At 44.1% G+C, this 144,179-nt stretch overlaps 1 pseudogene; it reads right to left on the bottom strand.

The window, feature by feature from the left end:
- Positions 1-58,615: 58,615 nt before the first annotated feature.
- LOC121007924 lies at positions 58,616-133,256 on the bottom strand (annotated as a pseudogene).
- Between the last annotated feature and the right edge of the window lie 10,923 nt (positions 133,257-144,179).

Here is a 144,179-nt window from a genome sequence, read left to right as displayed (position 1 = left end):
GCTGTGCGGCCCTCCAAAGAAATGTCACCCCACACCATTACTGACCCAATGCCAAACGGTCATGCTGGAGGATGTTGCAGGCAGCAGAACGTTCTCCACGGCGTCTCCAGACTCTGTCACGTCTGTCACATGTGCTCAGTGTGAACCTGCTTTCATCTGTGAAGAGCACAGGGTGCCAGTGGCGAATTTGCCAATCTTGGTGTTCTCTGGCAAATGCCAAACGTCCTGCACGGTGTTGGGCTGTAAGCACAACCCCCACCTGTGGACGTCGGGCCCTCATATCACCCTCATGGAGTCTGTTTCTGACCGTTTGAGCAGACACATGCACATTTTTGGCCTGCTGGAGGTCATTTTGCAGGGCTCTGGCAGTGCTCCTCCTGTTCCTCCTTGCACAAAGGCGGAGGTAGCGGTCCTGCTGCTGGGTTGTTGCCCTCCTACGGCCTCCTCCACGTCTCCTGATGTACTGGCCTGTCTCCTGGTAGCGCCTCCATGCTCTGGACACTACGCTGACAGACACAGCAAACCTTCTTGCCACAGCTCGCATTGATGTGACATCCTGGATAAGCTGCACTACCTGAGCCACTTGTGTAAGTTGTAGACTCCGTCTCATGCTACCACTAGAGTGAAAGCACCGCCAGCATTCAAAAGTGACCAAAACATCAGCCAGGAAGCATAGGAACTGAGAAGTGGCCTGTGGTCACCACCTGCAGAACCACTCCTTTATTGGGGGTGTCTTGCTAATTGCCTATAATTTCCACCTGTTGTCTATCCCATTTGCACAACAGCATGTGAAATTGATTGTCACTCAGTGTTGCTTCCTAAGTGGACAGTTTGATTTCACAGAAGTGTGATTGACTTGGAGTTACATTGTGTTGTTTAAGTGTTCCCTTTATTTTTTTGAGCAGTGTATATTGCTGCCCATCAGATTTAGGCCGAGTTCACACGAACGTGTGTGACCCGTGCCCGTGCTGCGTCCCGCAAATTGAAGTGAATGGGTCTGCATCCGTGATGCGGAATGCACACGGAACTGTGGCCGTGTATTGCGGCTGCAATACGGCCACGGATCACACACGTTCATGTGAACTCGGCCTTATAGTGCTATATATATTTTTTTTTATAACTCAGACAACCCCTTTAACATGGCAGTGACAGGAGCATAATTCTGTAGTCCATGCAAAAAGATTCTTCTGAATTCTACCGTCGGATCAAACACATTTGGCATCATTTTATAGTATTTCCGATTTAGCTACAGGCAGAACATATTTACATAGGTATATTTGCCCTATGTTGTGTTCCATTGTTTATGTGAGATGCTACTAGATACACCTTTATTCTTCATAAAATCCACTGTTCGTCCATTTTAAATCCCTGTTTAGTGGTGGACTCCTGTGTGACAGGTAACCTTTCAACAAGAATCCATGTACTGAATATGCATTCCAAGTTGATACAGCAGACGCTTTGTGCAGATTTACAGTACACAGTGTGCATCAGAGCAAGCAGGAGAATCTGCCAGCTCAAAACAGCATGACACAGAAGGTTAATTACATATGTATGGTAGTTTACTGCCTTAAAGGGGTTTTCCAACTCTGGGTAGGTCATCAGTATCTGATCGGTGGGGGTCTGACATTTGAGATCCCCCCCCCCCCCCCCCCCGATCAGCTGTTTGATGAGCCCACGGCGCTCACAGTAAGGCCACAGCCATCTCAGAGCTATCCCTAGGACAGTGATGTCACCTTCATTGGCGCAACGTAGTCCCGGGGGGTCGCCTGAGGCTTCCTATTGTGGGTCCAGGCCCGTCGCTAACAGATAGGGAAAACAAGCAATTGCCCCAAGCTGGCCCGGGGCCAAGCAGAGCCGGTGCTTGTTTTGCGGCTGAGTAACTCAGAAGATCCGATGGTATATTCTAACCCCCAGGCGTTCCCATGGTGACAGGGACGCTTGCCTGGGGGTTAGAATATACAGGGCCACGCCGCTCACAGCAGTATATTTATAAACTAATCAGTAACTACTTTAACTTTAATCATTGCTCATTGCTGAGCTCTTTACTTGGATTATAATTTATTTGGATATGGGATATCTTACTTTGTCTTAGCTCCGGTAATAGCAGGCAGTGCGGGGGGCGGCGCTCACTCACTGACGTCACGCGCCTGCTCCTCCCACTAGGCGGCGCAGGCGCGTGACGTCAGTGAGTGAGCGCCGCCCCCCGCACTGCCTGCTATTACCGGAGCTAAGACAAAGTAAGATATCCCATATCCAAATAAATTATAATCCAAGTAAAGAGCTCAGCAATGAGCAATGATTAAAGTTAAAGTAGTTATTGATTTAGTTTATAAATATACTGCTGTGAGCGTCGGGGAGGGAGATCTGTGGATAGCACTGTAGGGGGATCTGTGGATGGCAGTGCCATCCACAGATCCCCCTACAGTGCCATCCACAGATCCCCCTCCCCTAAACAGTGCCATCCACAGATCTACCCCCTAAACAGTGCAATCCACAGATCTACCCCCTAAACAGTGCCATCCACAGATCCCCCCTAAACAGTGCCATCCACAGATCCCCCCCTAAACAGTGCCATCCACAGATCCCCCCTCCCCTAAACAGTGCCATCATGGGGGAGGGGGGATCTGTGGATGGCACTGTTTAGGGGGGGGATCTGTGGATGGCACTGTTTAGGGGGAGATCTGTGGATGGCACTGTTTAGGGGAGGGGGGATCTGTGGATGGCACTGTTTAGGGGGGGATCTGTGGATGGCACTGTTTAGGGGGGATCTGTGGATGGCACTGTTTAGGGGGGATCTGTGGATGGCACTGTTTAGGGGGGGATCTGTGGATGGCACTGTTTAGGGGGGGATCTGTGGATGGCACTGTTTAGGGGGGGATCTGTGGATGGCACTGTTTAGGGGGGGATCTGTGGATGGCACTGTTTAGGGGGGATATGTGGATGGCACTGTTTAGGGGGGATCTGTGGATGGCACTGTTTAGGGGGGGATCTGTGGATGGCACTGTTTAGGGGGGGATCTGTGGATGGCACTGTTTAGGGGGGGATCTGTGGATGGCACTGTTTAGGGGGAAGATCTGTGGATGGCACTGTTTAGGGTAGGGGGGAGATCTGTGGATGGCACTGTTTAGGGGAGGGGGGATCTGTGGATGGCACTGTTTAGGGGAGGGGGGATCTGTGGATGGCACTGTTTAGGGGAGGGGGGATCTGTGGATGGCACTGTTTAGGGGGGGATCTGTGGATGGCACTGTTTAGGGGGGATCTGTGGATGGCACTGTTTAGGGGGGATCTGTGGATGGCACTGTTTAGGGGGGATCTGTGGATGGCACTGTTTAGGGGGGATCTGTGGATGGCACTGTTTAGGGGGGATCTGTGGATGGCACTGTTTAGGGGGGATCTGTGGATGGCACTGTTTAGGGGGGATCTGTGGATGGCACTGTTTAGGGGGGATCTGTGGATGGCACTGTTTAGGGGGGATCTGTGGATGGCACTGTTTAGGGGGGATCTGTGGATGGCACTGTTTAGGAGGGGGATCTGTGGATGGCACTGTTTAGGGGAGGGGGATCTGTGGATGGCACTGTTTAGGGGAGGGGGATCTGTGGATGGCACTGTGATTAATTTCTCTGCTTTAATTATGTTCAATTTGTAGCAATAAAAATACATCCTGCATATCAGATATTTACATTACAATTCATAACAGTAGCAAAATTAGTTATGACGTAGCAAGGAAAAAAATTTAATGCTTGGGGGTCACCACAACATGAGGAACTGTATTAAGGGGTCACGGCTTTAGAAAGGTTGAGAACCACTGCACTATATAATGTATGGCGCTATGCTTGGTAAGCTGCGGCACCCACAGGAGCTCTGCTAAGCACTGCAGCTTCCTCAAAGAGCTGATAGGGTGTCGGACCCTCACGAATCAGATACTGATTACATATCCTGAGCTGCCTGCTTTATCTGAATGGGAGGCAGACATTAGCAATTGTTTAGAACACATGCTATTATAGCATTCTGAGTTAATGGGGGAGGGGGGTCCTATTCAGATCTCAACTGTCAAGGTGACTACAAAGATTACCTCTTTGTCTGGAGGAGCCATCATCACTACAGTGGCGGAAATAATTATTTGACCCCTCACTGATTTTGTAAGTTTGTCCAATGACAAAGAAATGAAAAGTCTCAGAACAGTATCATTTCAATGGTAGGTTTATTGTAACAGTGGCAGATAGCACATCAAAAGGAAAATCGAAAAAATAACTTTAAATAAAAGATAGCAACTGATTTGCATTTCATTGAGTGAAATAAGTATTTGAACCCTCTAACAAAAAAAGACTTAATACTTGGTGGAAAAACCCTTGTTTGCAAGCACAGAGGTCAAACGTTTCTTGTAATTGATGACCAAGTTTGCGCACATTTTAGGAGGAATGTTGGTCCACTCCTCTTTGCAGATCATCTCTAAATCCCTAAGGTTTCGAGGCTGTCTCTGTGCAACTCTGAGCTTGAGCTCCCTCCATAGGTTTTCGATTGGATTAAGGTCCGGAGACTGACTAGGCCACTCCATGACCTTAATGTGCTTCTTCTTGAGCCACTCCTTTGTTGCCTTTGCTGTATGTTTTGGGTCATTGTCGTGCTGGAACACCCATCCACGACCCATTTTCAGTTTCCTGGCAGAGGGAAGGAGGTTGTCGCTCAGGATTTCACGATACATGGCTCCGTCCATTTTCCCGTTTATGCGAATAAGTTGTCCTGTGCCCTTAGCAGAAAAACACCCCCAAAACAAAATGTTTCCACCCCCATGCTTGACGGTGGGGACGGTGTTTTGGGGGTCATAGGCAGCATTTTTCTTCCTCCAAACACAGCGAGTTGAGTTAATGCCAAAGAGCTCTATTTTGGTCTCATCAGACCACAGCACCTTCTCCCAGTCACTCTCTGAATCATTCAGGTGTTCATTGGCAAACTTCAGACGGGCCTGCACATGTGCCTTCCTGAGCAGGGGGACCTTGCGAGCCCTGCAGGATTTTAATCCATTGCGGTGTAATGTGTTTCCAATGGTTTTCTTGGTGACTGTGGTCCCTGCTAATTTGAGGTCATTAACTAACTCCTCCCGTGTAGTTCTAGGATGCTTTTTCACCTTTCTCAGAACCATTGACACCCCACGAGGTGAGATCTTGCGTGGAGCCCCAGAGCGAGGTCGATTGATGGTCATTTTGTGCTCCTTCCATTTTCGAACAATCGCACCAACAGTTGTCACCTTCTCTCCCAGCTTCTTGCTAATGGTTTTGTAGCCCATTCCAGCCTTGTGCAGGTCTACAATTTTGTCTCTGACATCCTTGGACAGCTCTTTGGTCTTTCCCATGTTGGAGAGTTTGGAGTCTGCTTGATTGATTGATTCTGTGGACAGGTGTCTTTTATACAGGTGACTAGTTAAGACAGGTGTCCTTAATGAGGGTGACTAATTGAGTAGAAGTGTCTAACCACTCTGTGGGAGCCAGAACTCTTAATGGTTGGTAGGGGTTCAAATACTTATTTCACTCAATGAAATGCAAATCAGTTGCTATCTTTTATTTAAAGTTATTTTTTCGATTTTCCTTTTGATGTGCTATCTGCCACTGTTACAATAAACCTACCATTGAAATGATACTGTTCTGAGACTTTTCATTTCTTTGTCATTGGACAAACTTACAAAATCAGTGAGGGGTCAAATAATTATTTCCGCCACTGTATGCACTGTACTGACAGTCTACTGAGCATCTTGTAATGCCTCATTCCCCCTGTGGAGGTGCTGCAGGACAAATTAATACTTACTCCAGATTACAGTAAATCGCTGAGGATCCCAACAGTGGAACACGCTGAGATCAGTTTACCAAACGGAGACCCGTCAAGTATGGCCACATGTTCAGGTTCCCTGATTCAGTTTTGGTAGCCAAAACCAGGACTGGAGGACTGGATTAAAAAAAAAAAAAAGAGACAAAGTAATATCTGTCCTTAATACTTTCTCTCCTTTTATGGTCCACACCTGGTTTTGGCTTCTAAAACTGCCACAAGAAATCTGAACCCTCACAACAAAAAGAGATTGCCCCAAAATAGGTAATTCCTTTAAAATGATCCTAATGCTGACTGCATCCATGTAAAAATACTACAGATAGTACAGTATATGGTTGGAAATATTCTTCAGGAGAAAGAAACTTGACTTGCGCTCATAGCCTGCGTGGGCATGTAGACATGCATATGACAGGTGCATATTATTAGCACACATCTAAACACATGTATCCCTCTTATGTAATGTGCTCTGAGAGTTGGTGCTGTGGTGAGGGGGTATCTGAAAGCGTGTTCCTGTGTACCCAGCAGGAGAGGAGTAATTATAGATAACCAATCAAGCCTGCAGTGTTATTAGAGTCAGCTCAGCAGTGGTAATATTGTTACAGGATTGTGTGGGAGCCGCTCTGCTCCTATTCTCTATTGTATTTTCGCAGGTTCAGATGTTTTTCGCACTCGCTTTTGTGAAAGGTGAAATTATAGAAAGGACAGGTCAGAACAGAGTGTGGGAGGAAAGATTTCAATAAAGGTCACTAGCCATATGCCCAAAACTGATTTTCATGTGTTCTACAGTAATGTGTTATATACCAGCATAGTTTATAGGGAATGTCCTCGTTTTAAATCAATATACTGTAGGTTCAAAATTAATATCTTAAATAAAAAAATAACTGAAGGTTGGAATGGTGATCTTATTAAAACATAACTTTTAATTGATGTCAGGATAGAAAAAAGTCCCTAAACAAACAAATAAGTGCAAAAATTACACATGAAAAAATTGGTACGCGGCGGCACCTGAAAATATAACCGGTTGTCCTACCGTAACCCAGGTGTCATCCGGTCGTCGTGGATGTTCAGAAGATATTGTTACTGAAAATAAATTATTAGTGGTAGGAACCGGACATGGATGACAGAGGGATCTGGGTCCCAAATTCACCCTAGGATAGGGATACTGATTTGTCCCTGGTCTCCTAACCACGGAGCACTCGTCCTAAAAAGAACGACCCCGTCCGGAACCTTACCCTTACACTACTTGGCCCTGTTGTGCCCTAGTGCAGCTAATCCCTACATGCATGTTTCATGTACAAAGTATCAGGGGAACTGTTGTGCATGAATCACCTGGGCTGTTACTCCAGGTTGATTCTCACAATCACACTGGAAATATTCAAGTATCACAGAGTGAGTAGAGGACACTTACAAATAATGGGCCCCTGGTGTGGGATCCATTCTATATCAGGGCTGGAAATAGGCCTAAAACGATGGGGCCATATATCAAAGCAGGGAGATCTGCTGATGTGCAGCTCCCTGTTACACAGCACCGCGGTATGTCCTGAGGTTATGCTGCAAATCAAAATTAATATCTTAATCTACATTTTGGAGCTAATAATATAATATCATAATATTATATACAGGGAGCTTTGTTTTTCTGGTACACAGATCCAAATCCCCCATGAAGACATTTATTATGCTGTACATCCGTTTTCTGGCCTACAAAAGTTTCAATTTTGTCGCAAGTATCGGTTTGCGACTCTTTAGCCTTTAATTATGTCTTCCCCACTTTAGTAAAAAGTGGGCAGAGTGTGGGTGGGAGAAGGCATATGTTTCAGTCTGGTGCACGGACAACAGGAGATGCAACAAATTTATAATGAGTGTCTTAATAAATTTGGCGCACCTCACTCCAGCGCAAGATCTCCCTCCTCCATAGATTTTTTTTACTACATAAGTATTGAGTTAAATGTATGACAGTATACAGCAAAATCCCTTGCATTCTCTAATGCTGGCTGTAGGCAACCAGTGTGTTGCTTTTTAAGGCTACTTTCACATCAGCATTTTCCTTTCCAGAGGAAAACGCTTTTGTCCCTATTCATTGTCAATCGGGACAAAACTGAACAGAACGGAGTGCACAGAATGCATCCCGTTCCGTTTGGTTGCGTTCCCATGCCGGATACAAAATCACTGCAAACAGCGTTTGTGTGCGTCATAGGATACTGATCAAAACAGCATGAAACATAATGTAAGTCTATGGTGCCGGATCCGTTTTCTTGGACACGAAAGAAAACGGATCTGGCACCCATTGACTTACAATGGTTTTAGGCTGAGTTCACACGGGCAAGTATTCCGCGCGGGTGCAATGCGGGAGGTGAACGCATTGCACCCGCACTGAATCTGGACCCATTCATTTCTATGGGGCTGTGCACATGAGCTGTGATTTTCATGCATCACTTGTGCGTTGCGTGAAAATCGCAGCATGCTCTATATTGTGCGTTTTCCACGCAACGCAGGCCCCATAGAAGTAAATGGGGCAGCGTGAAAATCGCAAGCATCCGCAAGCAAGTGCGGATGCGGTGCGATTTTCACGCACGGTTGCTAGGAGACGATCGGGATGGAGACCCGATCATTATTATTTTCCCTTATAACATGGTTATAAGGGAAAATAATAGCATTCTGAATACAGAATGCATAGTACAATAGGGCTGGAGGGGTTAAAAAATTATTTTTTTTAACTCACCTTAATCCACTTGATCGCGCAGCCCGGCTTCTCTTCTGCCTTCATCTTAGCTGTGTGCAGGAACAGGACCTGTGGTGACGTCACTCCGGTCATCACATGATCCATCACCAGGGTAAAAGAACATGTGACGGACCATGTGATGACCGGAGTGACGTCACCACAGGTCCTTTTCCTGCACACAGCTAAGATGAAGGCAGAAGAGAAGCCGGGCTGCGCAATCAAGTTTTTAGGTCAGTTAAATTATTATTATTTTTTTTAACCCCTCCAGCCCTATTTTACTTTACATTCTGTATTCAGAATGCTATTATTTTCCCTTATAACCATGTTATAAGGGGAAATAATACAATCTACAGAACACTGATCCCAAGCCTGAACTTCTGTGAAGAAGTTCGGGTTTGGGTACCAAACATGCGCGATTTTTCTCACGCGAGTGCAAAACGCATTACAATGTTTTGCACTCGCGCGGAAAAATGTTCTCATGTTCTCACAAAGCACCTTTTCCCGCAACGCCCGTGTGAACTCAGCCTTAGTGCCGGATCCGTCTTGGTCATTTTAGAGATAACACACTTGGATTTGTTCAGAACTGATGCCGCTGGTTGCATTATCATAACGGAAGCTTTTCTGCTAAGCCCTGCCAGATCCAGTAAAAACAAAGACGTGAAAGTAGCCTTACCTTTTAGCGACCAAAGACTGTACATGTATATGTGTACGGGGCTCAGGATCTTAGTCCGCTATATACATTGTGGGTGTCAGCTGCTGCTTTTTCTTTGGGTCCATGACATTTCAAAATGCAATATGTTCTAGGTTTGCCATTTTTCAGGTATATTTTCATAGTTTTCTCTATAGGAAATAGAAAAGACATAAAAATGTTAACGTGTGCATAACAATAACAATAACAAAGCTTGTAAAAAGCATTACAAGACAAAAAAACAAAGCCACCAAAATTGTGTTTGAAGGAAACCTAAAAGGCTTTCTGCCATCACAGTCAACCCTTTTAAGGCTACTTTCACACTTGCGGCAGAGTGATCCGGCAAGCAGTTCCGTCGCCGTAACTGCCTGCCGGATCCGGCAAAACGTATACCAACTGATGGCATTTGTAAGACTGATCAGGATTCTGATCAGTCTGAAAAATGTCTGATCAGTCAGAAAAATGCATTGATATGCCGGATCCGTCTTTCCGGTGTCATCCGGTCAAAAAAAAGGATCCGGCATTTCTTTTTTTCACCTTTTTTTCGGTCTGCGCATTCCTGTATTTTGAATGCCGGATCTGGCACTAATACATTCCTATGGAAAAAAATGCCGGATCCGGCATTCAGGCAAGTCGTAGCATGCTGCGGTATTATCTCCATCCTGATCAGTCAAAAAGACTAAACTGAAGACATCCTGATGCATCCTGAACAGATTGCTCTCCATTCAGAATGCATGGGGATAAAACTGATCAGTTTTTTTCCGGTATAGAGCCCCTAGGGCGGAACTCTATGCGGGAAAAGAAAAACGCAACTATGAAAGTACCCTTAGGCCTCATGCACACGACCGTTGTTTTTGGTCCGCATCGGAGCCCAAAATGGGGCCGCAAGAGATGCCGCATCCATTGCTCCGTTACGTAGCCCCGCCAAAAAAATATAACATGTCCTATTCTTGTCCGTTTTGCGGTCAAGAATAGGCATTTCTACAATGGGCCACTCGTTACGCAAATTGCGGAAGGCACACGAGCGTCTTCCGTTTTTTGTGGAGCCGCGGTTTGCGGACCGCAAAAAACGGAGCTGTCATGTGCATGAGGCTTCATATGGAGGTTCCTGTGCCGAATGCATCATGAGAAATCTTTAACAGTTTTATGTTGAACATAAGAATTTTTGTTGATTTTTTTGTATTTTTCCTGTCTATATTAAAAAAAATGTAAAGGTCACTGCAGTTTAAAATAACTTTTGTTATGTCATAGTGATACATCAAAAGTTTTTGATCGGTGGGTGTCTTAGTGCTGAGGTTCCCACAATCACTAGAATGAGGAGAGAGAAGCGCCCGCATATCTAGCTCTCTCTCCTCACTGCAGAGGATGGAATTGAGATACAATATGATACAATATACACCAAGGAATGACTCCAACAGCTCCCCTAGTGGTGATAACAAAAAGGGATGACAGAGGTATCCCTAGTTTTTTGTGGCATTTTAATCAGTTTTCAAAAACAAATTTCACATGGCTGGACAATTCCTTCTTAACCCCTTGAATACTGGAGGTTTTTTTTGTTTTTCTTTTCATTTTTGCGTTTTCATTTTTATTCCCCGTCTTCCCGGAGCCATAGCTTTTTTATTATTCTATTCACATAGCCGTATGGGGGCTCAGGGCCGGGCCGACACAGAGGCTGGGGAGGCTCCAGCCTCAGGGCGCAGGCCAGCTCCCCAGCCTCTGGGCGGCAGGCAGGCAGGCCACTGACCACGTCGCTGCTGCTGCCGCGCCTGCCGGGCTGCCGGCCGCGCTGGAGGACGGAGGGAGTAGTGAGCACTTGGCACTGACTTACGTGCTCCCTCCCCGCTCCGCCTCCTGTCTCGGCCGCTCCGCTGCTCTGGTCTCTGCTCAGTCGCTTGCCTGACTGGCTGCGTACAGCGCGCACTTTGACCTGCACTTGGGCAGCTCAGCCTCTGTTGGTGGTGGACCTTGTCCCAGCCCTGTGGGGGCTTGTTTTTTGAGGGAGAAGTTGAACTTTCTAATGGCATTATTTAATATGGCATATAATGTAGAGATAAGCTGGGAAAATAATCCAATGGGGTGGAATGGAAAAAACGCAATTCCAACAGTTTTACAGGTTTTGTCCCTATGACGTTCCCTATTTGGCAAGTGTGCCCTTCATTCTCAGTTTTTTTTTTTGTGTTTATAATACTGAAAAAAAGAATCTAAACGTTGAAAAAAAAATTTTTTACATCGCCATATTCTGACCCCCATAACTTTTTTAAAACTTATGTCTACTGAGCTGTGTAGGGGCTAATTTTTTGCAGGACGATCTGTAGTTTTTATGGATACCATTTTGGAGTGTGCTACTTTTTGATCGCATTTTATTAAATTTTTTGGGTAAGTGAAGCAGTTAAAAAATGGGGAATCGGCCATTTTGATTTTGTTTCCATTACACCATTCACCATATGGGATAAATATTTTTATATTTTAATGATAAGGGCATTTGGCAATGCCCTTGTTTAGATTTTGTATTGTTTATGTATTTTTTTTTATTCTAGGCAGTGGCGTAACTAGAGTTTTATGTGCCCCAGGGCAAACTTTGAGTTGGGGCCCCCCGAGCCCCCGCCTACTATAGGTCTGTACCGATGCTCGGTATTAACATATTAGGCGACAAAACTTTGGGGGATCACAGTGAGGCAGACAAGGGATCTTTCAAGAAAATAAAAATTTTGGCAGCATCAGCGGAGGGTACTCCACATGTAAAGGTACTCAGTCAAATGTGAAACTCTCTCTCACCGTATATATTTTATTTTGCCCCCCTGTATATATTCAATTTTTCCCCCTGTATATATTTCATTTGTTGTCCCCTCTTTCACTGTATCTATTCTATTTTGTGCCCCCTCTGTATATATACCATTTTGTCCCCTCTGTATATATTTCATTTTTTGCCCCCTCTGTATATATTAAATTTTTCCCCATCTGTAGATATTTAATTTTGCCCCCTCTGTATATATCTCCATTTTGCCCCCTCTGTATATATCTCCATTTTGCCCCCTCTGTATATATATATCCATTTTGTCCCCCCTATATACATATCCATTTTGCCCTCTCTGTATATATTCCATTTTGCCCCCTGCCCTGTGTATATATACATTTCTCCCCCTCTTTATATATTCCATTTTGCCCCCTCTTTACACTGCGTGCAGAATTATTAGGCAAATGAGTATTTTGACCACATCATCCTCTTTATGCATGTTGTCTTACTCCAAGCTGTATAGGCTCGAAAGCCTACTACCAATTAAGCATATTAGGTGATGTGCATCTCTGTAATGAGAAGGGGTGTGGTCTAATGACATCAACACCCTATATTAGGTGTGCATAATTATTAGGCAACTTCCTTTCCTTTGGCAAAATGGGTCAAAAGAAGGACTTGACAGGCTCAGAAAAGTCAAAAAATAGTGAGATATCTTGCAGAGGGATGCAGCACTCTTAAAATTGCAAAGCTTCTGAAGCGTGATCATCGAACAATCAAGCGTTTCATTCAAAATAGTCAACAGGGTCGCAAGAAGCGTGTGGAAAAACCAAGGCGCAAAATAACTGCCCATGAACTGAGAAAAGTCAAGCGTGCAGCTGCCAAGATGCCACTTGCCACCAGTTTGGCCATATTTCAGAGCTGCAACATCACTGGAGTGCCCAAAAGCACAAGGTGTGCAATACTCAGAGACATGGCCAAGGTAAGAAAGGCTGAAAGACGACCACCACTGAACAAGACACACAAGCTGAAACGTCAAGACTGGGCCAAGAAATATCTCAAGACTGATTTTTCTAAGGTTTTATGGACTGATGAAATGAGAGTGAGTCTTGATGGGCCATATGGATGGGCCCGTGGCTGGATTGGTAAAGGGCAGAGAGCTCCAGTCCGACTCAGACGCCAGCAAGGTGGAGGTGGAGTACTGGTTTGGGCTGGTATCATCAAAGATGAGCTTGTGGGGCCTTTTCGGGTTGAGGATGGAGTCAAGCTCAACTCCCAGTCCTACTGCCAGTTTCTGGAAGACACCTTCTTCAAGCAGTGGTACAGGAAGAAGTCTGCATCCTTCAAGAAAAACATGATTTTCATGCAGGACAATGCTCCATCACACGCGTCCAAGTACTCCACAGCGTGGCTGGCAAGAAAGGGTATAAAAGAAGAAAATCTAATGACATGGCCTCCTTGTTCACCTGATCTGAACCCCATTGAGAACCTGTGGTCCATCATCAAATGTGAGATTTACAAGGAGGGAAAACAGTACACCTCTCTGAACAGTGTCTGGGAGGCTGTGGTTGCTGCTGCACGCAATGTTGATGGTGAACAGATCAAAACACTGACAGAATCCATGGATGGCAGGCTTTTGAGTGTCCTTGCAAAGAAAGGTGGCTATATTGGTCACTGATTTGTTTTTGTTTTGTTTTTGAATGTCAGAAATGTATATTTGTAAATGTTGAGATGTTATATTGGTTTCACTGGTAAAAATAAATAATTGAAATGGGTATATATTTGTTTTTTGTTAAGTTGCCTAATAATTATGCACAGTAATAGTCACCTGCACACACAGATATCCCCCTAAAATAGCTAAAACTAAAAACAAACTAAAAACTACTTCCAAAAATATTCAGCTTTGATTTTAATGAGTTTTTTGGGTTCATTGAGAACATGGTTGTTGTTCAATAATAAAATTAATCCTCAAAAATACAACTTGCCTAATAATTCTGCACTCCCTGTATATATATTCCATTTTGCCCCCTGTTACAGGGGACAAAATGGAATATCTATAAAGAGGGGGCAAAATTGATATATATAGAAGGGGCAAATGGATATATATATACAGGGGCCCTGTATATATATCCATTTTGCCCCCTCTGTATATATTCCATTTGTCCCCTGTGTATATATTCCATTTTTTGCCCCCTGTGTATATATTTCATTTTTTGCGTTTTGACATATTTCATGATTTTGCCCCCGGGCTGGGCCCCTGTGAAAGATTTGCTGCCATGCCAGTGCTGTGTCAGCGTGCCACTGTGCCGCACTGCCAGGTGCCCCCCTGTGAGTTATGAAGCCAGTGGTGTGTGCACCTTTACACATACAAAAAAAAAAATGCTTACCTACTCCGCACCCGCAGTTTTGTTCTCACACAATCCCGTCTTCCGGCGTGCGTTGCGGGCCCGCGTCATCCCGTCAACCCGCATGATCCCGCAAGACCCGGAGCGAGGTCACAGCTCTGGTCTGGATCACAGCAAGAAAGCAGCGCCGGATGGGTGGAGGTGAGGGTGGTGGGGCGTAAGTTACTAACTGCGAGTGCGCAGTGCTGCGCCGCAAGCCAGGCGCAGAGGCCATTTACCATTAAAAATTGTAAAAATTACTTGTGGTGGGACTGCGGCCCCCCTGCCGGGCCCGGTCGCAGTCGCACCATCTGCGACTGTTATCGCCCGTTATTTTTTTTTTTTTTAGCCCCTCTAGGAGGCTACAATACTGATTAATGAGATTTATTTTAGCTTATACTATAGTTCCATATAGCTACAGTATAAGCTGAATTTGCTGTTATCCTATGTTACGAAATGCTAACATAGGAAATGCAGCTTTAATAGCTAGGTCTCAGAGATATTCAGCATGTTAGAACAAAGAACCAGCTTCCCCAATCGCCGCACAGGGGAACTGGTCTTAAGTCTGGAGCGCACACTTCTGGGATTTTCACCATTTAGGTGCCGTGGTCACACATAAGCATTATTGCCAGTCGCAGACATGAGCCACGAGCCTTGGCTGTTTAAAACAGCAAAGACCCGCCAGCTATGGCTCCCCATGCACGCGAGTGGGTTCCATGTTTAAAGACCCTCTCAGCGCCGCAAATGTATGGCGCTGGGAGTCTAAGGGTTAATGCAGATCCCAAATGAGACCAAAATGAATACAGACTCCCAAACTCCAAAATTATACAGCCCCTCAGACCAGACCCTAAAACTAATAGAGACCCCCAAATGTACACAGACCCCAGATTGCACTCCATATCAGCCCCCAAATTCATACAGACCCCAGATCAGACCCCAAATTTATATAGACCTCAGATCAGATCCTAAATTATACCCCATGTCCATCCCCAAATTCATACAGACTGCAGATCAGACCCCAAATATATACAGATCCCCAATCAGACCACTGCTTCCCAATAAACCCTGCCCATCCCCTTTGTCCCCTAAATTATTATCTCTCCTCTTCGTCCGGGCACTGCCACCACTCAGCGCAGCACTGTGTCCTAACGCCAGCACTGCCCTACGTCCTGGTTGTACACTTTCAAGATATAAGGAGGTTGGGTGAAGTGGACGAGAAAGCAGGGAGTAATTCCAGCACAGCGCTAGAGGTGCCACACTCACCGATTCTTGGGCCTCCTGTCCTGTAATAATGAGCGCTTCCACAATGGAACCACTGATTAGTTAATATCGCTCCCTGGAGGTATGGCCACTCAAAACTGCCTCAGGGGCCGCATGCAGCCTGCAGCCCTACTTTAAAGAGTCCCCGAAGCAACACTATAACTAAACATTGTTGAGGAGAATGCATCTTCATTGTGTACTTCTCAGCCTGCCTCTTCTCTCCCTGCTTCAGCCGCTGCCTCCCTTCATGCATATATTTTACTATATATTATACTGTGTTTTTTTACTAAGAATTCCTGTATGTTTGACATGCTGCCAGCACTGATTGCTGGCAGCCCTGCTCCCCTAAGTGGTTGCCTAACTAAGGCCCCCTGCACACGAACGTGTACTTCCCATTGCCGTATTCCGGACCGCATTTGCGGATGCGCAATACACGGGTGCCGTTCCGTGGGCATTCCGCATCACGGATTCGGACTCATTCACTTGAATGGGTCTGCAAATCCGGAGATGCGGAATGGTACGGAACGGAAGCATGGAACGGAACCCTACAAAAGCACAAGGGAGCACTTCCGTAGGGTTTCGTCCCGTACTTCCGTTCTGCAAAAAGATAGAACATGTCCTATCTTTTTGCGATCTGCTGTGGCTGCCCAACGGACTGTGTTCGTGCATTGCGGGGTGCACACGTTCGTTTGCAGGGGGCCTAACAATAAAGTACAGGACCATTGCCAAACAGAACATAAAAAAGTAATCTCTACACTGTCTATACAGCTGTGCCACACAACATCAATATCCCCATTCAGTGCTAAAATAATACCAACATATAGCTTTAATTGAAGAGTAAACAACTATTAGTGCTACAGAATTCATGGTGCTCACAAGCCACGGTTCCATTCAATCTGTGGCAAACCTTTGAGCAGGGGTATCTGATGCTACTGCGCTGCCACAGCCCCCAGATCTTGAGAAGCGACAGACTCTTGTTGGTTGTTAGATGAAGCGGGCAAGTTATTATGAGGCATTTCTGGCACGTACTGTACATGAAGCTCTTTGCATTATTAGCTGGGGCAGAAGTCAGAAAACCATTTATGTGATTTCAGCTCTTTTGCATTTTAAAGATCATGAACTGTCCTAGAATGGTGGTTACAGAGAATTAAATGCAGACATGAGCTCTTCAGAGGTTTCATTTTGCCCTTTTAACTGGTGACACAATTGTTGTTATGAATCATTATATCTCCTGTGAGTCTGGTGACTTCATTCCTTATGTATTGCCAGCTCTGAAGGTTTTGTATCGGCATCTAGAGAATGAGCTACTATGGAGTCTGATTTGGGGTGTCTGCAAGTAGGGGCTGTACATGTGTTTAGAGGGTCTGTCTGTATTTATTTAGGTGGTCTTGTCTGGGTTTCTGTTTAAAAATGCTTTCACTGTGTAAATCTTAAAAGGGCTGTCTCACTTCAGTAAATGGCATTTATCATGTAGATAAAGTTAATACAAGGCACTTAGTAATGTATTGTTATTATCCATATTGCTTCCTTTGCTAGCTTCATTCATTTTGCCATCACATTATACACTGATCGTTTCCATGGTTACAGACCTTTCTGGAATCCATCATTGGTGGTTGTGCTTACACACAATAGCCAAAAGTGTCAGCCTCTCTGGTGGCAGTGACCATGGGAGCACACATACATGCAAGCACGACCACCACTGATAGATTGCAGGGTGGTCTGTAACCATGGAACCGAGCAGTGAATAATGTGATAGAAAAATGAAACAACCGTAAAACAACTTGCTCTATAAAAATATCACATGATATAGGTGAATGCTGTAAAAATAAAATAAATAAGAACTATGCCAGAACAGTCATTTTTTGTCACCTTGACTCACAAAATGCATATTGAGTGATCAAAAATTCATATATACCCAAAAATGTGTCACAGTGGGGAGTGGGGGGAAACTCCCCACTGAACACCATAAGGAAAATGGGAATAGCAACTAGGCCTAGACACCGGGGAAAGGGAGCAAGGCACCTACTACTGCCACCCTAATCCTAGCCCTGACTCCTAACCGTATAAGCAGACCCAGATGGTAGGAGGGCTCATACACAGGAACCTAGGACCCTGAATCGCCCTGATGATCCCAAGGAAAGAGGAAGACAGTGAAAAGCAACCGGATCGACAGGTAAGAACACAGAGGCAAATAATATCCACTGGATCAAGGGCACCGGGATCCATGGTCACTTACCTGTCACGGCTTCTGGAAGGAACACCAGCAGTCGACACCACAACAACTGAATCCAGCACACCAGTAACTGCCTGGACCCCCATGCAGACAGGATGCATGGTGGCCCCATCCATAGCTGCTCACTGACTTGACGTTCCTCCTCCGGGGAACCCTGGAGCCCTCTCACCGAAGGCAGGTGACCAGACGCTGTTCCCCCTCTGGGGAACCCAGGAGCCCTCTCACCGAAGGCACAGACAGACAAGGAGGTGTCTAGCATGCAGGACCGTACACACCAAAGACAGACCAGACATGGAACAACAACTAGACATAACAACACAAACCCTGAACATAGCCCACACCATGCATAGAATAGGGAAGGTAGGGTATAAGACATAAAGGAGACATAGAGGTGACATTGATGTCCCACAAGGTGGCCCTCAAGGACTGGGCAGATGGAATACCCAGGACAGAAGCATAGCTCCAGCACCAACAGAGGCTGGAGGACAACTAAACTCCGGGCTAACAGCCACAGGCAATATAAGCACCTAGAGACCACACCCAGCCAGGTAGTTAACCCCACAAGCACCAGACAGGGAAGGGGAACAAACCTTAAAGGAGGAGAGAACACACATGCTGCAACAACTATACGTTGCGAAGGCAAACAACACAGAGACCGAGACACAGCCGTGACAAAATGGTACCAATGAAAACGTCACCTCATCCCGCAAAAAATGAACCCCACATAAGACAATCACTCAAGAAATAAAAACCAATGGCACCCGTAAACCAATCCATCTTAATCTGCGCTGCAAAAGCCATATGACGCTCCTTCTGTTCTGAGTACTGCCATGTGCCCCCACAGCAGTTTACCACCACATATGGAGTGTCGCCGTATTCAGGAGAAAATGGGTAACAAACTATAGGGTGCTTTTTCTCCTTTTACCCATTGTGAGAATGAAAAATTTGGGGCTAAGGCAACATTTTATTGGAAGAAATGAAACTTTTCATATTCACAGCTAAGTGTTTTCAAATTCCGTAAAACACTTATAGGGTCAAAATGCTCAGTACACCCCTTAATATATTCTTTGAGGGTAGTAGTTTCCAAAATGGGGTCCCTTTTTGAGGGTTTACGCTGTAGTCAGGGTCTCTTCAAATACAAAATGGTGCCCAAAAACCATTCTAGCAAAATCTGCATCCAAAAACCGTATAACACTCCTTACCTTCTGACCACTGCCGTGCCCTAACAGCAGTTCACCACCACATATGGGGTATTTATATGAGGTTTATTTTGGCTGTTAACCCTTGCTATGTTGCAAAAAAAAAATTATTAGCATAAAAAATCTACGAAGAAAATGACATTTTGAAATTTCACCTCCATTTTCCTTTAATTTATGTGGAACACCTCAAGGATTAACAAAGTTTGTAACATCAGTTTTGAATAATTTGAGGGGTATAGTTTCTATGGGTGGTTTCTATTACGTAAGCCCCTAAATTATTTTATAACTGAATTGGTGCTTAAAAAATGGTTGAAAACAATCTCAGAATGGCTTGGATAAGAAAAAGCATTCCAAAGTTATTACCACAAAAAATACCAAAAAGTGGCCCCATATTGTAGGAGGGTCTAAATTGACAAGAGGCGGGGCAACAAAAGTAGGGGGGTCAGCAATACCATAGCGCAAAGTACCACATACCACAGTCCCGAACATTATATTGCCCCAAAAGCCATCCCTCTGAGTTGGCCATCAATAGAGGCCATTTTCTCTCCTGCTCTTCCAGTTGTCTCTGATTAAGATATGGAGCAGGGTGCTTAGGAGGTGAGATGCGGGACATAGTTGAATTCAGGAGGGAAAGTTAATTACCACTGATAGCTTATGTACCAAGCTAGCGGCAGAGATGGGGGCTTAGGCAGCCCCTTGGGCATTGGCCCACCAGGAAATTTCCCTGAAAGATCTATGGCCAATCTGCTCCTGGACACGTCAGATTTTCAAAAATCAGCCTGGGATTTAAAGGGAACCTGTCACCGGGATTTAATGTATAGAGCTGAGGACATGGGTTGCTAGATGGCCGCTAGCACATCCACAATACCCATTCCCCATAGCTCTGTGTGCTTTTATTGTGTAAAAAAAACTATTTGATACATATGCAAATTAACCTGAGATGAGTCCTGTCCCTGAGATGAGTCAGGGACAGGACTCATCTCAGGTTAATTTGCATATGTATCAAATAGTTTTTTTTACCACAATAAAAGCACACAGAGCTATGGAAAATGGGTATTGTGGATGTGCTAGCAGCCATCTAGCAACCCATGTCCTCAGCTCTATACCCAAAATCCAGGTGACAGGTTCCCTTTAAGGTGAAAAGTAGCTTGATACTGAAGGGGATAAAAAGGCGTATGCCCCCCAAAATAGTACCAATCAAACCTTCATTTCATTCTGCAAAAAATGAGACCCTACCTAAGACAATCGGTCAAAAAAATAAAAATATGACTCTCAGACAATGGAGACTAAAATATGATATTTTTTTTGTTTCAAAACTGCTATTATTGAGTTTAAGTGAAATAAATAAAAAAGTAGACATATTAGATATTTCCATGTCCATAACCACCTGCTCTATAAAAATATCACATGATCTAACCCCTCAGGTGAACACCGTAAAAAATAAAAACAGTGCCAAAAAAGCTATTTTTTGTCACCTAACATCACATAAAGTGCAACACCAAGTGATCAAAAAGCTGTAGGCCATCCAAAATGGTACCAATTAAACTGTCTCCTCATCCCGCAAAAAATGAGATCCTAAGGCCTCATGCACACGACCGTTCTGTTTTTTGCGGTCCGCAAATTGCGGATCCGCAAATCACGGAAGCCGCCCGTGTGCCTTCCGCAATTTGCGGAACGGAACGGGCGGCCCATTGTAGAAATGCAGATTCTTGTCCGCAAAACGGACAAGAATAGGACATGTTATATTTTTTTTTGAGGGGCTACGGAACGGAGCAACGGATGTGGACAGCACACGGAGTGCTGTCCGCATCATTTGCGGCCCATTGAAGTGAATAGGTCCGCATCCGAGCTGCAAAAACGGTTGTGTGCATGAGGCCTTACTAAGAAAATCGGTCAAAAAACAAAAAAGCTATGGCTCTCAGGCTATGGAGACACTAAAACATAATTTTTTGGGTTTAAAAAATGCTATTATTGTGTAAAACTTAAATAAATGAGAAAAAGTATACATATTAGGTATTGCCACGTCTGTAATGATATGCTCTATAAAAATTTCACATGACCTAACCCCTTCAGCTGAACACTGTAAAAATAAATAAATAAAAACTGTGCTAAAAAAACAATTTTTTGGTCACCTTGCCCCATAAAGTGTTATCATGAATGATCAAAAATTCATATGTACCCAAAAATGGTAACAATTAAAAAAAGGTCAACTCTTCCTGCAAAAAACAAGCCCCTGCACAAGACAATCGCCAGAAAAATAAAAAAAAATGGCGTTCAGAAAATGGAGACACAAAAACATAATTTTTTTTTCAAAAATGCTTTATTATGTAAAACTGAAACAAACAAAGAAAATAGACATATTTGATATCATTGCGTCCGTAACAACCTGCTCTATAAAAATGGCACTTGATCTACCCTGTCAGATGAATGTTGTAAAAAATAAAAAATAAAAACCGTGCCAATTTTTGGTTACCTTGCCCCTCAAAAAAAGTAATATAGAGCAATTAAAAATCATATGTACCCCAAAATAGTACCTATAAAACTGGCACCTTATCCCCTAGTTCATAAAATGGGGTCACTTTTTGGGGGAGTTTCTACTGTAAGAGTGCATCAGGAGGGCTTCAAATGGGACATGACCTCTAAAAACCAGTTCAGCAAAATCTGCCTTCCAAAAACCATATGGTGCTCCTTTTCTTCTGCGCCCTGCCGTGTGCCCTTACATCAGTTTACAACCACATGTGGGGTGTTTATGTAAACTGCAGAACCATGGTAATAAATATAAAATTTAGTTTGGCTGTGAACCCTTGATGTGTTAAAGAAAAAAATGGATTAAAAAGGAAAATCTGCCAAAAAAGTCAAATTCTGAAATTGATTCTCCATTTTCCTTTAATTCTTGTGGAACACCTAAAGGGTTAACAAAGTTTGTAAAATCAGTTTTAAGTAACTTGAGGGGTGTAGTTTCTACAATGCGGTCAATTATGGGGGTTTCCACTATGTAAGCCCCACAAAGTGACTTCCGACCTGAACTGGTCCTTAAAAAGTGGGTTTTGGAAATTTTCTTAAAAAATTTAAGAATTGCTTCTAAAATTCTAAGCCTTGGAACGTCATAAAAAAATAAAATGACATTTACAAAATGATGGCAACATAAAGTAGACATATGGGGAATGTTAAGTAATAAATATTTTATGAGGTATCATTTTCTATTTTAAAAGTAGTGAAATTAAAATTTTGAAAATTGCAAATTTTTCAAAAGTTTTGGTAATTTTGATATTGTTTCATAAATAAAGGTGAAATATATTGACTGAAATTTATGACTATCATGAAGTACAATGTGTAACGAGAAAACAATCTCTGAATGGCTTGGATAAGTAAAAGCGTTCCAAAGTTATTACCACATTAAGGCCTCATGCACACGACCGTTGTGTGCATCCGTGGCCGTTGTGCCGTTTTCCGTTTTTTTTCGTGGACCCATTGACTTTCAATGGGTCCGTGGAAAAATTGGAAAATGCACCGTTTTGCAGCCGCATCCGTGATCCATGTTTCCTGTCTGTCAAAAAAATAGGACCTGTCCTATTTTTTTGACGGACAACGGTTCACGGACCCATTCAAGTCAATGGGTCCGTGAAAGAACACGGATGCACACAAGATTGGCATCCGCGTCCTTGATCCGTGGCCGTAGGTTACTTTTATACAGACGGATCCGAAGATCCGTCTGTATGAAAGCTTTTTCAGAGCTGAGTTTTCACTTCCTGAAAACTCAAATCCGACAGTATATTCTAACACAGAGGCGTTCCCATTGTGATGGGGACGCTTCTAGTTAGAATATACTGAGAACTGTGTACATGACTGCCCCCTGCTGCCTGGCAGCACCCGATCTCTTACAGGGGGCTGTGATCCGCACAATTAACCCCTCAGGTGCTGCACAGACATCGCAGCTCGCAGGTAAGTATGATGCTTCTAACTCTCCGCTGCCACCAATGATCGGGGGGGCGGGGGAGAGGGGAGGCCGCACACTGGCCACCAATGATATTAATACAATAGAGGGGGGGCCGGGGGGGCGCACACTGGCCACCAATGATAATACAATAGAGGGAGGGGGGGCCAGGGGGGGCCGCACACTGTGCCACCAATGAAAATAATACAATAGAGGGAGGGGGGCGGGGGGGGCGCACACTGTGCCACCAATAAAAATAATACAGCCCCTGATCTCTTATAGGGGGCTATGATATGCACAATTAACCCCTTCAGGTGCAGCACCTGAGGGGTTAATTGTGCGGATCACAGCCCCCTGTAAGAGATCGGGTGCTGCCAGGCAGCAGGGGGCAGTCATGTACACAGTTCTCAGTATATTCTAACTTGAAGCGTCCCCATCACCATGGGAACGCCTCTGTGTTAGAATATACTGTCGGATCTGAGTTTCACGATCTAACTCAAATCCAATGGTATATTGTAACATAGAGGCGTTCCCATGGTGATGGGGACGCTTCAAGTTAAAATATACCATCGGATTGGAGAAAACTCTGATCCTATGGTATATTAACTCCTGACTTTACATTGAAAGTCAATGGGGAACGGATCCGTTTGAAATTGCACCATATTGTGTCAACGTCAAACGGATCCGTCCCCATTGACTTGCATTGTAATTCAGGACGGATCCGTTTGGCTCCGCACGGCCAGGCGGACACCAAAACGAATATTTTTATCATGTCCGTGGATCCTCCAAAAATCAAGGAAGACCCACGGACGAAAAAACTGTCACGGATCACGGAAAAACGGAACCCCGTTTTGCGGACCGTGAAAAAATACTGTTCTGTGCATGAGGCCTAAGTGACACATGTCAGATTTGCAAAAAATGGCACGGTCAGGAAGGGGGTAAATGGCCCGAATGGAAAGTGGTTAAATAACATAAAATCTTGTTTTTGTGATGCCATATTTTTGTATTTTTCTGGCATTTGTCTTAGGTAGGGTCTCATTTTTTGCAGGATGAGATGACGGTTTGATAGGTACCATTTTGGGGTACATACGACTTTTTAATCACTTGGTATTACACTTTTTGTGAGGCAAGGAGGCAAAGAATTTCTGTTTTGGCTGTTTAATCGGTAGTCTCATCTTTTGCACATGCTCTTTGTTTTCTGTTTTATTAGGTCTTTTCAGTGTGTTTACAAAAAATTTTGGCGAGTGAAAATCAGTTCCATTCATCTTGACGGGGATTGCAGGAATCCATGTGCTTCCCTCTAAAACTACCCCATTCAGATGACTGGAACTGATCTTCAGTGGAAGAAATTTTCTGCAACAAAAACTACCAAGTGTGAAGGCGCCCTTATATGTCACAGCAGGTTCTGTACAGCTGTGAAAATACAATGGCGCTAACTCAGGGTACTGCTGATTTATTGAAATACTACCAAACGAAAAATATCCCACTGTCATATTTACATGAAACTGTTTCTACTGACTTTTATTCATTTTGGGGAATGTCTGAACCTACTGAGAAGTCACCAATGTGTTGAAACTGACAGTAAGACTCCATCCAGCGAGATAAAATACTGACAGAAGTTTTTATTGGATCTGAAAAAACTTTGGCTCTTGAATAATAAAATCAAATCTGAACTTCTGCACATGAAACTGTCGGAGGTGGACTAGAAGCATGTAGTCTAGTATGGGTGACAACTGAGCCATTATATTTACATGGCAGACAACAGATTTGTATTTGAACTTCTATTGTGGATGCTTTACGTTAACCCCTTAGTGACCAAGTTTTTTTTTTCATGTTCACATTTTAAGAGTAATAATTTTATTTTTCCATCAAGCTGTATGAGGGCTTGTTTTTTGCAGGGTAAGCTGTAGTTAATAGTGGCACCATTTGGGAGTATATATATATCATTAACTTTTATTTTTAAAAAAACAGTACTAAAGTGCAACACCAAGCGATCAAAAAGGCATATGCCCCCCAAAATAGTACCAATCTAACCGTTACCTCATCCCACAAAAAATTAGCCCCTACCTAAGACAATCGCCCAAAAAAGAAAAAAACTATGGCTCTCAGACTATAGAGACACTAAAACATGATTTCTTTGGTTTCAAAAATGATTTTATTGTGTTAAATGTAAAAATAAGTAGACCTATTAGGTATCGCCACGTCCCTAATAACCTGCTCTACAAAAATACCACATGACCTAACTCCTCGGGTGAACACCGTAAAAAATAAAAAAAATAAAAACGGTGTCAAAAAAGCCATTTTTGGTCACCTTACATCACAAAAAGTGTAATAGCAAGCGATTAAAAAGTCATATACACCCCAAAATAGTGCCAATCAAACCATCATTTCATCCCGGAAAATTATACCCTACCTAAGACAATCTGAGACCATGATCTGAGACCACGTCAGAGGGAATGCCATGAAGTTTCACAATGTTGTCAACAAATACCTTTTAGCATTAGGTAGGCCTGGTAATTACGGGTGACAGGTGAAAGTAAAATTGAATCTGGTGAAAAACAGGGTCCATCTGACTTGTCTTGGGTTCAGTCGTTTCGCTGACTCCAGATAAGCCAGATTTTTGTGATTAGTGAATACTGTGATCGGATGAATCGCCCCTTCCAACCAATGACGCCATTCTTCAAAAGCCAATATAATGGCCAGCAACTCTCTGTTACCCACATCATAATTTTTCTCAGCGGGGGATAGTTTTTTCGAGAAAAATGCACATGGTTGCCATTTACCAGGTGATGGGCCCTGTGACAAAACTGCTCCTACCCCCACCTCGGATGCGTGCACTTCCGCAATAAACGGTTGTGAGACATCTGGCTGCATTAATATGGGAGCATAAGAGAATCATTCCTTAATCGCAGAAAAGGCTTGCAACGCCGAATCAGACCATACAGAGACATACGTCCCTTTCTTAGTCATGTCCGTTAAGGGTTTTACTATTGTCGAATAATTCTAAATACATTTTCGGTAATAGTTGGTGAATCCTAAAAACCGCATAAAAGCCTTCTGATTTTCGGGTCAATCCCAGTCCAATACAGCACGGTCTTTCTCAGGATCCATTCGAAAACCCGAAGATGACAGCAGGTAGCCCAAGAACTGCACCTCGTGTACGGCAAAAACACATTTCTCTAATTTTGCAAACAATTTATTATCCCTTAGAATCTGTAACACCTGTCTCACATGATTCTGATGTGTTTCCATGTCAGGAGAATAAATAAGAATGTCATCGAAATACACGATCACAAACCTCCCCACCAGGTGATAAAAGATGTCATTCACAAAATTTAGGAAGACTGCCGTGGCATTGGTCAACCCGAAAGGCATTACCAGGTTCTCAAAGTGCCCCTCAGGAGTATTAAAAGCCGTCTTCCATTCATCCCCTTCCTTGATCCTAACCAGATTATATGCCCCTCTTAAAGGGAACCTGTCACCTGGATTTTGGTTATAGAGCTGAGGACATGGGTTGCTAGATGGCCGCTAGCACATCCGCAATACCCAGTCCCCATAGCTCTGTGTGCTTTTATTGTGTCAAAAAACCGATTTGATACATATGCAAATTAACCTGAGATGAGTCCTGTATGTGAGATGAGTCAGGGACAGGACTCCTTTCAGGTTAATTTGCATATGTATCAAATCGTTTTTTTTACACAATAAAAGCACACAGAGCTATGGGGACTGGGTATTGCGGATGTGCTAGCGGCCATCTAGCAACCCATGTCCTCAGCTCTATACCCCAAATCCCGGTGACAGGTTCCCTTTAAGTCCAACTTGGAGAACACCTTGGCACCAATAATCTGGTTAAACAAATCGCGAATCAAAGGAAGAGGGTAAGGATTACGGATAGTAATTTGATTGAGTTCACGAAAATCCAGACATGGCCGAAGACCTCCATCTTTTTTTTTTTTACAAAAAAGAACCCTGCAGCCACTGGAGACTTGGAAGGTCTTATGTGCGCTTTCTTCAAACTCTCAGCAATATATTCTCTCGTGGCCTGCCTTTCAGGTTCAGAAAGATTATACAACCTAGATTTAGGCAATTTAGTCCCGGGAATAAGATTGACAGGGCAATCATATTCCCGATGGGAAGGTAAATCCTGACATCCACTCAGAAAACACAGCGGCAAACTCGGATATAAAAGCGGGTACAGCCTTAGTAGTAATCACAGAAAAGGATGTATTGAGACAATAATCAATGCAATAGTCCCCCCAATCCAGAATCTGCCTAGCTTGCCAATCGATAGTTGGATTATGCTTGGCAAGCCACGGTAAACCCAGAACCATAGGTGCAGGGAGACCTTCCAAGACAAAACACGAGATAACGTCTTGATGAAAGTCACCCACTCTTAATCTGATATCATGCAAAACTTGCGACAAGCACCTCTGAGTAAGAGGGGCAGAATCAATATACAAATACAGTAATGTCTTTTTTTAATGTACTTGGTGATAACTCGTGCATGCGGACAAACTGAGCATCAATCAGGTTCACCCCGTCCCGCTGTCGATTAAATACTTTAATTCCCACAGTTTTTTACTCTAGCGCCACCTCGGCAGTCAGGAGAAATCGGGTACTACCAGCAAAGGACAAATGCACATTCTCTGACTCCCCACTCACACCTCCGATAGTCAGATGGGATTTAGACACCCCTTTATGTTTCTCTTTTTGCTGCTGAATGCTTGGACATATATTGACAAAATGTCCCCTTTGACCGCAGAAAAAACATACTCCCTGCTTGCGACTCCTACTTTGGCAAGCAGATCCCGGAGTCGCTACCCCTAATTGCATGGGTTCATCCGCCGTTATAAGCTCAGGAGTCTCTTCATCCAAAGAGTCAAAGGAATTACGGTACGTTATGTAATAGAACGTCCTGAGAGAGTGGGCCCTTAGATCTCTCTCTCAGGCTTCTAATAATACGTACAGCCAAAGACATAAAGGCTTCCAAAGACTCAGGATTCTCATGAAAGCCCAAAGCGTCCTTCAGTCTCTCAGATAATCCCTGACAAAACTGTCTACGGAGAGCTGAATCGTTCGACTCAGTATCCATAGCCCACCTCCTAAATTCGGAACAATAGATCTCCGCCGAACACTCTCCCTGACGCAGGCCGCATAATTTAGTCTCGGCCAGGGAGGTACAGTCCGGGTCATCATAGATGAGACCTAGAGCTCCAAAAAATGCATCTACTGATCGGAGAGACTGTGATCCAGTCGGCAGAGAAAAAGCCCAAGACTGGGCGTCCCCTTTAAGCAACAAAATAATTACACCCACTCTCTGGCTCTCGTCCCCAGATGAGTGTCCACACAACCATTTGCACGCTTCCCTGAACCAAATAAAATTATCACTCCCCCCGAGAATCTATCCGGGAGAGCAACTTTAGGTTCAGGATAGGTCAGGTAAACACTACTGGGATCAGCCAACAGTGGTCTCTGCATCTGTGAGACGGTCGTGTGGAGGTCATCCACCTCCAGAGACAGCCCCTGTAGCTGTCCGGTCAGTGCAACGATAACATCCATGGCTGAACTGATACAGAGTCAGACAACAAAATGACTGTTATTTGGCGGTTTATAATGTCACGATCAATGTGGGGGAAAAACTCCACACAAAACACAGGAGGGAAGGGAAACAGTAACTGGGTCTGGAAACTAGGGAAGAAACAGGTCCCCTCCTAAACAACCCTAATCTGGGCCCTAACTACCTATCAATATGAATAGACCTTGAAGGTCAGAATATTCATATGCTGTATACCTAGGCCCTTATATCCCTGTAAGGCTCTGGAATGAGGTTAGGGCCAGAGACAACCCATTCCTCCCCAGATGAATGAATGGAAGTCTCTGTCTCAGGCCCAGTAACAAACAACAGGGAATATAACAAACACAGAACAATAAGAAAAGACAAGACTTATCTGAAAGTAGAAAACTGGCAACTCCAGAAGCACCACAGAGTACAACTGACCAGCTAGTTGGAAGGCAGGAAGAAAATCTATAAACCGCACCTCGAAGAGTGAGAAGCAGCTACTTATGGGAAAAGTTAATTACCAACAAGCAACAACTGAAGCAAGGGGTGAGGCATTCACCAAAACAAAGATACAATAAGATCCACAGTGAACTTGTCAATTTATCCCACGAGTTCCCAGTCTCTCCGATCTCCTGGTACCTGCCACAGGAACGTCCGTGACAGAAGCGTCCCCAGTATTTATAATGCCCCCTGCACTGCCCCCTGTAGTTATATTACTCCGTTTAGTGTCCTCAGAAATTATAATTCCTCAGCCCCTCCACCATACAGTCCCATGTAAATAACATAATTTCCCTCCCTCTGCCAAAGAGTCCCATGTAAGTACCATCACACCATCTCTCCAGCCCCCTCCAATATACAGTCTCATGTAAATAACATCCCTCTCTATCTACAACCCCTACAAAATACAGTCCCATGTAAATAATATCACACCATCTCTCCTGCCCCTTAAATATACAGTCCCACGTAAATAACATTACCCCCTCCCCAGCCGCCTTTAACATACAGTCCCATGTAAAGAAATTCACCCCTCCCCAGCTGCCTTCAACATACAGTCCCATGTAAAGAACATTATTTCCCTCCCTCTGTTAAAAAGAGTCCCATGTAAATACCAACTCACCTTCTCTCCAGCCCACTCCAATATACAGTCTCATATAAATACCATCCCTCTCTATCTACAGCCCCCTCAAAAATACAGTCCCATGTAAATAATATCACACCATCTCTCCTGCCCCCTTCAATATACAGTCCCACGTAAATAACATTACCCCCTCCCCAGCCTCCTTTAATATACAGTCCCATGTAAATATCATCACCCCCTCAATATTCAGTCCCATGTAAATAACTTCACTCTCTCCCACAGCCGCCTTTAACATACAGTCCCATGTAAAGAACTTCACCCCCTCCCCAGCTGCCTTCAACATACAGTCCCATGTAAATAACATCACCCCCTCAATATTCAGTCCCATGTAAATAACATCACCCCCTCAACTTTCAGTCTCATGTAAATAACATCACTCCACCCCACTGTCCCATGTAAATAACTTCTCTCACTTCAGCCCTAACATACAGTCCCAGTTAAATAACTACAACTCCCAACATTGCTCTGCCTCTCACACTGAGTAATCTACCCCTTCACTTTATTATTATTTATTATTAAAGAGACATTCATTCCATAGCGCTGTACATATGAAAAGGGGTATACATACATAATGCAGACAATTGCACTAAGCATAAACAAGACGAGTTACAAAGTGGTACAGTAGGAGAGAGGGCCCTGCCCGTGAGGGCTTACAATCTACATGGTATGGGAGAAGGACACAGTAGGTGAGGGTGAAGCTGGTCATGGCGGTATAGAGGCAGCAGGGTCGCTGGTCGTAGGCTTGTCTGAAGAGGTGGGTTTTTAGGTTTCTTTTGAAGGATTCCACTGTAGATGAGAGTCTGATATGTTGGGGTAGCGAGTTCCAGAGTGTGGGGGATGCGCGGGAGAAATCTTGGAGGCGATTGTGGGAAGAGGTGATAAGAGGAGAGGAGAGAAGGAGGTCTTGTGAGGATCGTAGATTGCGTGTGGGGATGTATCGGGAAAGTAGCTCAGAGATAGAGAGGGTACAGGTTGTGGACGGCCTTGTATGTATTTGTTATTATTTTGAACTGAATTCGCTGGGCAATGGGGAGTCAGTGAAGGGAATGGCAGAGGAGTAACAGGGTGAGAGGTGGATTGGTCGGGCAGCAGAGTTGAGGATAGATTGGAGGGGGGGTGAGAGTGTTAGATGGAGGGCCACAGAGGAGAATGTTGCAGTAGTCTAGGCGGGAGATGATGAGGGCATGTGCAAGCATTTTTGCAGATATAAAGTTAAAGGGGTTCTGCAGTTTGTTTAAACTGATGATCTATCCTCTGGATAGATCATCAGCATCTGACCGGCAGGGGTCCGACACCCGGGACCCCCACCGATCATTCAATTGAACAGAGCTTAGCCACGTCCAGGCCAGTTGATACTAGTCGTGACGTCACTGGGCCAGCGGTAAACAGTGAGAAGGCCAAGGCGCTCCTGGAGCGCCGCTGCCTTCTCAAACAGCTGATCGGCGGGTGTCCCGGGTGATGGACCCCCGCCTGTCAGATGCTGATGATCTATCCAGAGGATAGATCATCAGTTTAAACAAACTGCAGAACCACTTTAAGGAAAGCGCGGATGCGGGAGATGTTTTTGAGTTGGAGGCGGCAGGTGGTGGAAAGGGCTTGGTTGTGTGGTCGGAAGGAGAGGGGGGAATCCAAGGTCACTCCAAGGCAGCGGACTTGGTTGACCGAGGAGAGTGTGCAGCCATTGATTCAGGGCCGGTGCAAGGATTTTTGCCGCCCTAGGCAAGATAAAAACTGCCGCCCCCCCTTATCAGATGATCTGCCCATATCATGAGATCACATATGTTCAACCCCTTTCTCAGCTTTTAAATAAAAAGAACTGCTAGGTTTCCCTTAGGGTTAATCCAGCTTCTTGTAGCTGTCTTTTTTTGCAGAACGGAATTGCGGACCCATACATTTCTATGGGGCCGCATGATGTGCGGCCCCGATCCGGAATTGCGGATCCGGAAAAAAATAGAACATGTCCTATTCTTGTCTGCAATAGCGGACAAGAATAGGCATATTCTGTTAGTGCCGGCAATGTGCGGTCCGCAAAATGCGGAACGCACATTGCTGCTGTCCGTGTTTTGCGGTCCGTGGATCCGCAAAAAAACACACATGGATGTGTGAATGGACCCTAAATGTGAGATAAATTAGTTTCCAATGTAGTATTAATAACTAAACAATTACATAATAAACATATTGCATTGTTTACTTACCACCAGGACAATAAGATGATCTGGTCTCTGGCTGCAGTCTGGCTCTGGGGACTCCATTGTCACTCTCTTCTCCCCCCCTCCCTCCCTTGTCACTCTCATTATTCCACCCCGGCACCCCCCTCCCTTGTCACTCTCATTATTCCACCCCCCCCTCCCTTGTCACTCTCATTATTCCACCCCGGCACCCCCCCTCCCTTGTCACTCTCATTATTCCACCCCCCCTCCCTTGTCACTCTCATTATTCCACCCCTCCCCCCTCCCTTGTCACTCTCATTATTCCCCCCCCCTCCCTTGTCAATGTCATTATTCCCCCCCTCCCTTGTCACTCTCATTATCCCCCCCCTCCCTTGTCACTCTCATTATCCCCCCCCTCCCTTGTCAATGTCATTATTCCCCCCCTCCCTTGTCACTCTCATTATTCCCCCCCCCCCTCCCTTGTCACTCTCATTATTCCCCCCCCCCTCCCTTGTCAATGTCATTATTTCCCCCCCCCCCCTCCCTTGTCAATGTCATTATTCCCCCCCCTCCCTTGTCAATGTCATTATTCCCCCCCCCTCCCTTGTCAATGTCATTATTCCCCCCCCTCCCTTGTCAATGTCATTATTCCCCCCCCCTCCCTTGTCAATGTCATTATCCCACCCCCTCCCTTGTCAATGTCATTAGCCCCCCCTCCCTTGTCAATGTCATTATCCCCCCCCTCCCTTGTCAATGTCATTATCCCCCCCCCTCCCTTGTCAATGTCATTATCCCCCCCCTCCCTTGTCAATGTCATTATCCCCCCCTCCCTTGTCAATGTCATTATCCCCCCCCCTCCCTTGTCAATGTCATTATTCCCCCCACACACACCTCTAATGTAGCGTGGCCGAGCTCTCTTCGGTCCGCGGTACAGGAGCATTTGTTTCCTGTACCCGGCCGGACTGACAGGAAGTGCACACTAAGTGAGCACTTCCTGTCAGTCCGGCCGGGTACAGGAAACAAAAGCTCCAGTACCGCGGACCGAAGAGAGCTCGGCCACGCTACATTAACAAAAGCACAGAGCAGACACACAGCAGGCGCAGGCTGCGCAGCAATGAGCCGGCGGTCGGAGATTCAAATTAGAGCGGCAAGCGCTCAGGACTGTCCTGAGCGCTTGCCGCTCTAATTTGAATCTCCGGCCGCCGGAGACTCAGGAGGCGCAGCATGAGGGGCGCCGCCGGCCGAACTTATATAACCAACTTTTTTTTTTTTTTTTTACACCGCAACGGGCGCCCCCTGCTAAATGGCGCCCCAGGCGACTGCCTAAGTCGCCTTACTGGTGGCGCCGGCCCTGCATTGATTACCTCTTACCTCTCCTCATGTACAGACCTCACCACAGTTTCTTCCCAGGACTTCTCTTCATTGCTGAGACACCCTCTCCTGCAGTGGTCACATGATGGGGACATCATCGCAGGTCCTTCTCAGCTATTGCATTTAGCACTGATCACATGACCTGGGATGTCATCACAGGTCCTTCAGCTCTTGCAGGGCGTTAGATTTAATTGTATTGCCATCCTAAGGACGGGAAAACTGTTGTATCTAGCTGGCAGGGAGTACATTCTGGGCCTGGGACAACACCACTGACGCTGAATATGTTCTCATAACACCAATATCAATGTCCATGTACCTCGGTATATGTCCTTTTAATTCTTATTAATAATGAAGAATAAGATGCAATACAGACATTTTTTATTGTTCCAGAGTCCAAGACACGCGTTCATGTCCAAAATTATCAGTAGTCATCTACAGATCATGAAACAGACCATAGTTTGTAATACGACTAATACAACCTTTGAATAAAAAAAAAATTATAAAATAAAAAATATAAACTGCACATGGAAATTTATAATGTGAGATATTTATAGAAAAACGATGCAAAGGAATCAGCCAGGGAGCGACTTTCATTGTTGAATCAGTTGTACTGTGAGGAATGTCACACTAATCTGCACTCATTGCGTAAATCTTTATTGATTAGTAGACTAATTGAGTTTCCCTTTTTTTTTATCACAGCTACAGCTATCAGACATATTAGCTATAATAAGGCAATTTTTTGTTCCCAGTCACCCAAAAAGTCCTACTTCTCTCTTCTCATTCCATTCAGAAACTACAAACTCTGCACTTTTTACAATTTTTAAACACCTTATGAACCTATTATAGATACCTTTCTTTAAAGTAGTTGTCCCAATGTGCAACCTGTCTACGTGCCTTAAAGCACATGGATATGAAAGACATGTCCCCCCTCCAGATGAGAGACTCTCCTCCTCTGGAGGACAGGGTACAGCCATGTAGTATGTGGTAGCTCATTCACTTAAACAGGTTGTCCGAGGATTTGATATTGATAGCCTATCCTCAGGATAGGTCATGAATATCTGAGCAGCGGGGGTCGAATCCCTTCACCTCTGCCGATCAGCTGTTTGAAGGGACCATAGTGCTCACCAGAGTCGCCAGTGACATTACATTCATTGGTCGCATGTCCCAGGGGGAGCTCAATCACATTTAAGTGAATAGGGCTGAGCTGCAATAACAAGCACAGCCGCTATACAGTATGTGCTACTGTACTTGGTAGGCTGTGAGGAGGCCACGGCCATCACTGGAGCACTGCAGCCTACTCAAACAGCTGATTGGCAGGGGTGTTGGACCCTGATATTGATGGCCTATCCAGAGGACACCCAAAAATCTCCCTATAATAAACAGCATGTAATACTACATTTTTGTGTGATTACCTATAACTGTAATTCCCATTGGTTCCCAGCAGCTGTATGCTGAAATAGTGTTATCTGAGGACTCAACGTATAGGCACATACATGTCCGCCTCCTGATCTATGTATGACTGATAACCTGAAATCTCTAAATTTATATATTTTAAGTCTTCAATACAATGGATATTTTTACTAACATTCTACTATTATACAACAGTAATTCCTTTTTTTGACAGATGGTAAAATTACTATACAATCTACAAACATAGATAGATTCATCTGGGCCAGGGCAATAACTATTGTATAAAGGGCACATAGATGGCAGTCACACACAGACTCTGGTGCCCGAAGGCACAAGAGACACAGTATTAAAAATGGCATGATAGATGAAAGCCCCGTTACACACTGGGGCAGGGACCCAGGAGCTTCAAGTTACACCTCTGAAGCATTCTCAGATGCAGTCTCTTATGTGGAAGAACAGGAATTACATTATGCCCTATCCACAGTATAGTAGGGGATAACTATTTGATTGGTGGGGGTCCTACCACTGGGACCCCCACCGATCATGAGAACGGGTCCCTGTACCCTCTGCAGCCCCCCTGAAATTAATGGAACGGTCAGTTGGGCATGCGTGCAGCCGCTCCATTCATTTCTACGGGAATTTCTACAGCGCTCAGCTATCTCCAGAACTCCCATAGAAATTAATGGAGCGGCAACGTACATGTGACTGGCCACTTCATTTCAGGGGGGCTGCAGGAGGTGTGGGACCACCGTTTTCGTGATTGGTTGGGGTCCCAGTGGTAAAACCCCCACCGATCTAATAGTTATCCCCTATCCTGTAGATAAGGCTACTTTCACACCAGCGTTTTCCCTTTCCGCTATTGAGATCTGTCATAGGGTCTCAATAGCGGAGGGAAACGCTTCAGTTTTGTCCCCATTCATTGTCAATGGGGACAAAACAACTGAAAGGAATGGAGTGCACCAGAATGCATTCTGTTCTGTTTCATTGCGCTCCCATGACGCACACAAAAGCACAGCAAGCAGCATTTTTGAGTGCGTCCTGGGATATGGAGCAAGACGGAGCCGTCATGACTCACAATGTAAGTCAAAGGGGACAGATCTGTTTTCTCTGACACAAACAGATTAGTCCCCCATTGATTTTCAATGGTGTTCATGACAGATCCGTCATGGCTATTTTAGACACAATACAACCGGATTCGTTCATAATGAATGCAGACAGTTGTAATATCATTAGAGATGAGCGAATCAAAGTTGACAAAGTGAAATTCGATCCGAATTTCAGGAAAAATTTGATTTGCACTGAATCCGAATTTCCTCACACTTCGTGGTAATGAATCGCATTTTTTCCTTAAATGGCTGCTGCACGTGTTAGGATATGGAGCAAAGAACTCTGGGAACGAGGGGGTCACCCACAATGCCATGCATTCAGCCAATCAGCAGCCAGCCAGGCCTGTGATGTCACAGCCCTGTAAATAGCCTCAGACATTTTGGATTCAGCCATTTTCCAGTGTACTTAGTGCAGGGAGAGACAGCAGGCGCTAGGGAAAGTGCTAGGAAAGACTTTAAAACTTTTTTTGGGCTGAATAGAAGTTCAGGGAAAGAGCATTAGAAGGGTAGGGAAAGGATAGGGAGGAATTATTCCACAATATTGAAGCAGAACAGGGTTCAATAGGGGAGTCTACAGCCTGGGTAATAGGAACAATCCTATTACACCTTGCTGCCCTGACTGGAGATCCAAATTGCCATTATACTGCTGCTTTTAGGTTTGCAATAGATTATACCTCTAATTCCAGCAAACCTTGCTTGTTATTGGGGTGCAAGTGCTGTGTGATACAGCCATTAACAGGGTGTATTACTAGGAAATGTTTCTACATCTCAAGTTATTAGCCCTTGTGCGGTGCAGTTATACAGGTGAATCTCGAAAAATTAGATTAATGTGCAAAGTTCATTTATTTCAGTAATGCAACTTAAAAGGTGAAACTAATATATGAGATAGACTCATTACATGCAAATAGAGATATTTTAAGCCTTTGTTATAATTTGGATGATTATGGCTTATAGCTTAGGAAACCCCAAAGTCACAATTTTGAGGTCCCCTTTGCTCAGGGGGTATGGATTAATTAGCTGTCTAGAGTATGACACTTTGAGCCTAGAATATTGTACCTTTTCACAATATTCTAATTTTATGTTTCATTACTGAAATAAATTAACTTTTGCATGATATTTAAATTTTTCGAGTTTCACCTGTATTTTCGAAAGCGTTTTTTTGGGGTGTACTAGTGGAAAAAAGGGCTTATTAGGGCTGTTCAGCGGTGCAGTTATATGTTTTAAAGCCTTTTTTGTGGTGTATTAGTGGGAAAAAAAGTCTTGTTAGCAATTGTGCGGTGAAGTGACAAAATTACAGCCTTTTTTGGGGTCTATTAGTGGAAAAAAAAGTATTATTAGCCATTCAGCGGTGCAGTTATGTGTTCTGAAGCCTTTTTTGTGGTGTATTAGTGCGGAAAAAAGGCTTGTTAGCAGTTGAGCTGTGAAGTGACAAAATTACAGCCTTTTTTGGGGTGTATTAATTTCCTTTTATTTATTTATTTGATCTAACTGTATGTCAGACAGAGAAGTGACAGGCCCTGCACAGGGGAGGGGCTATGTCCTAAATGTTTCTGGCGCAGGCACAGGTCGCAGCAGAGTAAGGGTACTTTCACACTAGCGTTTTTCTTTTCCGGCACTGAGTTCCATTGTAGGGGCTCAATACCGGAAAAGAACTGATCAGTTTTATCCCCATGCATTCTGAATGGAGAGAAAGCCTTTCAGGATGCATCAGGATGTCTTCAGTCCAGTCACTGAACGGCGTCTTGGACAGAGGAAATACCGCAGCATGCTGCTGTATAATCTCCATCCAAAATTCCGGATCAGTTGCCGGATCCGGCATTAATTTACATTGAAATGTATTAGTGCCATTAAAAATACCGTAATGCCGGATCCGTCCTTCCGGTCATGCGCAGACCAGTAAAAATGTGAAAAAATATAACGGATCCGTTTCTCTGGATGACATCCGGATAGACGGATCCGTTCTTGCAATGCATTTGTAAGACAGATCCGCATCTGGATCCGTCTACAAATGCTGTCCGTTTGCATGCAGATTGCCAGATCCGGCAGGCAGTTCCGGTGACGGAACTGCTTGCCAGATCACTATGCCACAAGTGTGAAAGTAGCATAAGGGGGCTTGGCAGCAGGGGTCACTTCAAGAGGCCTGAGCTCCCGGTGTCATCTAGCGGTCATGTCTTGACCAACAACCCAGCAGTGCTTGAATGGTTGACTCGGTCATCCACTTCATCCCAAGTGACATCAGACACCCCCAGCAAAAAGTCGGTGGGTTTGCCATACACAACCCTTAGTTGGCATGTCCCGGGAGCAGGCCCTGTGCCCTCACCTGTCCTCAACCTGCCTCTGTCTTTTTCTGTTCCCTCAGCCAGACCAGTATTATATGCTGTGGGCTCAGCTCCACTATACAGCGAGGACGAGCTACTAGAGGACAGTCAGCAGCTACTGCCCAGCCAAGATCTGGAGGAGACATCTGCTGCTTCCTCTGGTAGGCTGGCAAGTAGTGATGAAGAAAGTGGCATGGGAACTGGTGTTGCGAGCGATCAGGCTCTTGGCTCAGAGACCGTTGAAGAGGACATCAGTGACATGCAGACAGTACTCGATGATGATGGAGCCAATCGCAATTGGGAGCCGGGTGACGAAGTGGCTTCATCATCATCGGGAGAAGAGGGTGGAAGCTTGCGCGTGAGGCAGCAGTGGAGCCAGCAAGTCGGTAGCATGGCTGGGAGTCAGCCAAACCTGCCCGGGGTAGACCACCCGCTTCGCAGGAGCCTACCTTCCTGGAAAGTAGTGGTGCAGGGGCTCACGGAGGCAGCGTCGGTAGCAGTCAGTCAGTGCGGAGTGTTGGGGGCAAAATCACCTATTCGGCGGTGTGGCAGTTTTTTGTTAAGCCGCCAGAGGAGGTGAACATGGCCATTTGCAAAATCTGTGGGCAGAAGGTGAAGCGTGGCCAGGGTGCACCACGGCCCTGCGTTAACATATGCAGCGTCACCATAAAGTGGCCTGTGAGAACCATGGCTTCGATGTGGTGGTCCAGCCTGCCGCAGCAATCGCTGCATCACCCAGTGGCACGCAAAGAATTTCAAGCAGTTAGGGCGCCACCACCTCAGCCAAAGAGAGCTGTCTGTCCTTCCCATCATCTACCGGACCTGATGCTCCTGCTCCTCATTCTCCTACTCCTTGTCAGTCATTTAGTCAGCAGTCGATCACCAAAGCAATTGCCAAGAGACAGCAATACGCGTGTGGTCATCCTATGGCGCAGAAGCTGAACGTGCTCCTGGCCAAGTTGCTGGTACTGCAGTCCCTCCCTTTGCAAGTGGTGAACTCTGCACCCTTCAGAGACATGATGGCTTGTGCCGAGCCGAGATGGAGAGTCTCAAGCCATCATTTATTTGCCAAAAAGGCAGTACCAGCCCTGCACAAATATGTAGAACAGAACGTGGGCCAGTCCTTGAGCCTGTCGGTGTCTGCCAAAGTGCACGGCAGCGCCGACGTGTGGAGCTTTAACTATGGTCAGGGACAATACATTCCTTTACGGGCCATTGGGTGAATGTGGTTCCTGCCCAGCCAAACCAGCAACTTGGCCAGATGACGCTGCTTCTGCCTCCACGTTCTCATGCCATTGGTCCTGCGACAATGTCCACCTCTGCCTCCTCATCCACCACCGTGTTCTCAGCCTCCACTGCAGGGACAATTCACAGTGCTCCTCCATCACACCACATGTGAAGGGAACGGTGGTTCTACACCTCGTTTGCCTGGGCAAAACAGAGTCACACAGGGGAGGAACTGCTCCGTGTCCTTCATGACTGGTGCTTGTTCCTTACCCTCACTGTCCTTCTCTTTTCTCCCCTTTCCCTGTTATTCCTATGTTTGCTTTGTTGTGATGGTTTATGAACAAACCCTTGAATGTCTTACAAAGTGAAGATACATGTATGATTTTACTTTTACTTTATGTGATTGTTTATCTATGATTCAATGGGAGTGATGTAACTCCTGCATATGTTTTTATAAAGCTCTAAAAATAAACAGAATTTTTAAAGAAATTGAATCCTGGCTTTCTTCGCGACAACTCAAAATCGGAACCATGGTGACTGACAAGGGGAAGAACATGGTGTCGGCGCTGTGTCAAGGAGGGCTAAGCCATGCGCCCTGCATGGTGCATGTATTCAATCTGGTTGTCAATAGTTCCTGAAATCTTCCACCCATCTGCAAGAAATCCTAAAAATGTCCAGGAAACCTTGCATGCACCTTAGCCACTCGTACACCCTTCTTGAGCTGCAGCAGCAAAACGGCGTCCCCCAACATAGCCCGTTGGAATTCCACCCTCCATATGTTGGACCGACTATACAAACAGAGAAAGGCCATAAATGATTTATTGATGATCCAAACGGACAGGAGTACTCCCCTGTGGCGCAACCAACCTCGCCACTGGGTGCTGGAGAAGCCTGGTTGCCAGCCTCTTGCCCAAGGATTATGGGCCCTCTCATCAGCCCATGCTAAACTTAAACTCCATGGCAATTGAACTGTATTCGTGTAGTCTGAGTGCCATTCACCTAATAATTGAATGCACTCAGACCGAAGCTATCTGGGGATATGTTAAATGTCTATGTTTACTCTAATGGTTGTGACATTGTATATTTGAATAGGGATTTCTGTCCTATTGTCCCCACTTGTGTATTGGCGATTTCCCTTTGTCCTGAGAGATAATTGAATTACTCCCCAATTGTCTCCAGGACAGAAGACATTGTATAAAACTGTGTATTCTCCTGCCTGTGATAATTACATTTGTGGTCCGAACCTATTCGAATAGGAGTCGCCCTGCCGCCATCCCCCTCCCCAACTGGCCTGTGGTGTGCCTTGGCCTTACCAGGTCAGTATGCCTAAAAGGGGGCATACTCTGATTGTAATGAAATGATGACTGAATGAATATGTGGGGAATGGGTGGGCGGGGGACGTCCGTGACCAGCCGACGTGATGCCTCTGTGAGCCGAGCCGATTATGAAGGTACCGGCTCCTCCAACAAATCCAGGCTAGCCTTCGGCCAGCCTTCAAACTTGTGGTCCGAACCTATTCGAATAGGAGTCGCCCTCCTCCCCAACTGGCCTGTGGTGTGCCTTGGCCTTACCAGGTCAGTATGCCTAAAAGGGGGCAAAAACCAACTGATAAGGGAAGGACTGGCCTAACCTGCTACTCTACCAACTTCCTGAAAGCTCGGACCAGCTCTGCCTGTGGCTCCGGAATATAGCGGACAAAGCATCCCGAACTCCAGCGCCCCAGATGTTTGATGATGTGTGCTGGGACCCCCTGCTTGGAAGCCGCGGATGCTGCCCCAATGCGGAAAGAATGCCCCGAAAATTGTGCAGGATTCAAACCCATGTTGGTCAACAGGATGCTTGACAAATTGACTAGATGACAGCGGACTGATGGAAAATGGGAGTAAGGGGTCAGTTGAGATGTGGAGACTAAGAGCCAAAAAGAGATTGTCCAAAACCGTCACTGGACACCATGCGTTCGTGGTCCGAATTTTTTTAACTAAATGGCCGGGACCCACCTGCCTGGTTTTGTCGTAAGGCAACTGATAGCTACCACCCACCTTGACTAAATCGCCCTTGAAGAGAGCCACCGCCCCTGTCTAGCCTGTGTTACCTCCCCTGGCCTCAAAAACCCGTAAAATGCTAGATACATGGCTGATTTGATCACCAGACTGGGAAGAACTCCGAATGGCGACAGCGAAAGAACTTCTGACAGTCTGCGGAAGATGTCCCCCGTGATCGGCCGACGGATCGACTTGACCGTGACCTGACTCTTCTGGATACCCCTGAGGATGGCCTTGATCGGGTGAGCAGCAAATATGGAAGGTCTGTCCGGCTCTTGAAGTGCCAAAAAATGCTGCACCCCCGCCAAATATAGCCTCATCGTATTGTGGGATAGGGCCAGAACTGAGTGACAGTATGACACATGGGTCACCATGTATTTGACCTGACCAGTGTCACCCCTAGGACAAGTCAACTGAAATTTGGAAAAAACCACCCATGCTCGGTGGTACGCCCTCAACGTACTGCCAGACAAAGATTTCGTAATGAGCGAACTGGCGACCACCATCAGAGATTCTAATCCAATACCAGCAGCCGCCAGTCCGGTACCAGGGTGCCCACTGTATCTGCTTCTGGATTCTGTAAGAAAAAGCGTGAAAAATCAAAACGAGACAAAGCATCGGCTGCAACATTGCTCACCCCTTCCAAAAACAAGCCATGAAAATGAAACCCCTGACCCAGAGCTATCCAGGTCAATCTGCGCATGAAAGACATCATGAGTAAAGATTTGAATCTACCCTTGTTTATGATCTCTGCAGTCGCCATGTTGTCAGTGTGGATAGATCTCAAACAATGCCGAAGTCTGAGAAAAACCCGGCATCTGTAGTACCTCCGTGGGCCATGAGCCGGCCAACCAATGTGAGCCAAATATGGCAGCGAAACCTACCGAGGCTGCCGCATCAGAAAACACGTGTGGAGAATTGATGGTGGGCCTCGGAACAAACATCGAAATGCCATTCCACCCGAAGAAATCTGTCCCACATGAACAGATCTGCCCGGGCGTTGGCATTAAGATGAACTGATGCGTCCAAATCACTGGTTTCTTGCAATAAAACTAACAATCTTGAAATAAACGATCTACCCTGAGGAATGATCCTCATGGCAAAGTTTAACATGCCCAACAGAGACTGTAACTCTCTCTCTTGGTACAAACCTGTGAACTAACCAAGGAACGGACACCTGACTTGATCCTGTCGAGTTTCTCTAGGGGCAGACTAGCCGACATCTCACGTGAATTTAAGGAGATCCCTAAAAACGTGATCACTTGTGCAGGCCCCTCTGTTTTGTGGTCAGCAACCGGAATATTCAACGCCTTGAAAACTTGCAAAAGAACTTGCAAGTCAACAGGCACCTGTGAGGGGCTTTCAATCAACAGAAAATCGTCAAGGTAATGAATGATATTCTGGCAACCCCGTACTTCCAACAAAATCCACTCCAGAGCCTGCACTAACTTGTCAAAAAGACTGGGGCTACTTTTGGAACCAAACGTCAATTTGGTGGCGAAATAATATTCATCTCTCCACTTGATGCCATGCCACTGCCAGAGAGATGGTCTAATGGGCAGTAATTTGAACGCATCAGAAATATCTGCTTTAGACAGCCAAGCACCCCTACCTGTCTGAAGAATGACCTGGATAGCCTGGTCCACAGAAGCATATTTCAAAGAAAATTCCTCTGACGGAATCAATGAATTGAGACTTGGGACGTGGGAAGAATGAGGAGCAGACAAATCATAAATCAACCGAAATTTATTTGAAAACTTTCCCTGCACCACCCCCACAGGGCTCACCCTCCATGTGTGAAAAGGAGGGGACTGAAAAGGACCTATGACGAAGCCCTTCTCCAGCTCACTTCTTAACAGTTCGTCCACTAGACCTGCATGTTTGAAAGCAGACTGTAGATTAGGGCATTCAAAAGTCTGCTGTGGCAAGGTAATGAGCCCAGTGTGAAACCCCCGGGAAAACCATTCCACCAAGAATGAATGGAACGGCTGAACCGGGTGAAGCCGCAGTAGCCAATCTAATAGCTCTACGTCTACCCGGCTCAGTCATGCCGAGGACTTCAAGGTGCACACCGTGACCGGATGTGCCCAGAAACACGTGGCACAGACATGCAATAACCTGCACTGACTGTAGTTGCAAATAGCGTAATTGAAATTGTTACAGAGCTGAGCTTTCCCTAAGAAATGAATCGGTCTCCCCAGTTTGTCATACTGAACTGTCTGCTAACTAGAACCCGGGTTGGTTACGCCTCTGGAGGTACTGGGAACAGCTGTAAGGTCAGCCAATGGACACCAAGTGGTAGTATGGGCAGGAGACTGACATGTGGCGCACACCGGAGATTTCAAACTGGCGAAGTGCCTGCAAAACAGCTCCATGTCAATGTTGCTCCAGTTTGTGACTACCTGAAACTGGGCCCAAATGGCTGCCGCTTTGGCTGAGAAGGACCTGTGATAGTCATAGAACGCTGATCCCCCGTACTTATGTGCCAGATCCACCACCCTATAAAGGTAAGTGTCCAGTTCTTCTCTCCTGTGGGGGCTGGCGGAACACAACACGTCTCTGAAAAGACTGAAAGCCAGCACAAATTCAGCCAGTGACAGCTTGCGGCCAAGCCTGGGGTCCTTGGTCTTGAGCACCACCGACACCTCGCTACAGCCAAAGGATTTGTTCTCTGCCACGTCATGGGATGCTATTAACAAGGATGCCAGATTGACATCCTTGCCCTCCAAAATATCCTTCTTAATACTAGGCTTAACAAAATAAACTGGCGCTACCGAAGGTACCCCCCCCCCACCCTGTGACAGATTAGCTGTCGCTAGTAAAGTAGGCGTAGTACCTGCCACCACAGCCGGAGGTGCCGCAACAGTGGTCGGCCCGACTACTTGGGGTGGGGGGGGGTCACGACGCTTCTCCATCACCTCCATCCGGGTTTGTAAATCCTGAATGGAATTCTTGAGCGTGTTCAACACTGCATGTATCTGCACCAACGAAGTGTTGATGGAAGTCTAATCACTGCTCGTAGCAGGCCTGGCTGGTGGTGTACTAGGGAAAAGTAACTTGAACAGTTCCGCCTTTCTGGCTGTAGCCGCGAACGGAATGCCTCTTCTCAGAAGTTCAGCAGTCAGCTTTGGCACTGTCCATGACCTAAGAGATGGGATGCTACCTTGTTTGGAACCTCTGCCTGGAGATGGAGGCAAGGACGCGAACTCCTCAATGTCAGAAGGCTGAGACATGACCACTGAAACAACCAAACAAAATAACTTGTTAATCCTGTGACCTGCTGCCCGCGTGCTAGGCCGACAAGGTGACAGACTAGAACCCCCCCCCCCTTCCTCCCACGCAGCATGATAAGAATGTCTGAGAAAGCCGACGAGGCTGACAGGAAGTATGTTAGTCGTTTCCACTGACGTATGAAGCGAGCCCGAGTTTAAATCTGCGACGTGACCGATCAATTATAAACGAATACTGCGGGCTAATGAACCTACAGACGTGGCAGGTAACGTATAAGAATAGGAATTGTGGAAAACTGACCGTATGACGTATGGAACTAGTCTACGTACGAGATGCCTGTCTCCCGTGAGAGGGCGTGGTTGTACTAGCGCATGAACCTATCCTAGCGGTGTATGCATAAAGTTTCTTGAAAAAGGTTTTCTTTCTTTTTTTTGCGTCAAGAGCTAACCGATGTGAGCAAAATACCGGCTAAGATAAGCATGTGCTGTATGTAAATGACGAATGATCTGACCAACCTGGTGAAACATGCAAGCAACCCCAAGAAACGGCACCTGGTAAACGCAGTTACCAGAGCCCTGTCAATCAATAGCCCAGCTGACTTGCAACCCTTCACATGAATTAGGGAAATGCCCTTTAAAAAAAATTTGGGCAGATAATTACTGAGCAGACATATGAGCCATGTGTATGGCAATGCTGCCCCCCTAGAGCTTTACCCGGAATAACATGTGGAGAGTGAAAGATGAGGAGAAAACATTCCCCCAGCATACCTCCCCCTCCCTCCCTCCTACCCTCCCCCACCTTCCCACACACAGCTCAACAAACCAGCGATCCGGCAGTAAATCCTGTAAACCCTGGCAGGATGAAGTGAAAGAACCCGGCGTCTGTAAAGCTCCGTCTCGTGGAGCGCTCGTTGATGACGTCACTGACCAGGAAGTAGAGAGGATGTCCGTGACCAGCCGACGTGATGCCTCTGTGAGCCAAGCAGATTATGAAGGTACCGGCTCCTCCCACAAATCCAGGCTAGCCTTCAAACTAACCCATTGTGTAAGGTAATTGTATCACAGGCAGAGGGGAGGATTTTGTGTGGGAGTGTCTGAGTGTATTGTACATGTTTATTGGTTGTTTTTACGAAACCCTGTGGGTGGTACTTTGTAAAGATGAATCAGGCGTGGATCAGCGAGGATTTCCACCCACTAATGCCTGATGCATCACAATAGATCATCCATGCTGCCTCACCCAAACCTTGACAAAAGAGACCGGTTTCTTCTGGGTACCTGCCTCAGCTACTATTCTGATGCTGCCACCTGCCTCATGCCACACATCTGATGCCGAGTGCTCCTTCTTTAACCCACCATCGTCAGCGGTTACTATTATTGCCACCCACCTCCCCACTCTGTCACTGGGTCACTCTGTGGCCTCCTCATGCTGCTGCCAACTCAAAACTGTGTCTCTGGGCCACTCTGTGGCCTCCTCATGCTGCTGCTGTCACCTCCACACTATGTCACCTTGCCACTCTGTGGCCTCCTCATGCTGCTGCCAAATTACAACTGTGTCTCTGGGCCACTATGTGGCCTCCTCATGCTGCTGCTACCTCCATACTATGTCATTGTGCCACTTTGTGGTCTCCTTGTGCTGCTGCCAACTCACAACTCTGTCTCTGGGGGCACTCTGTGGCCTCCTCATGCTGCTGCTGCCACCTGCACACTATGTCACCTTGCCAGTCTGTGGCCTGCTGCCACATCACCACTCGGTAGTCTCCTCATGCTGCTGCTACATCACAACTCTGTGGTCTCCTCATGCTGCTGCTACCTCAACACTATGTCACTGGGCAACTCTGTGGTCTCCTCATGCTGCTGCCACCTCACCACTATGTCATTGGGCATCATTTATTTGACCATTCTGATCTGTCAGAAGGAAGGAAAAATTAGATGCAAAATGGATCTGGTCTATGTAGCAGCTGTAAGGCCTGTATGGTCCCATCAGAATTGGCTTATGATTTGGTAGCCAAAAGCAGGAGTGGGTACAAAACACAGAAGACATGCAAATATTCCATTCACGTGTCATCTCTGTTTTGGATCCTCTCCTGTTTTTTTGGCTTTAGCAATACTGATGGATTACTGACCAAATGCTAACCGAGTGAAGGCGGATGCTCAGCAGACAGGATCCGTTTTTTTGGGAGTTATTGTTCTGATGGATCAGAGGAAGGGCAAAATAATCAGTGATGTCAACAGAAACTTACTGCTAACACCCTATTCACTCTGTCAGGGGGATCTACTTGTATAAGTGTTTAATAGAACAGTTTCTGTAGACATCTATGTGGAATCAGCTGACGACGGTGTAAAAGGAGTGCGCTCTTTCACACTATAGTAGGATCTTGGGCTTCTGCACAGTTCTTTATACCTGCCGCTAAAATTCACCTGTAAGGCTGAGTTCACACTTGAGTTATTTGGTCAGTTTTGGCCCCATAACTGCCCAAATAAGTTAAGTGTGCAGTGATTCTCAGAGCGACACCTGTCATGTATGTGTCATACTGACTCACAGTATTGTTTCACTACCACAGCAGACTCCCTATGCATGTTACTGAAAGGCACAGTGTTCTACACCACTATACAGGCTCTCTAAAGCAAGGAAATAGCTGTTTTTTAACGAGATTCACCACCAATAAATTCGGATCGAATGGAATCTTTTCGGAAAATTTGGCGAGCTGGCCAAATCAAATCTTTCTGCAATTCGCTCATCTCCAATTATCATGATTGAAGCGTTTCTGCCGATCCATGATGGATCTAGCAAAAACACTGGTGTGAAAGTAGCCTAAGGGATAACTTAATCTAACCGGAATACCCCTTAAAGGTAAGGATCTTGTTACATGGGCTGCTGCCGGGCCAACATTGACCATATACAAGTCAATCAATGCCTTTAACATGGCCTGATGCAAAGAGGAGAAAATCACTATTACGAGTTTAGATTTTTTCCCCCCATTGAGTTTGCATACTGTCGGCAACACATCTCCTGTTACATGGGCCGACAATAAGCGCTCATCAACTATATACAAATCAATTGATGCTCGTTTAAAAGGTCTTTCACATGGCATGATACAAATAGGGACAAATAATCACCCATTCAATCTTCATATTGTCAGCAGCACATCCCGTTTACACAGAGTGATGTGCTGCCGACAAATGTCAATTTTAGGTGCATGAAAGATGAGATTATCCGACGAATGAGCTAATTTTTCGGGTGATTGGTGAAACCTTTACAAGGGCCATTTAATGTGAACAAGTGTTTACTCAAAAATATTTACAATAATGGTATATAAAATCTATAGAAAATACATAAACTATGGAATCCTTGGATAATGTGCGAACTGAGAACTACAAAAACAATTTTTAGCATCTGTAACGTATGTGTGATCATGCATGACTATTCTGCTATTGTCACACAATTTGTAATCCTATTTGTCCCTTAATTCACCAGGTCTTAAAGGAATTTGCTGGTAAAAAAAAATGCTTAAAATTTCTAACTTATGATACCATTGGGAAATAATATCCCATTACAAAGTATGGAAAAAAATACAATAAAACTGTATACCCACACTTTGCTCTATAGTGGTCCATATAATCATAGAGTGTATCATCTTTGTAATATATGTTAAATAGGTTGTCCCACCACCTATTACATGTCCTATTTATTGTGTAAAGGTCATAAAAAAGATCAAAGTTTTCCATTTACATGTTATACAACACCAGCTGAAGGACCCGCTTCACTCGGGTATATTTAATCTATTTCATTTAATGTTTGTGTGCATCATTAAAAGATATCAACACTATTCACTATAAGTGACATCTACAGCACCCCGCCCCCTTAACAGTGACCTCCACAGCCCCCACCCCTTAACATTGACCCCCCCACAGTGCCCCGTCCCTTAAAATTGGACCTCCACAGCAGCCCACCTCCTTAACTTTGACCTTTACAGCAGCCTTCCCCTTTAAAAGTGAGTTTCACAGCACACCACCCCCTTGACAGTGACCTCCACAGGGGCCCATCCCCATAACAGTGGCCTTTACAGCAATCTGCCCCTTAACACTGACCTCCATAGTGGACCATCCCCTTAACTGGGACCTCCACAGCAGCCTGCCCCTTGGGTGAACAGAGGTCCAGTTTTAGGCCGGACAGTCCGGCTTTCAGACTCCCTGTCCTCTGTCTGGCACAGGACCTGGACAGACCTAAGGATGTCCTTTTAAACAGCTCACTCTCAGACAGCAGCACTGTGCTGTCTGAGTGTGAGCTGCAGGAAGAAACTTCATTTCTAGGGGGCGTGGCCTAACTAGATCAGGGCGTGGCTTAGCGGGACCTAGAAGTAGATTTTTAACTTCATTTTTTCAATCCCTGTCGGCTGAGTGGGAGGGGGCGTGGCCTAACCAGATCAGAGGCATGTTCTTTTGAACAGCTCACTCTAAGTCACCGTTCCTCCCACCCCTGCAGCTGACAGAAGTTGTTGGCTGAGTGGGCGTGGCCTAACCAGATCAGGGTGTGGCTTAGCAGGACCTAGAAGTTGATTTTTACCTTCATTTTTTCAATCTCTGTTAGCTGAGTGGGAGGGGGCGTGGCCTAACCTGGTCAGGGGCATGGCTTAGCAGGCGGGGTTTTAAGTTCATCTTTTGAGGGTGGATACATTGTGGCAGGGGGCGTGTCTGGGCTCCTTCCTGCAAGAGTGACGCCCCTCTGGGCACCTTACTGGCTCATTTGCATACCAAATAAACTGGATTTTCAGCGGATAAACACATCTATTGCTGGAACAAAGGCATGTCTGGAAATAAGGTACTAAGTGCTATTAGGCTAAGGCTTGACTTCAATAGCGATTATCCTGGCGACAGATTTTCTTCAAAGCTCTCCTACAGCAGTGAAAAAAAATGGCTGGGTTGTTATAGAAACCTGGAGTAAAACTGTATGTGGAAGCTAACGGCCTGCGAGCTTCTATTGCCTGATAAGGGTCATGTGACCAAGCTTCTATTGGCTAATGCATTTTTGGGAATATCTCAAAAACGGTACATCCTAGAGAGCCGAGACCTGGTCTAAAACCTTCCCGGACACCTGATGTACCTGTGTGCCAAATTTCATGATTGTAAATGCGACGGTGCGGATTCCTTTAGCGGACATACATACACATACACTCAGCTTTATATATTAGATTTACTTACATAGATTGTCGCAACCTGGTGTTCTAAGTTCATATCAATGTGTACACCCACCTAATAAGCTGCATGCTGGGGGTCACACATGCTAAATCACTCTTCCCACAGCCAGTCTCTGTGCAGTGATCATCTGTTCATAGAACAGTAATGCATTAGCATGGCAGTATTGCTGAGAAGACTCATTTTACAGCAGAAAAAAAAAGTAAGCAGGGACTATATTATCAGCTGTCAGAGGGGGAAGGAGAACAATTCTGTACAAAGTCCACCCCCAGCAGCACTAATTAGCAGCAGTACCAAGGGAAAAATGATAAAAAGGGTATTTTTATGCTACAAACACTATAAATCACTTTAAAACGGCAACTTTTTTTTGTTTTAGGCTGTGCGGTAAAGCAATATTTTGTGGCTGCCTACAAACTATCAACAGGCATATATGTCACTGTTTAGTACTTTGACTGAAGAAGGGTGTAATGTAATCAATTGTAGAATACTAATGCGTCAAAATGACAGTCTTAAAAAAAATGACCCACTTTGGCTGACCCAGGCCATACAATATTATGCACATTTTTTTTTTTTAAGTCAGATATTCTTTTATTAAACATTTTCAAAATCTAGATACACAAAAAACAAAAAGGTACAAAAGAGTATTCGATAAACCTCCACTCCCTTGGACAGACGGTCGCGATGAGGAGCCACCATAGATATTTGTAATCTGGAGTCTACAACTGGAGACAGGAAGCAATTAGTAACTGTGATGTCATAATTGTATATGATGAACACCCAGCCTCAGAGTGTAAAAAGTGTGGTAAATCAGACAGTCATTCTGAATAGTACACACCTCTGTACTCCAAGTATTAGGCCTCTTTCACATGAGTGGTACAGATTTTGTCAGAATCTGTGCAGGGAAAAACTGATGGTTTTGCACAAAAGTTCTATCATTTTGTCTGCGATTGCATTTTCAGCGTTTCAGTCCTTTCTGCACACATGCAATCAGTTTTTGATCCGTTTTTCATGCGCGTGAAGAAAAACTGAAGAATAAAAATCGACATCTTCGAGCAACAATCAGTGAAAAATCAGTTTTTCGCCCCAAGCCTCTATTCACTATGGGGCCAGAGCTGTGTGAAAAACACACAATATAGAACATGCTGTAATTTTTCCTGATGCGTGAAAAAAGATACTCATGTACACAGACCCATTTTACATGAACGTGTCAGGATTGCGTTTGCTAAAAGCATCGCAACCGGACGGAAAAGTTGCCCGTGTGAAAGAGGCCTTAAAGGGATTCGGTCACCTGGTTTTAGGTTATAGAGATGCGGACATGCACGGCTAGATCGCCGCTAGCATGTCCGCAATATACCGGTCCTATAGGGCTGTGTGCTTTTATGGTGTTTAAAAAATTATTTTAGAGATATGTAAATGAGCCTTGTAAGGTGCCCAAGGGGCTGTACTAACTTTCTTGGTGCCCAGCCACGCCCCCCTGTGAAGGAGCCCAGCACCGCCTGCGTCCTCCGAATCTCCTCCTTTCTTCACAGTTAGATTGCAGTAATCTCGCGATGGGCAATCTCGCGCATGCGCAGTTCCTTCCCTGAGGCTGATGCCAGCACAGGAAAGGAACACTATACCGTCACTGCGCATCGCGAGATTACAGCAATCTAACTGTGAAGAAAGGAGGAGGCGATTCGGAGGATGCAGGCGGTGCTGGGCTCCTTCACAGGGAGAGGACGTGGCTGGGCACCAAGAAGGTTAGTACAGCCCCTTGGGCACCTTACAAGGCTCATTTACATATCTCTAAATTCTTTTTTAAACACAATAAAAGGACACAGCCCTATAGGACAGGTATATTGCGGACATGCTAGCGGCGATCTAGCCGTGCTTGTCCGCATCTCTATAACCTAAAACCAGGTGACAGAATCCCTTTAACCACCTCCGGACCGCCTAACGCAGGATCGCGTTCCGGAGGTGGCAGCCCTGCGCAGAGTCACGCATATATGCGTCATCTCGCGATAGCCGAGATTTCCTGTGAACGCGCGCACACAGGCGCGCGCGCTCACAGGAACGGAAGGTAAGAGAGAGGATCTCCAGCCTGCCAGCGGCGATCGTTCGCTGGCAGGCTGGAGATGTGTTTTTTTTAACCCTAACAGGTATATTAGACGCTGTTTTGATAACAGCGTCTAATATACCTGCTACCTGGTCCTCTGGTGGTCCCATTTGTTTGGATCGACCACCAGAGGACACAGGTAGCTCAGTAAAGTCCCACCAAGCACCACTACACTACACTACACCCCCCCCCCCCGTCACTTATTAACCCCTTATTAGCCCCTGATCACCCCATATAGACTCCCTGATCACCCCCCTGTCATTGATTACACCCCTGTCATTGATCAACCCCCTGTAAAGCTCCATTCAGACGTCCGCATGATTTTTTACGGATCCACTGATAGATGGATCGGATCCGCAAAACGCATCCGGACGTCTGAATGAAGCCTTACAGGGGCATGATCAATGACTGTGGTGATCACCCCATATAGACTCCCTGATCACCCCCCTGTAAAGCTCCATTCAGATGTCCGCATGATTTTTACGGATGCACTGATAGATGGATCCGATCCGCAAAACGCATCCGGACGTCTGAATGAATCCTTACAGGGGCATGATCAATGACTGTGGTGATCACCCCATATAGACTCCCTGATCACCCCCCTGTAAAGCTCCATTCAGATGTCCGCATGATTTTTACGGATGCACTGATAGATGGATCCGATCCGCAAAACGCATCCGGACGTCCTGAATGAAGCCTTACAGGGGCATGATCAATGACTGTGGTGATCACCCCATATAGATTTCCCTGATCACCCCCCTGTAAAGCTCCATTCAGATGTCCGCATGATTTTTACGGATGCACTGATAGATGGATCGGATCCGCAAAACGCATCCGGACGTCTGAATGAAGCCTTACAGGGGCATGATCAATGACTTTGGTGATCACCCCATATAGACTCCCTGATCACCCCCGTCATTGATTACCCCCCTGTAAAGCTCCATTCAGACGTCCGCATGATTTTTACGGATCCACTGATAGATGGATCGGATCCGCAAAACGCATCCGGACGTCTGAATGAAGCCTTACAGGGGCGTGATCAAGGACTGTGGTGATCACCCCATATAGACTCCCTGATCACCCCCCTGTCATTGATCCCCCCCCCCTGTCATTGATCACCCCCCTGTCATTGATCCCCCCCCTGTCATTGAACACCCCCCTGTAAGGCTCCATTCAGACATTTTTTTGGCCCAAGTTAGCGGAATTATTATTTTTTTTTTCTTACAAAGTCTCATATTCCACTAACTTGTGTCAAAAAATAAAATCTCACATGAACTCACCATACCCCTCACAGAAACCAAATGCGTAAAATTTTTTAGACATTTATATTACAGACTTCTTTTCACGCTTTAGGGCCCCTAGAATGCCAGGGCAGTATAAATACCCCACATGTGACCCCATTTCGGAAAGAAGACACCCCCAGGTATTCCGTGAGGGGCATATTGAGTCCATGAAAGATTGAAATTTTGTCCCAAGTTAGCGGAACGGGAGACTTTGTGAGAAAAAAATTAAAAATATCAATTTCCGCTAACTTGTGCCAAAAAAAAAAAATTTCTATGAACTCGCCATGCCCCTCATTGAATACCTTGGGGTGTCTTCTTTCCAAAATGGGGTCACATATGGGGTATTTATACTGCCCTGGCATTCTAGGGGCCCCAAAGCGTGAGAAGAAGTCTGGTATCCAAATATCTAAAAATGCCCTCCTAAAAGGAATTTGGGCACCTTGCGCATCTAGACTTGCAAAAAAGTGTCACACATCTGGTATCGCCGTACTCAGGAGAAGTTGGGGAATGTGTTTTTGGGGTGTCATTTTACATATACCCATGCTGGGTTGAGATAAATATCTTGGTCAAATGCAACTTTGTATAAAAAAATGGGAAAAGTTGTCTTTTGCCAAGATATTTCTCTCACCCAGCAAGGGTATATGTAAAATGACACCCCAAAACACATTCCCCAACTTCTCCTGAATACGGCGATACCACATGTGTGACACTTTTTTGCAGCCTAGGTGGGCAAAGGGGCCCACATTCCAAAGAGCACCTTTAGGATTTCACAGGTCATTTACCTACTTACCACACATTAGGGCCCCTGGAAAATGCCAGGGCAGTAGAACTACCCCACAAGTGACCCCATTTTGGAAAGAAGACACCCCAAGGTATTCCGTGAGGGGCATGGCGAGTTCCTAGAATTTTTTTATTTTTTGTCACAAGTTAGTGGAAAATGCTGATTTTTTTTTTTTATTTTTTTTTTTCATACAAAGTCTCATATTCCACTAACTTGTGACAAAAAAATAAAAACTTCATGAACTCACTATGCCCATCAGCGAATACCTTGGGGTCTCTTCTTTCCAAAATGGGGTCACTTGTGGGGTAGTTATACTGCCCTGGCATTCTAGGGGCCCAAATGTGTGGTAAGGAGTTTGAAATCAAATTCTGTAAAAATGACCTGTGAAATCCGAAAGGTGCTCTTGGAATATGGGCCCCTTTTTCCCACCTAGGCTGCAAAAAAGTGTCACACATCTGGTATCTCCGTACTCAGGAGAAGGTGGGGAATGTGTTTTGGGGTGTCATTTTACATATACCCCCTGCTGGGTGAGAGAAATATCTTGGCAAAAGACAACTTTTTCCCATTTTTTTATACAAAGTTGGCATTTGACCAAGATATTTATCTCACCCAGCATCGGTATATGTAAAAAGACACCCCAAAACACATTCCCCACCTTCTCCTGAGTACGGACATACCAGATGTGTGACACTTTTTTGCAGCCTAGGTGGGCAAAGGGGCCCATATTCCAAAGAGCACCTTTCGGATTTCACAGGTCATTTTTTACAGAATTTGATTTCAAACTCCTTACCACACATTTGGGCCCCTAGAATGCCAGGGCAGTATAACTACCCCACAAGTGACCCCATTTTGGAAAGAAGAGACCCCAAGGTGTTCGCTGATGGGCAATAGTGAGTTCATGGAAGTTTTTATTTTTTGGCACAAGTTAGTGGAATATGAGACTTTGTATGAAAAAAAAATCATCATTTTCCACTAACTTGTGACAAAAAATAAAAAATTCTAGGAACTTGCCATGCCCCTCACGAATACCTTGGGGTGTCTTCTTTCCAAAATGGGGTCACTTGTGGGGTAGTTATACTGCCCTGGCATTCTAGGGGCCCAAATGTGTGGTAAGGAGTTTGAAATCAAATTCTGTAAAAAATGACCTGTGAAATCCGAAAGGTGCTCTTTGGAATATGGGCCCCTTTGCCCACCTAGGCTGCAAAAAAGTGTCACACATATGGTATTTCCGTACTCAGGAGAAGGTGGGGAATGTGTTTTGGGGTGTCATTTTACATATACCCATGCTGGGTTGAGAGAAATATCTTGGCAAAAGACAACTTTTCCCATTTTTTTTATACAAAGTTGGCATTTGACCAAGATATTTTATCTCACCCAGCATGGGTATATGTAAAAATGACACCCCAAAACACATTGCCCAACTTCTCCTGAGTACGGAGATACCAGATGTATGACACTTTTTTGCAGCCTAGGTGGGCAAAGGGGCCCATATTCCAAAGAGCACCTTCGGATTTCACAGGTCATTTTTTACAGAATTTGATTTCAAACTCCTTACCACACATTTGGGCCCCTAGAATGCAGGGCAGTATAACTACCCACAAGTGACCCCATTTTGGAAAGAAGAGACCCCAAGGTATTTCGTGATGGGCATAGTGAGTTCATGGAAGTTTTTATTTTTGTCACAAGTTAGTGGAATATGAGACTTTGTAAGAAAAAAAAAAAAAAAAAAAAAAATCATCATTTTCCGCTAACTTGTGACAAAAAATAAAAAGTTCTATGAACTCACTATGCCCATCAGCGAATACCTTAGGGTGTGTACTTTCCGAAATGGGGTCATTTGTGGGGTGTTTGTACTGTCTGGGCATTGTAGAACCTCAGGAAACATGACAGGTGCTCGAAAGTCAGAGCTGCTTCAAAAAGCGGAAATTCACATTTTTGTACCATAGTTTGTAAACGCTATAACTTTTACCCAAACCATTTTTTTTTTACCCAAACATTTTTTTTTTATCAAAGACATGTAGAACAATAAATTTAGAGCAAAATTTCTATATGGATCTCGTTTTTTTTGCAAAATTTTACAACTGAAAGTGAAAAATGTCATTTTTTGCAAAAAAAATCGTTAAATTTCGATTAATAACAAAAAAAGTAAAAATGTCAGCAGCAATGAAATACCACCAAATGAAAGCTCTATTAGTGAGAAGAAAAGGCGGTAAAATTCATTTGGGTGGTAAGTTGCATGACCGAGCAATAAACGGTGAAAGTAGTGTAGGTCAGAAGTGTAAAAGTGGCCTGGTCTTTCAGGGTGTTTAAGCACTGGGGGCTGAAGTGGTTAAAAAGAGAAATACACAAACTATAAAAGATCTGTCAACAGCAGCAAACCTGCACAATGACAATTTCTAAATTGCAACAGGAAGTTTTTATCATAAACAGTGCAAAAAAAAAACAAAAAACAGCATAGAAAATAACAAAAGTAATTGATTTGCTGACTACATAGCATACTTACAATAGTGTTGAGCAAAGCGAGCTTCAGATCATAGATCCAAAGTCACTTTGGTCAAAACTTCATTTGAATGCTGTTCAGAGATCCGTCTCCATACAGCATTCAAATATATGGGCTCCACCGAGGTGAAATTCGTTATCTCCAAAGTCTTGTGAGACTTGGGTGAATAACTTCGGACTTCAATTTTTAACCCAGCCGACTTCGGATTCAAGTTTTAAAATGGTTTTCAAGTAATCAATGGCCGAAGTTATTCAACAAAGTCTCGTTGCGACTTTGGTGATAACGAATTTCTCCTCGGCGTAGCCCATATATTCGAAGCTCACTTCGCTGAATGCTACTTAGCAACATTTCAAATGATGACTGTCATTTCAATAAACTTTTCAAAAAAAAAAACTATCGTAGAGGTGAATATAAGAAACTTTGTAATATATCTTATCAGAGGAAAAAAAATGCTTCTTTTTCCTTCCAAGCTCCTCCAAAAATAAACTGCTCTGCTAGGTCTGTGTTGAGAGACAAGATGACTGTCACCTCACTGAAGGGTCAGATTTGCACGTTGCCCATAGACTGTGGAGAGGAGGGTGAGACGGCATGATCTAAAGTTAGAGAGACAAAAAAGGTGTAGCTAGAGACACCCATGCTGTCAATAGAGCTGTTTGGAGAGACGAGGAAGAATGCTTCTTATATTCCTACTATTTGTGCAAAGTTTGTTGGAATGGTAGTGACTACTTAAATGTTTCTACATATCGGAACCTGTAGTTACTGTTTCTATAGCAACAATACGTTACAAGAAAAGCGGAAGTAGTCAAATAAAGGAGAAGCCTGTTGTATAATTTGACTATACTTTTATAATTTTTATACTAACTACTAAAATTACATGCAGTTATTCTACATGACTTGACTCCTGAGATTTGTCAAGCTTGTTCAGAATTACAAAGCCTCCTTTTCCATTACCCTGCCCTCCACTCAGTGCGTCTTGTCTGAAGACCTGAGTAATTTGAGACAAACTGCCTGACAACTTAATGTAGTTATGTCACGGTCCCGTCTGTGACAAGGGCTAGAAGCTCGAGGAGACTGGCTGCAAGTGATTGACAGTTTCTATGTTTCACCTTTCTGTTTTGTTGCTAGGGATGACCACACCTCTTGTCTCAGGTGTAGCTTAAGTGGTCATTCCCTTCACCTCTATTTAGTCTTGCCTAACCCATCATGCTATACAGTTGATAGCTCTTTGTTTGTGGAAGTCCTGGTGTCGGTTCTCTCCGAGTTCCTGCTCGTCCACATACTTCTGGAAGTAAAGTGTATCTTCTTTGTTGTTTTCCCCCTACCTCCTGAATTAGGCCTGAGAGGGTCTCCTATTCCTTCATCTGGGAAGGAATATGCCATCCGTGTTTCTGACACTATCTGCAGGGCCCTGTTAGGGTGAGATTGGGTGCCTGGTTTAATAGGGGTGATCTAGTGACAGAGCCGCTTTGAAGGGGTTCCTCAGTAATTTCCATGGTACTAACCTGTGAAGGGTAAGATGTTTCACAGTACTTACCCTAGCTTACAACCCAATACCGCCATCTTCGCTGTGCTCGCTGTGGGCTCTTCTGCCTGGGACCAGATGTGGCTGTTTCTTTTCCTGCATTGAAGACTATGCAGCTGTACAAGATAAGAAGTGGCCACAACAGATCGGGACCCTGGCAGAAGAGCCTGCAGGGTGTGTGAGCGGCAGTGAGACGGCAGTATCGGGGGAACAAGAGAGGGGTAAGTACTATGTGAAACATCTTCCCTCTTTACTACTGGAAATGACCGGAGAACCTCTTTAAGTGACACTCTTTACTATGTTAAAAACCCAAGATTAACTGAAAACTAGCACACATGGAGTAACTTCAAAAATTCTATTCAAAAAATCATCTACCCATTTTTTTTTTTATTACTTAAAATTATCACATACATGTTTGTTAATAAGTATGTGATTTGATTGAAAGTGTCCCCCTTAAGAAGCAACACAAAAGGCAAATAACATTTTACATCCGGGTCAGTAACACTTAATGGATCCATAGCACCATAGGGTAAAGAAATATTAATCATTTTCAATAAAAGCCATTTTGTAAATTCTAGTACAACTGAAAACCCTGTTTATTATGAGTTTAAGGGTTCACATTGTAGGGATTTTTGTTTTCCCAGAACAATACAGACAATACAACAGACAAAAGACAGCTGTTAGTAGAAAGTTGTTTGATAAAGTGCAAGAGTTGCCTGCTGGACACAGTGGTGCCTAGCTTCACAAAAATCCATTCCTTCTACAAGCTAGGCATGGTTACTTTGCATGGAAACAGGACAAAGAACAAATCTAGAACAACCAAGTATAGAAGTGGTTGTCTGGGCTACAGATATCGATGGACCTATCTTCAGGACAGGTCATCAATATCAGATCAATGGGGGCCCAGCTCCCGGCACTCTCGCTCGATCAGCTGTTTGAAGTGGGCACAGCACTTGGGCAAGCCCTGCATCCTCTTCACTTCTCCCTTGTAGTGGTGGTGCGGTGTAATTACAGCTTCCTCTCCCGTTCACTTGAATGGGACGAACAGATGTGATTATTACACTACACTGTAGATATCGTGCAGGTAAACACTGAAGTGGACAAAGCTGCCGGCCCTTTAAACAGCTGACCCCCGTCGATCTTATACCGATGACCTGAGGATAGATCATCTGTTGCCCGGATAACTCAGTTAAATCAAGCAAAACACAGCGTAAAGGTATAGCACAATCATTCTGCAGAATATGGCCACTGATTTTCTAGTCGATAAGAAAAAAAGGGGCCACCAGGGGCTCAGGCACCTTGCGCCACTTTAATATAATTCAAAAAATATAACGGTTCATTAAGCAAATTAAGCATTATTGATGATGTTGACCTAAAAGAGATGTCACTGTGTCACCAGATGTCTTAAATCACATCTTCTTTATATCTATGGTCAAGCTTTCCAGTAATTACGATTGGCTGTGGCAGTGAATCACAAGTGACAGCAGAAGAACCCTGTAAGCACCATAATCCCTTATTTTTACAATGGTCGGACGGCACTTCTAAGAAAGGCTGTAGGACAATGATCAAATTCCTAGGACCTGTTCTGGAGGAACACAGACAGAATGTGCTTCAAGTGGAAAAGTCTTTCTTTTAACGAGGTCATGGAGAGAATCAGCATCTGGTATGTTGGATCCAAGGGTTAACGCGGACAGGAGCCACCAACACCAGTTTAGGAACCATCTGGTGAAGCCTGCAAAATAAAAAAGACAAGATAAAGGCACCTCGCAATAATTTCTAAAATTAAATATGTAAATCTGCCCTGTCACAATGGAAGATGAAGTGGACCTGAGCTGAAGTAATATAACAATTTAACCCATCAATCATTGGGGTCTCACCTAAATGGGTGGACATTGACCTATGGGACATGGACAGCCATCTACTCTTTAGCTGCAAGAGAAAAAAAAACGGTCTGGCTGGAAGTGCCATTGTCAAAAATCAGCAAATTACTGGATGTGTCCAGACCCAGACCAGTAGTTTCAAAATGAACAACTGAGACAACCCCTTTAATGCCCTACTGTATGTAGCATTCTCTTGCTGCTGATATTTACAAGCAGCAGACATTTTTGAATGTTCAGCTCAAAGCCGGATATTGCCCTTTGTTCACAGCATAGAAGAGAGATAGTAAATTGAAATGATTCAACCCATTTAAACCCACATTACATCCGGCATTATTAAATCTGATTTTTCATTAAAGAGGGCCTCTTTGATAAGGCCCCTAATAGGATACCATAGGACACTGTCAGAAAATCTTAGTAGTCCTGATATACAGGTAGAATGTAGATCAGACATGCCATCAAGATGCAATATAATTATAGAACCTAGGACATTAGTGCCAGCGTTTGGATTACAATTCAGCCTGTTGAGTGTACATTTTACTTTGACATGTCTACTGTATTCCTTAATTCCAGAATATTAAAAAAACAAAATAAGAAAAAAATAAATAAAAAAATAAAACAGTCATTTATAATCCCCTGTTTGGGTGGAAGTGTCCCCTCGGAGTCTTTAAGTATGCTATTTTTGGTTTTGAGAACATTTTCCAGTCATTTGCTTGCAAGCACCTGGCGGCTTTTTAAGGACAGCAGCAGTCAATCTTGCTTTCAGCAGCAGACAGTGTGGGCAAGGAGAAGGACTGCCAGGGGTGCGAGCAGGGGGAGCAACTCAACACGGTGCAACGAGTCTGCTAACATCTGCCTTTAACCTCTTTCTAACAGACAGTAATGATAATACAACAGTATACACAAACACATTATTTGCTTTTCAAGGTTAACTCCACCCGAAATTATAGAAGTCACCAAATACTTTATTATTTTACTTCTATCTTTTATATATGTACACAGTGTCTTCCAGAGTACAATAAAGCGTTCATGCCTAGTCTGCATTGTCCCGAGGGGAGAGTTCCCAGACGAGTAGACCATGGGATAATAAATCATACCCAAACCCTATAACCAAATACCCAATAGCATAATCAATACAAAATACACCGTGGACACCTTAATGGGTGGAATAAATAAGGCACGGCCATCTTTATTAAAGATTAGCTTAAAGGGCTTCTGTCACCCCCCAAAACTCATTTTTCATTTTTGGGCATATTAAAATCCTTATTGGATGACTATTCCCTATATAGGGCTCTTACCTTGTTCTGTGGCTTCGTTTCATAAAAAAAAAAAAAAAAAATCGAGCTTTTAAAATATGCAAATGACTTCCCTACCAGCAAGTAGGGCGTCTACTTGCTGGTAGCCGCCACATCCTCCTTTTAAAAAACCGCCCCCTACTCCAGTTGATTGACAGGGCCAGCGAGCGCTCTCCTCCTCCGGCTGGCCCTGTCAGCATTTCAAATCCCTCGCCTGCGCCTTACGTGTCTTCATTCGGCGCAGGCGCTCAGAGAAGGATGCTCGCTTCCTCAGCACTCCCTCAGTGCGCCTGCGCCGATGACGCATTCTCTTTCAGGTTTAGAGGTGACGTCATCGGCGCAGGCGCACTGAGGGAGTGCTGAGGAAGCGAGCGTCCTTCTCTCATAGCGCCTGCGCCGAATGAAGACACGTAAGGCGCAGGGCGCGGGATTTGAAATGCTGATAGGGCCAGCTGGAGGAGAGCGCTCGCTGGCCTGTCAAGCAACTGGAGGAGGGGGGGGGTTTAAAAGGAGGATGCGGTGGCTACCAGCAAGGTAGACGCCCTACTTGCTGGTAGTGAAGTCATTTGCATATTTTAAAAGCTCGATTTTTAATGAAACGAAGCCACAGAACAAGTAAGAGCCTATATAGGGAATAGTCATCCAATAGGATTTTAATATGCCCAAAAATGAAAAATGAGTTTTGGGGGGTGACAAAAGCCCTTTAAAGTTACATTAACAATAAATCATCATAAAAATAAATCAAATCAAAATCTTATTACAAACCAATAAGTACGACCAGCATAAGCTCGACCTAAACTACTGACTCACTCGTCCGCTCACCTTATCAGTGAGCGACTTTTACCCTCCTTCTAATAAAGCAGCCGTGACAAAAATAAAAAAGAGGGAAGGGCAGCAATCTTTCCTCAGGTACTCGTCTGGCAGCACACGGCTGTCAGACACCGCTTCTTATAACCCTAGCCTGGTCCCAGCCCAGAACTCCCAGCCAATCCTATACCTGTTGCTGGGCATCCCTACTCCATTCTGCCCGGCAACGGAATTCCATAGGTCCCTCCCTGACCCAATCAATGACCTCTGCTACTCTGCCCGGTAACCTTCCTATTTTTAGTCCTGAACCTCACTTTCTTGGCGGGAAAAAATTCCCGCCAAAACTCCTATGATTATAATCCCATATTTCTATTCGGGATCCTGACATTCTCCTGGATTACCACTAATCCATTGCTGGGTTAGTGATGGCAACAGGGACCTGTTTTTTCTTCCTCTTGCCTGCACAGTAGCATGTGTATACTTGTACATACACAGTGTGTGAGCATACGTGTGTTCCACAATCACACACCTGCTACTATGCAGGCAGCAGGAACATCATGGCCGACTCAAGTCATTTCCCCGAGAAGAGACACTAAACTTAGCTCTTCAAAGGGGTGCAATGGCTGTCATTGATATGTCAAGTAGCGATCATTAGGACAGACATTAAAAAATATTAACGTTTACCTGCCTGAATGGCTGACAACAGAAAACCTAGCAGCCAGTTGAAATCATTCCCTGAGACCCCTTTTAGGGTCATCTAGAACCCTGCAGCCCCTTACCCAGGGATTTCAGCTGCAGTTTGTTTACGGCTAGTTTCACACTTGGGTTCAGAGATTCGGCAGGCTGTTTCGGAAGGAACAGATGGCCAGAGCTTTTTAGATCCGGCATTGCTGGTCGCTGCCTAAAACCAACTGAGATCTGACTGCAAACCGGCAAATATGCAAAGAATCGGCCAGACTAAAACGGCTATTTATCCAGCCGATTCTCAGCATATCTGCTGGGTTGCAGTCCGATCTCTGCTGGCCCCCATTACAGTCAATGGGGCCGGTGGGCATTCCCCCCCTCCAAAAAAATAGGCTATAAATAATTGAATACGGTCATCATAAACGTCATTCCATGTCTGATGCTTGTAATTATAAGGATTTAAGATCTCATACACATCTGGTCAATGCTATATACAGCCACCATCCTCTCATATAAAGACATCTCTCATTGGGTGGATGACAATGTCTCATGCTGAACGAAGGTGACCCATGACAAGACTTTTAAGGGCGGGATCGCATTCGCGTTATGGAATTCCGTTATATGGCCCGGTTATAACAGAATATAATGCAGTTTTAGGAAGGGACTGCAAAACGGAAACCTTTAAGAGGCATTCCGTTTTGCTCAGTCCTAACACAGGTCTATGGCCACAAATAACTGTTCCGTTTTGTTCCGTTATACATGACGGAAAAAATAGTTCTGTCGATATATCAGGGTTTGCATGAAGCAGACCTTATGTGTGTGTGTGTAGCAGAGCTGTGTGTGCATGAAGCATAGATGTGTGTGTACTGTATATTATGCTGACGGACAGGATAAAATAAATAATCTAGCAGAACAAGCAAGGCGAGAAACTACAGACAGTCTGTGGTCCAAAAAACATGGAACTGCAAAATACTGACACCTTCAGTGTGCAATCCACATTCTTCTCACTCCCATCAAAATAAATGACTACTCTTGTCCGCAAACACCTTGTGGACAAAATAGGACATGTTCTATTATTTACGGAACAGACATCAGTGTGCTTTTTTTTCTTTGCGGACCCATAGAAATTAAATAAATGGGTATGTGTGCAAAAACACAGTGCTGTGCACGAGGCCCAAGGCTCCATTCACACGTCCGCAATTTTGTTCCGCATTTTGTGGAACGGAATTGCGGACCTATTAATTTCTATGGGGCAGCACAATGTGCTGCCTGGATCCGGAATTACGGAAACGCAATTCCGTTCCTGAAAAAAATAGAACATGCCCTATTCTTGGCCGCAATTTCGGACAAGTTTAGGCATTTTCTAATAAGTGTCGGTGATGTACGGTCCGCAAAATGCGGAACGCACATCGCCGATGTCCGTGTTTTGCGGATACGTGGATACGCAAAACACACACGGACGTGTGAATGGACCCTTTTACTTGGATACATTTAAAAGAAGTGACCACATAGCACCATGCTGTTCTTACAATGGTCCGCAGATGACACAATAAGATCAACAGGAGGGTGACAAACTATTAACCCCCACCATGCTAACACCCCAAAAATTAGTGACCTTGATGCCAGCACTCTGTTAAACTACCAGGGAAGATTTAATAAAAATTCTACTTATTTTTTATTTTCTGTTGTCAAAATCTGTGGTGCGTCTTAGGCCCCTTTCACACGGATGAGATTTCCGTGCGGGTGCGATGCGTGAGTTGAACGCATTGCACCCGCACTGAATCTAGACCCATTCATTTCTATGGGGCCGTGCCACATGAGCGGTGATTTTCACAGCATCACTTGTGCGTTGCGTGAAAATCGTAGCATGCTCCTCTTTGTGCGTTTTTCACGTACGCAGGGCCCCATAGAAATGATTGGGGTTGCGTGAAAATCGCAAGCATCCGCAAGCAAGTGCGGATGCGGTGCGATTTTCATGCACGGTTTGCTAGGTGACGATCGGGATGGGGACCCAAACATATTATTTTCCCTTATAACACGTTATAAGGGAAAATAATAGCATTCTGAATACAGAATGCATAATACAATAGGGCTGGAGGGGGTTAAAATATAAATAAATAATAATTTAAACGCACCTTAATCCACTTGTTCGCGCAGCCAGCATCTCTTCTGTCTTAATCTGTGAGGAATAGGACCTTTGATGACGTCACTACGCTCATCACCATGATCTTTTACCATGGTGATGGATCATGTGATGGACTATGTGATGAACGCAGTGACGTCATCAAAGGTCCTATTGCTCACAGATGAAGACAGAAGAGAAGCCGGGCTGCGAGAACAGAGATTAAGGTGAGTTACATTTTTTTTTTTTTTTTTTTTTAACCCCTCCAGCCCTATTGTACTATGCATTCTGAAGTCAGAATGCTATTATTTTCCCTTATAACCATGTTATAAGGGAAAATAATACAATCTCCAACGAACCTTGAAACCCAAACCTGAACTTCTGTGAAGAAGTTCGGGTCTTGGTACCACATTCAGTTTTTATCACGCGTGTGCCAAAACACCATTGCACCCGCGTGATAAAAAATGAACGGAACGCTATCTCGCAGTCAAAACTGACTGCAATTGGGTACCTACTCGCGCAGGTTTGCCGCAATGCCCCGGGACGCCTCCAGCCCTAATCCGGACACGCTTGTGTGAAAGAGGCCTAATAGTCTGAAAAAATATGGTATACACTCACCTAAAGAATTATTAGGAACTCCTATTTTATTTCTCATTAATGCAATTATCTAGTCAAGCCAATCACATGGCAGTTGCTTTAAAATGCATTTAGGGCTGAGGTCCTGGTCAAGACAATCTCCTGAACTCCAAACTGAATGTGCAGAATGGGAAAGAAAGGTGATTTAAGCAATTTTGAGCGTGGCATGGTTGTTGGTGCCAGACGGGCCGGTCTGAGGTATTTCACAATCTGCTCAGTTACTGGGATTTTCACGCACAACCATTTCTAGGGTTTACAAAGAATGGTGTGAAAAGGGGAAAAAACATCCAGTATGCGGCAGTCCTGTGGGCAAAAATGCCTTGTGGATGCTAGAGGTCAGAGGAGAATGGGCCGACTGATTCAAGCTGATAGAAGAGCAACGTTGACTGAAATAACCACTCGTTTACAACCGAGATATGCAGCAAGCATTTGTGAAGCCACAACACGCACAACCTTGAGGGCGATGGGCTACAACAGCAGAAGACCCCACCGGGTACCACTCATCCCCACTACAAATAGGAAAAAGAGGCTACAATTTAAACGAGCTCACCAAAATTGGACTGTTGAAGACTGGAAAAATGTTGCCTGGTCTGATGAGTCTCGATTTCTGTTGAGACATTCAAATGTAGAGTCCGAATTATGGCGTAAACAGAATGAGAACATGTATCCATCCTCTGATGGCCTACTTCCAGCAGGATAATGCACCATGTCACAAAGCTCGATCATTTCAAATTGGTTTCTTGAAACATGACAATGAGTTCACTGTACTAAAATGGCCCCCACAGTCACCAGATCTCAACCCAATAGAGCATCTTTGGGATGTGGTGGAACGGTGAGCTTCGTGCCCTGGATGTGCATCCCTCAAATCTCCATCAACTGCAAGATGCTATCCTATCAATATGGGCCAACATTTCTAAAGAATGCTATCAGCACCTTGTTGAATCAATGCCACTTAGAATTAAGGCAGTTCTGAAGGCAAAACAGGGTCCAACACCGTATTAGTATGTGTTCCTAATAATTTCTTTAGGTGAGTGTATAATTCCCATTCAAATGTATTCATTTGCAGAAGCTCCTTTAACTTTGAACAACAGAGGTAGGAGACAACGGTTCTCAGAGATGGAACGACTTAACAACTGCTGGCCTAAGGGTTATCATAACTGATTCTCCCAAATATTCACGTTATACCAATGGAACATGGAGGGTTGTGTGGTTGCCAGATACTCCAGTGCCAGGTATAAAAAAATTGGATCATATACAAAAAAAAAAACAGCAAGATCAGAGCCAACATTCTCCACCCAAGTATGACTGGCCATGGGGGTCTGCCAGCAATCATACACATGAGATTGCCACTCCATCCGACCAGAAATGATGTCCTTTGGGCAGCTTTGGGTGGCGAGAAAATAATAACTTTGCACTGCAATCTTAGAATCACACTGATGACAGCCGTAAGCTTGGTTCCCCCGGCAATCACATTTACCGCGTCTGCTCATTACCAGCGTAATTTAATAAGAACAGTCTGTAGCAATATTGACATTATTCATAACAACTGTGTGTTTTCTGAATGTGAGGCTCTCATTTTTGGAATAAATGAGGCTTGTATTTTTGGAGAGTGACAAGAAAAATTTGCAATCGACTTTTACGACTGGTACGGCAGGATGAGATTAATGCGCAGTGGCATTGCTGCGTGCGGCTTAACAATCATTGCTGTACCTGCAGAGAAACATGTGGGACAGTAATAAAATGTGGAGCTAGAACAGTGTGTGTTTAACAAAGGCTGAGAAGAAACCCGGATGCCCAGAACACAAATGGGTGCGCAATGGGATGAGGCATCCCGTTAGATCTTACCATAGCAAATTACAATAGGTCATTTGCAACGAGTACAGACGAAAGGAGGTGTTGTGCCATGGAAGTCATGGAGATAAAGTAGGGGCATAGACAAAACAGGATCTCTGAACCAAAATCCATTGAAAATCTCCCAAACAGAAATACATAAACGTTATAATTTATTTTAGCTATGGTCCCTTGGTTTACGTTCTCAAGCATAAAGGCAGAAGATGCGCCAAAGTTATCACAGCTGCTTATGCTGTATGATACGTTTGATGCATCTTGCTAGACATGTTAACCTCTTTCCTACGAGGCCCCTTGGCTGGTTTACGCCAATGTTCATGCCCCATTTCCATGCCTCTTCTCTAAGCCACACCCCTTTTCCAGACATGGTCTAGAGAGGCACAAAAAGTACAGTATTTTCTCGCCCTCTAAGATGCACTTTTTTTCACCCCAAAATGGAGGGAAAATGTCAGTGCATCTTGAAGGGCGAGTACCAATGAGTGCTTCCATTATGGAAGCACTCATTAATACTGGAGGACCAGGAAGCAGTGAATGTAGTGCTCTCCGTGTGGGCTTTGCACTCACTGCTTCCTGGTCTTCTCCTGCAGGGCTCAGTACGCTGTCTGTGACCTGCACACAGCGTGACAGCACAGCATGGCAGGAAAACTAAGAAGTCTGATCTGAGGTCTGTATGGGGATCTTATTCACATTGGGGGGTCTGATCTAAGATCTGATTGGGGGTCATTCACATTGGGGGTCTGATCTGAGGTCTGAATGGTGGTCTTTTTCCCACTATGGGTCTGATCTGAGTTCTGACTGGGGGTCTGATCTGAGTTCTGACCGGGGGGTCTTATGAACATTAGGAGTATGAGCGGAGGTCTGAATGTGGTCTTATTAACATTGGGGGTCTGAGCTGAGGTATAAATGTGGTCTTATTAACATTGGGGGTTTGATTAGAGCTCTAAGCTGAGGTCTGATTAACACTGGGGGTTTGATTGGTGCCTAAGATTAGGTATGATTAACATTAGGGGTCTTATCTGAGGTCTGATGAAGAATATACTTTTTTTATTTTCCTCTTCTAAAACCTAGATGCGTCTTATGACAGGTGTGTCTTATAGGGTGAAAAAATATGGCATGTAAAACATCCATCAGGCTTTTTTTTTTATTTTTTGCAACGGCGCCAGAATTCTGTTGCGTTTTGCTTAGTTAATCTCCCCAAACGACCTTGTGCAGCAGCCAATGGATCCTTTTTGTCCATAGCGACATATGGTCCATTGGCCCCCCCCCAGAAGTAAACACCAATGTGACGGTTATTGACAGAGGCTGGTAGCAGAGACTAAGCAGACAACCCTTTAAATTCCATGAAAATCTAACAATACATAACAGTATTAACAGTGCCCTCATTTAACCAGGCTGCAGAGCTGTCTGAAGTTTCTGGGTCCCTAAGGTGCTGGTTAGTACTGTACACAGGCGAGCACATCAAGCATGTGAGTGAACTGAAACTGGAGATTATAGACAGCCATTTAATGCAGCTTATTGCCTGCTTATGGGATGCAAGCTACATGGGAGCAATTTTATTTCCCCATAGTTTCTCTATTCTAGTGTGCGCTCATTAGTATACTGTATATTACACAATTTCCTAATATGTTCTCTGGTCTGCCAAGAGGGTTCCTTTATACCTCTTTTGATCATTTCAAAGGGGAAATCCAGTTGTATTAATCTTCTGATATGCTATAGATAAGTGCAAGAGATTACATTGTTGAAGTCTGAGATCTCAGATCTCCACTAATTTTCAGAATGAAAGGGCTCTATGAAACATCTTGATCCCTTTGTCACAGGAAGTCTGACAAACCGTTATAACCAAACAGCCGTCAGTAGCACCGACTGTGGCAAACATCAGCACAACCTGATTGCTATTGGGCAGAACAATGGTAAGTGTTGTTGCCATGCAACGCTGGGTACCTGGATTCAAGTCTGACCAATGTCAACAGCTGGATGAAGTTATCACGGGATTTCCTGCTAAAAACATTTCCGCATAGGTTAATTTTGGGATTCAGTAGGAGCAGGCAGTGATGTGAAGTGATGACAATCTCTGTACAGCACTGCACTATTATAATGAAATAAAATAATAATAGCTGGCCTACTAGAACACTATATCATTTCATCTGCAGTCCAACCACTGACCTGTATGTAGTCCTCTTTCGGAGGTGGGCTTGCATAACGTGTGAAGATTCGCCGTGGAGGCTACCCATGTGGTGGGAGAAGCATTCCTCATAGCTGTGTATACACCATGTCATGTAATCTCTGTATTCCTGCAATTCCTCGCCCTCCAGCTTCTTGTCCACCAGGATTCTAATCTCTGCTTTGTGGTATCCATCCAACAGGCCCCTCTGAAGTACCCGGAAACGTCTTCTACCAACTGTCTCCACCAGTGACCGACCATCTGGCAAAAAGTCCAAGTGCTGGATCTCCAGCATACACCCGTAGTCCGAAAAGCTGTACAGGAGCAACAATCATAGATGTATAGATCATTAGAAGGAAATTGTCACCAGGAAGGTCACTATTAAACCAAGCATAATGCCTTGTATCTCTAGCTTAGCTGATTGTAAAGATAACCTTTCACTTAGCGATCTATTGCTTTATCATGGAGAAAAGGTACTTTTAATCCATATGCAAATGAGCAGTTAAGTGCACTGAGGGCAGGTTCAAGCCACTCTGTGCACCCCTGCTCGCCTGGTCCGATCAATCATAGAGGGAGAGGGAAAGAGTAAGCAGGAGTGGTGTGCAGGTAAACGTAACTCACCGGTGGCAGCCAATCATTGTCCTCAACAATAGAACAGTAAGAACAGAGTTTGGCTGCAAGCGGTCACATGCCATATCCCGGCACTGTGAGCAAAGCACCAGGTGAACCAGACCAGAGCTGCAGAGAAGGAAACTGGGGAAAGGGCGTGAGTATAACACCCTTATTTTTATTTTAAGCCATTAAAGGACTTGTTTGAGATATTTAATTACTTCAGGCAACCACGTTAATTAAAAAGGGCTTTCCAGGATTTTGTTTACCTGGATAAGTGTACAGTATCTGATCGGTGGGGAGTGCGACCACGGGACCCCGCCGATCAGCTGTTTTGAGATGGCAGCGGAGCTCACAGCTCACCAAGCACAGGTGCCCCATTCATTTCAATGGGGCGGTTCTGCTCCTAGACCATGTGACTGATGAACGTGTCGTCACTGGCCTACGAAAAGCAAGAAAGAAGGCGGTTACGCTACTGCCAGACGCCACTGCCTTCTCAACCAGCTGATCAGTGGGGTTCCCAGGTGTCGGACCCCCACCGATCAGACTGAGAAAAGATCATCACTATAAAAATTGCATAAAAGGCCCTGTTTGGGCAGTGCATGCGCTGATGAATGATAACACATCCATCAGTGCTTGTTTGCACCGGCCCGATTACGCAGGCCAATGCAAACTGAATGTGGAAGGAACGATTGCTGCTGCGGTCATTCCTCCCTCATTCAGTTCTATTCCTTATCGAAAGCCATTCCTGATTACACAAGGAGATGTGCTGCCAATAATTGGACATCTTTCATCAAGATGCACATCAACCGACAAACTAGTCTGCTCGTTCATCTGCTGATTGGCCAGAAAATCGTAGGATAATAGGGCTCTCACACTGTGCACATTCATATCAATAGGTTGTCTGTGTAATGCAAGTCAGTACAGGTCTACTTTGCAACTGTTCTCTACTATGGTGAAGAGACTAACAGCCCCATAGTCTGCAACGGTTCTGAAAATGGCCATGTGACAACCGTTAAAAAAAAGCGCCCGTCACACAGCCATTTTTCATGGTTATGTGAATGTAGCCTAAGTTCCTGAACAAGGGACCTCCCCCATTAACTCAAAATGCAGCATGTCATGGACCGCCCATCCCTCTATACAGAGAGGCCTGACTGATACTGGAAGAGGCATTGCTGCAGTGGAACATGAAAATGTACTAAACTGCCCCCTATTGGACAATAAAAGAAGGAGTTGAAGAAAAACAGAAAATGGGTGTAAAAATACGTTTTCGTTCTGTACATTTGTAGTGTTTGTTGCTGTACTGATAGGAATTGTTTGAGACCTTGAAGTAGAGGTGTGACCAGTACCCTCTTTGCCGCTCTCATATAAAACCACCTCCCAAAGCTCTTAGTCCCCAGTTTCTAGGCAGCGACGCATCATGAGACGATAACGTGGTTCAAACACATGGAGAGGACAGGGCACTCCGGGGAAGGCCATAGTGCAGACGAGATTGGCACATTGCTAACCAGGCTGGAAAAAGCATAATGAACAATAATTCAGTAAGTATTATGTGGGGTTTGGCATGGCAGGCCGTTCTGAGAGCTTTGTACAATAAAATAAGACAACAGATCATTATCTTACATTTGGCTATAGTTAGTAAGTCACATGGAAAAGGATTTGCTCTGCACTAGGCAATATTCACACCAATGGCATAATGGGCAATGTAACAAATTTTGAAACTCCCAATACTTTACAGCTATGATTTTACCGTGGATTTAGGACTCGCCAGGCTCCAGGTCTATGTTTTATAAGAAAAGAATATCTAGAAAGATTTATTAAAAAAAAAAAAAAGACCCCACCAAATGCAGCACTATATTTTTAATGATAGCCATTAAAGGGGTTATCCCCACTTTGGCCAAATTGTTCATACTTACATGCTGCCTGGATCTGGCTGGGGGCAGGCTTCATCTTGATTGAAGTCTTCTCCGGCCGGGCCGCGCGCCGGACTGAACGCGCACGACCGAGGCGCATGCGCCATGGTGACTTATTCCTGGCCACAGTATATACAGTGCCGGCATTGCGCGTTCACGGCTCTGTACTATTCTGGCCAGAAAGGAAGTCACAATCACGCATGCGCGGCGGCGTGCGGGTTCAGGACAGCGAGCGGCCCGGCCGGGAGAAAAGAAGGAGTCTTCTGCGTAAGCGCGGCCACCAGGATTCCGGAGAAGAGCGGTGGCATTAACCAGGGGAGACTGAATGATAACAATGAGGTGGGGATGAATTTTCTCGTAAACGGTGGGAATGGGTTAATCAAATATATTTACAAAAATGATCACTGTCAAAATCATTAACAGATTTAACAGTGATCATTATGATGGGATAACCCCCCTTTAAGGCTACTTTCACACTGGCGTTTTGGTTTCCGTTTGTGAGATCCGTTCAGAGCACTCACAAGCGGTCCAAATCGGATCAGTTTTGCCCTAATGCATTCTGAATAGAAAAGGATCCGCTCAGAATGCATCAGTTTGCCCCCATTCAGTCTCCATTCCGCTTTGGAGGCGGACACCAAAATGCTGCTTGCAGTGTTTTGCTGTCCGTCTGACGAAACTGAGCCAAACGGATCTGTTCTGACACGCAACGCAAGTCAATAGGGACGGATCCGTTTTCTATGACACAATCTGGCACAATAGAAAATGGATCCTACCTCTATTGACTTTCAGTGGTGTTCAAGACGGATCCGTCTTGGCTAAGTTAAAGATAATACAAACGGATCCGTTCTCAACGGATGCAGACGGTTGTATTATCTGAACGGATCCGTCTGTGCAGATCCGCACCAAGCGCGAGTGTGAAAGTAGCCTAACTTAGGACACTGCCGTAGTTTGGTACTTAAAAGGGTTTTCCTCAGGTCATCAGTATCTGCTCGGTGAGAACGGTGGGGGGGGGGGGGGGGGGGGGGGAAATCAGCTGTTTGAAAGGCAACAGCGTTTCTGTGAGCGCCACAGCCTTATCTCTGCTTTTCCTGGGCCGAGTGACGACACAATCATGTGTCACGTGGCCTAGGCCTCATCTCTTTCCCTGTTCCATGCCCTGCCACCTCTCCCTTATGCATCTCGTTCTTCAGAAGTTTTTACTAGGGCTTTTTAAGCTCTGTAGTTCCTTGACCCTCTTTACTTGGTTCCCCTTGGGAACCCTGTTCCTTATGTTCAGGATATTGTTTTGTCTGGTTCTAGGGTAGTTAATGATTCCATACCATGTTCATTGCACCGTTGGTCAGGTATCTACGTGTTTCACTTTCTGTGCCACCTGTTGTTGGAGGCACTGTGTATATTGCTTCTTTCTTTATTGAAATGTATAATAATTATTTATTTTTTAATCTTTAAAAAATAAATTAAAAAAAAAAAAAAAATGTTGCCATATTCTAAAACCCACAACTTTTTTTTTCCGTGTGTGGGCATTTTTGTGAGACAATTAGTTTTCACTGCTAACATTTTGGGATACATGTGACTTTTGGATCACATTTTATTCTATTTTTGTGAGGGGGGATGAACCGAAAAAAAAAAAAATAATTCTGTTAGTTTTTTTTTACAGTGCTCACTGTGCAGGACAAATAATGCATTTGTTTTACAATACAGGTTGTTACAGACAACAATATCATCTACACGTGCATCTCAATAAATAAGAATATCATCGAAAAGGTAATTAATTTCAGTAATTCAATTAAAAAAGAGAAACTCAAATATTATATAGATTCATTACACACCGAGTCATCTATGTCAAGCGTTTATTTCTTTTAATGTGGATGATTATGGCGGACAGCTAATAAAAACCCAAATGTTGGTATCTCAGAAAATTAGAATATTGTGAAAAAGTACAATATTGTAGCTCATGGTGTCGCACTATAATCAGCTAAGCAACACAAAACACCTTGAAATGGTCCCTTGGTCTAGTTCAGTGGGCTATACAATCATGGGAAGGAATGCTGACTTGACAGTTGTCCAGAAGACAGTCATTGACCGCCCTCCCACAAAGAGGGTAACTCACAAAAGGTCATTGCTAAAGAAGATGGCTTTTCACAGAGTTCTGTATCCAAGCACATTAATGGAGAGTTGAGTGGAAGGAAAAAGGTCCAGGGTGAAGTTTCTACAGTCAGTTATGGTTTAGGGAACCATGTCATCTGCTGGAGTTGGTCCACTGTGTTCTATTAAGTCCAAAGTCGGTGCAGCCATCCACCAGGAAATTTTAGAGCGCTTCACGATTCCCTCTGCTGAAATGCTTTAAGGAGATGCTGATTTCATTTTCCAGCAGGACTTGGCACCTGCCCACACTGCCAAAGTACTTATACCTGGTTTTATTAAACAATGGCATCACTGTGCTTGTGACACCATGAGTCTACAATAATGAACTTTTTCACAATATTATAATTTTCTGAGATAATGACTTGATTTTCATTTAAATGCAAGTCATAATCAACAGCATCAAAAGAAATAAGCACTTGAAATAGATCACCCTCTGTGTAATGAATCTATAATATGAATTTCACTTTTTCAATTGAATTAAATTACTGGAAAAAAAAATTAACTTTGAATATTCAAATTTAATAACTAGTTCTTATCTTACTGATAAGTATGTGGCCTTAAATAATTATTTATGACCTCTTATTAAATTAGGGATAAGGTTTATTAAAATTAGGGCACAAAGTGAAAGTAAAAAAAAAATGATTCACACAGCTAGAAAAACTGTTAACCCTTTGTGACAGAACGGGCTCGTTATTTTAATTTAAAGAGGACCTTTCACCGATCCTGACATTGTGAACTAAGTATCATGACATATACAGCGGCGCCGAGGATCTCACTGCACTTACTATTATTCCTGGGCGCCGCTCCGTTCTCTTGTTATGTCCTCCGATATGTTCGGGACTTGGTTATAGTAGGCGGAGTTCTCCTAGGCTGTAGCGCTGGCCAATCGCAGCGCAGAGCTCACAGCCTGGGAGGTTTTTTTCTCCAGGCTGTGCGCTTTGCGATGCGATTGGCCAGCGCTACAGCCTAGGAGAAGGAGACGCCCGCAGAACAAGGGCAGACTCCACCTACTATAACCAAGTACCCAAACATACCGGAGGACATAACGGGAGAACGGAGCGGCACCCAGGGATAATAGTAAGTGCAGTGAGATCCCTGGTCGCCGCTGTATATGTCATGATACTTAGTTCACAATGTCAGGATCGGTGAAAGGTCCTCTTTAAGACCAATTGGAAAAATGATTTTTAGCCCAAAATAAGTAAAATGCAATCATAAAAAAATTACTCCAAAAAGGTGTACAAAGTCTTTAATTTAAAGCCAACATATGGCTTAAAGGGATTCTGTCATGACATTTTAGGCCTATAACCTAAACATATAGCCAGGTCCGTCCAAATAGCATGAATCCGAAACTGTACTTATTAAATGTGCCTGTGGCTCTATTAGCACATAAAACAGATTTTTATAACCTGTCATTCACCTACCTAAGGTGCCCAAGGGGACGTCGCTTCATACAGGGTGCCCGGCTGCAGCCATCTCCGTCTGGTGCCCAGCGCCGCCTTCCCAGTTGAAATCGCCTCCTTCCTCACCTCAGCCCCGCCTCTGCAATCGGAGGCGGGGCTGAGGTGAGGAAGGCGGCACTATAGACAGGGAGGGCGGCGATTTCTAGTGGGAGGCGGCGCTGGGCACCAGACGGAGATGGCTGCAGCCGGGCACCCTGTATGAAGCGACGTCCCCTTGGACACCTTAGGTAGGTGTTTTATGTGCTAATAGAGCCACAGGCACATTTAATAAGTACAGTTTCGGATTCATGCTATTTGGACGGACCTGGCCATATGTTTAGGTTATAGGCCTAAAATGTCATGACAGAATCCCTTTAAACTTGTCAGGAGGTTCAAGCTGCCTGAACAACCAGCATGAAAGTTTGACAGGCTCTCACCATACAAGCAGCTATATTTCAAAGAAGACAACAGCTGGGAATGTAGAGAAGGTCACAGTGGCAGCTGTCCACCAGCTTCTCCCCCATCATGGGGATACTTGTCAATCAAACTGAGCCAGGCAGATAAAAATGTATCCTACTGCAGCATTAGGATGTCATGTTGTCCATGGTTCGGGCAGCATGAATCTGATTGAAGATAGAAAGAGGAATCCCCCACCCCCAGTACAAATCTTTTCACTAGATTATTCCAATAAAGTAATATTTTTTCGAGGTTAAAATTGTGGTAGTAAATTTGTCCTATTAGGTAGACCCCTGCCTGTGACATGTAACAGCTGATCGTCGTTAGGTGTTCATTTAAAAGGCACACCAAAACCATGCCCGTAATACAAATAAACATACAATGTTAAAGGGGTTGTGTCGCTTCAGCATGTAGCATTTATCATTTAGAGAAAGTTAATACAAGCCACTTACTAATGTATTGTGACTGACCATATTGCCTCCTTTGCTGACTGGATTAATTTTTTCATCACATTATACACTGCTCGTTTCTATGGTTATGACTAGAGATGAGGGAATCGACTTCTGATGAAACATCCGAAGTCGATTCGCATAAAACTTCGTTCTAATGCTGTATGGAGCAGGAGCTGCGTACAGTATTAGAATGTATTTGCTCTGATGAGCCGAAGTTATTACTTTGCGAAGTCTCGCGAGACTTCGCGAAGTAATAACTTCGACTCATCAGAGCCAATACATTCTAATACTGTACGGACCTCCTGCTCCGTACAGTTTTAGAACGAAATTTTATGCGAATCGACTTCAGATGTTTCATCCGAAGTCGATTCGCTCATCTCTAGTTATGACCGGCCTGCAATCCAGCAGTGGAGGCCGTGCTTGCACACTATAAGAAAAATTGCCGGCTTCTCTGGTGGCCGAGACTTAGGCTACTGCTTTTTCCTATAGTGTGCAAGCACGACCTCCACTGATGGATTGCAGGGTGGTCATAACCATCGAAACAAGCAGTGTATAATGTGATGTAAAAATGAACACAGCCAGCAAAAGAAGCAATATGGACAATCACAATACATTAGTAAGTGCCTTGTATTAACTTTCTCTACATATTGTAAGGGATCGCTCTCTCAAACTGGGCGGTGATGACAGGCTTCTCGTCAGACAACGGATTTAATGTCCAAACTGTGCTTTATTTTTGGGCACTTCAGCAAATACAGGTGATTCCTTCCTAGTTATAACTCACTGGGTGAGGTGATGTTCCAGCACCACCAAAACATTAAAAAAAATTTAAAAAATTAACTCCTCCCCGTCAGGAGTCTAACCCAAACTTGTCTCTAGTTCACCTATTGAGCGCAGATCACACACGGGGCTATCAGGCTTCAATAGCCAGCAAGTCAACCAGCTTTCTAGGCATTCCAGGCAAAACCCCCAGACTGACAGCCTGGGATGCGCTTTATTTCCCCCGAACGATCCCAGCTGGACTATACCTGGGGATCCCTCAGGCTAGGGAAAAACATGCCCTGGAAGGGGGGTGGACTGGGGAGATCCCACTACCAAACCTACCTTCCCAGTCCAAACAAATCCCAGCCCTTGAACTATAACAATAGCTTCAGCAACTATCTTTCCGGATTTTACTTAACTCACCCAGTTGAGGAACCTGGCTTTGACATACATCCCTTCCAGGACTTTACTGTACACTTTATCACAATATTAAATGCTGAAGTGAGATTACCCCTTTAATGCAAAGTCAGTTGACTTAATACATACTGCACATAACCATACAAATTTGACCGAATGCCATACAAAGCTTACATAAGCAGCACATGTCCTGCAGCAATAGCCCTAGGCACAAGCCTCATGTGCCTAATGAAAAATCTATTCCTGGAGGTGGGATATTCAGTTTTTGCCTGGAGATGGACTTGAAATACACATTGGGCAATTGACTATTGACCTATTAGTGATTTACAATAAATAGAATTTAAAGGCAGCTACCAATCAGAATTCAATTAAAATAATAAAACGAGCGCTGGAAGACAGAAGCACAGTCCTGATTTGTTGCAGTGGTTCACAAAAGCCATAAGACAGCCGTACTGTCTGTAGTTACAGATCTTGTGCCTCTGCCGAGCACATGACTAGACCAAATTGAAGACATCAGAGGGAAGTAAATTACATACAGGTACAGGAATCTTCATTTTCAAACCCTGAAGTTAGCAGAAGGTCATGACAAGCACATTAATTATGGCAGAATTTCTAAGGGCGCATTTCTAATTCCACCTGCTGAGGCTCTATATCAGCAGAGTAATTACTGAGGGGCCCACAATTAGTGATCTCTGTTATCCCGTTAAGCGGATCTCACTATAGTAATTATCTTTTCTTCAGTATGAATGTCTTCAACCCGTCCCATTCATTCCGGAAGATGGAAGGCGCAGATCAGCATCACAGAACTGTTACTTAAAGGAGACCCTGCACCAACTTGTGGCCCTCCATATGCGGCAAAACTACCACTCCCAGCATAACAGCCACAGGCAGGGGTGCACCACCAATGAGGCCAGGTGAGGCGATTGCCTTAGGCAGCACCAGGTAGGGGCAAGAGGGGAACAGCGGAAGGGCCATGGGCGCTTTTACTGTGGCAAAGGGGTTAGGTTAAGAAATAGGCATGGGGGGGGGGGGGGGGGCATTTTAGTTTTTGCCTCAGGCAGCAGAAAGGTTAGGTGCACCCCTGGCCACAGGCATAGTTCACACATAGTTGGGTTGTTTGCAATGCAGTTAAAAAACTATTCCACGTGAAACACTATGATAGAGGCAAAAACAAATACAAATTTAAAAATCCATGTTAGCAGTCTGTGAATTAAACATGAGATTGAAAACCCATCTAGTCACCATCTGCTGCCTAAACAGAAACAGGTCAGCAACTTGCCAGTTATGCTGCGATCAGATTCATTTCAATGGCTCCACTGCCACATGGTGATCCTTGGTCGTGTGATATATGAAATATATATTACACGATTGCGTAACTTTTAATTCAGTCATAACTTACCTGTACCTGTCATCCTCACATGGCTTTGTAACTAGATAGATCGATAGATTAGAAAATTAGGCAGCACTCCAGATTCACCAAGGTATCTCATATTTTGTTCACCACTGAATCTGAAGCACTGTCTTAATTTTTGGGAATATAGTTAGCAGGGCATTGCCCTTAAGTCCTGGAGCGACAGCATTCATAAACTTGGAGCTGTGCTGCTTCCATCAGGATAGATGAATAGAGAGATAGGTAGATATAGATAGATAAATAGATATTGAGATAGGCCGGCTCACATTTATTTGCATGTGCCTTTACTTACTCTACTATTGATAAAAATACATAAACCATTTTGTATTCCATACAATTCATAAAATTAGAAAAATAAAAAAAAATTTGTAGCTTTATTTTGATGATCCCAGTCCTTTACATGCGGAGCTCACGCATACAAATTTTTACTAAAATAGTATAAAATCCAGTTGTTACCATCTTGGTTAAACCTTATAGTCAATTAGTGTCGGATTTGCTGTAATCTCGTGATGTTCTCAATAGAACATAGTTCAGAAGCGTATTCTTTTCACGTTATCTACCAGCGTTTTTGTTTGTTAAATTATTTTGGCACTAATGTGGCAGGTAGCTTCAAATGTGCCGTTAATAGGTGTTAAGGTGTTTATAAAACACTTGTGAGGTCCATTTGTTGTTATACCAGGTTTTGAGTATGCTGTTAGTCAACAGTTAATATAAGTGAAATATCGGATGCCACCACATCAGATGTGATTTATTCAGCTGCGTATGTCAAAAGTATATCCGAATAGTCTCTGTATTTATGCAGCCCTCGATATATTCGCATAGTGCTTACTGCATTCAGCCTTCATGTGGCGCTCCCGTTCGTCAATACAGCTCTTAATATTGTGACACTTACTTTCATCCACCTTTTAACAATGTGTCCGTGTTACTCACTGTTCCGCTGGACCCATTCACTCTCGACTTGTTGGAATGCTCACCGCGAGACTTGCACATTCGCCGGCTATGATCTTTCGTCGGACGTTCTCTGGCGCATACGCTTAGAGATCTCCGGGACGCCGGCACTTGTTTGAAAACAGTGACAGTAGTTATGCTTCTAAGCTTCCATGCTCACTATTTTCTTGTAAACAGACACACCACAACCACCACCAGATGCGTTTCGGACAAAGTCCTTCCTCAGTGGTATAAAATTTAATCATATGTGGTGGCATCCAATATTTCACTAACAGCATAATCAAAACCTGGTGTAGCAACAAGTGGACGGCACAAGTGTTTTATAAACACCTTAACACCTATTAACGGCACATTTGAAGCTACCTGCCACATTAGTGGCAAAATGCTGGTAGACAACGTGAAAATAATCCGCTTCTGAGCTATGTTCCATTGAGAACATCACGAGATTACAGCAAATCCGACACCAATTGACTATAAAGTTTAACCAAGATGGTAACAACCGCATTTTATATTATTTTAGTAAAATTTGTATGCGTGAGCTCCGCATGTAAAGGACTGGGATCATCAAATTGAAGCTACAATTTTTATTTTATTTTTCTAATTTTATGAATTGTATGGAATATAAAATGGTTTATGTATTTTTATCAATAGTAGAGTAAGTAAAGGCACATGCAAATAAATGTGAGCCGGCCTATTTGTCTTCATATTTAATACGTTTTTACTGGAAGGTGGCCAGCAGGCCAGGCACCAATTAGCTGGTGAGCGTCCTCCATATTGTAATTTACAGATTTTGAGATAGATACATAGATATGAGATAGATGATAGATAGACTTTTCCATCCTGCAGAGACCGTTACAAAACGTATATGTTAATGTATACTTTTTTTTTTTTTTACAATGAAACTCTATAGTAAACAGATGCCACTGTAAAGATGATATAGACAGATAGATGATAGGGTAGACAGACTGATAGACATCCAAATCAAAAATGAGGCAGCACTCCAAAATAGGTGAAAAGGAGGTGGATCTGCTCTATTTACCCCCCCCCTCCCTCCCAAACGCACTGTTTTAGCCCCACACAATAAGACCTATTGCCTATAGTCTTAGAGGGATTGTTCCCTTTTTTATGCATTGAATGTGCTGCTACATCTTTTGTTTTAGTAGATAGAACTGACTTACTTGGACATCTCAGCAATTTCAGTAAGGTGAACCTGCTTCCGGTCAGCCATTTCCGAAGGAAATGCGGTCATCATGACATCCTGCAGGACAGCAGTGATGGGATAAGACCCCACCCTCAGGTACTGCAAAGGAAGCAGTCATGAAATCATTAACGGTACAGTGCAGAGGGGACACAAAGATGTTCAAGTGAAATGTCCATGCTACCTCTCGTAAGCATTGTTTGCATAGTGGGCAATATGGCTGGTGGTCCATGCAACGTTCCAAGCATTCCCTGCAGAAGGTGTGTCCACAAGGGGTGGTGACTGGCTCAAAAAACATCCTGCCATTTGTGAACATTAAGAAAGAGAAACACAAATAAATAAGTTGTTGAGCAGATTTTTTTAAATAAAAAAAAAATATATATATATATCATTTAAATAAATATGTAAAAGGCGTTGTCCAGACACCTATTTTTTTTTTCAACCACTTAGGCTACTTTCACAGTCGCCTTTTGGGCGGATCCGTCATGGATCTGCAAAAACGGATCAGTTACAATAATACAACCACATGCATCCGTCATGAAAGGATCCGTTTGTATTATCTGTAACATAGCCAAGACGGATCAGTCATGAACTCCATTGAAATTCAATGGGAGACGGATCCGTTTTCTATTGTGCCAGATTGTGTCAGAGAAAATGGATCCGTCCCCATTGACATTGTGTGCCAGGACCGATCAGTTTGGCTCAGTTTCGGCAAGCGGACAGCAAAATGCTGCAGGCAACATTTTGGTGTCCGCCTCCAGAGCTGAATGGAGACAGATCGGAGGCAAACTGATGCATTCTGAGCGGATTCAGAATGCATTAGGGAAAAACTGATCTGTTTTGGACCACTTGTGAGAGCCCATGACTGATTTCACAAACGGAAAGCCAAAACGCTAGTGTGAAAGTAGTCTTACTTTCCTATAAAATAATAATAATAAAAGAGCAATAATCACCTTAAAGGGGTTCTCCGGAAATAAGAAAATGAAAATACTTAAATATTACTTTATTATAAAATATATTCTCAAATATCTTTCATTATTTATGATGGCTCTTTTTGTCTAGGGCACAATCATCAGGGGAAACAAAATGGTCGCCGTCCTGTTAGTACACACAAAACCTGTCTTAATCACACTTGAGAAGTAAACACTGAGGTAAAGAGGTGCCTCATCCTCTTCCTTTTCTCTACTTGTCAGGGATTATGATCATGAATACAGATGATAAGAACTTTAGCTAAATCTCTGGGTAATTTAGTTCATGAGGAGACATGAAGTACAGAGATGATGGACAGGACAGACTGTGGTAATGGAGACTGCATACAAGAGCTGCTGCTCACCCTCCGCTCATGTCTCCTCATCATCTCCATTCCCACAGAGACTCACCTGTATTCAGGATCATGATTCCTGACAGGTACAGCCTAGCGGAGGATGAGGCAGCTCTTTACCTCAGTGTTGTGAAGTAACTTGTCCTCTTGTGTGATTAGGACAGGTTTTGTGTGTACTGATAGGACGGTAGCCATTTTCTTTCTCCTAATGATTACTCCCTAGACAAAACAAGCCATTCTACGTAATGAAAGGTATATGTGAATATATTTATTATAAAATAATATTTAAGTATTTTTATTTTTTTAATTCCTGGAGAACCCCTTTAAATGGGTTGTGTCACTTCAGCAAGTGGCAGTTATCATGTAGATGAAGTTAATACAAGACACTTACTAATGTATTATCTGTATTGCCTCCTTTGCTGGCTGGATTCATTTATCCGTCACATTATACACTGCTCATTTCCATGGTTACAACCATCCTGCAATCCAGCAGCAGTGGTCATACTTGCACAATATAGGAAAAAATGTAGGCCCCTTTGGGGGCTGGGACCATGGGAGCTCACATAGGCCGGTGCTTTATTTCTATAGTGTGCAAGCATGGCCATCACTGATGAATTGCAGGGTGGTCGTAACCATGGAAACGAGCAGTGTATAATGTGATGGAAAAATGAATCAAGCCAGCAAAGGAGGCAATATGGACAATCACAATACATTAGTAAGTGCCTTGTATTAGCTTCCTCTATAAATGCTATTTGATGAAGTGACAAAACCCCTTTAAGCTTATTCCATGCTGACGTTCCTGGGTCCCCAGCCAGTCACTGTTCTTCCTGCTCCAGTGATTACTAGCTGCAGTTGTGGCCTATGACATTTCACCGTTACAGCCAGTGAATGGCTGTAGCAGTCACAGATCCATTTTGACATTTGTAAGCATAGCAACTTCAAGCTCTTCTGTATGTCAAATATACGGTCCTGTATAAAGTTCCTATATGGCCTCATGTACACGGCCATATCCATATTTTGATCCACGAAAAAACAAACCCGTAAAATACGGATTCCGTGTGAAATTCCATATTTTTCTTACTCCTAACAATAGAAAAGTCTATTGTCAACCTCAAATACAGAGAGGAATAAGACCTTTGTAGAGATCTGTGCACTCGGATTCACAAAAAAAATATGCATGTGTGGAAATAAATGAATGGTTCGGTGGCCTATCCATACAAAAAGTGCATGAGCCCTTAAAGGGCTTGTTCAGGATTTCGCTATTTGTGGCCAATCCTCAGGATATGATTGGCGAGGGTCCGACACTCCGCCTTCATGCCAGATGTTTCAGAGTAGCTCCGGTGCCAGAAGTTGCTCTATTGTGTAATAGACAGAGCATGTAACTGCAGTGACGCTACCATTCACTTCATTGGGAACAGCGCTGCAGATAACCAGCAATGTCGACTACAGAATGGACAGAGCTGTGCTGGTCCGGTGCTGGAGTTACTCTGAAACACCTGATCGGTGGGGATGCTGGGTGTCGGACCCCTGCCAATCAGATAGGACAACAATAGTAAAATACTGGACAACCCCTGTAAGTTGCGAAATGCTGATATTCATACATCTTTGGCTACTTTCAAACTTCCGGTGTGAATTCCAGCAGGCTGTTCCGGCGGAGAACATCCAGCCGGAATACACCAGATCCAGCACTGCTGGATGCAGATGGAGTGTCCGCAGACCCATTAAGTATAATAGGGTCCGGGGGAGATTCGTACGCATTCCGGCAGACAAGCGGAGAACCGGCCGAACACAAACCGATGCGTGCTGTAGTTTGTGTCCAGCAGATTCTCCGGTTGTCTGCCAGAACAGCCATTCCGGATTTTTACACCAGAGGTTTGAAAGTAGCCTTTTACTGTATATCAGGGATGCCCAACCTGCGGCCCTCCAGCTGTTGCAAAACTACAACTCCAAGCATGTCTGTACAGACTACAGCTATGAGGGCATGCTGGGAGTTGTAGTCTTGCAACAGCTGGAGGGCCACAATATGTACTATAGTCAGAATACACTATAGTACATATTGTATGTACTCAGGGGTCCTGTCAGAGGAGACCGTCCCCTCTCCAGTGCGTTCAGACCATGATGTTGTGTTCAAGAAATGTCAGCTGCTTCTTTCTTCTAGGACATGGTCTCTGTGATTTTGGCTTTTTGCATGGATTCCGGCTGTGTTTTTTTGCAACAATGAAACTCCTTTCTGCATCCAGTTTCCAGGGAAACATGCCAGCCTCTCCAAATCCCACTAAATGCGTCTCTAAATAGACTGAAGGACCGTCATACTGCTCTGTAGAAATGGCAGAGAACATTGTGTAAAAATGATGGATTGGAACCTGAGTACTTCACTCTGTTAACCCTAGAAATGCTGCAGACACGTTGACTCTTGTTCCAGTGTCTGAGGATCAATATCTATTCTGCTCCTTGACTGTCCACAAACATTGTTTGTCGGGGGAAACAATTATCAGGGAGTACTGCTATCCTGATGGTAAAATCATACATGTTCAACTGATCCAAGCATACATATTTATAGGGCAGCCAGGGGATACTGAAAGTGCTTTAGGACCATTTCTATAGAAATGGATTTACCCCACTAGTATGTTTTTGGAGTTTGGGGAGTATTTGAGTACTTGGGGGGGAAACCATGCAAGCACAGAAGATGTGACCCTACTATGTACAATGCCTGTCCCAAAAAAAAGTTGCCACCCAAAAAAAAAAAAAAAGGTCACACACTCTAATATTTCATTGGACCGCCTTTAGCTTTGATTACGGCACGCATTCGCTGTGGCATTGTTTCGATAAGCTTCTGCAATATCACAAGATTTATTTCCATCCAGTGTTGCATTCATTTTTCACCAACATCTTGCATTCATGATGGTAGAGTCTGACTGCTGCGCAAAGCCTTCTCCAGCACATCCCAGAGATTCTCAATGGGGTTAAAGAAGACCTTTCACCAGAATAAAGTATCTAAACTGACTATACAGACGTGTAGAGCGGCGCCCAGGGATCCCCCTGCACTTACTGTTATCCCCGGGCGCCGCTCCGTTCGCCCGGTATAGCCTCCGGTATGTTCATAGTTAGGCTCCACCCAGGGGAACCTGCCGCGGTCTCCTTCTCCTATGCTGTAGCGCTGGCCAATCGCAGCGCTCAGCTCATAGCTCATAGCCTGTGGAATTCGTAAATATACAGGCCCGAGCATGAATAGTGGCCAAGCGCAGAAGGAGAAAGCAATGTCTCCATCCACTGTCCACTTACTGTTATCCCCGGGCGCCGCTCCGTTCTCCGGTTATAGCCTCCGGTATGTTCATAGTTAGGCTCCACCCAGGGGAACCTGCCGCGGTCTCCTTCTCCTATGCTGTAGCGCTGGCCAATCGCAGCGCTCAGCTCATAGCCTGGCTATGAGCTGAGCGCTGCGATTGGCCAGCGCTACAGCATAGGAGAAAGAGACCGCGGCAGGTTCCCCTGGGTGGAGCCTAACTATGAACATACCGGAGGCTATAACCGGAGAACGGAGCGGCGCCCGGGGATAACAGTAAGTGCAGGGGGATCCCTGGGCGCCGCTCTACACGTCTGTATAGTCAGTTTAGATACTTTATTCAGGTGAAAGGTCCTCTTTAAGGTCTGGACTCTGTGGTGGCCAATCCATGTGTGAAAATGATGTGTCATGCTCCCTGGACCACTCTTTCACAATTTGAGCCTGATGAATCCTGGCATTGTCATCTTGGAATATGCCCAGGGAAGAAAAAATCTATTTGATGGAATAACCTGGTCATTCAGTATGTTCAAGTAGTCAGCTGACCTCTTTCTTGGAGCACATACTGTTGCTGAACCTAGACCTGACCAACTGCAGCAACCCCAGATCATAGCACTGCCCCCACAGGCTTGTACAGTAGGCACTAGGCATGATGGGTGCATCACTTCATCTGCCTCTCTTCTTACCCTGATGCGCCCATCACTCTGGAACAGGGTAAATCTGGACTCATCAGACCACATGACCTTCTTCCATTGCTCCAGAGTCCAATCTCTATGCTCCCTAGCAAATTAAAGCCTTTTTTTTCTGGTTTGCCTCACCGATTAGTGGTTTTCTTACGGCTACACAGCTGTTCAGTCCCAATCCCTTGAGTTCCCTTCGCATTGTGCGTGTGGAAATGCTCTTACTTTCACTATTAAACATAGCCCTGAGTTCTACTGTTGTTTTTCTTCGATTTGATTTCACCAAACGTTTAAGTGATCGCTGATCACGATCATTCAGGATTTTTTTCCTGCCACATTTCTTCCTCAAATACGATGGGTCCCCACTATCCTTCCAGTTTTTAATAATGCGTTGGACAGTTCTTAACCCAATTTTAGTCGTTTCTGCAATCTCCTGCTTGATGCATGCCAATGATTTGACCCTTCTCAAACAGACTAACCTCTTTTCCACAACCACGAGATGTGTCTTCAGACATGGTTGTTTAAGAAATCAGAAGCAACTCATTGCACCAGTTGGGGTTAAATAACTTGTTGCCAGCTGAAAGATACTCGCCCATGCAGTAATTATCCAATAGGAGGCTCATACCTATTTGCTTAGTTAAATCCAGGTGGCGACTTTTTTTTTTGGACAGGCAATGTATATACTATGTACCATGAATTCGTAAATATACAGGCCCGAGCATGAATAGTGGCCAAGCGCAGAAGGAGAAAGCAATGTCTCCATCCACTATCCCAGGGCAAGGGTTCACACCGTTTTTGCATAGGTAATATAATTGCGATACCATACCTAATTTTTTATTTTATTAAAGGGTTCTCCAGTAATTCAGAAAATAAAATTACTGAAAATACTTGAATATTACTTTAGAATAAATATATTCCCAAATACCTTTCATTTGTTATATAATGGCTAGTTTTGTCTGGGGAGCAATCATTAGGAGAAATAAAATGGCCACCGTCCTATTAGTACACACAAAACCTGTCCTGATCACACAGCAGGGCAAGTTACTTCACAACACTAAGGTAAAGAGCTGCCTCATCCTCCTCTCTGCTCTGCTTGTCAGGGATGATGATTCTGAATTACAACTGATAAGAACTTTAGCTGAATCTCTAGCTGAACCTCTTTGTACTTCATGTCTCCTCATGGACTCCATTCCTACAGAGATTCAGCTAAAGATCTTATCAGCTGTATTCAGAATCATAATCCCTGACAAGCAGAGAGGAGGATGCGGCAGCTCTTTACCTCAGTGTTCTGAAGTAACTTGTCCTGCTGTGTGACTAGTACAAGTTCTGTGTGTTCTAATAGGATGGAGGCCATTTTCTCATTTTGTTTTCCCTGATGATTGCTCCCTAGACAAAATAAGCCATTATAACTAATCAAAGGTATTTGGGAATATCTTTACAGTGTCGTGCATTTTCATAAGTGTACAGTTTTATCTGAAGATATTATAGTTTAAATGTCAATACTCATTGCCCTTAAGTGTAAAGTCAGACTGAACCAGAGTCTAATATCTTTCTGTAGGGTTGAAACAGGCCGAGATGAGGTTATTCTGAGTTCAGTTTGGATAAAATGTTTGTAGGGACATAGAGTGTATTGTCTTTTAATAATTATTGTGAGCAGATGTAGTGTATCTGTTAATGCTATGATGGGTCCTACAGACATGTGTCTGTGAGAGAGAACCAAACCATTTAAATAGCAATGTATTATTTTACTTCCTTACAAGGTAATTAAGGAAGTAATTGCCTTAGGGGAAACATTTGGTGTGCATTGTCCAATTCATGTATGCATGATTGTATTCTATATATTTCTGTGTGGTATATTAAGATTTGCAATATATCTTAAACAATGGTTTATATAATGTATCATGTATGTGTAACAGTGTGTCATATATATATATATATATATATATATATATATCATACCATGTATCATTTAGAATAAATATTTTATGCTGTGTGTATCTCACTGACTAAATATAGACTTTTTGAGGTTTAGAAAGTATTGACGTTGTCTTCCTACTAATTGGGTTTCATGAGGAGAGCTGAATATTATTAGCCAGCCATGTGGGCAAGTTAATGAACCCGGATGTCAAGTAAAAGGGCCCATTGTCCATTGTCCCTAAAGGACAGTAGAGGATAGTGACTCCAACATGTCTAGATTATGGATAAGTAAAATGTCAGGAAGATGTCACCAAGCTGGCGCCAACTTCTGGCACATGATGTGGGGCTGTAGACTCATTCAAAACTTCTGGAAAGATGTGACGTCCTTGCTGTCGGATCGGTCCCCGGGTCGCGTCCCCCTTTGCCCTAAGATGTGCTTAGGAATCATAGACGAGGAGCAATGGTCTCACCATCATAGGATATTTTTGGAGGAAACATTATTCTTGGCCAGGAAGGCTATAGCCCTTCGTTGGATGGCGGATAGAATGACCAATGTTAATCACTGGAAACAAGTAGTAAATCAGATTATCCCATTGGAGAAAGTAGTCTATATTCATAGGGGATGCCCCCAGAAATTTGAGAAAGTCTGGGGAGAATGGTGCGCGTCCGCAAATACACTAAGTTCCCGTTAAGAATTCATATGTTTATGCAGGCAGTGAGGGGAACTGTGAGGTGCTTTTATAGTAAATATCCACCTGGGATAATATTCTTGTCATGGCGGGGTGGGGTAAAGGTGATGAATCCTTACCGCTTTCTGCAAGAGACTATGCTGCGTTCATGGGAAATTGTACTTTTGAACATGAATAATGTACCACAAAATGTTTCATATTGTTTTATTTTATTTATTTTCTGCACTCTTTGTATTTGTATTTATCCCAATCTGTACTTTGACGCTATGATCTTTGTCTATTGAATTCATTGATATGCCGAAATGTCATGTACTTCGATAATGTACATTTATACTTCAATAAAACGAGTTTAAAAAAAAAAATGTCAGGAAGAAACCCTTAATACTGATGTATATTGGAGGGGTTAAAAAAAGGTCATGTGAACGTATTATTAGGTATTTAGAATTAATGTTGAAATTGTTATGTGGTACAACAGTGCCATGTAGAGGTAGAAGGATAATAGTATGTCATTTTCACCAGTATTCCAGGGGTTAAAATGACATCATTTGTATCTGCATACGAATACACCCACCTTGTCTGTCTGGAGATCCCTAATCTAGAAGGGGATGAGTTCTTAGATAACATGGGGTATAAAGTATGCATGGAAAAGGTTAGAGAAATCTACACTCTTCAACTGAAACAACTGCAACTAACAACTTACTTCAACAAGAAAAAGAAACTTGGATCAATTTTTGTCTACTGGAAGAGTTTTGAGAACTGATCACACCCGAAACCCTGTTCATCCTTGACCCGGTAATGTATATTTGTATTTACTGATTGTGGTATTAATAAGATATTCCTCTCGGCATATAGTCAAGAGTTCCCATACTGAGGGAACATATAGTGTTAAAGGGTTTCTACCACCAGATTTTCACCTATTTAGCTGTCTGACACTAGCGATCTGCTAGTGTCTGCTGTACCTAACCATGTTCATGTGCAGCATTCCACATTTGTCTACTGAGGAAGGAACTTGTGTTCCGAAACGCGTCTAGTGTGAACGCGACCCAGCTATTTGTGCGTTATTTCTAACTCTGCAAAAAAAAGGACTTTGCGATTATTGCATCAAATTTATTTAGAAAGTAGTGAGTTCGATACCAGCTCTAAGCGGCTTCAGCTGTAAAATACCATCACAGCTGATTTACCTATGTCGGCATGTCCAACATAGTGCAATAACCCTGTTGAGCGGAACTGAACTCTATACTGACCGAACTCTGCTTCATCGATTTCCGCCATCTCGACCAATCCAAGTGGATCATATCATCGACCAACAAACCATCTCTCTGGTTGGTTACGTGGGACGCCACGTAGATCGAGTCGAGAGACTACTCCGCAAGAGGAGGTAGTGAATCAACACGGGTTGAAGGCGGTATATTCAGCATCTGGAAGCATTGTTTGAGCGCAAAGTTTTTCTCATCGGGGATCGCAAAGAGAACATTCCTTTGAACCATCCAGGTTCCAACTACCGGTAAAACAGTATACAACTATACGATTATTTAAAAGTCAAATTTTCGAGTGTTATAATCGTACGATTTTTGCAGACAGACGCCAATATTGAAAGCAAAGAGGTCTCATTTCTTTGGAGTACTCCAGCTATATAGATGTATGCGTGAGCTCCGCATTGTATGTATCTATATATATATTTTTACGCTGATATGTTGACATTAAACTAGGTTATGTTTAATATTTTAACATTTTATTGGGATAATAAATTTTATGCATGCAAAAATACTGTGAGCCAGCCTGATTGATTTATTATTGATTTATTCGTTTTTGTTCAGCTGGTAACTGACAGGCTGGGCTCCAGTAGTTTGCTGGTGGAGCTTCTCTAAATATCCATTGTTAGCATGTTCATGTATTACCTTTGTCTGGAGCGGTTAAGCTTAAAAACGTAGTTTTATTGATATGCAAATGAGCCTCTAGGTACTATGGGAGCGTCTTTTCAGCACCTAGTGAGTAGACGGAGCCTCTATTTCTGCCGCCCAGCGCGTCCCTCCAGCCAGCCCCTCTCCTCTAGATTGACAGCCTACTTCTCTCCATCTCGGCCGAATTCTAGCGCCTGCGCTTCTGTATTGGACTGTCGGACCGCTCCCCGCGCTGTAATCGGCGCAGGCGCAGTAAAGATGCCGGCACAGGGAGCGGTCCGACAGTCACTGCGCCGAATACAGAAGCACACAGCGCAGGCGCGAGAATTCGGCCGAGATGTAGAGAAGTAAGCTGTCAATCTAGAGGAGAGGAGCGGGCTGGAGCACGCTGGGCGGCAGAAATAGTGAGTGGACGGAGCCTCTAGGCGCTGAAAAGACGCCCCCATAGCACCTAGAGGCTAATTTGTATATGAATAAAATTAAGTTTTTAAGCTTAACCGCTCCAGACAAAGGTAATACATGAACATGGTTAGGTACAGCAGACACTAGCAGATCGCTAGTGTCAGACAGCTAAATAGGTGAAAATCTGGTGGTAGAAACCCTTTAAACACCTCCCTAATGCTAGTTGTCCTCTTAGCAAAGATGCATATTGCTAATGGGAGATTGGACATCATCTGAGTAGAGGAAAAACCTTTGGGAAATTATATTTCCATAGTCTGATTGCCAAGTGGGATATAATATCATATTAATATCATATATATATTTTTGATTAGTCATAAGGAGACAGTGGATCAGTTATGCTTCCAGTATTAATCCGTGTTTATCCTTTTTATATTCAATTGTGTATGATATATATTTCATTAATCTTCGGATAATTTTATGTTGGTGAAGAAGCAATAGTGGATTACACCACCATCTAGTGGTGGTTTGTTGGTACTGCGTCAATTTGTCTATCCATTGATCTTATGTCTGTTTTATATTGGATTTTACTCCTTTGTAAATGAATTTTATATTTTTGCATAATTGATTGCCGCTTTGTTTTCAATAATTGCATAAATTAAATTTAGAGTCTCAAGATAAAAGAAAAGGCGTTTTTATGTCCGCCTAGTGGATTTCCTGACTGATTTCCATGTTTTATTGACATTTTATCTCTTATATAAAATATTTATATTTTATATAAAAGATATAGTTCGACAACAGTAAAGTTTTATCCAATTATTTTCAGTCATTTTATGAATTGAAGGAGAAACCGTTTAATGAGGTCTTCAGGATAGGTCGTCAATATCAGATCACTGTGAATCTGACTCCCAGCACCCCTGCCAATCAGCTGTTTGAAGAGGCCACGGCGTTCTGGTGAGGACTTTAAGGGCAGAACCATACATTGTATAGTTGCTGTGCTTGGTAATGCAGCTCAAGATCATTAATTTGAATATGATTGAGCTGCACATATGCCATATGACTGATGGAAGTGGTTGCAGCGCTCACCAAAGTGTCGCGGCCTTTTCAAACAACTGATTGGTGGAAGTGCCGGGAGTCAGACCCCCACCGATCAGATATGGATGACCTATCCTGAGGATAAGTTATTAATATTGTACTCCCGGAAAACCTCTTTTAGCTTATATGCAAATTAGATCATATATAGGCGTCAGTGACTACAACCTGCAAAGCCTACTGTGATTGTCACCACACTCTAGTGCACAGAGATAAAATATGGTAATTTAGTGTATTGTGGACAAAGGAAGAGTTAAATCTGACATTATTCCTTTATTTCAATGTAACTGCAACTCACCGAATACACAGCGAACATTCTACATCTGAAAGGCTCAAGACATCTTTCAGCAGTGGAATGGGTGGGAGGCAATCCTTGTGATGCTCCTCATTTTCCTGAGAGTCTGGAAAACACATTAGAGTACATGACATCTTTCATATTTATCAGCAGCTTCTAATTTGCAGAGCTCACACTGTAACATCAATTTACATTAGCAAGAAAAAAAAAAACTATGAGGCTCCAGCACTGAAAACCCTTTTTGGGAAATAGGACCCTTAAAAATACCTGGAAATGTGAAAGTCCAAGAGATCCTCTAGGATAAAGTCTTAGGCCTCTTTCACACGGGCATCCCGGATTTGCTCCGGACGCGACCCGCGTGCATTGCGGGAAAAAACGCGCAAGTAGGCACGCAATTGCAGTCAGTTTTGACTGTGATTGTGTTCTGATGTTCAGTTTTTTTCTGGGCGAGTGCAATGCGTTTTGCACACCCGTGAGAAAAAAAACTGAATGTGGTACCCAGACCTGAACCTGGACTTCTTCACTGAAGTTCGGGTTTGGGTTAGGTGTTCTATTCATTTTATTATTTTCCCTTATAACATGGTTATAAAGGAAAATAATAGCATTCTTAATACAGCGCAGTGACGACGTAATCGCGCTCACCAAGTGGTGAGCGCGGTGACGTCAGCGCAGGTCCTGCTGAATGAAGATAGAAGATACTTCTATCTTCATTCAGCAGGAACTGCGCTGACGTCACTGCGCTCACCACGTGGTGAGCGTGATTAAGTCAAAAGGTCTTTTTGCAGGTCCTGAAAGAAGAAAGAAAGAAGACAATGCCGGCATCGCGAACAAGTGGATGAGGTGAGTTAATTTTTTAAACATTTTTTAACCCCTCAAGCAACATTTGCCGGGTGGAAACAAATTTAGAATATAATGCAATTTCTACACTAGCCACTAGATGTCAGCACAAGAGGCTGCATACAAAACAAAATCTTGCTTTACAGCCTACAGCGAAACTAAATGTCATTATATCATCCATGACAATCTTGGTGTATTTGATGCATATGACACCAATGTCCAATTGGTAGAATCCTGCCAAATGCTGGAATTATGTGGCAGTGGCTCTAGGAAAGCACCGTACCACTTCTGTCTGATTAGGCAGCCGCATGGATGGCATTTGATTATGTAGAAGCCCCAGTAAAAAGCAGAGCAGGACCAACAGATAAGGTTACATGTGCTTTCCTAGCACCGCTGTCCCATCATACAAGTGACTGTCGGAGGGGTCGGCATCAACTCCTAACATACTACAGCTATACTAACTTCCTACCACCACTTATTTTATAATGCAAAATATACTAATCATATACATCTCCAAACATTTGTTTTTATGATGCAACTTTTTTGCATGGCAATAGTGGCAGACGTAGGATCACTTAGAACTCTGATGGAGGATATGAAATACAATAAGAAGCACAATGGCTTATACACAGCTGTGTTTCATGTTGCTGTTTTTATCCATTTAGTGATCTAGAGACAATGGAAGCAGACGTACAGTCTCCATGAGTCATCTCTGTAAGCCTTAACTGACAGGGAATGAATGTGGTAAGGAAAGTGCGAATAGGATTTCAAGAGGGCAAACCTTCAAGATGAAGTGTGCCAGAGAAGGGTGCCATGTCCACAATACTATTCTTCTCCCATTCTCAATGCTATAGACTTCTCCATGAGTCTGGAATGTGTTAAGGACATCAGAGATGCTTTGTGTGTAGGAGGTGTCTATCTTCAGGCTTCCTCAGTAATGCTCAAAATATCAGCAAACTAAAGATGGTCACTTAAAGGGAACCCGTCAGCAGGTTTATGCTGCCCTCACTCAGTACAGAATACAGTAGTGACAGACACCCTGATTTCAGTAGCTATTAGGTTGTTGCTGAAAACTTGATATAATGTCATCGCAACCCATGCCAGGGAAGAGTCAGCTCTCCCTTGTCCAACCACCGATGATTAGATGTCTTCTTAGTATTCCCCCTAGGAGAAAACTGTCAATCATCCATGGGTGGGTAAAATAAATAACCAGGACTCTTCTCAGGCAGCCCCAACTCTTCTCCGGAATGGGCCGCGATGATCATACAGCAAGTTACGGCAGCCACCTAATCTTTGTCAGGACAGACAGATCGCTAAAACCTGTGTATCTGTCACTACTTTTATACTCAGTGAAGGCAGCATAAACTTGACGACAGGTTCCCTTTAAATGGATTCCAGTGAAAAGTTCTGAAAGATCTCCATTTGCGAGTGAATGAAAACGTTTCTGCTTCCCAGTCAGAATCTGTAACCTATTACGCATTTATAATACTTGTGTGGCAGAGGGGATGTGCCCGCCTCAGACACTAGGGCTCAACGTGCCACTGCTACCTCTGCACCTCGTCCTGTATAGCAGTGATGGCGAACCTTTTACAGACCGAGTGCCCAAACTGCAACCCAAAACCCACGTATTTATCGAAAAGTGCCAACACTGCAATTTAACCTGAATACCAATATAGTGCATCTTCCATGTACTTTATCATGTAGCTATAATAGCCTGCCTACATTCAGTGCGCTGCCTGTGCTGTCCATAGTGCGCCCTGCGCTGAGGAATGGCAGGAAAAGTCTAAGGCATATTGGTACACCATAGCCTTTTTTCCAGGGGGCGGGTGCCCACAAAGAGGGCTTTGAGTGCCGACTCTGGCACCCGTGCCATAGGTACGCCACCACTGCTCTAAAGCAATGCGCCTGAATAACAGTAGTCAGCTTTTACAGAAAAGACACCTGGTGTGTTCCATACCACAATCTGCGATAAGTAACTATGGGGGTCATTTATCATTAGATATACGCCAATATTCAGCTTATATCTGTCGCAGATTCGGTCGCAAAGAGGATATGTGGCCGAATCTGCGACTTCTTCCACGTCACATACGCCTGGTCTAAAAAAGGGGCGTGACGGGATGGGGGCGGTCCGTCTCATTTATCATTTTCTACGCCTGTTTTAAGAGTAGAAAATTATATAAATCTACGCCAACAAGGTTGCTGGCATAAATTTAGGCTGACGGCGGATACGCTTAAGTTCTTCAGAGTCCAGGGCCTCTGTCGGGGTTTTAAGACCGGCGTCTAAAACGCAGGTTTTAATTAATGACCCCTATGTATTTTTTTCCAGCTACAGCACTGACATGTCAATCTTAAATGTTTACGTAGTCTTTCTTTGTCTGGCGGCGTAGCGTCATCCATCTCTTTCCTCTTCTTTTGCTCTTGGTTTAAGGCAATTGATGTCCCATCAGACGGCTGGACTAACGGCGAAATCGTCTTGTCTTCATTAATCTGAGGAGCAGTTATACAGGAACATATCAATAAAAAATATATGCTATGTATTTGTTACATATAGATTGACAATCATGTGGAAATGCACACATTTTGTTATGTTGCAGCCTTGTATTAAAATAAAAAAAATAAAAATTAAGTTTTCCCCCATAATGGGACAGTGAAAACAGAATCTTCTAAATGTTTCCAAATTTATTTGCAAATGTATTAAAAAGGATAAACCCTTTACTATGACACTTGAAATATAGCTCTGGAGGTCTCCCATTTCTCTTGATCATCTTTGAGATGTTTCTTCACCTTGATTGGCATCCATCTGTGGTAAATTCAGTTGACTGAACACCATTTGGAAAGATACACCCCTGCAGGCTCGGACTAGCCCACAGGTGAATCCCCCGGTGGGCCCCTGAGCAAGGTGGGCCCCTAGTCTCCCACCCCCTGCACACGTGGCACATAACACAGTAGACGTACTGCACTACATATATATATTCAATGTACAGCACCTCAACCAGCCGATGTTCATATAAAAAAAACTTGAGAGATTAGTAAAGAAACTCCCCAGTTTATTATTAGGGTACATTCAAACTACCGTATAAATGGATCTGCACCCGTTCAGCAATTTTGCGGAACGGGTGCGGACCAATTAATTTCAATGGGGCCGCAAAAGATGCGGACAGCGGTCCTGCAATATTGACATCACGTTCATCATTCATGTTCTTAAAGTCCACATGACCACAGCGGCCAATAACTGGCTGAAGTAGTCTTGTGAACAATAAACGTGATATGATCGCTGCAGGAGCAGGACTGAATTGTGCAGGGCAAGGGCTTTTTCAGATCTGGTGATGCCACCGGGAACATAGCAGTGTAAAAAATATAAACAAACAGCCCTTGCCCTACGCGATACAGCGCAGGGCAAGGGAGAGCATCGGAGCATGAAATGCTCCGATGCTCATGTCAGTGGGGATGAGTGGGGGAACAAGGGTATATGTCCAGATTCAGCTCTGAACCCATACAACCCCTTTAAGTTTGAGTAATGTGTTTTTTTCTTTATTTTATTACGTTTCCCACATGTTGCCAATTTTTTTAAAAGCTCAGACAACCCCTTTAACAAAATTGTCATGAGGTCTACAAACCAAGAGCCAAATGATCAGGATTCAGAAAGAGACATATTACACTCTCTACTGCCAAATGTTGTTCTCCTCCTACCTCTAGGATCTTACTGTACCTACAGTTAGAAATCAGTTTGGAAAGAGCCTGGAGGTCAGAATGCCAAGTGTCTTTGACCCATTCATGGCAATGATGAGGTGGTAGAGAACCAAGGGCAACTTCCCTTATTGACATTGCTATATTTCTCTTGACATGCAGCAAAAAATGTATGCATTAGATGTATACATCAGAGGCACCAGTCACAGCCATCCAGTAAAAATAAGTATACTGTACATTAGGCCTCAAACACAACCATATGAATTTTTATGTCCGCAAAATACGGATATTGGACATGTGCATGCCGGATTTTTCTACCAAAACTGGCTATTTTTGTTTTCAAATCGGACAAGAATAGGACATGTTCTATAATTTGTAGAATGGCCACACAGATACTGACAGCACACACATGACATCTGTCTGCATTTTCAGTGGACCCACTAAATAAATAGATCAGATTGTTATCCGCAAATAACGCGGATCGGGCGCATACCAAAACTATGGTCCTGTGCATGAGGCCTTAAAACATATATCTTTTTTAATATGGGAGCCTAATATGACAGATGTCCGAAAGATAGCATCTTCTTGATGTATACTTTGTCACACACCACTCATCTTGGGATATGTTGAAGTTAAAGGGCATCTGTCCATGTTCATATGTATCTGCATTGTTGAGAAAAATGAAGTTTTAATATATGCAAATGTGCCTCTAGGAGCAATGGGGGCGTTGTCATTACACCTAGAGGCTTTGCTCTCTCTGCAACTGCCATGCACCCTCCACTTTGACAGGGCCAGGCAGTGAAAACATCACCACACCTGGCCCTGTCAATCAAAGTGAAGAGGGCACGACAGTTGCAAACAGAGCAGAGCCTCTAGGTGTAAAGGAGAACGCCCTCGTTGCTCCTAGAGCAGGGGAACTCAAGTACTTTTTGTAAAGGTCCACATACCTGAGTCCACATCATTGGCGTGTAGTGGTGCATTTTATTTTATTTTTTACAATAATCCATACCTCCAAATCCAACTAATCTCCTTTCTGCCAACCAAACAGTAAGAATGTCCTTTCAGTGCTCCCTAACAATAATGATGCCCCTTTAATGCCCCTCAGACAGTATGATATCCCTTTAGTGCTCCACAGAGTACGATACCCCTAAGTGCACCATCACAGCAGGGTGATCCCTTGGTGCCCCTGACACATTGTGATGCCTCCTTAGTTCCTCCCCACAGAGTATGAATACCCTAAGTGCCCCCTCACAGTAGTAATGCCCTATCTGTGCCCCTCTTTGTGCCCCCTTTACAGTAATAATCCCCATTGTGCCCCTTCAATAGTAATAATGTCCATTGTGCCCCCTTAATAGTAGTAATGCCCATTGTGCCCCTTCACAGTAATAATGCCCTCTGTGCCCCCTCCATAGTAGAAATCCCAATTGTGCTCCTTAATAGTAGCAATGCCCCTCTGTGCTAGTAATGCCCATTGTGCCCCCTTCATAGTAATAATGCCCTCTGTGCCCCTTAGTAGTAATGCTCTCTGCGCACTGTGCCTCCTTCAGAGTAGTAATGCCCTCTCTGCACTGTGCCCCCTCTATAGTAGAAATTACCATTGTGTCCCAGCCATAGTAGAAATGCCCATTGTGCCCCCTTCACATTAGCAATGCCCATTGTGCCCCCTCCAGAGTAGAAATTTCCATTGTGCCTGCTCCAGAGTAACATAGTTTAAAAGGATGGAAAAAAAAAAAAAAAAAAGACAGACATCTGTCCATCCAGTTCAGCCTGTTATCCTGCAAGTTGATCCAGAGGAAGGCAAAAAAAAAACCTGTGAGGTAAAAGCCATTTTTCCTCACTTTAGGGGAAAAAATTCCTTCGACTCCAATCAGGCAATCAGAATAACTTCCTGGATCAACGACCCCTCTCTAGTAGCTATAGCCTGTAATATTATTACGCTCTAGAAATACATCCAGGCCCCTCTTGAATTCCTTTATTGTACTCACCATCACCACCTCCTCAGGCAGAGAGTTCCATAGTCTCACTGTTCTTACCGTAAAGAATCCTCTTCTATGTTTGTGTACAAACCTTCTTTCCTCCAAACGCAGAGGATGTCCCCTCGTCACAGTCCTGGGGATAAATAGATGATGGGAGAGATCTCTGTACTGACCCCTAATATATTTATACATAGCTATTAGATCTCCCCTCAGTCATCTTTTTTCTAAAGTGAATAACCCTAATTTTGATAATCTTTCAGGGTACTGTAGTCCCCCCATTCCAGTTATTACTTTAGTTGCCCTCCTCTGAACCCTCTCCAGCTCTGCTATGTCTGCCTTGTTCACAGGAGCCCAGAACTGTACACAGTACTCCATGTGTGGTCTGACTAGTGATTTGTAAAGTGGCAGGACTATGTTCTCATCACGGTCATCTATGCCCCTTTTAATGCAACCCATTATCTTATTGGCCTTGGCAGAAGCTCCCTGACACTGGTTTCTACAGCTTAGTTTACGGTTCACCAAAATTCCTAGGTCCTTTTCCATGTCAGTGTTACCCAGTGTTTTACCATTTAGTATGTACGGGTGACTTGCATTATTACTTCCCATGTGCATAACCTTACATTTGTCAGTGTTAAACCTCATCTGCCACTTCTCTGCCCAAGCCTCCAATCTATCCAGATCCTTCTGTAGCAGTATACTATCCTCTTCCATGTCAATTACTTTACACAGTTTAGTTTCATCTGCAAAAATTATTATTTTACTATGCAAGCCTTCTACAAGAGATTATATTATAATATATATATATATATATATATATATATATATATATATATATATATACACACACACACACACACACACACATATATATATACATATATACACTGCTCAAAAAAATAAAGGGAACACAAAAATAACACATCCTAGATCTGAGTTAATTAAATATTCTTCTGAAATACTTTGTTCTTTACATAGTTGAATGTGCTGACAACAAAATCACACAAAAATTTAAAAATGGAAATCAAATTTTTCAACCCATGGAGGTCTGGATTTGGAGTCACACTCAAAATTAAAGTGGAAAAACACACTACAGGCTGATCCAACTTTGATGTAATGTCCTTAAAACAAGTCAAAATGAGCCTAAGTAGTGTGTGTGGCCTCCACGTGCCTGTATGACCTCCCTACAACGCCTGTGCATGCTCCTGATGAGGTGGCGGACGGTCTCCTGAGGGATCTCCTCCTAGACCTGAACTAAAGCATCTGCCAACTCCTGGACAGTCTGTGGTGCATAGAGCGAGACATGGATAGAGCAAGACATGATGTCCCAGATGTGCTCAATTGGATTCAGGTCTGGGGAACGGGCGGGCCAGTCCATAGCATCAATGCCTTCGTCTTGCAGGAACTGCTGACACACTCCAGCCACATGAGGTCTAGCATTGTCTTGCATTTGGAGGAACCCAGGGCCAACCGCACCAGCATATGGTCTCACAAGGGTTCTGAGGATCTCATCTCGGTACCTAATGGCAATCAGGCTACCTCTGGAGAGCACATGGAGGGCTGTGCGGCCCTCCGAAGAAATGCCATCCCACACCATTACTCACCCAATGCCAAACCGGTCATGCTGTAGGATGTTGCAGGCAGCAGAACGTTCTCCACGGCGTCTCCAGACTCTGTCACGTCTGTCACATGTGCTCAGTGTGAACCTGCTTTCACCTGTGAAGAGCACAGGGCGCCAGTGGCGAATTTGCCAATCTTGGTGTTCTCTGGCAAATGCCAAACGTCCTGCACGGTGTTGGGCTGTAAGCACAACCCCCATCTGTGGACGTCGAGCCCTCATATCACCCTTATGGAGTCTGTTTCTGACCGTTTGAGCAGACACATGCACATTTGTGGCCTGCTGGATGTCATTTTGCAGGGCTCTGGCAGTGCTCCTCCTGTTCCTCCTTGCACAAAGGCGGAGGTAGCGGTCCTGCTGCTGGGTTGTTGCCCTCCTACGGCCTCCTCCACATCTCCTGATGTACTGGCCTGTCTCCTGGTAGCGCCTCCATGCTCTGGACACTACGCTGACAGACACAGCAAACCTTCTTGCCACAGCTCGCATTGATGTGCCATCCTGGATAAGCTGCACTACCTGAGCCACTTGTGTGGGTTGTAGACTCCGTCTCATGCTACCACTAGAGTGAAAGCACCGCCAGCATTCAAAAGTGACCAAAACATCAGCCAGGAAGCATAGGAACTGAGAAGTGGTCTGTGCAGAACCACTTCTTTATTGGGGGTGTCTTGCTAATCGCCTATAATTTCCACCTGTTGTCTATCCCATTTGCACAACAGCATGTGAAATTGATTGTCACTCAGTGTTGCTTCCTAAGTGGACAGTTAGATTTCACAGAAGTGTGATTGACTTGGAGTTACATTGTGTTGTTTAAGTGTTCCCTTTATTTTTTTGAGCAGTGTAATATATATATAGACCGGACAGCACTCCAGATAAAAATAAGTGGTTTATTCACCCATGTGGTCTAGCCTACACCACATGGGTGAATAAACCACTTATTTTTATCTGGAGTGCTGTCCGGTTTCCTGTCTATTATACTGGGTAAGCAGCTATACCCGCCATTCTTGTTGTCCAGTGCCGCCATTGTGTTTCATTGTGTGTGTATGTATATATATATATATATATATATATATATATATATATATATATATATTATATATATATATCAGCATATATATATGGGTCAAGGGCGGATTAAGTGCATGATAGGCCCGGGGCTGTCTACCCAACTTCCATTTTAGTTTAGGTTTTTTGTATGAAGAGGCTGCGGTGCTTCATGAGCGCCACAGTCTCTTCCTAGGCCATATGACATCTTCAGACAAAAAAAAAATACCCCAAATTGGGTCCTAAACTGAAAAATTTGGTTGCCAAATTTAAAATACATATAAATTATAATAAAAAAAAAACATGGAGAAGAATATAGCACCACATACCTCTTACATCCAGTGACATCTCCTGTCATGTAGATCTTCTCTTTCCTCTTCTCCTCCATTTGACCCAGACCACCATGGCAAATTATTTCAGCCACATCTCGTCTCTACAGTTTGTAACACAGACACGTTAGATTTCAAAATTTTCCCATCAACCTCCCCATCCTGGTGTCCCCACAGTGTCACCCTGCTGCCACTCCCAATACTGTGCCCGTTGTGCTCCCCAATGCCCCAGGTACTATACTGCTGAAAAAATAGTGACCCTAATAGACATAATTGGAGTCATTTATCAAACTGGTGTAAAAGTAGAACTGGATTTCCAAAAGAGCTGTCAAAAATGAATGGTGGAACCTGATTGGCTGCTATGGGCAACTAAGCCAGTTCTGCTTTACATCAGTTTGATAAATTACCCCAAATGTTCCTATAGTGTCCACAGCAGCTATAATGTCCCCTAGAGTGCCCAGAGTAATAATAACACCCTCTATTGTGCTCCAGGCAATAATCCCTGTATAGTGTCCCCAAAAATAATAGAATTGCCCCTACAGTGCCTCCCCAATAGCAACACCCCCATATAGTAATTTCCACCACACTGCCCCCACATAGTAATTTCCCCCCACATAGTAAATTCCCCCAAACTGCCCATATAGTAGTTTGCCCACACACAGTAATTTCCCCTACATAGTAATTTCCACCACACTGCCCCCACATAGTAATTTCCCTCACACTGCCCAATATAGTAATTTGCCCCCACATAGCAATTTTTCCCACACTGCCCCATATAGAAATTTGCCCCCACACTGCCTCCACATAGTAATTTGCCCCCACACTGCCCCATATAGTAATTTGCCCCCACACTGCCCCATATAGTAATTTGTCCCCACACTGCCCCATATAGTAATTTGCCCCCACATAGTAGTCTCTCCCATAATAATTTGGCCCCACACAGCCACCACATTTCCCCCCCCCCCCCGATGTACTCGATGTCTCTTCACTAATATGTCCTCCTGTGTGTCCCCACCCCACATGTCCTCCAAAGTAGGCACATGAAATAAAAAAATAAAAAATGAAAAAAAATTAAAAGCTAAATACTCGCCTAAGTCTAGGGCCAGGCGCTCGCTCGCAGAGGAAGGCGGGATGAGGCAGGCGTGCACACGTCACAGTGCTGTGTCCTGGCACAGGTGCGCGATGACATCATCACGCCCGCCTGCGCCGAGATTTCACTACCGCATAGGCCTCAGGCCTACTAGGCCTGAAGCCTATGGCGGTGATCGGCGACGGGACAGGGAGCTATGCGCTACGGTGCTCCGCTGCAGTATTTGGGCGTTCGGATTGGCGTTGGGCCCCGGGCTGCCGACCCGAACGTCCCTATTGTAATCCGCCACTGGTATGGGTTCACGGCCCACAGGGAAAGGCCAATCCCACAAATGCAAGTTGAGAAAAGGGCAGCACTCCAGGATAATTTTTTTTTTTTTAAAATCACTCTTTACTGAGCTATTCCATAAAATGTATCTGTATAGCGCCACCTGTTGTGTGTTCTTTTACCTTTTTCTCCATCCACCTCACTGAAGTGGTCACAAGATCTTAAATCTTCAACTGTCATATCTTCTGTTAGAAGTTGTGACAATTACAGGAATAGAGCTGCAGCAAATGACAAGTCCCCTGAGAAAGGATACATCACCTGACATAAATCTAGCAGAACAACTGGAGTAATGAATGGGAAGATCTCTGGATCCATGTGAGGTACAGGGCTGGTTCTAGCTTTGTTAGAAAAAGACTGTTATGTGCTAGATGATTTAGGATTTCATTTTTTACATCAAGTGGTATAACCCCCTTACAGGAAAGGTTATGGGAAAACACATCTGTAGTTACTGCACATACAGCAGATTTGACCCTAACCACTTCTACCATCATCATTTAACCCCTAACTTATCTTGCTGTATTTCCAATTTTTGATCAATTTGTTTTCTCTGATTTCAAGCGAATGGGGCCAATCTGTAATACCAGACAAAAACCCATGCAGAAGAGTGGATATGTCATCTCAGACAACACCTTTAAACTAGTGATGGCACCATCAACAATATGTATAGGGATAATTTCACTCTACAACACCATCTGTTGAAGGAATCAAATGGGTTGGATTCCCCCCAGTGTCTCCATACTCAACTGACAAATATACTGTATGTACATGTTCCGCTTTATTATACAGATGCCCAAGTGAATGTTTCTTAAGAACTCCGCTTGTACTAGAAAGGAAATACAGAAGCAAAGAGACCAAGATTTTGAGGAATGTAGACTGTGATGAAAGGCAGAATCTCATCTATAGGCTGGAGATTAAAGGGTTTCTACCACCAGATTTTGAGATTTTTCGCTGACTGACACTAGCGATCTGCTAGTGTCTGCACTACTTAACCATGTTCATGTATTACCTTTGTCTGCTGCCGTTAAGCTTAAAAACATACTTTTATTGATATGCAAATAAGCCTCTAGGTGCTATGGGGGCGTCTTTTCAGCACCTAGAGGCTCCGTCTAGTCACTATTTCTGCCGCCCACTGCGTCCCTCCAGCCCGCCCCGCTCCTCTTGATTGACAGCCAACCTCGCTCCATCTCGAATTCCAGCACCTGCGCCGTGCGCTTCTATATTCGGTGCAGGCGCAATGACTGTCGGACCGCTCCCTGCGCTGGCATCTTCACTGCGGTCCGACAGTCACTGCGCCTGCGCCGAATACAGAAGCGCACGGCGCAGGTGCTGGAATTCGAGATGGAGAGAGGTTGGCTGTCAATCTAGAGGAGCGGGGCAGGCTGGAGGGACGCGGTGGGCGGCAGAAATAATGAGTAGACGGAGCCTCTAGGTGCTGAAAAGACGCCCCCATAGCACCTAGAGGCTCATTTGCATATCAATAAAACTACGTTTTTAAGCTTAACGGCAGCAGACAAAGGTGATACATGAACATGGTTAGGTAGTGCAGACACTAGCAGATCGCTAGTGTCAGTCAGCGAAAAATCTCAAAATCTGATGGTAGAAACCCTTTAAAGACATTTTCCAGGACCCAGCAAACCCACCTTACATGCCTGTAGGTGAGTTGTGTATATTCTGAAGTTTCGTGGATGTTCCTCTTCTGAAAGTCTAACGTCTGTCAACGTCATAACCTTTGCCAAGTTTCTGGCTTGGGATATGGATGGAAAGGGACTTCTGATAGAAAGTGAGTATTACTCTCCCTGGCGCATGTGCAGACTCCTGAATCCATCTGCGCAAGCTAGGAATAGTTCTGGTCCTGTCCACAGGGGAAGGGATGTCCCATCCGTAGTCCAGCTTGGAAACCTAGTAAAGGATGAGACGTTGGCAGAAGCAGGATTTTCAGAAGAGGAGCGTTGTGTGCCAATCCACGAAAGTTCAGAATTGTAAGTATTTTACATACTTTCTCCTACTGTAATGTCTAATTAAGGTGAGTTGGCAAAATATTCCACTTTAATGGTAAAATGGTGGTTGCAAAAATATATTGGTAATGTTTTACTGTCTACTCAAAAATGAAAAAAATAAAATAAAATGTCTTATGTATACAAGATTAAAATAATGTTTTCTGCAAAAAATTCTAAACAAAAAGAAGTTCCCGGATGGAGTTATTGGCTGGTGCCTCAGCTTTATAAAGTATGTGACCTGTGTTTGTGCTTCACAAATCATCTCAGTATGTTCCTGTCACATTTAATTTAATATGGGCTGAGGCAAATAGAATTGCATATGAATTTTTTTCCTCCAAAAAAAAAAAAAAAAAAAGTCATATTTTCTGAAAAATCCAGTATAAGGATGTCTGAGGCAAGCTCATGAAAAAAGGCGAATTTCAATTCCTCACCCTTTTCAAGATCTCTATGTGCTGTCAGTGACTGTAAACCAGGGGTGCACAACCTTTTGTGGTTAGGGACCACATTGTCACACTAAACCAATTCCAAGGGCCGAAAATAAAATTTAAAGTGGTATTAACAACGGAAATATTGTACTTCTGGCATATTGAACATACAGTATATACAATAAATGTCTAGTTCCACTTCCAGGACTCCCATCTAATGGGAGAATACATGAAAGATACATGTAAACCGCCACAAAACATAGACATACATGTCTGTTACCAGATGGTTGGGGGCCGCACAGAATGGTATTGAGGGCCACAGGTTGTGCACCCCTGCTGTAAACACTGCTGCATATCCGTATATTGGAAAACCATACAGTTTTAATAGATTTGACACAAATCTCTTACCTGAGCTAATACATTGTAACAAACAATCAAGATAGGAGAGAGTTGTGCTCGGTTATTGCCGATTTATTTGTAGTGAAGAATAACGCAAAAGGGTGATGAATGTACCTGAAAGATTTCATTCAAGCTTGAAGGTATGGTAGATTGAAAGACAGACCGAGCTATAGGAGATAATAGATAAACATATCTAAGATGGCCAGACGGAGCCAAGATGGCCAGGCGGAGCTAAGGCTACTTTCACATCTATGGTTTGAATTCAAGCAGGCTGTTGCGGCAGAGGACAGCCTGTCGGAATTCTCCAGATCCGGTGCCAGAGGCGGAAGGAATGTCCGCTGGCCGTATTAAGTATAGTGGGGTCTAGCAGAGAGCCTTACACATCCTGGCAGACAAGCGGAAAACTGGCCAGACACAAACCGCTGCACACTGAGGTTTGTGTCCGGCTGTCTGTTGGAACCTGTGGTGCAAAAGTAGCCTAAATAGCTAGACAGATGTAAGACAGACAAATCTAAGATAGATACAGGTGAAACTCGAAAAATTAGAATATCGTGCAAAAGTCCATTTAGAATTTTGTGAAAAGGTTCAATATTCTAGGCTCAAAGTGTGACACTCTAATCAGCTAATTAATCCATACCCCCTGAGCAAAGGGTAACTGAGATTGAGACTTTGGGGTTTCCTAAGCTATAAGCCATAATCATCACAATTCTAACAAATAAAGGCTTGAAATATCTCGCTTTGCAGGTTTTCTCATATGTTAGTTCCACCTTTTAAGTTGCATTACTGAAATAAATGAACTCTGCACAATATTCTCATTTTTCGAGTATCACCTGTAGATTGATCTAAGATTGATCTATCTATTTATCTAAGATCTATCTATTTATCCAAGATCTAGATTTATTAATATTAGCACATCCTACAAGAGTTGTGCCCGTCTGTCCTCCAGCGCAGTCAGTGCTGGATACTTCAACAGGATGCAAACTTGAGGAATGAATCTGGCTTCGGTGTGAAACAGGGACAGGTCTCCTTAGAAAAGTGTAGGAAATTTTAGAAACCTGATTGCTCCCAGCATGGCCCTAAACCCTCACCTCCAAGTTGCATTTCATATTGCTGCTAGAAAACTCTAAAAGCATTGATAGGTCTGCCACAAGGGGGCAAACTAGTCATCAAAACTAGTGCAAAGGAGAAGTAGAGCAGTTGCTCTTGAAAGCTCTTGTACTGGTTTTGATAATTCTTCTAATATCTACAATGTTATAAAAGGCTTCAGAGAACTGGAGGCTGATATGTGAATTTTTCTCTAGCCTCATTCCGTATTTACTTTGCAATGTGATGTGAACCTATGCATTAGCAACAGATTAGCATTAACTATGCACGGGAGTAACATAATGTATACACTAGGGGGCTCCCTAGGATTGGTTAATCAAAGAAATTACATCCGAGACTCCTTGGTCAGCCACGGGATTTGAAATTTCCGTTTAGTAAGTAATAAAAAATAAGATTAAAGAATTAAAAAGAAAAACAGCAGGAAGATGTATTAGTGTAATTAGTTTACATAGCTTCTTCTGCAAATTTAATCATGTCAATAATTGGTAGATAGCATAGCAATAGTAACGCTGCTGAAAATGTATTATGGTCCAATTCCTTTATAAACCGGCATTTTTTATGTAAACTTTCCAGCATCCAATGAGTTAAAATATTTAGGCTTTATTAACCTTGGCCATAAAATCCGTCCATTTACAGTACCTTCTATGCACATTCCAGCATTTTTAGCTTGATAGCTGCATAACTCTAACTAGCAAAACCACAAATAATATAATTGTGTAGTACTTACCTGTAAATAAAATACAAAAAATAACAACCTTGGCAATATACCTATCCTACCAATTCCCACAGTTCCCCAAGCCTCCACATCCATTGGTTATGTGCATCCGCTGTAGCTCCTTTTGGTCCTCCATGTTTTGACATGTCGTTCACAGAGACGTCATACCAATATTAGGGTATGTTCAGACAGAGGATTTTGGGAGTGGATTTCAGTGCGGATTCCGTGCTGAAAACCAGGCCGAATCTGCTCTGGAACCGTCTCCCATCATTTTCCCGCACCACAGTTCATGTTGCGAGAATTTTTCAGTTTTAAAGACCGGCCTTAGAACGTACAGGCCTATCCTTGGCACAGTTACCATGTGGACCCCTCACAAAGCTGCAACAAGAGCCTGTTCGCAGTTTAGCTCCATTCAATAGAGCGAAACCTAGAGAGGGTCCACATGAAAACCCATGTTAGAAACTGCAGCAGGATAGCTCTGAGGTTTCTCCCACGGGATGTGTGGTGGATTTTGTCACAGACAAAATACTCCATCTGAACATACCCTTAGTAGCCCATCAACGCATTTGGAATGATCACTATTGGTAGTAGTATCATGATGCACCGGAGCCAAAATACTAAGGGGGTTATTTACTAACAGAAATAGGTCTATATTAGGCCTATTTCTGGCACAGATTGCAGCATGAAGGTTCTTTGCACCGCAATCTGCAACTTTTCCCCCGCTCACACCAGGTCTAAAAAAAATCGGCGTGGTGTGGGCAGTGAACGGGGACGGGCCTGTAGGTCCGTCTTATCCACCATTTTCTACACCTGTTTTAGACATAGAAAATGGTCTAAATCTACGCCAGCAAAGAAGTTGGTGTAGATTTAGAAGCGCAAGGGGATCCACCGAAGTTATGTAGAGGCCGGCACCTCTACAGAACTTCAGCGGATCCTCCGCCAGCCGAGGCCCTTATTAAGAACGGCGTCTAAAATGTCAGTCTTAATAAATGACCCCCTTAATCTCTAGCAGGGCCCCCCTCCTTTATAATACTCATGTGTTCTCACGTGGCAGAGGCCTTTGGGTCACCTCAGGCAACAAGTCCCTGATGTTGTAGTTACCTCTACACCCGTTATAGCAACTCCCCTATAACACAGAGTGTTCTCATTCTGGTGGACCTGCCCTGTCCATGTTTTCCTTGGCTGGCTACTGGTTTGACTGGTCAGCATGTAATACTATATCTCCCTTGCAGTGGCCACTCCAGAGAAAATGCATGGGCAGAGACAACTTTACTCAACGATATCCGTTTTTCAGTGGGGGCTTCAACAGTCAAGGTTGTCAAACTATGGTACAGTACTGTACATGTACATGCCATGGATACATATGTATAGGGGAGTCAAGAGGAATCAGTGTCAAAATGTATGCTGTACATAGCCGTCAGCTGAAATCTCTTTCCCCTAACTGCATGCATGCTCAAACACTAGACAGTTGTCTGCATGCCAAAACTGCTAACCTCAGCAGACGTTTATGTAGTGTGTGTAGGGTGCTTGAGAGTGTAACACAGTTCAAGCGTTTTCTATTGCGCAATGTTACCTTGTTGATGGTTCCACAGTCTTGTGACCTAATGTTTGCGGCTTCAAGAGGAGCTATAAGGGCGGAAGCATCTACAGTGGAGCGTCTTGACCTGGAAAACACCTCATCTACGAAATTCTCCAGAGATGAAGGCAGAGAACAGCTCAAGTCCTTAAGTATCTATTGGTACGATAATAAATTGCACAGTTCAAATAAGTAGTTTTGATCAAGCTTGTATTATAAAATCACTAAACAACCTTAGGCCTTATTCTCAGGTCAGTGAGACAAATTCAAGCGTCCATTTCTTTTCTGAAGACAAAAAAAAGGAATGGAAGCATGTGCCGATTTGGTCTATGGGTCCATGAAAACTGCAGACAGGACATGGATGCCATCAGTGTTCTGTCCGTTTTTCACAGAATATTGCTCAGAGACAGTCTGGAAATCCTCCTTTTGGCCTAACAGTGCACATCAAAAACAGACACACAGCGAACCCGAGCTGCATGAAAAACAGACTATATAGAACGTGCAGATTCCTCCTGAACGCAAAGATGGTCAGTGATAAACAACAGAACCATTGAAACGAATGGGTCTAGATTCAGTCCAGATGCTGTATGGAAAACTTGTTTGTGTGAAAGAGGCGTGTAGTAAGGCTAAGGCCTCATGCACACAGCCGTTGGGCGGCCGTTCAGTGCATTGGTGAACGCAATTGTGGTCCCCAATGCACGGGCAACATCCGTGCAGTGGGCCGGACCCATTCAACTTGAATGGGTCAGTGCTCTGTCTGCACCTCAAAAAAAATACGACGTCATATTTATTTGCGGTGCGGAACAACGGAAAGAAACACCACGGAAGCACTCTGTAGTGCTTCCGGTGTTCCGTTCCGTGACTCCGTGATGCGGGGTGCACAAGGCCGGCGGCCGTGGATTGCCGACCCACCGTTTGTGGACCGCAATACGGCCACAGCCGTCCAACAGTCGTGTGCATGAGGCCTAAGGCTACACCTAGACTTTTTGTAGTAGTACAAGATTGATTTTAACTATTGAGTGACAGCTGCAGTCCAAAGGAGAGCACTAAGCACAACAATTGTGTAAGGGAAAATTGGCTTAGTTTTCCATAGCAGCCAATCAGATTCCACCTTTCATTTTAAAACAAAGCTCTGAAAAATTCAAGTTGGAATTTGATTGTTTGCTATGGGCAACTGAGCCAGTTTTCCTTTACATCAGTCTTGATAAATCTCCCTCAGTGTGTTCCTTTGGACAACAAATGTAGCTCAATAAGTCCTCATGCATGTGACCGTATTTTGCATCTGCATCCAATTTTTTTTTGCAGATAGCAGAAAAAAAACAAAAACGGACGGCACATGGATGCCATTTCTGTGCTGTACGTATACGGTACGTATGTCCATTCGGTAAATTATAGAACATGTTCTATTCTTTTCCATATTGCTGCCATTTTAGTGAGCATACACAGAAGATATTTTGCCGATCCGTGGTTTGCAGAACCGCAATATGGACATGGTCGTGTATGTAAGGCCTAATTAAAACTGGAAAAATCTCTCTACATACAGTGTGTGTGTAACCCCAGCCTAATAATGCTGCTACACCCAGGCTTTTTGCAGAAGTTAAAATCAGTTCTAACTAGTTTTAGTCCAAACCAGTAAATTGACTTGTATGCAAACCTGCAGCTGCAGCTGTCACTTGACAGTTAAAATCAATCAAAAGTGCTACAAAATGTCTGGGTGTAGCTTCAGCCTGGGGGTGCTGTCATACATTTAGGTTTTTCGATGCAGTTTTGGAGGACAAAATCAAGAGTGGATCATAAAAAGAGAGAAAGTACTAAGGCAGGTACTACTTCTACTCCTTTTTTAATCTACTCCTGGTTTTGGCTTCACAAACTGCACAAAGAATCTGAACACATGGACGTACCCTTAGGCGGGGACTACACCTAGATTACTTGTAGCACTTTTGATTGATGGCAACTATCAATTGACAACACAGTAAACGTATTCGTATGCAATCTTGTGCATGGCAGATGTCACTTAATAGTAAAAATAATAGCTCCAGTCTAAGGGTCCATTCACATGTCCGCAAAATGGGTCCGCATCCGTTCAATCGGGCCGGAATGTGCTGTCCGCATTTGCGGATCCCCGCTTCCAGATCCGCAAAAAAAAAAATTCTTGTCTGCAACTGCGGACAAGAAAAGGCATTTTCTATGAGAGTGCCGGCGATGTGCGGTCCCCAAAATGCGGAACGCACATTGCCGGTATCAGTGTTTTGTGGATCCGCAAAACACATATGGACGTGTGAATGGAACCTAAGGGTATAGCCACACATTCAGGTTTTTTTCCTGAAGTTTCCGAAGGCAAAATCAGGATTGGATCATCAGGGAGAGAACATAGGACAGATACTAGTTCTCTTTTTTAATTCAATCCTAGTTTTGGATTCAAGAACTGCGTCAAAAAACCTAAATGTGTGGCCATGCCCTGAGGGATAACTCTTCTCTTCTCATTTAATCACATGGTGCCAGCAAATGTCACATATATCACATAACACAATGTATGCATTACCTGTCCAGTCCCAAGATGGGCTGTAGTAAAATGTGGATTTAAGCCTAGGCATCTCTGAAATTCGTTAAGAGCCTCTTCCTTCTTTTCCATATGAAGGAGGGCAATTCCCTTTCTGTAGTACGCCTGAAGAATACAGCACAAAGAGAAAAGAAGTGCTAACGAAATTTAAAGGGGTTCCCACAAAATATATTCTGCACCTGTATCTGAATACTTTTGTAATTGCATGTAATTAAAAATTTTGCATAGCCACTGAGTTATTCAGTAAAATGTATATATATAGCACCACCTGCTGTTTGCTTTTTTTCTTATTTTTTTTGTCCGGCTCTGTGAGATGGCCGCACATGCTCAGTTTTATCCTGAGCTGTGATAGGGAGATAATGGACACACCCCCTGAGCTGCAGCAGAACAGACACTCCCCTTGAGCTTTCAGCTTGATATAAATTTAGCAGAGCAATGAATGGGGAGATCTCTGGATCCATGTGAGGTACTGTCACGTGCTATATGATGTCTGATTTTTATTTTTTACATTAGTCATGGGATAACCCCTTTATATGATTTTCAAAAGAGATGTTTAAGGCCATTTTCAGATGTGAATGTTCACCACCAATGGTATTCATGACATATACTGTAGATAAAAGGTACTCAAACATTAATAATACCCCTTTAATCATTTAATAATAAAAAGTTATGCAACTTTCTAATATACCCTGGGGCAGATTCACTAAGACTGGCATTTTCTCCGCCAGTCTTAAAGGGGTTCTCCATTTCTTTTTTTAATATCCACCCCAGCCTGTGGGACCTGTAGAAAAATCCACACTCACCACTGCTCCGTCCAGCTCCCCGGCCTTCTGGTCCCAGTCTATAAACGTGACCCAGTAGTGATGTGCTCATCACTAAGGCCAGTCATTGGCTGCAGCGGTGCACATAATGCTATCCATCCAGAAGACGACAGACAGACATGGGGGATTTATCATAAGCCAATGTTTTACACCAGTCTGTGATATCCCCTGCGCTTATCAAAGGATGCACCTAATTTATGATGACGCGCACATGCTTTACTGTAAAGGGGGTGGTAACACTCAGTTGTCAATGTATTCAGACATTTCAAGGAAGGAGACCAGAGTGAAGAGATCCAAGAAAACATGTTCCAGAATTGTTATTGTATGGAAAATACAAGCATTTACTAAGACAGGCATGTCAGGAGAAGAGACAGGGCTTCACCACGATGGCTCTAGTTCATGAACCAGGATGACATGCATAGGGTTGTCCAGCCCAGGACACTCAGCTGTCCATGGTCCCACTGTGCCTGCACCACTGCCCAAATGCTTGGTCTTGTGACTGCTGCGACCAATCACTGGCCTCAGCGGTTACATGTGATTGAATGGCACGTCGTCACTGCTAGTCAATACTAGTGAGTTGCCACCCAAGTACATATGACCACTGAGGCCAGTGACGGGACTCCGCAGTCGCAGGACCAAGCCACTTCCGCTCTTGAAGGGACAAGAAGAAGCAGGAATGGGGCAGCGGTGCGGGCACAGTGGGACCAAGGTCAGGTTAGTGCTTCTTTTTCTAAATACCACACAGGTTAGGAGCATTGGGGTTGAAGACTCCTAGGCTGAACTTCGTCTTTAATTTCCCCAGGCTATCATAGTAGTTCAGCGTGTTTTCAGACTGACCATACAGGCTGCACACTAGTGTTCTGTATCCCTATTAATTATTCTACCACGCTCAATGTTCCAGACCCATAAATCATTTAATCAAAGGTCAACAAGTCTAGACTTCAGTATGGAAGAAGCTGCCAGAAGTTGAGAAAAGATTCTAAAATAAGCCTGAAACGTGAATCATGGCTGCTAGGAATTCTGAAGGTTCGATACACAGAAGCTACTAATATAGTGAGGGTCCAGTTTGGTCATATGGACTAATTATCAGGGATGTAATAACCATAGAGGACGCAAGTAGTGTAGTCAAGCAAAGCTATATGACTCAAAGGAAACTGTTCTACAGGTATGGAACAGTTGGGGAGCCTTGGTGAAGATTTTGAAACAGTTATGATTCTGGGCTACCAAATAGGTTCCCCAACGGAGAACAGCTAGACAAAGGGCTGCTCATGATCTTTCAGACTGTGTATTATTTAAAGGGATATTCCAGTTGTAACAAGTTATACCCTATCCACACCAACGTCATTTAGGTGGTGGGACCTGCACCTACCTCTAGAACGAAGGGCCCAAAGAGAATGAGAGCTTAAAGCGCATGCGTGGCGCCATCCATTTATTTCTATGGAAGTGCCGAAAATAGCCGAGCATGTCTGTGATATTGATGGCAGTGCCATAGAAGTGAAGGGAGTGGTGGCCACTCTTGCGCAGTGCTCTCTCCATTCATTTCCAAAATTAGCCAAGGGCACAGCTGGGCTATTTTCGGCACCGCCATAGAAATGAAAGGAGGGTGGTGGGGTCCGTCATTTGAGTACTCCTTCAATTAGTGGAAGCAGAGAGCAACTAGAGGACCCCATGTTCAGACAGCCCATTGATTTTATTGGGCAATATGCACCATTTTATTTCTCCTGTGGTGGCGCTGCAAGACAATGGAACACTCTGCAGATTACAGCTGACCGCGGATATTACCATTAATACCAAATTCTATCAATTCTACCCTGCAGAATGTATCACAGTATTGTAAAGCTGGTGTATGCTCACCTCTGGGTTTTGTGGCTGCAGATCACAGATCACCTCCACTTCCCTCAACGATTCTGGGAATTGCTTCAAACACAGATACACCTGGGATCGCAATATCCTCAAGGGAACATGCTCGGGAGCTGAAAAATACATTTCACATATGATATTAGACTGTGAGAATGTCAGAAGGCTTACATAATGCAGGATACCAGGAATGAATCTATAATATACACAGTTTCCTTAACCACACGCATAGCCCAGATGTGTCACGACATCTGTAAATATGACAGCAAACAGAGATTTAGAAAATAGTAAGGGACTAAAGTACACATATTATAGTGCTTAAAAGACATGTTTTCACCTATGCAAGAAACGTCTTGTAAAGGTTTTTCATGGACCAGTCCTGGGAGCCGGACCTTCACGATCCTGAGGATCGGTCCTGAATATTATACAATTGGAAAACCCCTTTAAATTGACAGACAACACTGAAATTTCGGGAAATGTCCACCTGAGAGACGTATGGGCCATACACACAAACCTGTAAGGCCTCTTTCACACTTCAGTGAATCACAGACGTGTGCTGTGCATGTTCTCCAGACAGCAAGCGTATCCTTTGATTTTAACCCCTTAAAGGGCTTCTGTCACTCCACTAAACTCATTATTTTTTTTTTGTCTCCTTAAAATCCTTATGCTGCGATTTCTCAATATATCGGGCTATTACTCAGTTTGGTTCAGTAGTTATATAAAAAAAAAGACTTTTATAATATGCAAATTACCTCTCTAGCAGCAGGTAGGGCGGCTACCTGCTGCTAGCAGCCGCATCCTCCATTCATAATGACGCCCCCTCCTCATGTTGATTGACAGGACCAGCCAATGCGCTCGTCCTCTGACTGGCCCTGTCTGCGTTTTAAATCTCGCGCCAGTCTTCAGTTGGCGCAGGCGCACTGAGTGGAGGACGCTCGCTCGGCCGCTCCATCCTCAGTGCGCCTGCGCCGATGACGTCACATGTACACCCGGCGCAGGCGCACTGAGGATGGAGCGGCCGAGCGAGCGTCCTCCACTCAGTGCGCCTGCGCCAACTGAAGACCGGCGTGAGATTTAAAACACAGACAGGGCCAGTCAGAGGACGAGCGCATTGGCTGGTCCTGTCAATCAACATGAGGAGGGGGCATCATTATGAATGGAGGATGCGGCTGCTACCAGCAAGTAGCCGCCCTACCTGCTGCTAGAGAGGTAATTTGCATATTATAAAAGTGGAGTGACAGAAGCCCTTTAAGGACTCGGCCCTATTTCACCTTCTGGACTTGGCCATTTTTTGCAAATCTGACCAGTGTCACTTTAAGTGCTGATAACTTTAAAACGCTTTGACTTATCCAGGCCATTCTGAGATAGTTTTTTCGTCACATATTGTACTTCATGACACTGGTAAAATGAAGTAAAAAAAAATCATTTTTATTTATAAAAAAAATATCAAATTTACCAAAAATTTGTAAAAAAATTGCTAATTTACAAGTTTCAATTTTTATACTTCTATAATACATAGTAATACCTCCAAAAATAGTTATTACTTTACATTCCCCATATGTCTACTTCATGTTTGGATCATTTGGGAATGATATTTTATTTTTTGGGGATGTTACAAGGCTTAGAAGTTTAGAAGCAAATCTTGAAATTTTTCAGAAATGTTCAAAAACCCAATTTTTAGGGACCAGTTCAGGTCTGAAGTCACTTTGCGAGGCTTACATAATAGAAACCACCCAAAAATGACCACATTCTATAAACTACACCCCTCAAGGTATTCAAAACTGATTTTTACAAACTTTGTTAACCCTTTAGGTGTTCCACAAGAATTAATGGAAAATAGAGATACAGTTTCAAAATTTTACTTTTTTGGCAGATTTTCCATTTTAATAATTTTTTTCCAGTTACAAAGCAAGGGTTAACAGCCAAACCAAACTCAATATTTATGGCCCTGATTCTCTAGTTTACAGAAACAACCCATATGTGGTTGTAAACTACTGTACGGGCACACGGCAGGGCGCAGAAGGAAAGGAATGCCATACGGTTTTTGGAAGGCAGATTTTGCTGGACTGTTTTTTTTGACACCATGTCCCATTTGAAGCCCCCCTGATGCACCCCTAGAGTAGAAACTCCATAAAAGTGACCCCATTTTAGAAACTAAGGGATAGGGTGGCAGTATTGTTGGTACTAGTTTAGGGTACATATGATTTTTGGTTGCTCTATATTACACTTTTTGTGAGGCAAGATAACAAGAAATATCTGTTTTGGCACCGTTTTTATTTTTTGTTATTTACAACATTCATCTGACAGGTTAGATCATGTGATATTTTTATAGACCAGGTTGTCACGGATGCGGCGATACCTAATATGTATACTTTTTTTTTTATTTATGTAAGTTTTACACTTTTTTGAAGCAAAACAAAATCATGTTTTAGTGTTTCCATAGTCTGAGAGCCATAATTTTTTCAGTTTTTGGGCGATTACCTTGGGTAGGGTATAATTTTTTCGGGATGAGATGCCGGTTTTATTGGCACTATTTTGGGGTGCGTGTGACTTTTTGATCGCTTGCTATTACACTTTTTTGTGATGTAAGGTGACAAAAAATGGTTTATTTAGCACAGTTTTTATTTTTTATGGTGTTCATCTGTGGTCATGTGATATTTTTATATAGCCGGTCGATACGGACGCGGGGATACCAAATATGTGTACTTTTTTTTTATTTATGCAAGTTTTACACAATAACAGCTTTTTTAAAACAAAAAAAAATGATGTTTTAGTGTCTCCATATTCTGAGCCATAGTTTTATTATTTTTTGGGCGTTTGTCTCAGGTAGGGGCTCATTTTTTGCGGGATGAGGTGACTGTTAGATTGGTACTATTTTGGTGGGCAAACACCTTTTTGATCGCTTGCTGTTGTACTTTTTGTGATGTAAGGTGACAAAAAGATGGTTTATTTAGCACAGTTTTTATTTTTTATGGTGTTCATCTGAGGGGTTAGGTCATGTGATATGTTTATAGAGCCGGTCGATATGGACACGGCGATACCTAATATGTATACTTTTGGGGGTATATTTTCTTTACAATGCATTTCAATACTTCTGTATTGGAATGCATTGGCTGTATGAGTAAGGCTGCGTTCACACGGGCGAGATTTCCGCGCGGGTGCAATGCGGTAGTTGAACGCATTGCACCCGCACTGAATCTGGACCCATTCATTTCAATGGGGCTGTTCAGATGAGCGATGATTTTCACGCATCACTTATGCGTTGCGTGAAAATCGCAGCATGCTCTATATTCTGCATTTTTCACGCAACGCAGGCCCCATAGAAGTGAATGGGGTTGCGTGAAAATCGCATGCATCCGCAAGCAAGTGCGGATGCGGTGCGATTTTCACGCACGGTTGCTAGGTGACAGTCTATACACTGTATTATTTTCCCTTATAACATGGTTATAAGGGAAAATAATAGCATTCTGAATACAGAATGCATAGTAGGTGATCAATTGAGGGTTAAAAAATAAAAAAAATTAACTCACCTTCTCCTCTTGTTCGCGTAGTTCTCCCGGTCTTTAGTTCTTTAAAAAGATGAACTATGGGCTAAAGGACCTTTGGTGACGTCAGATCACATGCTCCATCACCGTGGTGATGTACCATGTGATTGGAGCATGTGATCTGACGTCACCAAAGGTCCTTTATCCCATAGTTCATCTTTTTAAAGAACTAAAGACCGGGAGAACTACGCGAACAAGAGGAGAAGGTGAGTTAATTTTTTTTATTTTTTAACCCTCAATTGATCACCTACTATGCATTCTGTATTCAGAATGCTATTATTTTCCCTTATAACCATGTTATAAGGGAAAATAATAACATCTACACAACACCGAACCCAAACCTGAACTTCAGTGAAGAAGTTCGGGTCTGGGTACCACAGTCGGTTTTTTATCACGAGCGTGCAAAACACATTGCACACGCGCGATAAAAACTGAACATCGGAACGCAATCGCAGTCAAAACTGACTGCAATTGCATTCCTACTCGCGTGGGTTTGCCGCAACACACCGGGACGCATCCGGAACTAATCCGGACACGCTCGTGTGAACCCAGCCTAATACTGTGTGTATTACTCATACAGCTTCCGGCCTGAGAGATCCAGGGGGCTGGATCTCACAGGCTCTTCACCGGAAGGCAGCGCAGATGCCTCCGGAAGACATTGCGCTGCCTTCCATGCCATCGGGTCCCATCCACAGCCCCATGGGGACCCGATGCCACCACCGCCGCACCAGGTAAAAGCCGCAAACCGCAGGTCTGAATTGACCTGCAGTTTGCGGCGCATTTAGCCGAGGTGCCTGCTCAATGATATGAGCAGGCACCGTGTTCCGATCACCGCCCGCCGGTGATCGGAACAACACATGACGTACCGGTACGTCATGGGTCCCTAAGGGGTTAATGAGCTCTGCCTCTAATGCCACCAGATGAAAGGCAGCTATCCTATAAGTCACTGTTCAACCCTTTAAATAGGCCTTGAGACATGACTTGGATAATAAGTAAGCCAGCATCTCATCTTCAGGCAGCTGTTTCAGGGTGATTGCCCCTCATTAGTGCAGAGCAGGGAGTACTGCCTCTATGAAAACCACTGACACAATACAGTTGGCATCTGTGTTTTGTCAGCAATTTGCATGGACCACAGGTAGATGTTCTGAAAATGAATTTTCAGCCTAGTAGTGTACATGGAATACGACCGATGACATGAGGGCAAAAAATGGACACACGGACCAAATACGGATCCATCGGACATCTTCACGGATGAAACACTGACTATCTTGTCATGGATGTCATCATGGACATGGACAGGTGAAAGAGGCCAAAGGCTGGGTTTCCATGTTGATAAAGTTTTCAAAGCCAGGACCATAGATTGAGGACACACATAAAAGAAAGGCTGAAGGCAGCATGTTATAGAGCAGGAGGAGCTGAGCAGATTTATATACAGTTTTATTCATTAATATCATTACTCATTCTGAGTTTTGAAGTCAAGGAGGCGGTCCTATCAGTGATTAACAGCTATATGTGTATACACAATCATAGAGGGAAGGCTGTCAATCACTGATAGGACCGCCTCTATGACTTCAAAGCCCAGAATAAGGAAGAATTTAAATGAATGAATTACAAGTTATACTGAATCTTTTCTTATAAAACTATATAATCAATCTGCTCAGCTCCTCCTGTTCTATAACATGTTACCTGTAGTCAGACGCCATGTTGAACGTGATGGTTCACTTTAAATCTGCTCCTGGCATTGGCTTCAAAAACAACATAAAAATAACCTGAACATGGCTGCTCCGTGTCAGTCAGCTGTCTGTACACAGGTAAAGCACAGTCACATCTATGTCAATAAGGGGAACGCAATATTCAGCTATTTCCTTGTATGCTCTGCATCAAATCTTATATAACACGACTCCTGAAAAAAGAAGCTTCTACAAGGGAAACCAGCTGGAGGGATGATGTGTCAGCGACAGAGACAGATAAGTGTGATTCAGAATTAAACTAAAAGATTTGTACATGGAGGATTCATTTATTTATGAAATACCGTATGTGCCCCCTGGTCTTAAAGGGTTTCACCAGATTTAACCTTATTAACTCTTAGCACATTCAGGTGCTGTGATCTCACTTGATCGCGGCATCTAAGGCTCCATTCACACGTCCGCAAATGGGTCCGCATTCGTTCCGCAATTTTGCGGAACGGGCGCGGACCCATTCATTTTCTATGGGGACGGAATGGATGCGGACAGCACACAGTGTGCTGTCAGCACCCGCATTTGCGGAGCGCTGCCCCGATCTTCAGGTCCGCAGCTCCGCAAAAGATAGAACATGTCCTATTCTTGTCCGCAGCTTGCGGACAAGAATAGGCATTTCTATAGGGGTGCCGGGCGGGTCCGCAACACACCACGGACGTGTGAATGGAGCCTTAAGCATTTAATTACCACGATCGGTATTATTGCCGGTTGCGGTAATTAGCCGCAGGTCTCTGCTGTTTGAAACAACAGAGAGTTTCCGGCCATGACGCCCGCTGCACGCGCGAGAGGTCATCATGCTTGTACGGCGCTGGTAGTGAAAGGGTTAAGCTAATGTGCTAATGTCAGCTAACCTATTCCTACTTTTATCTATGCCGTTACTCCAGAAATATAACGTTTATAATATGCTAATTAGCCTCTAGGAGCAGGGGGGGGGGCGTTGTTCCTGCTCCTAGAGGCTCCGTTCTCCCACCTTTGTCGCCTCCCTCCAAGTCCTGATTGACAGGGCCAGGCAGCGCCAGCCCTGTACGCTGGTGAAATCTCGTGCCGTATTCGGCGCAGGTGTGATGAGGAAGCTGACAGCCTGCGAGCGTCTATCCCTCACCGCGTATGCACTGAATGCTGAACGGCGGGAGGATTTCACCAGAGCACAGGGCTGGCAGACGGATGTGAGCGCTGCCTGGCCCTGTCAATCAGGACTTGGAGGGAGGCGACAAAGGTAGGAGAACGGAGCCTCTAGGAGCAGGAACAACGCCCCCTGCCTCCTAGAGGCTAATTAGCATATCATAGAAGTTCGATTTCTGGCGTAACGGGGGCATAGATAAAAGTAGGAATAGGCTAGTTATGTCGCTAATGTCACCTAGTTTAATAGGGTTAAATCTGGTGACAGAAACCCTTTAAGACTGCAAGGCATGATAGAAGGGAGACTTGACAATAAGCTGATCACAAAGGGGGTCATTTTCTAAATTGAAATACGCCCAAATTAGGGGTATTTCAGGCATTGCTATCTGCTACTCACGTCAGTTCTAAAACTTTGAAATCCACTTATACTGTATTGCTGATATCAGTAGGTTCGCTCTTGGATTATTACAAGCTGTCTATTTGTTTTTAGAATATATTCACCATATATACTTTCTCCCCTATGTTCAATATATGTATATAGCAAATATTTCATGTATAATTCTTTTCGTCAAGACCAGAAATCCCAATACGTATTTCATGTGACTTATAACGAATATATATTATTTTTTTAGATTTGAGACCACTGAAGAAGGCCTTGCCAGGCCGAAACGTCTGGTCATTATCTAAACTATATAATTGAGCTGTCTAACGTGCACTGGAATTTGGTCATATGATGACAAAAAATTGAATAAAATTTGAAATTTGATAAGCAACAAGCAAAACTGTGTGCTGCAATTACTCTATTAGTTCTAAAACTTTGGGCGTGGCCTGGGCGCAGAAGGGGATGGGCTGGCAGGCCTGTCTCATTCACCATTTTCTACGCCTGTTTGAAGCGTAGAAAAAGGTCTAAATGTAGAACAGCTTGGAAGAGTCACTCTGATGCTAGGGAGGCTCATCCCCGTCGCGGCCTGCTATTGGCTGCTCCCCCCGTCGCCGTGCGGATGCAGCGGTTGCCATGTGGGGATCAGGAGCAACACTGGTGCCAGGGAGTGGGGTAAGTATAATCTATATGAGGGGCCCGGGCATTGGGGGGCAGATTTTATAGTTTGGATAACCCCTTTAATATGCTCCAAAAACTGGTATATATATATATATGTTTTGCACCACATTTATTATATGTTTTAACCGTTACAGGACCTTGCGTTTTTTCCATTTTCCTTTTTTTACTCCCTGCCATCCCGGTACCCTATTTTTTTTACTTTTCCATCCACATAGCCGTTTTAGGGTTTCATTTTTGCAAAGCAAGTTGTACTTCTTAGGCTGGGCTCACACGGGCGTTGCAGGAAAATGCACAATTTTTCCACGCAAGTGCAAAGCATTTTAATGCTTTTTGCACGCGCGTGAGAAAAATCAGCATGTTTGGTACCCAGACCCGAACCTGGACTTCTTCACAGAAGTTCGGGTTTGGGTTAGGTGTTGTGTAGATTTTATTATTTTCCCTTACAACATGGTAATAAGGGAAAATAATAGCATTCTGAATACAGAATGCATAGTACAATAGGGATTTTTCTTTTCCATCCACATAGCCGTTTTAGGGTGATGGACCATGTGATGAGCGCAGTGATGTCACCAAAGGTCCTTTTCCTCCCAGGTTTTCAAAGAAGAAGAAAGAAGACGATCCAGGCTGCACGAACAAGTGGATGAGGTGAGTTTAATAATTTTTTTTTTTTTTTTTAACCCCTCCATCCATCCCTAATTTACTTAGCATTCTGTATTAAGAATGCTATTTTTTTCCCTTATAACCATGTTATAAGGGAAAATAATAATGATCGGGTCTCCATCCCGATCGTCACTTAGCAACCATGCGTGAAAAATCGCACCGCATCCGCACTTGCTTGCGATTTTCACGCAGCCCCATTAACTTCTATGGGGCCTGAAACAATACAATATAGAGCATGCTGCGATTTTCACGCACACAAGTGATGCGTGAAAAATCGTCGCTCATCTGCACAACCCCATTGAAGTGAATGGGTCCGGATTCAGTGCGGGTAAAATGCGTTCGTTCACCTCACACATTGCACCCGCACGGAATTCTAGCCCGTGTGAAAGGGGCCTTAATGGCACCATTTACTATTGCGTACAATGCAGTGGGAAGCTGGAAATTGGCAATTCTGCCACAATTTAATGTGTTTTGTTTTTAAGGTGTTCCCTATGCAGTAAAACTGATCCATGCCCTTCATTCTCTGGGTCAGTACGAATACAATGATCAGGGAATTTTCCATCTTTATTTTTTACTCCCAGCCTTCACAAAGCCATAACTTTTTTATTTTTCCATTCATATAGCCATATGAGCGCTTGTTTTTTGTGGGATAAGTCGTACTTTCTCATGCCACCATTTACAGATGCATGTAGTGGGAAGCGGGAATTTTTTTTAAAATGGTTTGATGGGTTTTGTTTTACTGACCTGTAACTTTCATTCTCAGGGTCAGTACGATTACATATGTATAGTTTGTTTTGTTTTTGTATTTGTGTTTTAAATGCTGAAAAAAAAATGAACTTTGGAAATAATTTTTTTTCTTTGCATCACTATACTCTGACTCCCATAACTTTTATACTTTTATGTTTACGGAGCTCTGTGACAGCTCAATATTTGCAGGGCGATCTGTACTTTTCATTGATACCATTTTGGGTTGTGTATGTGCATTGGAGCACATATGCATATGAGAATCACACTAATGAGGGACATTTATTAACACCAGCATAACAAATTATAAATTCTTTTAAGAATTCACCTAAACCCTTTTTAAAACTGTCCACTGTTCCTGCTGTGACCACGTCCTGAGGAAGTCTATTCCACAGTTCTTAAAGTAAGGCCTCATGCACACGACCGTATGTATTTTGTGGTACGCATACGTCCGTGTGCATTCCGTATTTTGCGGAACGGAACAGCCGGCCCCTAATAGAACAGTCCTATCCTTGTCCGTAATATGAACAATAATAGGACATGTTCTATTTTTTTGCGGAAATACAATGCACACGGAGTACCTTCCGTGTTTTTTGCAGACCCATTGAAATGAGTGGTTCCGCATACGGTCCGCAAAAAAAACGGAAGGTACTCCGTGTGCATTCCGTTTCCGTATGTCCGTTCCGCAAAAAAAATATAACATGTCCTATTATTGTCCGCATTACATACATAGATAGTACTGTTCTATTAGCGGCCAGCTGATCCGTTCTGCTAAATATGGAATGCACACGGACATCATCCCTATTTTTTGCAGATCCGTTTTTTGCGGGACGCAAAATACAAACGGTCGTGTGCATGAGGCCTAAAGAAGCTTTGACACTTCTGGAGACTGAACTTTTTCTTCTCCAGTCAGAGGCAGTGCCCCCTTGTCTTTTGAGGGCATTTTACATGGAACAGTTTTTCACCATATTTTCTGTATGGCCCATTTATATATTTGTATAGGTTAATCATGTCCCCCTTGGACATCTCTTCACAAGACTAAATAAATGTAATTCTTTTAATCTTTCCTCATAACTAAGACCCTCCATGCCCCTTATCAGTTTAGTCGCTCTCCTCTGTACTTTTTCCAGCTGCAGTGCGTCCTTTCTATGGACTGGTACCCAGAACCGAACTGCATATTCCAGATGAGGCCGCACCAAAGCTTTGTAAAGTGGTAGTATTACATCCCTGCCCCGCGAGTCCATGCCTCGTTTAATGAATGATAATATCCTACTTGCCGTAGAAGCGGTAGCCTCAGATCATTCAGGAGGATCGAGGCGACCGCTCACTGCATCCAGCTCCCCCAATCTTCAGGAGGGGGAGTCGATGCATGGCCAGTAGTGCACGGTCTGGGTTTTTGACCTCACAGATGCTGTGGTCACATTTGACCACTACATCTGATGAGTTAAATGTATGAGATCAAGGTTATTGTCAATTGTCTACATTAGTCCCGGGTGCCTGCTGTTCAAAACAGCAGGCACCTGGTGGCTATGGCGCCTGCTGCACTCACGAGTGGGTGCCATGTTTAAAGTCCAACTGCCGACGTATACGGGTATATGCGTAAGGCGGATAGGAATGGGTTAATACCGAAACAAAATTCAAACTTTGGAAAAAAAATATCTTTTTCTTTTCATGGCCATATTCTGACCCCATACATTTTTTATAGTCGTGTCTATGTAGCTGTGGTTTTTTTTTGCAGGACAATCTGTAGTTTTTATTGATACCATTTTGGAGTGTGTATGAGTTTTTGAACACTTCAATTTTTGGGGGGAGATGAAGGGAGGAAAAAATGGCGAATCGACCATTTTGATTTTGTTTTCAATTACACCATGCGGTTATAATGTTTTCACATTTTAATAGTATGGGCATTTTCAGACACAGCAATGCCTATGTTTATTTTTTTATTCAAGTGAACAGAGCTTAGCCGCGCCCACGCTAGTTGATACTAGTCGTGACGTCAGTGGGCCGGCGGTAAACAGTGAGAAGGCCGCGGCGCTGCTGGAGCGCCGCTGCCTTCTGAAACAGCTGATCGGCGGGGGTCCTGTGTGTCAGACCCCCGCCGATCAGAAGCTCGTTAAATGAAAGTGCAGAACCCCTTTAAGTCACCCTAGGTGATTATAGCAATCAATCATTATATTGCCACTTGTATGCTGTAAGGGATATCTATCAGGATACAGTATATTCCAATGCAGTATTGCCACCAGGCCAGAATTGGAATATACTAGCAAGCGGCCTGTAAGCCTTATACAGGCTCAGGCCTATTACTAGTACAGATCAACTTCCCCGATCTCAGCCAGGTGAAGGCAGCCTGGATCGGGAAGCAATTGGCTTCTAGTTTTAGCACTCTCAGATGCTTTGGTCAAATATGTTAAGTTTACGCTGTATAAATATTAGACCGGGTTACTAAATCTTTCCCATTATATTTCCGGGTAAAATGTACACAAAATAGTGCAAGTGATCCTTACAAAGGAAGGAAACGGTCTCCCTAGCTTCTAAGTCACCATCTGGCCCTTTAGAAACATGACTACATGAGATGAGCGAATTTCATATTTTGAAATTCGCTCATGCTTCGTTGGTAAAAGCAGAATTGCGTTATGGATTCCGTTACCATGGACCATAACGCAATTCTATGACGGAATGCCTTTAGAGGCAGTCCGTTATTCATTCCGGCATAATAGAAGTCTATGGACTGCAAAACGGATCCGTCCAGTTTCTGTTATGCAGGGGAGTCCTCTCATGCATAGCGGAAACGGGACAGATACGTTTTGCAGCCGATAGACTTCTATTATGACGGAATGAATAACGAAATGTCCTGCGCCATATAAGCTAAGGGGTTGTCTGAGGTATGTAAAAAATAAAATAAAGCTCTGCAAAATCTGATGGTCAGCAATATATACATAAGCTGACCAAGTTTTAGGCAAAAAATAACTAATACTATATATTTCCTCATTTCCCTATTTCTGTTCTGACCTTTTGTTGACATGCAGTTGCATAGCTGTGGGGGGGTGTAACAACAATCTCTGAGGTTTTCCTTATTTGTGGGTGTCAAAGACTGCCTTTCGCCTCCCCCTGCTCTGGAAAGGCAGTGAATAAAAGTGCTGCCATGTCTGAAGTCTGGCTGCTGGGATACTCAGGTTGTACATGTGGGACTATAAGTCCCAGCTGTACAGGACAATGACATTGCTGATACACACAGGATCTTCCCCCTACCTGTTCTTGCGCAATGCTCTGCAGACTTTGTAGGGGTGAGGAAGAAGGGAGGAACCTGTGCAGAGCATAGGTCTCTTCAGTGCCTGAATTAGAGGAAACCCTGCAGCTGCTAAGTACCTGAGACAGAGCCTCCAACCCTGAGTCTGTGCTGCTTATGGTGGTAGGGGTTAAACTTTGCTGAAGAATCCAGTGGGAGGGGAGACACAGGGCAGACAGGATCAGGCAGCCCAGGGGGTGTGGCTTGTCACTCCAACCAACACAGCCTTCGCAGTGAAGTCCGTGCACAGAGTCACACCTGCTCCCTTAGGCTTGTGCACGAAACGCCATCAGAGCAGGGAAAGAAGCTGGCATGACAGCTCATATGACGCTCAGCTAATGGTACTTTCACACTAGCGTTGTTCGGATCCAGCAACGGAACTGCCTGCTGGATCCGGCAAACCGTATGCAAACAGAAATCAGTTTTTTTCCGGATCCATTAGACCGATTCGGTTTTTTATTTTCTTCAAAGATCAAAAGCAAAAATAGCACCTCCTATGTCCCAGCGCAGACCGGAAAGCCGGATCCAGCAACGCGCCAATTTCCGGAACACTTGGTACCGGATCCGGCATTAATATATCTCTATAGAAATTAATGCCGGGTCCGGCAAGTGCCATAGTGTTCCAGCAAGCTGCAGTATTTTGTCAGGTCAAATACCGTACAAGGGACGGAACGGAAGATATCCTGATGCATACTGAACGGATTGCTTTCCATTCAGAATGCATTAGGACAAAACTGATGCGTTTTGTTCCAGTATTGAGACCCTTTACCAGATTTCAATACCGGAAAATAATAACGCTAGTGTGAAAGTACCCTAACGAGGAGAATGGGGCAACTGCAAATGAAGTGAATTCGAAAACCCCTTACACTTGCTTAGTAAAAAAATATATATATATAATAATAACTTGGACAACCCCTTTAATGCCACAGGAAGGAATAGGATAGCAGGCATCCTATTTTAGGGCTAGTTCACACACAGATTTCTGCAAGCCCCATTCAGGTAAATGGAATGGACTTTCAGTCGTGGTAAGACCACAACTTGTGAAGGCACCTGTAGGGTTCCTGCACACGTTGCAGATTATGTGCAATATTTCCCCCGGACTTCTCTTGCAGAAAAACCATGGCGTAATACCGTACCAGCAAAGTGAATGAGATTAGACAAATCTCATCTACACTGCATTTCTTTCTGTGCCGAAACTGACCTGCCATGTGGATTTAGAAATCTGCAGAATGACGATCATTTGTGCGATTTTTGCTGAGGATTTCACCCTTTTCTATGCAAGGATGTGATCTGCGGGAAAAAAACGTGCCAAAAACCACAAGTAACACATGTGGCTTTGGCCTCTTTCGCATGACCGTGTGGCTTTTTCAGGCTAAGTCTACACGACGACATTTGTCGCGCGACAGATAGGGCACAACTACACTGCAACATTTGTAGCGCAACATTTTGTTGCACCAATTTTTATAATGGCAGTCTATGGTGTCGCACTGCAACATGCAACATGCTGCGACTGCGACGCAACAGTCGCAGAAAAATTTATCTCAAATGGATTTTCTGCGACTGTTGCGTCGCAGTATGTTGCAGTGCGACACCATAGACTGCCATTATAACAAATGTCGTCGTGTAGACGTAGCCTCAGTGTTTTGCGGTCCGTTTTTCACGGATCCGTTGTTCCATTTTTTTGTTTCCGTTTTTCCGTATGGAATATACAGTAATTACATAGAAAAAATTAGGCTGGGCATAACATTTTCAATAGATGGTTCTGCAAAAACGGAACGGATACGGAAGACATACGGATGCATTTCCGTATGTGTTCCGTTTTTTTTGCAGACTCATTGACTTGAATGGAGCCACGGAACGTGATTTGCGGGCAAGAGGACATGTTCTACCTTTCGACGGTACGGAAATACGGAAACGGAATGCATACGGAGTACATTCCGTTTTTTTTGCTGAACCATTGAAATGAATGGTTCCGTATACGGAACGCAAAAAAACGGCCCGTAAACGGACAAAAAAAAACGGTAGTGTGAAAGAGGCCTTTTGGTGTGAAAAAAAAAAAACAGAAAACCATTCAGAAATCTGCGTGGTGCCCTTAGGCTGTTTTTACACATTGGGGGAAATTTATAAATCTGAAATACGCCTAAATTAGGTGTATTTTAGGCACAAATTGCGGCACAACAACTAGTTGCGCCACAATGTGCGACTTCTCCCCGCTCACGCCAGGTCTAAAAAAGTCGGGGTGGCGCGGATAGGGAAGGGGGCGGGCGTAGAAAAAAGGTCCAAGTGTAAGACAGCTCGAAAGTTGTCTTACATTTAGAAGCAGCAGTGGATGCGCCAAAGTTATGAAGAGGCCGGCGCCTCTACATAACTTGGGTTGATCCACCGCCAGCTTAGGGGTTTATTAGGATCGGCATCTAAAACGCCAGTCTTCATAAATGTGCCCCATAGTTTGTGATTTTTTTTCTGCACTTATACGTTTTTAAAGGTATTTTTCTGCCGTTTGCTGAAAGTCTGAGAAATATGAAATGCACGACACAGAAGCATTTTGTTATTACTGCCATTTTATTTAATTAGGTGGTGTATTTTGTCTTTCTGGTTTTTTGTCAAGCACGCAGGATGCTGGAGCTCTTACCATTTTTTCAGTCATTCTGATATCTTCTCTATAGTGGACAAATGCCATTCCAAAAATGCTAGTGGTCACACACACTGGGGAAGATTTATCACAACAGCTGTAAAGGAAAACTGCCTTAGGCCCCTTTCACATGAGCGAGTTTTCCGCGCAGGTGCAATGCGTGAAGTGAACGCATAGCACCCGCACTGAATCCTGACCCATTAATTTCAACGGGTCTGTGTACATGAGCGTTGTTTTTCACGCATCAGTTCTGCATTGCGTGAAAATCGCAGCATGTTCTATATTCTGCGTTTTTCACGCAGCCCTGGCCCCATCTAAGTGAATGGGGCTGCGTGAAAAACGCATTGCATCCGCAAGCAAGTGCGGGTGCGATGCGTTTTTCACTGATGGTTGCTAGGAGATGTTGTTTGTAAACCTTCATTTTTTTTATCATGCGCGTGAAAAATGTATCAAAACGCATTGCACCCGCGCGGAAAAAACTGAACAACTGAACGCAATCGCAGACAAAACTGACGGAACTTGCTTGCAAAATAGTGCGAGTTTCACTGAACGCACCCTGAACGCATCCGGACCTAATCCGTCACGCTCGTGTGAAAGGGGCCTTAGTGGCCCATAGCAACCAATCAGATTCCACCTTTCATTTTTCACAGCTCCTTTGGAAAATCAAAGGTGGAAACTGATTGGTTGCCAGTTCTACTTTATACCAGTTTGATAAATCTCCCCCACTGTTTACAAAAAAAGCCTGAAAAAAAATGTCACAAAATGTGGCAAAAAAACATAGAATGGGATTATATTGTTGTTCAAAATTTGTGTGTGAAGGGACCCATAAAGTGAAGCTCCACATTTCATTAACATTGAATATATAGTCAGTAAAATCGGGCGTCTTTGGTATATGCTTCATTATACAGGGTGGCCCACAAAAAAGTAGCCCATTCCAAATCAAACTGCCGAATAGTAAATCTCTTAGTTGTTTATAGCAACCAATCAGAGCTCAGCTTTCATTTTTTCAGAGCCCTGTAGAAACGGAAAGCTGAGCTCTGATTGGTTGCTATGGGCAACTAAGACAGATTTACTATTAGGCAGTTTGCTGTGGAGATATGGGAGGCAGGCTACTTTTTCGTCGGCCACCCTGTATTTTTCAGCTGCCTGGAGACTGTCAGCAGGCTGCTGCGGATGGCGTTGATGTACTTATCGAATTCTCTTTAAGGCCCCTTTCACACGGGCGAGTATTCCGCGCGGATGTGATGCGTCAGTGTAACGCATTGCACCCGCACTGAATCCCTTTCATTTCTATGGGGCTGTTCACATGATCGGTGATTTTCACGCATCACTTATGCGTTGCGTGAAAATCGCAGCATGCTCCTCTTTGTGCGTTTTTCACGTAACGCAGGCCCCATAGAAATGAATGGGGTTGCGTGAAAATCGCAAGCATCCGCAAGCAAGTGCGGATGCGGTGCGATTTTCACGCACGGTTGCTAGGAGACGATCGGGATGGAGACCCGATCATTATTATTTTCCCTTATAACATGGTTATAAGGGAAAATAATAGCATTCTGAATACAGAATGCATAGTAAAATAGCGCTGGAGGGGTTAAAAAATTTTTAACTCACCTTAATCCACTTGATCGCGCTGCCCGGCTTCTCTTCTGTCTTCTTTGCTGAACAGGACCTGTGGTGAGCATTCATTGCAGGAACAGGACCTGTGGTGACGTCACTCCAGTCATCACATGGTGCATCACATGATCTTTTACCATGGTGATGGATCATGTGATGACCGGAGTGACGTCACCACAGGTCCTGTTCCTGCAATGAATGCTCACCACAGGTCCTGTTCAGCAAAGAAGACAGAAGAGATGCCAGGCAGCATGATCAAGTGGACTAAGGGGAGTTAAATTATTTTATTTATTTTTTTAACCCCTCCAGCGCTATTTTACTTTACATTCTGTATTCAGAATGCTATTATTTAATACAATCTACAGAACACCGATCCCAAGCCCGAACTTCTGTGAAGAAGTTCGGGTTTGGGTACCAAACATGCCGATTTTTCTCACGCGCATGCAAAACGCATTACAATGTTTTGCACTCGCTCGGAAAAATTGCGGGTGTTCCCGCAACGCACCCGCACATTTTCCCGCAACGCCCGTGTGAAAGGGGCCTAACACTTTCAGTGCATATTCGTCTATCTGGCTCTAAACACACCACAACCCCCAATTCTGCCCGCGACCACATAGGTGGGAGACCAAGACTTTTTTTTTTGTATGCCAGGGAGAACCCCTACACGGGTGTTACCTAAATGAAAAATGCAAACCCAAACTCTAATAAGATATCTAATAAGATATCCATTCTACTTGCTGATGGTTTCCAGGTAGCATCACTTTTGTTGAAAGTAGTGTTTGCTGACTATATAGAGATTTACCTTTCAAGTGTAATAAAGTCTAAAATCCCAGGTTTGTGACTTTTTAAACGCCACTGTGTCGCAATTTTAAGTGGCATTCCTCACTTTCTGAAGAAGACATGTGGGCGGTGCCAGTGTTCTTGTACACAAGATAATTGACATCTACAAACTGGCGTAGATTTTGATCTTGGCACACGGGCTGGAGGATACACCTATGTGTGGACAAGGGCACAGGGGAATATCAAACACAGAGTCTTTTTACTTGGCATGGAGTTCGTAGGGCTAGTTACAAGGCATGATATAATCTACGCTGTGCAGCCACGGTGCCAGTAGTGCCTGTTTACACAAGGTGGCATCTATGCCACACAGCTAGGGTACAATTTGCGTCTAATTTTAGCCAGATCAAAAATGACTGCTTTCTAAGGACATCATCAGTCATGCCACCATTCTTGGGGGGGGCAGACAGGCACAATGCTCTATTTCCTACACTACACGTCAGTAAATGGTAAGTAATCAGGTCATACACCTGCAAGAAGCCTCTTCTTTAACCCCTTCTTGCTCCTTACCCATGGCCACTCCTTTGCAGGCTACCTTGACGGCCTCCTCATACTGCTGGACGGAGATCAGGTCCTCCAGGTCCCTTGTAGTCCTCTTCACTTTGGTCTCCATGTCCAGGCACTTGTCCAGCAAGCTAGACAGGAGCGTGTTACCCCCGAGCTCCAGGCCACCTCTGAACTTCAACCTTTGCTTGCAGATTTGGCATCTGTTGGCAACTTTTAGGCATTTCTTACAGAAAGTGTGCCCACACGCCAAAGTGACCGGTTCCCAGAGGGTCTGCTGGCAGGATGGGCACCTGAAGATCTCCATGATGCTGCTTCCTAGAAGAATCCCTTTAAAAGATCCTGTAGCTGTCACTTAATCCTCAGCTAGCAAGGGGGCATCTTGGTTCAGCAGCCAGTGAGGGGCACTCTTTAGCCCTGGCATGTAAGACATAAAGTCTGCAATGTACCTGGACAATTACACAGTGTATGCTAATATACCAGCGCTGCCCAATGCCCTGCACAGAAGACAAAGCAATACCTCTCTGACATAACATGTGCAGCTGCATTACATAAACGTCCGCGTCACATGACGCGTCACGGCGCCTTCCTATTGGCTGTGACCGGTGTTCCCTGCCCTTGTTGTGAAACAACCCGGAACCCGCGTTTCATAATGGTCACATAACCGTGAGGAGGGGGCTGAGGGGGAATGTGGGAGCATACAGGGTGATAGCCGTAGAGCGTCACCTGCTTATAGTAAAAAGTATAGTATATCCCCTTAGACATATTACCTGGTGTGAAGTTATTTAATATCTTATTTAGCTAGTCAGTTGTATCTGTTCTTGGAAAAGCTGAGTGACAACCAATATGGCTGCCGTTATATCATTTACTGAATGGCAGGTTGGTCCAGTGGCGTAACTGGAAATGACTGGGACCCACAGCAAATTTTTGAATGCCTCCCTCGCAATCCTCTCCTCCTGTGCAACCCCCACTCCTGCGGCTAGTGAAAATCGCTCTCTGAGACCAGGCCCAGCTGCCGCTACGTTTATTTCCTACACGTATATACTGTATGTCATAGTATAAGGCCTCATGCACACGACACGTGTGTATTTTGCTGGTCTGCAAAAAATATGGATGACGTCCGTGTGCATTCCGTATTTTGCAGAACGGCGCAGCTGGCCCATGATAGAACAATAATAGGATATGTTCTATTTTTTTGCGGAACAGAAATACGGAAACAGAATGCACACGGAGTAATTTACGTTTAGTTTTTTTCACGGACCCTTTAAAATGAATGGTTCTGTATACGGTCTGCAAACAAAAACGGAACGGACACAGAAAGAATATACGTTTGTGTGCATGAGCCCTAATACTGTTGAAGGGGCCCTGACAAAATCTTTTAGTTCTCCTCCTGGGTGGGCCCCTTCTGAGTTTGGCCCCAAACCATCTGCTTCCCCTTTAGCTACGCTCCTGGGTTGGTCTAGCTGTATACCATTAGCCATATATCGCTGTGTAACCTTGTACATTGGGATTTTAGTTCTGTAATGGCGGCCATTTTGTCTGTTGGCAGGCATTATCTTATGGAACACCATGGGGCACATTTATTAGAGTGTTTGCGCCTGTTTTTAGTCTAAAAATGCTGTTTTAGACAGATTTTTTTAGTCACATTTACTACTGAAATTGCGCCCGGTTTTGAGGCTTTTGCGCCTCGTTCGATTATTTAAAAATTTTTTTTTGACTAATTCAGATGTTTTCTAACCTTTGAGACTTTTTTTATGTAATTAGTCACAAAAACAGTCTAATTTCTACTCCACTCCAGGGCTGGCATACTTTTGTTTGTTTTCAGTGGTCTTTCTGAGAGACATGCGCCTTTTCTGTGCACAGATAGGATGGCCAGAGGTCCGGTTTTAGGCCGGACAGTCCGGTTTTCAGACTCCCTGTCCTCCGTCCGGTGCAGGGCCTGGACGGACACGCTCAGCATTGTGCTGTCTGAGAGTGAGCTGCAGGGACAAAGTCAACCTCCCTCCCACCGCTGCAGCTGATCTGCGGTTAATTTTACCTTAAAGGGGTTCTCCGGGAACTAAGAAAATGAAAATCCGTAAATATTACTTTATTATAAATATATTCTCAAATACATTTCATTAGTTATAATGGCTCATTTTGCCTAAGGAGCAAAGATTAGGAGAAACAAAATGGCCGCTGTGATATCAGTACACACAAAGCCCGTCCTAATCACACCGGAGGACAAGTTACTTCAGGACACTGAGCTAATGAGCTGCCTCAGCCTCCTCTCCTACTTTAAGGGAATATGATCCTGAATACAGGTGATAAGATCTTCAGATAAATCTCTGTAGGAATGGAGTTCATGAGGAGACATCAAGTACAGAGAGGATGGCCAGGACAGACTGTGGTAATGTGGGGTTGCAGTAATGGAGACTGCATACAAGTGCTGCTGCTCATTAATCATATCTGCTCATGAACTACAGGGTGAGCCATTTATATGGATACATCTTAATAAAATGGGAATGGTTGGTGATATTAACTTCCTGTTTGTGGCACATTAGTATATGTGAGGGGGGAAACTTTTCAAGATGGGTGGTGACATTTTGAAGTCGGCCATTTTGAATCCAACTTTTGTTTTTTCAATAGGAAGATGGTCATTTGACACATCAAACTTATTGGGAATTTCACAAGAAAAACAATGGTGTGCTTGGTTTTAACGTAACTTTATTCTTTCATGAGTTATTTACAAGTTTCTGACCACTTATAAAATGTGTTCAATGTTCTGCCCATTGTGTTGGATTGTCAATGCAACCCTCTTCTCCCACTCTTCACACACTGATAGCAACACCGCAGGAGAAATGCTAGCACAGGCTTCCAGTATCCGTAGTTTCAGGTGCTGCACATCTCGTATCATCTGAAGGCAATCGTCTATGCTGTAAAGATACGAGATGTGCAGCACCTGAAACTACGGATACTGGAAGCCTGTGCTAGCATCTCTCCTGCGGTGTTGCTATCAGTGTGTGAAGAGTAGGAGAAGAGGGTTGCATTGACAATCCAACACAATGGGCAGCACATTGAACACATTTTATAAGTGGTCAGAAACTTGTAAATAACTCATGAAAGAATAAAGTTACGTTAAAACTAAGCACACCATTGTTTTTCTTGTGAAATTCCCAATAAGTTTGATGTCACATGACCCTCTTCCTATTGAAAAAACAAAAGTTGGATTCAAAATGGCCAACTTCAAAATGGCCGCCATGGTCACCACCCATCTTGAAAAGTTTCCCCCCTCACATATACTAATGTGCCACAAACAGGAAGTTAATATCACCAACCATTCCCGTTTTATTAAGGTGTATCCATATAAATGGCCCACCCTGTACATTCCTACAGAGATTCCGCTAAAGTTCTTATCAGCTGTGTTCAGGATCACAATCCCTGACAAGTAGAGGAGGATAAGGCCCCTTGCAGACAAGCGTGTCCGGATGCGTTGCGGCAAACCCGCGCGAGTAGGTACCCAATTGCAGTCAGTTTTGACTGCGATTGCGTTCCATTGTTCAGTTTTTATCGCGCGGGTGCAATGTGTTTTGCACACGCGTGATAAAAAACTGAATGTGGTACCCAGACCCGAACTTCTTCACAGAAGTTCAGGTTTGGGTTCAGTGTTGTGTAGATTGTATTATTTCCCCTTATAACATGGTTATAAGGGAAAATAATAGCATTCTGAATACAGAATGCATAGTACAATAGGGATGGAGGGGTTAAAAAAATGATTTAACTCACCTTAATCCACTTGTTCGCGCAGCCGGCATCTCTTCTGTCTTCTTCTTTGAGGAATAGGACCTTTGATGACGTCACTGTGTGCATCACATGGTCCATCACACGATCTTTTACCATGGTGATGGATCATGTGACGGACCATGTGATGAGCGCAGTGACGTCATCAAAGATCCTTTTCCTGTGCACAGCAAAGAAGAAGACAGAAGAGATGCCGGGCTGCGCGATCAAGTGGATTAAGGTGAGTTATATTATTTTATTTTATTTTTTAACCTCTCCAGCCCTATTGTACTATGCATTCTGTATTAAGAATGCTATTATTTTCCCTAATAATAATGATCGGCTCCCCATACCGATAGTCTCCTAGCAACTGTGCGTGAAAATCGCACCGCATCCGCACTTGCTTGCGGATGCTTGCGATTTTCACGCAGCCCCATTCACTTCTATGGGGCCTGCGTTGCGTGAAAAACGCAGAATATAGAACATACTGCGATTTTCACGCAACGCACAAGTGATGAGTGAAAATCACAGCTCGTGTGCACAGCCCCATAGAAATGAATGAGTCCGGATTCAGTGGAGGTGCAATGCGTTCACGTCACGCATTGCACCCGCGCGGAAAACTCGCTCGTGTGAAAGGGGCCTAAGGCTTAGAATGGCTTGTTTTGTCTAGGGAGTAATCATTAGGAGAAATTAAATGGCCGCCATCCTATCAGTACCTGTCAGGAATCATGATCCTGAATACAGGTGAGTCTCTGTGGGAATGTAGATGATGAGGAGACATGAGAGGAGGGTGAGCAGCAGCTCTTGTATGCAGTCTCCATTACCACAGTCTGTCCTATCCATCATCTCTGTACTTCATGTCTCCTCATGAACTAAATTACCCAGAGATTTAGCTAAAGTTCTTATCATCTGTATTCATGATCATAATCCCTGACAAGTAGAGAGGAGGAAGAGGATGAGGCACCTCTTTACCTCAGTGTTGTCAAGTAACTTGTCCTCCTGTATGATTAGGACAGGTTTTGTGTCTACTAATAAGATGGCAGCCATTTTTTCCCCCCTGATGATTGTTCCCCAGACAAAACGAGCCGTTATAACTAATGAAAGGTATTTGGGAATCTACACTGAACAAAAATATAAACACAACACTTTTTGTTTTGCTCCCATTTTGCATGAGCTGAACTCAAAGATCTGAAACATTTTCTACAAAAGTGTTGCGTTTATATTTTTGTTCAGTGTATATATATATAAATAAGGATGTCGTCGTGTAGCCCTATTATTAGGGCGCTGTGGAGGTCACTGTTAAAGGGGCAGGCACTGTGGAGGTCACTGTTAAAGAGGCATTCACTGTGGATGTTGCTGTTAGGGGCAGGCCGCTGTGGATGTCACTGTTAGGGGGGCAGGGGCCACTATTAAAGGAGCAACTGCTGTGGAGGTCACTGTTAAGGCAGCAGGGTTCTGTGAGGTCACTGTTAATGGAGTGGAGTACTGTGTAGGTCACTGTTAGGGAGCGGGCCCCTGAGGAGATCACTGTCAAGGGAGTGGGGTGCTATGAAACTAACTGTTAAACGGGCGGGCTGCTGTGAAGGTCAAAGTTAAGGGAATGGGCTTCTGTGAAGGTCCCATTTTAAAGTTGCGGGCACTGTGGGGGGTCAGTGTTATTAGGTGGGGGACTGTGGAGTTCACTGTTAAAGGGTCAGGGTGCTGTAGAGGTCACTGTTATGGGGGATACTGTTGATATCTTTTAACGACACACACAAAAATGAAATAGATGAAATATACCCTTGCGAAGCCGGGTTCTTCTGCTAGTGTCTCATAAAATATTTATCAATCAATATTCACCATATGTCATATTATAATTTTTTTAGGACGTTAGAAGGCTTAGAATTTTAGAAGCAATTTTTCATATTTTTAAGAAAATTTACTAAACCATTTTTTAAGCCAAAATTCAGTTATAAAGCGATTTTGAGGGCTTACGTAATGAAAACCACCCATACATTACCCCATTTTAGAAACTACACCCCTTAAATTATTCAAAACTTATGTTACAAACTTTGTTAACCCTTTATCAGGTCTGATATGGCAGGTAACAGATGTGAGGAGCAGAGGGGAGTGAAGAGGAATACCCTTCCACTAAGGAGAGGGAGGCGTGGTGACCCCCTAACTCACCTGGCTGCCCTGACGTGCCTAGATGGGCTGCTAACCCGTACGCCGATCACATGCTTTTTGGCTTACCCTGAAATCAGCCCTAGGTAGTGAGTAGGGCGGTGGAAGCACTAGTCCTCACCACTGACACCTAGGGTAACAACAGGGAAAGGACAAACAAAGCAAACAATCCCCGAAGGGAGAGAACCGGAGATCCAACAGCACCAGTTCCAACAGCTCCACAGCAACTCTAACTCCACCTGAGGTCTGAATAGAAGATCTGGAAAGAAGGTCTATATCTGGCAACAAGGAATGCAGAAAGGGAGAACATAGAGTAGCTGGCTGACAGAGAACAGCTGAATGGAAAAGCTACAGATTCTTAAATGGAACAAAAAGGATTGCAAACCTAAGCAGGAAAACCTGGACCGGAATCTATTCTCACCACTAGGTCATGGAGCGATCTCTTGAGAAACCGAGCGTGTAGCCACCCGATGCAACTTTCTGACCCCAGGAACAACAGGGTCAGCGATAGGTCGTGACACTGTTGAGGTGTTTAGCAAGAATTAAAGGAAAATGGAGGTGAAATTTCAAAATTTTATTATTTTGCAGATTTTGTATGTTAATAAATTTCTTCTTGCAACACAGCAAGGGTTAACAGAAAAATAAACCTCAATATGCATAACTCTGATTCTTCAGTTTACAGAAATACCCATTATGTGGTGGTAAACTGCTGTCGGGAGGTATGCCGCCATGAGGTCGGTAATGAATTCCGACAGCTGTGCGTCGCTCACTGACTCAGGGATGTTGCGGAACCTAATATTGTTCCTCCTGGAACGGTCCTCTAGATCTGCCAGTTTAAGGCTACTTTCACACTAGCGTTCGGAGCGGATCCGTCTGATGTTTCATCAGACGGATCCGCTCCTATAATGCAGACGTTCGCATCCGTTCAGAACGGATCCGTCTGCATTATAACTTAGAAAATTTTCTAAGTGTGAAAGTAGCCTGAGCGGATCCGTTCAGACTTTACATTGAAAGTCAATGGGGAACGGATCCGCTTGAAGATTGAGCCATATGGTGTCATCTTCAAGCGGATCCGTCCCCATTGACTTCCATTATAAGTCTGGACGGATCCGCTCGCCTTCGCACGGCCAGGCGGAGCGGAGGCTGAACGCTGGCAGACTGATGCATTCTCAGCGGATCCGCCTCCACTGAGAATGCATTAGGGCCAGACGGCTGCGTTCAGGACCGCTCATGAGCCCCTTCAAACGGAGCTCACGAGCGGACACCTGAACGCAGGTGTGAAAGTAGCCTTAATTTGATGGCAGAAAGTTCATCTTCCACTGAGTTATGAACATCTACAAGAGAATTATGTGCAGTGACAAATTCCTCCATTTTATCCTCTAGGTGGGCTGTTCTTTCACCTATGGCCACAATTTCTGCATGAATAGTAGAGATAGTGTCCCTAAAGTCCCTATGAATAGACTGTTTAAGTTCAGTGAGCATATCTTGCATGATTGCCACTGAGAGGGTGGTTTCTTTAGGGTTAATGGGAGTATCTGTGGCTGATAAAGGAGAGGAAGATTGTGCAGGGTAACCACTCACCCTTTTCTGCTTTTTATTATCTTGCAGGGGAGAGCTGGAGGAATCCCGCTGACCATTTGGCATGAGCAGAGGTGGGTTGGAGCCTGAAGATCTCGGCGAGGAGCGGGGAGAATCCTCTGTCTGGCGGGAATCTGCGCAGATTCATCTTTTACATTTCCGATCTCCGCTGTTACCAAGAAAGGGGTGAATGCCAGAGACTGGACTCCTGAGGCGGAGGCCGCCTTCATCCAATTAAAAATATCTTTTGCTTCTGCACCTGTTCTGCATCATCCCGATGTCTTCCGCCAATTCTTTTTAGAAGTGGACGTCTCCTCTATAGGAGCCAGTGCTGTTTTACTACAAACAGGTTCCAAAGGCAAGATATTTACATGTGGATTCTCCTCCAAGCTCTTCTCCCCTGCTGAGAGGAATTACTGTATAGGAGACAGGGCACTTCTGGCCAAAAAGCTTGCCTTGGAGGAGTGGCGTTATCTATTGGAGGGGACCCAGCATCCAGTAATAATCTTCACCGACCACAGCTCAGCGTCTGAACCCTTGCCAAGCCAGGTGGGCACTCTTCTTCTCCCATTTGATTTTGAGCTGCACTTTTGCCCGGCTGAGAAAAACATCAAGGCGGATGCTCTGTCTCGGTCATTTGACTTCTCCGACCAGCAGGAGGAGCCCCAGTACATTGTAGATCCTGCTCGCTTGATCACAGTGGCTCCTGTCCTGTTAAAAGACAGATAGCTTCTTGGAAGTTAAGTGTTTCATTTCCCTGTTGTATTTCAGTTTGACTTTTCTGTGTGTTGAATTTCCTTGTTGTTTTGAATTAGGCCTCAGGGAGACTCCCGTTAATCCTTTGTTTTGGAGGAACAGGTTGTCTAATTAATGTCATTAGTACCAGGGTCCTTTAGGGTTAGATAGGACTTTAGGCATTCCTGTGTATGAACTCACCTACAATTGGGGTCTGTTCATACTGGTAGCCAGTCAGGGCTTTGGTTAGGGTTTTCACTAGGAGGTGTCCATCTTCCTTCCCTAGTTTTCAGTCCTTATTTCCTTTCCCCTTTCCCTCCTATGTTCGGTGTGGGGTTTCCCTCCTACATTAGAGCGTGACAATAGTACATGACAAACTCTTTCTAACAAAGCTAGAACCAGCCCTGTATCTCACATGGATCCAGAGATCTCCACATTCATTGCTCTGTTACAGCTCAAGGGGAGTGTCTTTTCTGCTGCAGCTAAAGGGGCAAGTGAGTTAGGGCCCTTTCACACTTGCGTTCTTTTCTTCCGGCATAGAGTTCCGTCGTCGGGGCTCTATGCCGGAAGAATCCTGATCAGTTTTATCCTAATGCATTCTGAATGGAGAGAAATCCGTTCAGGATGCATCAGGATGTCTTCAGTTCCGGACCAGAACGTTTTTTGGCAGGAGAAAATACCGCAGCATGCTGCGCTTTTTGCTCCGGCCAAAAATCCGGAACACTTGCCGCAAGGCCGGATCCGGAATTAATGCCCATTGAAAGGCATTAATCCGGATCCGGCCTTAAGCTAAACGTCGTTTCGGCGCATTGCCGGATCCGACGTTTAGCTTTTTCTGAATGGTTACCATGGCAGCAAGGACGCTAAAGTCCTGGCAGCCATGGTAAAGTATAGTGGGGAGCGGGGGAGCAGTATACTTACTGTCCGTGCGGCTCCCCGGGCGCTCCAGAGTGACGTCAGGGCGCCCCACGCACATGGATGACGTGATCGCATGGACATGTCATCCATGCGCATGGGGCGCTCTGACGTCATTCTGGAGCGCCCCGGGAGCCGCACGGACTGTAAGTATACTGCTCCCCCGCTCCCCAGTACTACTATGGCAACCAGGACTTTAATAGCGTCCTGGTTGCCATAGTAACACTAAACGCATTTTGAAGACAGATCCGTCTTCAAATGCTTTCAGTTCCCTTGCGTTTTTCCGGATCCGGTGGGCACCTCCGGCAAATGGAGTGCACGCCGGATCCGGACAACGCAAGTGTGAAAGAGCCCTAAGACAAAGAAATAAAAAAAAAAACAGCAGGTGGCACTATACAGATACATTTTATTAAATAACTCAGGGGCTATGCAAAATTTTTAATAACATGCAATTGGCTCAGTACTGAAGGGGTTAAAAAGCAACATAAAATCAATATGTAAACCCAGCCTGAAACTAATTCTTCTTCTGAAATAAACAGATATCTTGTAGAAACATAAATCTTAAAGGGGTTATCCGATCCCTGAAATGCCCCCACCCATATGCCCGGGCTCCTCATACACAATGTACTTACCTCGCTCCCTGGCACCCGCGTTACTCCTGGTCCCCGTATGGCCGCCGCTTATTCTCCCCGTGCACAAATTAAAACATCCGGAGTCGCGGGGAAGCCAATAGCGGGCGGTGATGGGGATATGCCTCCCTAGCGTCACCCGCGATGCTAGAGAGGTTTGTCCCTGTCACCACCTGCTATTGGCTGCCCCCGACGCCGGATGTTTTCATCCCCGCACTGGGTGCAGCAGTGGAGGCCGTGCGGGGACCAAGAGCAAAGTGGGTGTCGGGGAGTGAGGTAAGTACATTGTGTGTGAGGGGCCCGGGCATATGAAAGGGCATTTCAGGGGTCGATAACCCCTTTAGTCTCTTCCTAATGCCTTACATTTTCATCTGACCGATAATGAAAACGTGGCACTTAGCATTCCTAGTCTTATGTTGCAGCAGAGCAGGGAGGGGGGGTGCTCCTGCTGCAGCCAGTTGCTTTACAGCCAGAGAGAGGTTTATGAGAAGGAGGAAGGGGAATTTTCTGATCTTTTGGGACACATAGATAAGAATTCTTTATATAATTCTCAAATATTCAGACAGGAAGAGGACGTTAAAAGTAACCTGTCACCATGAAAATGTAGACAATCTATGAGCACCATGCTATAGAGTAGGTGGAGCTGAGTAGATTGATATATAGTTTTATAGAAAAAGATTCTGTAAAACTTGTAAGGCACCTTTCAGACGAGCGAGTTCCACGCATCGGACTCGCAGCGTGAGTATGTGGCAACTCCTGTCCTGACCTCCCAGCACTGACATAATGCTGTGCTATATGACCCCGTCAGTGCTGGGAGGTCAGGACGGGGACTGCTGCATACTCACGCTGCGAGTCCCATGCGTGGAACTCACTCGTCGGAAAGGGGCTTAATTTATATATTTAAATCTGTGATCTTTTTATGCTGAGGAGTCAGGTGGGCGATCTTATCAGCAATTGACAGCCTTCACTGTATGCTTAGTCATGCAGATGTATCTGTCAATCACTGTGTGGCACCACCCACATGACTCCTAGGCATTAAAGGAATAGAGGTTTAAGTGTATATAAATTACAAGTTTTAATGAATCTTTTCCCATATATCTTCTCAGCTCCTCCTGCTCTATAACATGTTCAATGTGACAGGTTCCCTTTAAAATAATTTTTTTTGTTCATTTTTTATATGTATTGTTCCTTTAAACTACTTTATCATATTTTACCCTTTTTTCGTGGTCAGTAATACAGTGTCTAAATGCAGATGGTTACATTCGGACAAGTCGTCCCACTTATTAGTGTGTGGAGCCAGCAGGTACTGTTCCAGAACCTAGACCTGAGTTACTCTTGAATAAAGTGCTCAATATGTTTTTATGTCCTTAGTCAGCAGGCTTGGCAGGAATCCACATTCTGATCTCCAGACAGAACATTAGGTGATCGATTCATCTTGATTGTTTTGGGGACAATGACAGTGACTGAGACAGTGACAAATAGCTAAGTGCTGACCGCTGAGTTGCTGCACTTTTAGCATTTGGAGGAATTCTAGCAGAAATAAAAATTAACTTTGGCTGCATCCTGTAAATTTTGTAATGACACAGATCTGCTGTTTTTATTCAAGGTTACTATTACCACTTTTTGCCGCTTTTGAATGTCAAATGTGTATTTTCCTTTAGG

This window comes from Bufo bufo, chromosome 1 (genome assembly GCF_905171765.1).
Source record: "Bufo bufo chromosome 1, aBufBuf1.1, whole genome shotgun sequence".
NCBI classification, from domain to species: Eukaryota; Metazoa; Chordata; class Amphibia; order Anura; family Bufonidae; genus Bufo; species Bufo bufo.
The sequence above is the reverse complement of the archived record's forward strand: the minus strand, read 5'-3'. Positions and strand labels throughout refer to the sequence as shown.